Source organism: Amblyomma americanum, chromosome 5, assembly GCF_052857255.1.
Source record: "Amblyomma americanum isolate KBUSLIRL-KWMA chromosome 5, ASM5285725v1, whole genome shotgun sequence".
NCBI classification, from domain to species: domain Eukaryota; kingdom Metazoa; phylum Arthropoda; class Arachnida; order Ixodida; family Ixodidae; genus Amblyomma; species Amblyomma americanum.
In genome coordinates this window covers 133158253-133286610 of record NC_135501.1, presented here as the reverse complement: position 1 = coordinate 133286610, position 128358 = coordinate 133158253, and the positions used below count along the sequence as shown (strand labels likewise).

Sequence of the window (128358 nt, the reverse complement as noted above, 5' to 3'; positions counted from 1 at the left end):
ATGTTCTGCGCATTTCTCTATCATCTGATTGATAGTGTGTATATGATTCATTGTGGAATATACTTTACAAAACCCTGACTGATAATTTGATTGGTTAGAGGCTAAGGTTTTCCTGACAGTATTAGCGATTACCTTAGTGAATTCCTTGTAGGCAACGGACAGTAAGCTGATCGGTCTGTAGTTTTTCAAGTCGTTGGCTTCTCCTTTTTTATGAATTAAGATTACATTTGCGTTCTTCTAACCTTCCAGCACGGTCGCAGTCATATGGCATTGCGTATATAGGGTGGCTAGTTTTTCTAGCACAATCTCTCCTCCGTCCTTCAATAGATCTACTGTTACCTCATCCTCACCAGCTTCTTTTCCCCTTTGCAACGCTCCTAAGGCTTTCTTTATTTCCTTTTTTGTTACTGGCGGTATGACGCATTGCTGTGCGCTACTATTTCCAAAAGATAAGCTATCAGTATGCAATTTGCGCCTTTGTTCTGGTCGCTCTACTGATAACATTGTGCCGCTCGTAAAAAAATGGTCTTTGGTGATTCAATTAGCGGTTAGCGGGAGCCCGAATTTTACAGAGTTAAAATGTTGCTTAAGCGGCTTATAATCCCAAACCTTTTACTGGCCTAAACTTTTCGCAGCCCCCTCTTCACTCGGGTTTGAAGCTGGCAAGCGATAACGAGAAAAACACGTTCACTGCAATTAGGCATTCTTGTGTGGCTGCATAGGATAACGAAATTTCTTGCTCCACGCATATGCTCGTTTAAAGTGCTACTGGGAGCACAATGGGCGTATGTTAATTAGAGAACCACAGTCGTTTGGAAAGGCCAGCTGTAATGGAAGACCGCTGCGTCCTCCCTCCCCTCGTCGTTTGTCACAAGTCAGCGTCAAAACTTTAAGGGAGCCTTCCTGCAAGCTGTCTTGATGGCATGCGTTATCAGACTTGCAGAGAAGTTCGCAAAGCCCTGCTTATTTACTTTCGTCTTCTCACGACAACTTTCCCACTAGCCTCCATTTTTCGTGTTTCAGATGGAGCCAGTCAATGAAAGGCACGTGAAAATTGCACATCTCCTAACCTACAGCAACTACGGCACTATTGCAGATTTGCAAATTTAGAAAATGTTGTGAAGTGTTGGTAATTATCGCTTTGAAGAAATCTTTAATATTTTTTGCTGATGCGCCTGGTCAGAAAAGAAGGCCCAATTTCTGCGTAAAGAACGTGTGATTTCATCCCTAGCAATACTTTCATGATATAGGTTTTCAACTTAGCCTTAGTACTTTGTATTAAGTGATTTGTACAGGAATACTAGACGAAACCCATTTTATGAGCTGCACTCCACGCACAGAACGAATTTCCAGTGATGCTTTCAACAAAGTAATGGGCAAAAATGTAATCTAAAATGTAATGTAACCGATAATCTACAACTTTCCAATTGAGCGTGATGACTAAACAAATCTCAGCCCACATATCTGAACATTTACAGATAGCGTCGCTTATTTTACCCTTAGTAAAAGAGGTTCAGGCCAAGGAATTTGAGAATAGAATAGCTATACGGGAAAGATAGTCACCAGGAATTGGCACTTCCGCAAAAATGCTAATGCTCTAACAATCATTACGATAAGAGAAGCAAAACTATTCTCATTTTTAATGGAGTATTCTAACCAGGCTAAAAATATTCCAATTAGAAAATATTGCACGCATATGTATACAAATAACCTATTACCTTCTTACTTCTGCGTATTGCCTATTGGGTCATTTTGTTTCGTTTTTTTATTTATTTCAAACCTACTTTACTCATTGAAGATCGAACATGACGATTATACACGATAAAATACATAAATGCAATGCAGGCTACCATGAGCGAGCAGCAAAACTAAATCAAAACAGAACTGCATTCGCCAAAGAACAAATCCAAAGGTGAAAGAGATGATCAAACGGGCTATTCTAGAGATTCTTTTCCGTGCTTTTTCCTTGAATGTGTTTGCATCAGCAGCAGCAAAAACTTGGATTGGGAGCGCGTTCCGTAGGGTGATAGTGCGCGGGAAAAACGAGTTTTATTTACAGGAGCCAGGATGAACACAATATAAAATGCACCTTAAAGCTATCGCGTTAGTATTGCCACCAAAAGTTTCGGGGTGGGCCAAACCCATTCCCTGGCTGCCTCATGTCGGTTCCGAACAGGGGTCAACATAGTTTTTAAATTTTCGGGGGAGGGGCACTGAAATCTCAGTGGGTGGGCCAAGCTCATTTTGAGGGTGTCCCAGGTCAGTTGCGAATGTGGGTCAACTCAATTTTCATATTTTAAAGCGCAAGCCAACAAGGTTTCGGAGGTGGGCTAACCCCAGTTTTGGAGGCGGGCCAGTTCTTTTTTGAGACTAGGTTAAGCCTGTCTTCCACAGGAACACGCCCAGATTCACCGGCAGTCAAATTCGGCCGTCATTCCAAGGATAAATTTCGAGTCGTACATGCCACATTTGGGCATGGACCATGTCAGCATATGCCATAATCACATCCCCAAACCTCCCGTGTCATTGAAAAAGTCTCTTCACAGCTGTATTAAAAGCCGCTGCAAATTCAGTTACGTGACCCTCGGGGTTCGTCATTCCACGGCTTTCGCCGAGAAGGCAGCTAGAAATGCTTTCGCAGTGAGATACCCGTGTCCAGTGCGATATCAGCAGTGCAGGTTAAAGATCACAAGATGTTCGAAATTATTCCTGAGCGCTCCATTACGACATTTTTTTAGTTCGCTACATGTCAGGGTCTCTCCGCGACCTGGATTAGCTGTGTGCCAACCGCCTGGGTAGCAAGTAGCCCATTTAGGTCACGGGACCTTGTGACGTCGTCAAAACCTGCTCTCCGGATTGTGAGCAAACTACTGACTATGGCACGTCGCAGATGAATTATTAATTAGACGCGAGATGTTCCACGGGAAGACCAACCTATGTCTCACAAGCCCCCACCAATGGCAGCACCTGCCATTTCAGGGCAATGGCACGTCGCTTACCCTGCACCACTGCGCGAAAGGTGGAATGGGGGCTCCCAGGGATTTCTGAATGTAGAGAACGACCATTTCTACTGCAGTTCCAGTCTAAAATGATGCAATATCACGCATACGTACGTCATATGTTATATCAACCAAGGTAAGCCAGTTCGAATCAAGCAATATCATATAAAGTACAGATAAACCATGCAAAACCGGTGCTAACCATGCTAGCGCACGTTAATTCGTGATTAACTCCAAACTTGGCAACAGGCGGCTTAATCCAGGAAGGTGGTTGCGTACAGAACGCTTACTGCACGCTGCGGCCAGGCGAAGTGGCGACGACGAGCCGTTAGACATCTATTATTCATTCGAACGTACTCACAATTAGCGCATCTTGGAGCATCTGAAGTGCCGAGCACGTCACTTCGCGCCCTAGAGCTAAAAACTATCATTGTGGCAGCGCGCAAAACCACCGTTCGAACAGTCAGTGAGGCTGTTTTAGGGAGTTCAGCAATAAATAAAACTATATCCTGAGGTGCATGTGAAACGCAGGAGGCGCACACACCCAACAGTCCTTACAGGGACCTTCCAGCATGGCAGAAAGGGTGATGCTGGTTGCAGCATAGAGGGAGTCTTGTAGCAACGCGGTAGCAGAGCTGTGGAGAAAGACGGTTGCCCGCGAAAAGAACTACGCGGAACAAAAGCAGCTTGGGGAAAGATGAGTCCCACAAGGGCGGGCGTCATGGTCATGGCTGGCGCGAGCTGGGAAGGGGGCGAGGAGCCCAAGATGATAGGTGCCGGCCGCCGTGGAGTTCATCTCACGACGGCCGGGACGAGGCTCTTACTTGCAGGTCCGCACTTGCAAACATCCTTGCAAGCGGCGCAAAAGTCCCATCCAATCACACACAGGCTTTCTTACCTTTAAGGGAATCGCTCTTTTAATGAATTATCAGCAGGGACGTTACGCCCTGCTTCGCAGCCCATAGCGTAAAGTGGTTGTTATGGAACCCACCGAAACTCTTCTCTTCACGTCATATACCATGCTTCACACAAGTGCGTGGCTCCAATGGTTTCATTAGAATACCTGCACACTAAACAAAGAGCATTTTATATCAGCACAAAAGAAAGCGGAGTGGAAAACTGTCAAGCAAATGGCTGAAAGCGACAGGGGAACTACCATATTTACCGTCCCCGAGTCAGTGGCAATGCACTGACCTTGAAAGATGAGGAAAAAGCTGCAGCGTCGCACGCCGTACTGCGCGTGGTTTTTGCCAATTTTTCTCATTCTTGACCGATATTCCGACACTTGCCTTGCATATCATCTTGTGTAAGAGCATGGCGTAATTGTAATATATATTACAAGGATACTTTATCATTTCAGATGCTACCCGTGCAATTCAGGTCATAACAAGACCAAAGTCAGCACATAAATCGGGAGACGTAAACAAACGAAATTGCAGGTTTTCCAAACCATGATGACATCGGAACAACGCTGAGTTTGTGGTTCGCACTGAGAAAATAAAGCGGCCTTCTGAATAGGTGGGGTGCCAGCTATCTGCAAACTTACTCAGTGCCGAACGAGCGCGACGGTCAACTCTGAGCAGCTGGCTCTCGAAAACTTCGAGCGATTCTTCTAGAAGTGCCCACGCGATTGAGATAATTTCTAATTTTTTTCCAGTGTTTACCAGGTAAGTCATAAACCATGAAAATAACCTATCTTTCGACTATTCGCATAATTCTATTGTTCATTTCTTTCGATTGTCCATCGTGAAAGAAGAGGAAGGACTCGGTTGTTTCAAAGTGAAATCTAAATTAGGCATAAGTCGCAGCAGACCCTAAAATCCAAAAGGAAGCTTTTACCAACACCACGTACAAAATACCGGTTGAGGATGACAATAAAATTGAGTCATGGGGGGTGGCGCATTTGACTCCTAAACTGGCGACAGGCACAGGTGAGCCGGTTTTAATTCAATGTGAAGACATGTCCAGGCCTTGGGAATGAAAACGATATATGACCATCTGAAACCAAAATTTAACTATATTCTTGTTTTGTGTGCACACACTGTAAGACTCTTTTCGCGCCTGTCTATCATAATTACGTATAACCTCTAAGCAGAAGCAGGAGTTGGCAGAGATTGCTTGCGAATATCAAGCGTCTCGTTTATGGGCAGCATACCGGCAGCGTGGTACTTTTGTGGAACCTCAAGGAAGTTCCACTGAACATACCCGCAGCTTATTCGCAGTGGCCGAGACGCGTTTCGATGTTTTTGGCGGCGTCTTACAACCGCGGGACCAAACCGATTACTATACCAAGACTTAGATTACCCGATTGCTATGCCCGAGGACGCGGGTTCAACCCCGGCCGCCTGAAAATTGGTGAGATAAAACGCAAAAGGCTCTTGTGTGCAGATCGATGCCAGTGCGCGTTAAAGATCTCCAGTTAGTCTAAAATATTCTGGAGCCCCCCACTTCGGGCTCTCGTTTTTCCCTTCTTCTCTAAGTCCCTCCTTTATCCCTTCCCTTACGGTGCGATTCAGGTGTACACCGAGATGTGAGACAGTTACAGCGTCATTTACTTTCCTCAAATTACCCTTTGAAGCTTCCAATCAAACACTTGTAGTAATCAAACCATTCGAGTTCACTCGACGCAGCGGCTTGAGACAGCTCTGGGATGGCGACACAGTTGAGCTATGTAGGGAAAGGGTGGAACAAAGGGAGCTCTATGTATTATTACAAAATTAATTTAAGACGATAAAAACAACGAAAAATAAATTGTCCCCGCCCGTACCATATGTATTATCAAAGTGAGAGCGAAGCTAAATCTATGAACTACAGCTAAGCCGCCTAATTATCCTTGAATTGCGCAGTGAGCTCAAGCTCCACTTGGCATGTAAAGGCACTTCTAAATTTCTCGTCTCCCTCCACCTAATATATTTGAACGCTACCCGTACCCCTGAGTTGCCCAATCTTTTAGAAGTTGTTCCCAGCGCAAACTTAGAGCCAAAAGCTTACCCTAGGCCTTCTCCTTAATCCTTCTTCCAGATACTTCAATCGCTTACTGGCCATCACACCCACTAACAAACGACGCGGTAAGCTTGTGCTCATATACCACCGCGCGTTGATTTCACAGGAAATAATTACTTTGCTCACCTATTCAGAAAGGCACACGACACACTTTTTTTAAGCTGGGTGGAGTTCAAAGAAAGCGTGAATAACATCACTTACAATAATTAAGTGATAAGTTTCTGTACATATTCATATAGCGCTCCGGCTTCAGAGTTTTCACGTTATTGATTTTCATTAATAAAAAGTCTTTCGCGACATTTCAGCATTTCACCAGATCCAAAGAGATCACCACTGGACAAAAGGCGACGGTTGCGCCACTGCATTTTTTCTTGTAATCTATCGTTTTTTTAATGCTTCAATCTGTGTTGACCTTTTCTTAAATTCCCAAATTCTTCCCAACCAGCTGTATTTCGCAAGCAGGGCCGTCGCAGTGGAAAATTAATTCATTCAGAGAAAGTGCAATGAACAAAGGGAACGTAACACCAATTACCCGTTCTCGACGAATGAATGATTGCCTGTTAGTTCGCTAAACTCTCCCTTGATCTTTTTCTTCTTCGAAGCGCCCATCATTTCTGTTTCAGATGTTCTTTTAAGTCTTTTCCAGTACATTTTCAAGGAATAAACGCAATTCGAGAAGGTTGGCACAAGAACACAGTCCTAGTACCAATCGATGTTGATACCCTATTAGGTCTCTCTCCTTTTGCTGTCAATACTAATCTCGCCGTTCTTAGTCAGGGCGCCAGTAATGCTTTCGCATTCCCACACTTGAGCAGTTCCAAGTGTCTCTGCGAATTTTTTTTCCTCACGAGACAGTTGAGGTGCCCAGTGAGAAAGTCAGCCAGTTATGCGCCTTTCATTTCCTCAAAAAAAGTGGAGGGCCCGCCGCGGTGGCTCATTGGTTCGGTGGCCCAGAAAAAATTAACGCTAAGCTGTTTAATGCTAAAACATTCGCACCTTTAGGATGAAATGTGTTACGAATTGATCAATAAATCGTGTTTCTTTATTCGTGAATGCTACTTAAAGGGTACTCATGAAGTTCTCACCGATCACTTTTATGTAAAAGGCTTCAAAGATTTCCCTCCCTGCTTTTCTGGTCAACACTGCAATGCTACCGTATTTTTCCATTCAGGTATGCCTTCTGGCCCTCAGGCTCGACCTTGTGTAACTTGTGAAATTGTTTCATTGTACCTCCTTTGAGTCCCACTTTTAATTTCTTTTTTTTTCATATGCTGATTCCTTAAACAGCCTATTTGCCTGCCGCTACCTGTCTTTTCTAACTTGCCATTTTTCGCCCGCCATGTCTTTTAGATGTGTGAGTTGGTGTGTTTCACCAAGCCCGCCATTAATTGCTGGAAAAATTTCGCTTTCACAAATGTGTTTCAAATATTTCAAATGTATCTTTGTACCCCACTGTCGCATCATAAGTTTGCAGCATTGCGGCTCTATCATGTTTTTAAATACTTTATCTTAACCTGTGACAGAATTTTACATGTGCCTGCCTTGCTTCATGTCACAGACCTCTTCATTTCGTATATACGTTTTTTTTTTCAGTTCTGCTATTACCAGGTTTACTCATGTTCACGCGTAAGACTGATCTCGTGATTCGGCCCGGGCTGTGCTATTGGTGTTGTCGGCTTTCACTGTCACAACTTTACGCGTATCTTTAGTATTCCCATCGTGTAATAAAATATCAGTTTGAAGTCTACAGCGTGTCTCCTCTTGCATATTTCTGTGTCTTAGGGCGAGAGGTCGCTTCTGAAGACCAACCTGGGTATCATAAGCCCCAACAAAGACAACACTTTCGTTGTAGAAAGTGACGTTTTCGTTAAACACTGCACCATTGCGCCAGGAGTGGGATGAGGACTCCCTGGGATCTATGAATATAAAGTCGAGTGACCAATTCCGCATTCACAGGCCTTAACCACTTATCGCAATCCGAAAAACTTCCATCCGTGAACAATGGATCCGAATACTGTAATCGAAGTGCTAGCGCAGCTAATTCTCATTTGGCCTAACTACGAAAAGCGACCGTCAATGTTTTGCTTGTATATTAGAGTGTACTGCTTTCGTCCTCACATTTGTCCTTCTCGTCCATTATGTATATCACCTTATCTGTCCATACCACTGCTCCGTGGGCATCGCCAGGCTGCAAAAGCAGCTTTGTGCACCGAAATATTTTGAGGTTTCTAATAAAATAAATGCAGTTCAGTTCATTTCAATGGATCAGAGAGAAGGCAAAAGCCATCGAAACGAAGGAAAGCGTAGGGATATTGTTCACTTTGTTTTAAAATTTTCACATTGATCAATAACAAATTTTTACAGAAATCGTTTTGTTGCAGAAAATTAATTTATTAAAAACTGGATGAAAACACAACAGCATGCCACTATTGGGATCTGATCCCACAACCTATGAATTTCGCGCTTGGTGCTCTGCTAATTCAGCTACGGTGGCGGCTGTGCAGTCTCCGCCTTTCGGAGGTAGGGAAGAAACGCGGGTTAATGACATCCTAGTCGAAATCAAGAGGACGAAATGGGCTCGGGCAGCTCATGTATTGCGAAGGCAAGGTAACCGCTGGTTCTTTAGGGTAAGGGAGTGCATTCCAAGAGAAAGTAAGCGTAGAAAGGGGCTGCAGAAGGTTAGGTGGGCGGATGAGATTAAGAAGTTTGCAGGCAAAAGGTGGATGCAGCTGGCAAAGGACAGAGTTAATTGGAGAGACATGGGAGAGGCCTTTTCGCTGCAGTGGGCGTAGTAAGGCTGATGATGATGATAAAATGACCTTGAAGGTGCTCTCCAACGCCACCGCCCTACTTAGCGGATTACGTAGTACATCCTGTCTTACCGCGTGGCACACACGGGTATGACATGCAATTAAGTATCTTGCGAACATGTTTCTGTCTCCGGCGCTCTCTGGTCGCAATGTCTGGCGCCACTGTGACTAACGTGTGTGAAGAAAAACGAGGTGCGAATCTTGGACTTGCACTCAAAATGCGGTAGTCCTTCATTTTAGTGTGAAAGCACTAATCCGGAAGTTGAAGCTTGGCAAAATCAACCCGCCAACAGATCAACTAGAAAGGCCGCAGCTGGATACACCTAGTGGTGTTGTTGTTGCCTCCATGACATGGCACACGTGTTGAACTGCAGCACACTCACGCACTGTGCATTTCAGAACGTTGTCTTCATCAACTGTCATCGTTGGGCCAACTGGCTGCTCATCGTCGTCTTTTTTGTAGCACAAATCATGCTTTCGCAGTGATTCGAGTGTAGTAAACATTTCGTGTAATTTTTTTCATTTTCTTCAAAGTTGGAAATACGAAAAAATATATTTGTTGGATAATAGATTGTCTAATATTTTTTCGTCGCCATGTTCAATCCAGACATACGATCCGATTTTTCAAGATAATTGTGCTTAGTGCGGAGTATGGGCAAAACTTTTTGGCTCATTGACTACATACCAAGATTTCATATTTGAGCTGGGTTATTAAAATTGTGGAGTTGGCCTCTGAGTGTGGATAGAATAACCGGCATAATTCAAACGTTTACGCTGTCTTCAAGACATTATTACTAATTTCGACATGAAAGTAATAAATAGTTAGCATTTAATTCAAACTGCTCGGCCCCATGCCAAGAGCGGTGCTCGCGTAGTGCAGCTCTAAGCTCTCCTAAAATTGACACTTCTTACTTGTATAGGTTTGATCATAGAAGGTTGTGGCCAAGTACTACACCAGGGTGGCCAAATCCTGCTCTGGTGAGGGAGTGCGTTGTCGGTTTTGGTCACCGAGATCAGGCCGCACTCCAGGCCTGGTTATGCAATTCCATCGACACGCGGATTTTTTTTTTTTTAACCCGGTGGAGAATTGCGCGGCACCAGGATTTGAACCCCGGTCCTCTTGCACGCGAGGCGGATGTTCTACCTCTACGCCATCGCTGCTATTATTAGGGTGAATATAATAGTGCTGTGTCACTATCGAGACTCCCAGTCACGCAGCCGAAAGTGTGAATTGTGTTTCTCAGTGTGAAGTGTTTTAACTTCAGTTTTTCTCGCCGCTTTAGAAGCTGAATTACACTATACGAATATGTCATTCATAATTTACAAAGCTTCAGAAAATAAAGTAAAATTCTATTCTAAGCGTGCAAATCGTCTTGTCTACATTGTAATCGCCGATGCCTCCTCTGGCTTTCGTATCTTTTTATATCAGGAAACAACATGTCTGCAATCAAAATTATTGGGACTTTGCGAGGTCGCTTCCGCACTTTTTTAATGAAAAAAACACGCCAATCAAAGCCCGAGCCTGACGCTCGATGACGCGTTCTTGGAGGTCATGCGGTTGATCTGCCACCTGCGAGAGCATAGCGGAAGCAATGTCACACACACATAAATCTCTGCGCATAAGTGTGCACTATAATTGGGCATGCCAAGCACCCATCTCCCTCTATTTTCATCCTCTGGATCCCTTTGTATGTAAAAAGTGAGTAAAATTCAGTAAGAAACTGTTGGAAGTCAATGAGATGTAGTGCACATCCTTACCGGTTACTATGAAGAGCGCAATGATTCCTCAACATTGAACGCTTTACCATAGGGCAGCTCGTCTAGTCATTACATCTGAACGCCAGATTCAAGTAATTGTCTGGTTGGCACTTATTGGCACTATCTGAGACGTCTGGACTAACAGCTAGACAAGGTTAGCAGCTGGCTAAAGTTTAAAGGCTGTTCTATGCAATGCTAAGATAAAAAAAATTTCGAGATCATCAGACGTCTCTTGCGACAGTTCTGCGATAGCAGTTAGATTAAATCTGAATAATTAATTTATCATTTTAATCCAACGAATGCTTTTAGTCTAAGCCGAGCATTCACAAACCCAACAGAATTGTACTGAAGGTTGTTGGTGGGCACCGGTAGGTGAGGTAAGGTGTCTGGTAAACGGTTCTTTTAGAGGATAGCTGGCTTTCTGTGTTAGTGAATTCGATTTTGCCGTCGCTTCTTCTTTGCACTACTAGGTGCGCAATTAGAGGGTGCGGGGCATGTGGAGGGTAGAGGTAGGTGGAGCGGCAGTTGGTGGGGTTCTGGAGGGTAGAGATTCGTGGCTGGATGGAGAATGACGCTTCTGGGAGCTGAAGGTGGGCACTTTGAAGTGTGCTGGTGGGGTGGATCGAAGGTGCAGATTGGTGGGTGGGCATCTATTCAGCTAAGCTTGTGTCTGAGGACGCGGCGGGTGGGAGGTGTTGAAAGGCAGGCACAAGCAATTAGTTGGCTCATTGCTGACTACCTATATTGGTGAAGCTGAAGAAACAGGAGCTCAACCAAAACAAATAGTGCATGTAAAATGAGTAAGCACACGAAAAGAAACCGATTCTCAAAACAATTTTTAATGTTAAGATATCCAATCTAAGACGCTATAATAAAAACTAAAGTTCGGCAAGGCGTTCTGTAATATTTTCATTTGTCTCATCTTCTCCGTCTTTTGTTTGCATAATAATGATCCAAAAACTCATGCTAAGTCAACGTGCCTTATGATCCCACTCACATGTGATTTGCTGCTGACAGCATCCACAAATTTCAGTTCTGTCCTCACTCATCCTTTCTTTACCTGCCCTCGCGAATTCTTCCTGCCATGCAATGGGGGTTATTCAAAGCTGCTTCTAAATGAAACACAGTGGAGTTAGATTCACCACACAACAAATATCAATATTACTCTGGTCAGAGAGCGTGACTTGCCTATTTTCTTCTGGAAGTTTGCTTATGTCCAGGCGGAAGTCGATCATCACCAGCAGACATAATGTCCTGAGGGATGGCGCTGAAAAAAAAAACTATGTCGAGACGATGCATATCTTACTAGTAACCAAAGTAGTGTTACCCCATGTTAATTGGAATGGACGGACAGAGGAGCTCAGTGGGAAGAAAAAAGCGGTGGGATGGCCAGAATATTAAGGCAGATCAAAAGAAATATCCGACATCAAGGCTGCAAGCCGAAGACGCCATCATCTACTAACCACAACTAGAAATGAGATGGTAGATTTAAGGTTAAAAATGATGTCAGGTTTTACTGTAATACGTGATCAGAAAAAAATAAAGGCACAAATGTGCCAATTAAAATGTACGAAGTGAAAAGAGACAAAGGCTGCTCCTCGCTTATATTCAGGAAGCAATTGCTTTGTAATGTAAAAATTCTGTTCTCCTTTCCGTATTACTTCGATCTGTAGCCCAGTACTGTGTATACGGGCTGTATGACGTATCATTGATTCAAATTTGTTTTATATATTAAATTATCAATTAATATTTCAGGAACTTGGCAGATGGGTCGGACACAATTTTGGTTCGTTTCCATAGACAATGCACTGTTACGTCCGATCACAAGTCGCAGAGGTCGGACGCACGCTATAGTATATGTTACGGACAGTGTGGCCATCCTGAGGTCAGTAATATATATCTTATACTTGTTGACTTTTTATTGCTTGATTTTATGTTTTACTGATTAATTCATTCACCCATTACACACACAGAACTGCTGGTGAACGGAGGATAATAATGAGTGCAAAATAGCGACTTGTGGTGGCATTGAAAATTTTGAGGCGCGTTAAAAATGTACAAAATATGCAAGAAATAACGCGAATACTTACATAAAGAAATTTACGCGCTTAAGCAGGTTCAAACTGCAATTTGCGCCAAGAGCAGAGTGACCTAAACACTCACGATTCTGATGGCGTACTGCGAATAGCGAAGCTCACCTAGTGCTTTAACCAAAGGAAAGCGGATTAAGAGTTACTTCCTCTTGCAAAAATGTGCATGTTAACGAGTGCTGTGGGACACGTTGGCTCTTGTACTTTGGTGCACCCTCCTGGCGTGTCTCCCGATGCATTCGTGAGACCTTGCACGCTTGCACCCCGTAAGCCTTCGTTCCATCTCCTCATTGGGAAATGTATGCTCTGCAATGCTCACCAAATTCAAGGACATGCAGGTCTGGGTGGTCCTCAAGGGACCCGTTGTCGCTGGCTTCTCGACTTCTATCCAGGATGTTTTGCTGGCTGCACAGGCAAGATACCAGCAGTGAAATAAAAAAATCAAGAATGCGTTCGATGGGCAGGAAAGTGGAGACTTGCATGTCCGTCAGGTATCCTACATGTTTTTAAACCTATAGGGAAAGAAGAGGCCAGGGCCGACTGATGTCTGCACTTTTTATGGAACCAGAATAAAACGTGGTGAGCGCATCTCTCTAAACAGCCAAATTTAGCGGGAATCGGCGGGTATGTATGACGGTTTTTAGGTCCTGAAGCTGCTCCCGAGTTCTGCACGAGGATCACCGTGATGAGGTCCTCCGCAAATTCTGACTACAGAACGGTGGTAACGCGCACAACCATAGCTTAGAGGAGCTTTTTGGAACTTCGCTCCTGTGGGAAATAATAACCAAAGGCTAATTTCCCACCCTATGACGTTCGCACAATCACCCGAGAACCAATGATACTGCATCGCCGCGGCGGGTGTTTCACATGGGGTGTAATGCCGTCCTACCAGCGCCAAAAATTCGAATCCATATTGTTAAAAGCGATGTTGCTAAAGGGCAGCGCACGCGTATCGCTAAAGCTATGCTGCATGTGGGAAGGTGGCATAATACGCGGATATATATGGCGTTTCACCTAAGTCTTCACACAAACTCTAAAAATAGGCTTTTTAAGCTACAACAGCATTTTTTCCGCATAGCATTATCAGCGGTGTAGTACATCAAAATACAGCTAAGAAATGCTAACTAGCAGGCGCTTTTTTCGGCATAGCATTGTCGGCGATGTACTACTGCAGAATACAGCTCAGAAATGCTTACTACCGGGCCGGCTAACTAATGTAGAATAGTTAACTAATTAACTAATAATGTTAGGCTCCTTCAGTTAGTGGCGTGTAGCCCACGTTAATTAATATCGATATCAGTTTTCAGAATTTCGATAATGCGGTTACCTTCTGCGCTGTAGCCCAATAAATATTGGCTACATCGCGCCAAAATACATGCGCTTTCGAGAAGCTTCCAGGCAAAGCAACTTCTACAGTGCACGTAACTCGTCGAGATAGCCGATATTTAGTCGTCCACAGCGCCGAGGGTCACCGCATTGTTCGAAATACCAAAAACTGATATGAATGTTACTTATGGTGGGCTACACGCCACTTAACAACTAAGGAACCTGACGGTAATAGTTAAAAAGTTAAGTATTCAATATTAGCTAACCAGCCTGCTAATCAGCAACTTTTGACTACATTCTGATGTACTACACTGCTGAAAATGCTATGGAGAAAAAACCGCCTTTCTAAATCAAAAAGCCAATTTTAAAATTCTGTAAATTCTTGGATGAACACCCTGTACACGTATGCACAAAAACAGCTAGACTACGTACCTGGTGCCACCGAAAAGGAACATTCGGTCACCGACCATGCTGCAGCAGTGGCCGCGGCGGGGACAGGGTCCCTTGCGGAGCAGCTTCACCTGGCTCCATTGCGAGCGCTCTGAACAAATGTAAGCGTGAGCGCTTCATGTTTCACATAGTGCGGGTTACTAGGAAGTGAAATTGTTATCAACTCGCTTCAAGAGGCGATTAATGAAACGCGCCATAAGCCTCAATAAATGAAAATATCTACAGATTAACCTAATATAGAACACTACGATATATTTTTGTTCTTTTTTACCTAATTGTAAATGTAAATACAAAAAGAAATCACCTGGAATAACCATACTACCCAAGAACCGCTGGTTTACGGTCACCTTTGTTGTAATTAACTGAATAAGAATGGTGTTCAGCTGTTATAGTGCCAATAAATTTGGTCGAAGATGGAGCACAACAGACAGAAAGAGCAAATAATTATAGAGAGGAGCATTTAGAGATAAAATAACACTGCCGCGTATAAGAACATGGGACCCACGGCGCCAACTGTTCCTCAAAAACGAATCTTGCCGTGAACATTGCTAAAAAGTTGGCGTTGCTCCAATTATTCAAACACTAGACGAAGAACGATCGGTGACGTGGGTCTTTTTCTTGCTGAGGAAAGAATTTCCATGATGTTCCTTGAGTGAAAGCTCACCCACTTTAACGCAAAATGAGCGCGACATCTTAACACACATAGCTGTCGAGTCGACTGTGTTCACGCAGGAGGCGAAGTTTACACTTAGACATGAGAAGTATTATGATCAGAAACTCATTTCGCGAATGTTAATTTTGCGCCACAGTGAAATGATTACTTGCTGCTTCTACGAAGTAACATTTCGGGTCACTCGTCTGCGTCGGTGAAAGTGGTAGCCTTATATATAAAGTGTTTCAGCGAAGCCCTCACCAGTTTTTAAAAACAGGCTTTTAGGCACAAAACGATGGCTTTTCAGGCCACGTAATACCAGTGTTGGTGCATGTGAGCAAACGAGTTGATGATATTAAATTGTAAGCCGGTTAATTAAATTCCAACAGTTATCTTTACTATTGCAGATAGGCCTCTGCTTGGAAAATAGAGATATGTTGCTGACCATTAGTAAAAGCCATAACTCTTTTCCAAAATTTAGAAAACACGAGTTCTCTGCCCCCTGTGGTTGATCAAATTTCATCTATTTCTCTCGAAATTCGAAAGTCATGAGGCTGCATTGCCGGCTAAGCGTCGCCGATCAGTGAACTTTACTCTTGGGCACACGAGCAACGTTACCATTTTGTCCCCGCCTAGAGAGCCATGATCAGCCGAAATTGAAACCAAGAGCCTCTCTGTGCTACTCAAAAAATTTACTATAAAATTTAGTCCGCTTAAGGGAAAAACTGGGTGTCTGAGATGCGCGCAAGTACCTGGATTGTACTTGTGCATATCTCCGAAGAACGTCGCCAGGAGGCCATTGTAGCCTCCGAACACGTACATCTCGCCATTGTGGACAACTGCAGGCGAAAAAGTGCGGGAAATCATCTTTAGGTGACAGCGGAACCTTGAATATTTTATGTGTGGTACAAAAGACGCATTTAGTACACGCTGTAAATTCATGTAAGCCAACACAACTTTACCAGAGCTACTAGTGCAATGTAGACTAGAGCGAAAACACTGCGAAGTGACTGCTGATCATCGTCAATACGTATATTGGGCAAGAAAGATCATTTCTGAGGCTTCTATATTATACAGCCTTCTCTGGTTTGTGAAAGAGCAGGTTCCGCAGCATCTCAGGCGAGATCTATGACCGAGATAGAGATTTAGCGACTGATTGTTACATCTCTAAATTAGCACACAGCTCTTCGGATGTTTTTCACAACTCTTCAAAAGCGTTAGATATATCACTTAAAACCAACCTGACACGGAGAGAGCAAGTCGGGCCTTCAGGGTATCACAGCCTTTCGGTTTATCAAAGCTGTTCAACTGGACAGCATAATTTCGCCGTGAAAACACCAACAAGGTAAGTGCCGGAATCCTTTGTGAATTCGCGTGGCTCATTTACTTGTCACCTAAATTACCTTGTATACTTTTTCGTGGGTTTCGTTGCACTCGAATTAATTGCCAGCTGCCACATACAATAGCTACAAGTCACAGCGCACCATAACATTCCGCGAGGTTAGTATGTGCATTGTTGGCGACACCTACTCAGACTGTTCTCCAAAGTTCATCATTAATTTTGCTTTACCTTAACTGCCGTTTCTCGTTCACCTATCTCAGCTTTCTGAAGAAAATAGAGACATTTCGCTGTCCCATAAGGCGAGGATGCATGCTAACTTTTCCTGAGCAATAGCTACTTGCTCCATCTGTTATCCTTCATTAGCGAAGATCACCTAACTCTGGGCGGACATCTATACTTGTAATCGTCAAAAAACCAAAACTTCCCAAAGATACTGCGCGAACATGAAAAATATCATTGCCGTCTCTTCCTCCTCGCTAGAAAATCAATACTTATGAATTGTTTCCTGCGCTCGCACAAACTCTTTTCGACAGATATAAAAGATCAATAAAATGTACCGAACTTGTGCAGTGCCCCCGGCGATGTGAGTGTACGGCGCTACGCGGCACATGATAAGAGCCGTGTAAACTACAAGTGTTCATTGTGATTTCCTGTGCTTGTTGCAGAGATGCCTACACTAACCTCTGCTCAATTTGCCCAGTACATCCTACGGAGAAAGCTATCTAAGCTTTCACCAAAACATCATTGATGTTGAATGTGATACGATGTTTCATTATTTTCTGCCCTCAAGATTAATAATTGGTTTTGGGGGGAAAGGAAATGGCGCAGTATCTGTCTCATATATTGTTGGACACCTGAACCGCGCCGTAAGGGAAGGGTAAAGGAGGGAGTGAAGGAAGAAAGGAATAGAGAGGTGCCGTAGTGGAGGGCTCCGGAATAATTTCGACCACCTGGGGATCTTTAATGTGCACTGACATCGCACAGCACACGGGCGCCTTAGCGTTTTTCCCTAAGGATTGCTTATCTAAGTTCTTTGAAATAAAACGTTAGACAGCCTTACACGGCGAAAAGCCCGGGGCCACTGAACTCGAACTGCCCAACCAGCAGTGTCTTGGCTAAGCTGCATAACTCGTCCTCATATTCAAAAAAAAAAATAAACTTGCCGCCTTCCTAATCTCATTCTGAAGAAAATCTGGCAGGATTGAGAAGTTGACGTGTCCCTAAATATTCGAAAGGACCCCCCTATTTTTAAAGCAGCACCACCCCTGAATACAGATTATGGTGGATCACTGGGCATTAGCAGGTGGAATAAATCGGTTTCATGGGTGCATTATAGTATTAGTGATGGATCACGTTGGACTAAATTGCATTATTAGAGGATTAACATGGAAGATTGTGCCGGGTACGTATAATGCAACCTGTTAATCAAAGGGAAGGTACTAGAACTTAACGGACATCAGATATTCAAATTGGTGGGCTGATGACGTCACGACCCTCTCGGCAGTCAGAGAACATCGTTAAGGAGAAACGGGAAGGTTTTTCCCAGTCTTAATAACGCAACATCATCTCCTTCGCGGAACATCAACAGGTCTTAGGAAACAAAGATATTTCGGAAGCATCATGGTGTATTTGTCAAGGATATCAATCATAGTGACGTTGCAGTTCTCTGAACCTAAAGATAAAAGATTTTCCATCTGTTGTCAGAAATCTGACTGAGCGAAGTGCAAAATAGTCTTGCGATTTTCGTATTCTTTACATTCAGCAGCTTTTGTTCTTAAGTGGTGCTTAGGGCCCAGTCAGGCGGATTGATTTTCGCCTTTTGCCCTCTGCACCAAGACACTGTGTTGTCTAAATTTCTTGAATAAAAAAAAGCGTGTTTTACGTTTTCTTTTTCTCAAAATCTTTTCTTTCGCACAGAGTGTGCCAGCAATTCAATTTCAAATAGATTTTTGTCTATTTTTCAAAGCTAAATACTATTTGTAATCTCAGCTTGCGTAATGAAATTCCTGCTGTATTTTGCTCCGTTCATCACTTTCTCGGTGTAAGCGGGAGCCATGCTTTGGATGAAAAATTATTTGATAAATCCGAACGAATTTTATGCGATAGGTGTGCTTCCAGCGTGTCTAATCCGAAAAGCAGTACTGTCTAGCTGCGATCGTCAGTAAAATTCAGGGGGTCACATTGTGGACCTAAAGTGCGGGGAGGCGGAAGCATTTAGCGCAGTGTTGCTGCTTGTGTCACTGTTGTGTGGTTAAGATGTTGATTAAGAACACAATTGTTTGTGAATCCTAAATGCTGGAGACACTGGAGGGCGTTTGGGAGGCATCCGTCTGTTTCGAAGCCTTTCCGAAAACACTCTCTAGCGTCCTTACGATAGACATGCATCAGTGTGGGCAGTGAAAAAGAAACAAAAATAATGCTGCTCAGCCCGCACCGCCTAAAGCACAATGGGCTAGACATATATTAGTGTGGGCAGAAAGAAAGAAATGAAAAATAATGTTGCCCAGCTCGCACCGCCTAAACAACGGGCTAGCATATATTAGGTTGGGGCAACCTAAAAAGATTGTAAAACAATAAACCCCTGCGGCAAGCAGCACTACATACGTGTTGGCGGCAAGTAGCGTACTTGTTAGCACGCTCGGCTGCGAAACGGAAGAATGGTGCTTCGAATCCCGCCGTGCACAAGGATTTTTTTACATATCGAGCTGACGTCATGTGATCGAGAGTTATAGTGCACCAGATTTCGCGGATGGACGAATGCGCAATAATGAGCCACTATAGGCACCCGCTTTAAAATTATGTTCCTGGTAATTTCAGTGCGTTTCTTAAACGGCAAAGAGCTGCTACTTTACGCACGGGTGACTCAGCCGCTTACAGGAGGAGTGGCTGCACCTGGCGAGCGGCGTGGATCCCCGGGTGACAGGGTGCACCCACACACCTTTCGCCGTGTCCAGGTAGGCGAGGCGGTCGCTGTATGCAAAGTCGTCGGGCAGGTGCGCGGGTGCCGCATCTGAGCCGCGCCGGCCACCCCAGACGTAGATGCAGTGGCCGATGGCCACAGCCGAGTGAAAGCTTCGCCACTCTGGAGAGGCACCCTGTCCGGAGGGAAGGTACGCACAAACAGGCCGTCATCGTCATCATCAAACTGCGGATATTTGCACTTGAAGTGGTCATCATTATCATCATCAGCCTGACTACGCCCACTGCAGGGCAAAGGCCTCTCCCATGTCACTCCAAATAACCTTGTCGTTTGCCAGCTGCGGCTACCCTATCCTCTCAAACTTCCTGGTCTTATCCGACCGCCTAACTTTCTGCCGCCTCTGCTAGGCTTGCCTTCTCATGGAATCAATTCTGTTACCCTTAAAGGTGCACTTAAGAGGAACCTGAACTCGTCTGGTTACCGCGGAAACTCAATCTACACGTTTCGAGCATTCTTAGAAATTTTGAATTATTGTCCTCTGCTCCCTAATTTAAATCGGAAGAAACATCCCATCCGCTGCTTTTTTGTTTGCATTCAACCCTGAAGATATGAGGAGTCAACCAACGCGCGCAGTAACTTTCAGGCAGTCCCGTGGCGGCTTCACTTTCGCTTTTATTTTGTTTTTTAGGTTTCCGTCAATAAAATATCTCAGTTGCAGACAACGTAACCGCAAATTAGCCACAAGTAAATAAAAATGCGCGGTTCTTTCATTTACGTATCACTCCGTCGATGGCAGAGCTGCAAGCCGCCTCGGGACTAGCTGAAAGGCATTTCACGCGCTGGCCGACTCCTCCTACCTCCAGCGTTGAGTTAAATAAAAAAAAGCGGGAGCCAGCACAGTTAATTTTATTTAAATTAGAAAAATCTACCGCACAGGACAATAATTTGGAGCTTGTAGGAATGCTCGGAATATGTAGATCGTGTTCCCGCGGTAAAAAGACCAGTCCAGATTCTTCTGTAGTGCACCTTTGAGGACAAGCGGTTATCTTGCCTTGAAGGGGTACACACAGAAAAGTTCAAAGGCGAAAAGAAACGACTGCCCGCCGCGCGGGCTCAGCGGTTGGAGCACTCCGCTACTGATCCGGAGTTCCCGGGTTCGAACCAGACCGCGGCAGCCGCGTTTCGATGGAGGCGAAACGCAAAAGGCGCCCGTGTGCTGTGCGCTGTAAGCACGCGTTAAAGATTCGCAGATGGTCGAAATTATTCCGGAGAGCTCCACTATGGCCCCACTTTTTTCCTTCACTCCCTCCTTTCTCTCTTCCTTTATGGTGCGGCTCGGGTGTCCGCCGACATATTGTAGGCAGTTGCTGCGCCATTTCCTTTCCACGAACACCAATTTTAAGTTCTATTTCAAAAAACGACGTGATTTGTTTGATGGCCGTAAGGATATAATATTTAGTCAGTTATAGTCGCAGGCATTAGCTGAGCATAATTTAATACGATTTCGAACGTTGTTCGAGCAGCCGATCCGCATTTTCAGCCCAATCAAGTGACGTCATTTGCCGCAATTGTTGTGACGTCACCCAAAGCAGAGGATGTCAACAGGAGCAAACACTTTTTCCCGGTGACGCCGACGTCACCAGAACGGGGTTAACCCAGGTTGGAAGGTCGAACGTGACGTTAAGGTGCATCACAGAGCTGGCGCTGAAGCAGCTTGAAAGTGCCGGTACAAAATATTTTAGCGCTAACTCTTCACGCTGTGCACTGGTGTTTGGAGCTCATTTTCATGTTTTTAGGCATATAGGCAGCTTTAAACGAAAAACTGTGTCGGCACCCATTTTTGTGGCTACTCGGAATTCACTCTGTTACAATAATAGTGTATTCCAATTGGCCATCAGGAGCAAGCTCTCATTTTCCGCGAAACCCATGCATGTGTTTCAATAGCCGATTTGGATTCAGATGCTGAGAGCTCGGATACTACGTTAAGAGGTATTGCGCTCCTTCTGAAATTCATGGCACAGGTTCGACTCACTTATTACAATGTTACTTAACAAAAGTAGAGACTATTTATTTACATATACCCCTAGGGCCGAAGCATTATTGAGATTATTCATTTGCACATACTTTCAGGTCCGAAGCAATATAGAGGGGATTATTTATATGTATATAGTCTGAGGGCCGAAGCATTGCTCTAAGCTATTCGTAATATGTGCTTTGACCGACCTCGTTTCATTGTGTTTGTTTCCAATAAAATATATTTTAACTCGAGTTTCTTCCTTAATTCCCAGTGCTAGATCAAAGAACGGAGCTAGAACCAAAGGTCCCTGTTACTCACCCTAGTGACCAGGAGGTGCCACTTCATGGTGTCCAGGTCGAGTACGTGCACATCCTGGGAGAGCCGCACATCATCTTCTTCGACGCCGCCAAACACGTACATGCGGCTGCCCACCACGCACGCCGAGTGGCCCTCGCGCGCTGCCGGAGTCTCGCCCAAGGTTCGGGGACGGAGCCATGTCACCGACGCTGTGCAAAGGGAATGTGAACAAATCAGTGCCATCATGAAGGGCGAAGAACTGGAGACGAGCAATTAATTGAATGCATTCGAAACTCAGACAACACATTGCCTTTACTAAGAACTGCAATTGGTGCACATCTTTAGGACCCACAACGCTATTCTTCCTTGCAATCCGGACCCTCATCTCATCGTATCGTTCTTTATCTGCAATTTGCAATGCCTGTGGTCGGAATGGTAGAAGATGCTGTGTGGCTTCAACATGGCAAATCTGCACGCGTGCTTTGAGGAACACAATAGCACAGGGCGTATAGGAAACTCACACCACCTCATAATGACATTCCACAGCACACGCCCTTGTTTGAATGTCTCTACACTGGAAATTCGAGATCCGTGGTACAATTACGATGCAACGACAATGTACTCCAAATCCGAACGCTACAACGATCGAACCGCCTTTCAGGAATAGGTGGGTCTGTCCGAGTAAGAGGCGAAATATTAGTACCTCAATTTCAGGAGAGACCTGAGTCCCCCTTCCAAACCTTCGGCGGGCTCTAGCCATCCCGACAATAAACTGAAGTGGCTGTTTCGGCTTGTTGGTCTGTTATCATGGTTAGAGAATGCAGCTTGACAAGAAAAAGGACAAACGAAGCAGTCAGTGCCTGTCATGTCAAATTTTTTGGTGGTCCTCGTTTTTGTCGCGCTACATAACCTAACCATGCCCACAATAAAGGTTCTTAAATTGTATTGGTTTACTAGTTCTACGCCTTGAACTCATGTAGTTTGAAAAAGAGAGGCCGGAGAAATAAATGCAGGTGAAAACCATCTAATGATTATCGGTCCCCTATAAGAGCGCAGTCTCGTCATCCTTTGCAGCGCTAGCTCTTATCAGCTCGGCCCTCAGTTTCACGCTGTCGTCGTCGTCATCATTCCATCTGTCACAGGTGGCAAATTAGAGAGACGGGAGAATTCCCATCTCCACTTTTACAGAAGATGGATGAAAGGTAGTGTGTGAGGTGGGAGTAAGCGGGTAGCAAAGCGGAGAGAGGGAAATGGTCTTCTCCACATTTATGGGACAGGGCGCTGAGAAAGCATGAGTGACACGAGAATAAAAAAGTGTGAGTGAAACGAGATTGAACGCGACGGGTGGCCAAGTTGCTAGGCTTTCGCCTCGCTGTGACAGGCGGCTGGTTCGAAATCTACCGCGGACAAGGATGGGTGACCCACGGGCCGCCGCCAGGCGTCATTCTTTGCTCCCACACCACAGCTGACGCACAAGTGCTATTGCAGGTGACCGTCACTTGGGCCGTTTGCTCAGCACTTCCCGGCACGTGCAGACTGCGCACAATGATGCGACACCACCTCGGCTTGCCTTGGTAATCACGGCGCAGAATCGAGACCAGACTTTAGCGCACATCTGGCAACGGCGATTGGGGACTACAACGGACACCACCGAAAGAGGACTTAAAAGCCAGCCAGCAAGCGTCCACTTCGGGCACGACACGGCATCGAGTATGCAGCGTACTCAGCTACTGCTATTGCAGGTTAGTTACGTACGGTGTGCTTCATGCTTTAGGAGTAACAACTGCTGTTTGATCGCGGTGTCGTGCCCACTTGAGTGGATTGATGTCTTAAAGCGTTCTAATTTACTTCTGCGTTCACTCTATTCTGCAATGTTTGATTTGCTCCCCTTGCTTTCTGGCGACGTTGAGACGAACCCAGGTCCAATGTCAAAAGCTGAGGCAGATGTGTTTGCCGCGGCTCTTGAGTCGATACAGAAACTAGAGGCCGCACAAGAGGCGCTCTTGACAGAATTAAAAAGCGCAAAGGACAAACAAGCTGCCACTTATAATGAACTCATCATTCTAACAGCCAAGGTTGCGGCGCTTGAGTTAGCCACTCCCTCAGGAAACGCTGCAGATTCTAGCGTGAAGGAAAAAGGAGTCAAAACTTTAAGTGATGTCTCAGATCAGCTGCATACAATAACTTCAAGATGTGAGGACGCAGAAAACAGGCTCAGACGAAGTAATTTGCTGTTTTTCGGGATAGAAGATGACCCTGATGAGGACTGGGCTACCCCTGAAAAGGAAGTAATAAAATTTTGCTCTGAAATACTGCAAACTGAAATAATCAGTTCGCAATTCGAACGCGTACATAGGCTTGGGAAATACCAAGAAGGAAAGAACAGACCTATAATAGCTAAACTAACTTTTTTTAAAGAAAAGCAACGCATCTTGTCATCTGCACACAAATTAAAAGGCTTAAAATATTCAATCGGTGAAGATTTCTCCCCAGCTACGCGACAAGCTAGAAAGAAGCTGCTTGACTTCGCCACACCTCAAAAAGTTCCTTTTAAACTGTCAGTAATCAGACTTACACGTACGACAAAAACACTGATACCGTTGTCATGTCGCAAAGATAGCTAGACATAAGCACTTGCTCACGGGCTCTTCCACAGTCAAAGCTACATATCAATGGGTATTTGTTGACACTATCTTACGCAAACATACGAAGCATCATGCCCAAGCGCGAATTAGTTTGCTCTTTGCTTGACGATAACGAATCTAAAATTCTTGTCCTTACCGAAACATGGCTAAAATCCTGACATTACTGACGACGAAATTCTTCCTGATAACCATTCTTATAATATTTACCGCAAAGATCGAACTAGAAAAAGAGGCGGGGGCGTTCTTTTTGGTGTTAGAAAGTCATTATCTTCACTTATTATCGACTCGAACTCATCTCTTGAGATTGTGTGGGTTGAAGTAATAATAAATACGACCAAACTACTGGTAGGTGCTTGCTACCGTCCACCTGACTACAGCACTTCTTTCGTTACAGAACTACGCAATAGCATAACCACGACCCTCCAGCTCTGTCCTGCGCATTCTGTTTACTTATTCGGTGATTTTAAATTTTCGCTAATAAATTGGCGTAATCTATCATCAACTTGTCGAACATCTGTGGATTTTCTTAACTTAACTTTAGATCTTAACCTGTTCCAGGTCGTTAACAAACCAACCCGCGGTACTAACATTCTAGACCTTATACTCACCAACACCCCCGAAAAAATTGAATCTAAACGGCTTTAGCGATCACGACCTTCTTCAGGTAACACTCAGTGTTCCACTACCCTTTTCAGGGGATCTCAAAGAAAATAATACATGATTTTAATAAAGCAAACTACTCTAAAATAAACGATGAACTTGAAGTATTTCTCAACCGCACGCTACTTCCTTCTTTTTATAATCACTCGGTGGAAGATAACTGGGTGTGTTTCAAGAATAAAATGTCTACTCTAATTAACAAATATATCCCGTTGATGTCGATAACAAATGACAAAACAAATTCTTGGTTTACTAATGCCCTACGTAAGCTCAGGAATAAAAAGAAACGTCGGTACAATACCACTAAACGCGTCAATAATGCTCCTTCGTGGGAAAGGTACATCCTTTGCTTAAAAACGTACTGTTCTGCCTTAGCTGCAGCTAAAAATAAATATTTCTCCACAGATTTACCTTCTCTCTTAAATTCGAATTCAAAAAAGTTTTGGCGAGTTATATCACCTGGCCGTTACTCTAACCAGATAGCCTTGCATAGCGATACAAGTACTCCCCTCCCTGACAATGTGTGCCCCTCTGCGTTTAATACGTTTTTTCATCGATTTTCAGCCGCGAGGATCATACCAATGTACCTGATGTTGCTGATTTTGACTGGCAATTCATGGAAAGTATTGAAATCTCGGTGGAGGGAATTGCATGTCTTATTAATAATTTGAAGTTTTATACTTCATCTGGTATTGACAATATTAGTTCCAAGATATTAAAAAATACCATTTCTATATCCAGTAACATTCTGTACCATATATTCAAGCAGTCTTTGTCGTCGGGACAGCTGCCCAATGACTGGAAAATGGCCAAGATCATACCCATATTTAAAACTGGGAATAAACACTCCCCGGAAAATTACCGTCCAATTTCATTGACCTGCATTTGCTGCAAGATGCTCGAACATATAATTGCTACTCATATTTATAATCACTTAGAGTCCAATAATTTTTTTTCGCCATCAACATGGTTTCAGGAAAGGATTATCATGTGAGACACAGTTACTCGAATTCACGACTGATCTGCACCTTAACATGAACAATAGCCAGCAGACCGATTGCATTTTCCTTGACTTTTCCAAAGCATTTGATCGTGTAGCTCATTGTCCCCTTATTGCTAAATTAACTGCACTTCGAATTTACTCCTTCACTCTAACATGGCTTCGTAATTTTCTTTCGAATCGTCAAAAGTTCACAGTAGTTAATAATATTGCTTCGTCTCCTACTTACGTTACTTCAGGTGTGCCTCAGGGCAATGTTTTGGGCCCTTTACTTTTCCTAATTTACATAAATGATTTGCCACTTAATGTTTCTTCTCGCTTACGTATTTTCCTGACGACTGCATTATTTACAGATCAATTAACAGTACTGACGACCTCCTGGCCCTTCAAAATGACCTTAGCCTAATTCATAGTTGGTGTAACACCTGGTTAATGGCTTTAAATGTGTCAAAAAGTCAGGTAATTTCTTTTAGTCGTCAGCTTGACAACTCACATTTTTTATACAACGTCAATAATAACGAATTGTTACAGTATCGTATAAATATTTGGGTGTTCACCTAACCGATAACCTCTCCTGGACAGACCATATTACAGCCGTTTGCGCAAAAGCTTCATGGACATTAGGTTACCTACGTCGTAATCTGAGTAATTCACATTCCCACATCCGCAAATTGGCCTATCAGACATTTGTTCGTCCTCAGCTCGAATATGCATCATCCATTTGGTCCCCACATCCTGCATACTTAATCGACATGCTTGAATCAGTCCAGAACCGAGCTGCCCGTTTCATTTCACGTAATTATAGCCATCACTCCAGCGTAACGCAAATGAAACTCGATCATTCCATACAGCCTTTAGTTCTTCGCCGTAATATCGCTCTGTTATCCTTGTTTCACAAATATGTTTATAATGCCACACAATCCAGACTACATATCCAGACCGCCTCGAACACGTCTCGTCGTTTAAATAACCACTTAAGTTTTGCGCGCATGTACGGTACGACACATGCTTTTAACTTTTCCGCACTCCCTACCGCCATTCGCATGTGGAATAATCTGCCTGATCACATTGCTTCCGAGTCAGATCGAGAAAAATTTCTTCATCTCCTACACGAGCATTGTTCATAATAGCACTTACAAATAACTTTATCTTGTTTCTTACACTTGGCAATCTGCTTCGAACTTCTTGTGATATTTGTGATGCATTGCTATCTCACTCCTGTGAATTGCTATTTTATGCTGCGTCGTGTGTTCACTTGTATGACCTGTATATATTATTGCTTTTTTGCGTCTTTTTCCCTGAATATCACTTCAAGAATTGTACTCCCTGATATGTTCATTCTTTGTGTATTTTACTTTGTAGTATTAATGCCTTACGTTAAGTTTTACTCATGTTATTTCCTTAAGTGTACCTTTGTGGCCTTTCATTACTACAGTTGTTCCTGTTTCATGTTTTTATCTTGGTAGTAATGTTGATGAGGCCTGTATTGAGGTGTTATTTTTTGTATACCACTTTAGAAGGCTCCTTACTCTGAAACCCCTATTACACAATGCCCCCATGGGGCCTGTAAGGTATTTTAAATAAATAAATAAATAAATGAAATATTCGCGCTACACACTCGTAAGCATCTAGTGATTTTTCGTCACCCATAGGACGAAACGAAATAGTTTTTCTCACACGGACCGAAGTGGGCCCTTTTCGATACTCCTGTCGAAAATTGTACTCTTGTTGTTTCGCTATTGCAGTTAGATCGCATAAGCGGGCGGCTATTGGACCGGAGGCTAACAATCAAGTGGTTTCTGAATCAGAGCAGACGCCGGCTCTATACCATGAATTAATATGAGCATGATCATTATTAGACTGACTACAACAATTTCAGGACAGTGACCTCTCTCACATCTCTCAAAATGACAGCGTCTTGTGCCAGCCTTGGCCACCTTATCGCCACAAACTTCCTCATCTCATCGGCTCGCCTAACTTTCTGACACCCCTGATTTTCTTGCCTGCTTTTGGAATCCAACCCGTTGATCTCAACGATTATCGCTAACCCTTATGCACATTACATGCCCTCCCAAAGCCCGATTCTTCGTTTTGATCTTTAGTAAGAGGTCACTAACCCTCGATTGTACGCTTCCAATACATCTACAAAATTCGTTTCTGCATAAAATAGTATGATCTCTTTAGTTAGATAACACTGGCAAACATTCACAGTAATGAAGGCATAACTCTTGTCCAGTCAGAACCGAGCGAAACTCTCACGGATGGCATGCATTTTGGGCGTACATTTGTCTTCGTTAGAAGAAAGAAAGCTGCAGGAATTCAGTCCTACTGTGTTCAGTGTAATTGCTACCGGTATTATTTGAAAAAAGCAATGACAAACTTACTTGTCTTCGGCATTTTAGGCAGTGACATGGCGCTTATTTAATACAACGAACTGCCAAATTCCGTCTGCGCACCACATAATTAGCGGAACACTTGATGACCCTTTTCAAAAGAAAGACATCCATGCATATATAGGCAACAAAAAACTTGTCTATACCCATTGAGCCCCAGGAGTGCCTTCATTCTCAAGGCCACGAGAAGCCAGTAGCCAGAATGCCGATCTGCCGTCACGCGGTCCCGAGCGTGGCTTGTCTTTCTTCAGCATGCATGCTATAAACTCGGGAGCCTAGCCTTCCACTGAACTGACCGGTGTCGAAGCGATAGAGGATGTTGCAGGCTCCGTCCTCGTTGCGTCCTCCCCACAGGTAGGCGTACTCGCCGTACGCCACCACGGTGTGGCCGGACCGCTGGAAGGGAACGCTCTCCAGGTTCCTCTGCACGGGGATCTGCGTCCACCGAAGGGAGGCTGCGACGCCGCACCAAAATGGTTTTCTTGATTGAGTGATTCGCACTATTTCCCTTTTCCCAGAGGGTGATAGGAAATTGACATTAGCGATAGCAGAATACTGTGAACAAGTGCTTAGATGGAGGCAAGTCTTTTTAATGCCTCTTATTCAGCATGACAAAATGATATCGGTTAGCCTTCTTACTTTTCGCCTCAAACAGCCTGAACGAGACCACAACGACGGCTAGCGAACAGACACGACGTTTGATCTCATTGTTAGGGCCAGTACCACCTGATTTACGGCGCCATATCAGCAGATAAGCTTCACCGTTCTCAACACAGTTCCAGCGACAAGCTGCTGCTGGATAAACTAAACGCAGAAAAGGGCACATGCAGGACACTGAACACTTTTGATTGGTCAAGAACGCTGATCTAGTACTAAACGTAGAGCGAAAGTACCCAAAAACAATTTCAACACGACATACGGGCTACTCCTCATGCAGTAGTTGATTTCTCAAGGGTGCTCCCCGTGAATTAAAAAGAAAAAGCATCTCGTTCAGTCGCTCCTTGAAGGCCACCTGACACAATTTCCTAACGTCTGCGCGTTTCTTAAAGACGCTCACGTTTATTATTCAGGCTATTATTCTCATCACCTGCCCGACTTCAAACACAATATAAATTTGCAAGCTAGGCAGCTAACACATAATAAAGCCTAAAATGACACATAAAACATATTCTCTAATAACAAGTCTCATATCAGCCACTCATATAAAATTATGGGAATGTTGAGTCCACAGGATATCAAAAATGTATAGAAATCTATATCTTGTCTGTACGGAATCCAAATAGAGTCAGCTTATTTCCATATGTGCTTCCATATAGTCCATAGCAACGCCATATGCTCCATACTGACTCCATAAAATTTCTTACGGAAACGTATATAACTATGCAACTGGTCATAATGTATCTTTCAATAGGAAAGGCAATTTGAGTATATTTTCGGTGACATATTACGCCATTAGATATCGAGACTCCCTAAAACACAGTCGCTAGACAGTGCCCTTGCCTGAGAGGAGAAGATATGCTCACATATGGCACACTTTGGTTACTCAGGGTAAGCCTGCTGGCAATTCTGACCTTAACATTCTCGCCTATCGGTGAACTGTTTCTGATGGGCATCTACATATTCACATCCCACCTCTATCTTTCATACCTTTAGAAGTAAACTGAGAGAAGTCTGCACTGACACACATAGGTGGCGAGTAAGAACTGCGAGCCTTATTTTGTCAGCCAACAGAGAAAGAAATAATCAACAGCGGAACTGTTGAGAACTCCTTTCAAAAGAGAGCCATTGTAAGCGCCCGTGCACGCTGTGACGATTCAGTGATGCAAAACTGCGCGATACCTTTGGCGCAGCGTGGGGGTGGTGCGAGAGCGTGAAAGCCATGCCCCAACTGCTGACGTTCTGATGTTGTTCTTTGGCAACGCAATTCAACCTATAGGCACGAGACCTTGGCTCCTATTGCTGTATTCATGGCTCGTGAACGCGTTGCATGAAAAGCGCGTGGGATGAGTGTACTTCTTAACACTAAATGCCTTATTTCGCTTGTTGCATGGTAGCCTTAGTTGCTTATGGGTCATTAAACACAGGACAGCAACGTTAAGTGCCTCAATGCGGAAACTCTGCATCGGCGCCCACTAGTGGACACTGCCGCCTTGATCACCTAAAGCCCCAACTCGATGCACACATCCTAGGCGTACGGCGGAGCGCCTACGCGCCCAGCGCCGCGCCGTGCCAAGCGTCGAAAAAAGTCATACACCTCCATGCTCCCTGTGCTGGGGCGTTCTCCCTCTCGAGCCGACCGAAGGAATTTCAAGCGTGAAGTAAGGGGATTTGGGGGTCGCTGAAAGGACAACTTAAACCGCGAAGAAACGTTCCAGGAACCTGGGATAGGTTCAAGCCATAAAGAAAAGAGTCCCCGAAAGCCCCCGCCGTCCTCCTATTGTTGTAAACCGGACCCCGCTTCCGACGCGCGCGCAAGCGCGCGCGCTCAGGCGCGGATATCTGACATGGACAGATATCTGCCCCTGCTCGCGCCTCCGCGCGCGTCGCGCTTTGCGCATGCGCAGACAGGATCCAGCGTACGCCCGTGCGCGTAGGCGCTCCGATGGTACGCGTAGGATGTGTCCATCGAGTTGGGGCTTAAGGTGATTGGTGAACAGTTAGGGCACTCGGCTACTGAGCCGAAGTTCCCTGGTTTGAACCCAGCCGCGGCAGGCGCTTTTCAACGGAGGCGAGACTTTCTCCCTTTCCTCAAAGTATGGTTGAGGCATCCATTGATAATTCATACAGTTACTGTGCCTTATTTCCTAAAAAAAACAGCATTTAAAAAACCGCCTTTTGCTCTGAACTGGACCTGCAGGACCAAAGAAAGTACGTTTAGACTGCACTGCATGCAGTAATTGCTGTGCCGGGGCAAAGCTAAGCTTAGAAGTGAGGGGGCCTCATATGAAACGTGTAGAGTTCGCTGAAGGTTGTTGACTACAGCGTTCTTTGGGCGCTGTAAAAAGAGCTACAAAATTTTTACTTGCGCATACCATGTTGCATCCTTTGTTTAGAAGGAACAGGCGAGATGTATAATTAGTAATATATAAGAAGCAGCTAACCAAAAAACTGGTGTTATCTGCATTTTAGAGCGAACTTCGCTATGAAGAAGACATGCTGAAAAATCAACAGTTGCATCTTATGCTTGTAGGCTTCCTAAAGAACATGGCTGCAATGGGATTTGCTGAGATAGAACTTTGTTCAAAAAGATAAAAATATACAACATACATGAAAACATGCGCTGCAGTAGCAAATGATCTTGAATTGGCCAAGTTTTTCTGCAAAGCTCCGCCCAGTGTCTCAGCAGCTAATGTCAGGGATTTAAGACACATGGCACTCCAATGTTGCAGCCCTTCCGAGACGACAAGTACCCGTGTTGAGAACATGCACGTCCATGGGCCGGCGCATCGTGTTGACCTCGTCGACGCAGTAGCCGCCAAACAAGTAGATTTCGTCGTTGACTGCGACCGCCGCGTGGTTGGTGCAGCAGGGTCCACCCTCGACACGCGCCGTCCACATCCTTGGTTCACCGCAACTTGAATATCCTGCTTCGGAAGGGACGCGAACAAATAACGCCAGGGTTAGTTGGCTATAAAAAGAAACACTATCGTACTCAGTCGTACGTACGGTTTGCTAATTTGCGCCTCTTTTCAAGACATTTTGTGGAGGTAAAATTCAAACCGCTTATGCTCTATTGTAAGCAAACATCAAGCCCGCGGTTGTAGGCGCGAAAAAAACTTTCAGCTTCGGTATGCGCGTCTCCATAAATGTAAGACTGGACGTTCCCAGTAAAGGAGGCACAAACGTTAAATTGGTCCTGTCGTGACCGGATCAACACAGAGCACGAAAGTGCACAGGCCGGCCGCGACTAGAAATGGGTCAATATAACGGTCGCCTGGTGAAGGAACAAAAATTTAGCGAAGAGAACTCGAACGACAAGCCACAGCAACCACGTAGGCCGCAGCCGTGCATTTTCAGGATTCCACAAAGTGGGCTTACAAGAACACTCAAGGCAGCGCGGGCCATCGGCAACTGATGCTAACTTTTCCAAGCTCTGCACCACAGGAACACTGCTTCACGGGGCTTGTCAACTGAGTCAAATCCACCGAGGTAACAACACGCAAGAAAGCCTATCTCCGCAAATTTACCACTATCATTTTCACGCCTGTTTGCCGCCCCGTATTCGTGTCCTCTACGCAGAAAGAAACCATTTATATCCTGGTGCTTTACATGCCCTATTCGAAGCCATTTTTTTTTCTCTCAACATTAGCCAGAGCATCATAGGTAGAAAGCATCTATCCGCATACACAGCGCCTGTGGAGCGCCAGCAGTGTAAAGATTCTGTCAGACAGCGTCTGGTGCATTGTCGTTTGGTAAGATGCATGGAAACTTTTCGTATAGGGAAAAAGTTACGTTTGAGTGTGGACTCGTCGCCAACTTACGTGATGACTGGACGCTCTCCGCGCCTACTTTGCCCGGTCTTGGGTCGTCGTGGAATTGGCTGACCACCCTGAGCAGCTCGGGTTGCGCCTTGAATCTTCTCTCGGCGTTCCGAAGCGTGCAATGTTTTTTTCTTCTTCTTCTTCACCCCAGGTATATGGCACATACCCACGCGGGGGGATTGGCCAAGGTGTAGTTGAATAAACAAAGAAGTTTCCATGGAAGATGATGACAAAAATGTAGCACCAATCGTGAATTTTGCAATGTTTTTCTTCTTCTTCTTCTCCTTCTTTGACTCAGTAAACATGGCACATACCCTCGCGGGGGAATTGGCCAAGGTGTAGTGGCATAAAAAAAGAAATTTCCATACGAGATTACGACAAAATGTTAGCACCAAGAGTGAATTTTGAAAAATGTATCAATAAAAACGACAGAAGAATAATTAAAGTTAAATAACAGACAGAAACGTGCGATGGCAGTGGAACCTTCTTCTTCATTACCTCAGTGAGGGGAGCAACAATAAACATGGCACATACCCACGCGGGGGGAATGGCCAAGGTGTAGTGGCATACGGATTCCGTTTCTTCTTCTTTGACGGCTGCCTTTAATCTACGGGCTTTTCTTCTTTACTGCCGGCCGACAGCAGACCGTAGAAAATACATTGCACTGGGTGTGTATTGGGTGAACCCATAATGCATCATCACTTATTAAAAAAAAGTATAACAATAGAGGAGCACTTATTAGAAACAAAATCATGTCTTCATACGGACGGTCAATTCAGTAAGACCTGTGGGCATCGACGAGAAAAAAAAGAAGAAATTAAAGAATCTGCTCCGTGGTGCTCCAAGATTACCCCACTGCACGAATGCAGGCTTGCAGGTCAATGTTTTGATCTCATAAGCACAGAAGGTGCAAAGCAAAGAGTGTTGTCACTGAAGACACATTTAAGCACTTAATTTCTTGGTAAACTGTTTTGAAGAATCCCCCAACATGCAGTAGATTTCAATAAGGGAGTGATTAATCGCCATAAGGGTACAAAGGAAAGCTATACAGCTTGCACAGAAACTTCTTAGCTAAATAAAAAATTTGTCCTGGTCCGGGGTATGAACCCGAAACTACCGCAGCACCGGAGCCGTCACTTTGCCTCTGAGCTGACCAGGACGGCTAGCATAGGGTTGGGCGAGAGCGAACTGATCAATAACTTGAAGCTGGAACAGTGTTGGTGACATGTTTAGGGGAATCCTTTACATAAATTTCAGGAACACAATGTTTATCACGCTCGAAAAAATTGACTGAAAGAAAACATCTTTATTTGACAGAATCTTTTTAGAGACTATGAATGAGCCATCTAGTCGCGGCCCCGTTGGCCCTCCCCGCAAGCTAGGGCTGTCGATTAGGGGCACTGCCTGCTGCTGCTCCTTTGAACTGTTTTAAATGAAAAAAAAGCACAAAGCCGAGAACAATATCCCGCTCCACTTATTAAAGGTGCACTAAGAAGGATATTGTTGTTCGTCTTATTATCGGAGGATCTTTGTCCACACGGTGTGATAATACTTAAAAACTTCGAATAATTATCCTATGTGAGAGATGTTGCTATTGAATAGGGTTTAATGGCACGGCGCCTGCCTTCATTTTTGTTTGATATCAGCGCAGCGAGTTGGAGGAGCTAACAAACATAGTTGCCATGGCAAAACGCACGTGCGGGTTACTTCCGCCCAGTCGCACGGTGGATTGCTGCTCTGCCTTTGGCGGAGTAACACGCGAAGTATTCTTTTAAAATGTGGGGGTTGCAGGTCGACGTTGTGCAGCCGGAGCGCATCACCGCTTGCCCTTGATGTGGAGAACTTTCCACATTCACGCTCTCGACATGCTCAGCTAAGCCGAACCACATAAAGCCGCACAACGCGGCGCTGGACCAGAGGGAGCTCACACTGGCCAGCGGCACCCTGGAAAACCACGAGGCGTTAGTCGCCATGGCCAAAGCGTCGGTGGAAGCCAATGAAGACTTAGACTGCAGATCCCACCCACAATCCGCTCGTGTCTGTTTTTTTACAAATAAATGTTTACTCTCTCTCTCGGCATTAGACATACATGGCTTCTTGCTAGCTTGCTATTTGGGCGATACGTTTTCTGAACCAAAATATTGTAGTGGTTTTATTAAACTATTTATTGTGTCACGTAAAAAAAAGGTATTGAAGGTTGCTCTGGGTGACTTCATGGATTATATTGTTTTCATTCGCCATTTCAGAGTCTTCAGGCTGATTCTCGCTGAAGCAAATAGTCCCTGAGTTTATTTTTTTGGTGGGCTAAATTGCCGCCTTTTTTTACTTGCGACTGCAAGTGTTCATTCACGGAAACACGAAAAAAAAACGAAAGCGAAAACCAATTTTTCCAGGATGCTCTTTAGTAACCTTTAGAGTACGGGCGGTCTGATAAACGCGGCAAAATGTGTGTGTGCGTGCGCGCGCGCGCGCGCGTGTGTGTGTGTGTGTGTGTGTGTGCGTGCGTGCGTGCGTGCGTGCGTGTGTGCGTGTGCGTGTGCGTGCGTGTGTGCGTGTGTGTGTGTGCGTGCGTGTGTGTGTGTGCGTGTGTGCGTGCGTGCGTGCGTGCGTTCGCGCGCGCGCCTTCTCAAATGCCCGAGGATGCTGCTTTTTAGGAAACTAGAAAACAAGCGTTCTTCAAGGATAGACATCTTCCGAACATAAAATTACTTAAAAAGTTGAGGGTTCTTATTTAATGCCAGTGTGCTTATGTTTCCAGACACTCATAGAAGCGAATGCATCAACGAATGACGCAGATCAGACACGTCCTTAGTATAGCCATCCTTTCATATTTTGCCGGGAACATGTTAGAAAGGCGGGAAAAATGGCTGCAAGTACCTTGCAAGCTCGCGTACGTCTACTGGCCACTGAAAGGAATGATGGAACGTTGATTTCAAACACGGCCTTACCTTTTTCTTCTGTTCCTTTCAATTTAGAGATGACGATGAAACTGCACCGTTATTCGGGACGTGGTCTTGGACGCACGTCGCCTATGGCGGGAGACAACACTGGGGTTGCGTTAGCGGAATCTAATTCACGGCACGTCTCCCCGTCTACTGCGCTTCGATTCTTAGTTCTCGCTGCGGGAACACTAGTCTATGGCCATTAGCGCATGCTGCTTATATAGAAACAAGGTTTGCTAAAGGCAAGTGTGTGGACAAGTAGGTGTTGTGCATCAGGTAAAGCTAAATTTACAGATCTAAGCGCTGCGCTTGGATTTTCCCTAAAGATGCGTTCTGCGTAGAATGGGCGTATGATATGGAATTCCAGACCAGTGGCAGGCAACGGAATCCGATAGCTCCACTATTAGGCGCTGGCTCGAGAGCACGTTTGCAGAGGTGGGAGTCCGACATTTTTTTGCGAAGTGTATTAGCCCGATGAGGCGATCGCGAGAAACCGTGAGACCTATGACCGCATACTGCTGTTGTCAAGTCCCTGAGACATATCTCCTAGAAAGTACACTCTAACAGCAAGCCTTTCATATCATTGAAATACGTGATATCGCCCGTGTGGTTTGGTATAAATTCCATGTGACTTATGTTACGTGATGCGAAACTCTTATGCGTTTAGCGTACATAAATGAGTTGTTCCTACTGCCCGCACAGGCGCCGTATATTCAATATGGTTTCACTCTTGTCCTACAGAGAAGATACGGCTGATGTATGGTATATCATATTTTAATTCCGAAACCAACACGCCCTATGACGGACCCAGTACTTGAGGACTTCCGATAATTTCGGCCACCTTGGGTTCTTTAACGTGCAATAAGATTGCGCTCTACTTGAGCACCTTGCGTTTCGCCTATATACACGCAGGCGCCATGGCCTGGAGCGAACCCTCGTAATTCAGATCAGTCACCAGCCACCATAACCATTGAGCTACCGCGGCGGCTGTCGACATTTTCTGCTTCAGACTTTTGCACCTGAAATGTACTATGACTTCAAAAATTTCTGGGGGACATTCGTCGCAAATTTGCACTTAAATGTACGCTTTTACTTGCTTTACAATCTTCACATAACTGCGCTTTGCAAAAGACCTCATAATAAAAGCGATCAAGCGTCTGAAGTGTTCTGAAAAGAAAAAAGGTGTTTTTACAAGTCATTACTAACAACGACGTTAAACCGGTATCGTGTTAACACCTGTTTTATGGGGGACTGCAAGCTAACTAACGGTGGACGTTTAGGTACGTGCTAGGTACCCATATATCTTGGTTGTCAACTCGTTACAGTTCAATGGTAATAGCCGTGTACGAGTTGAGAAAAAGACTCTGCTTAATATAATTTTCAGGTGTAGGCTACAAAGATAACATTGATCCTGTTTACACAGTGTGTCGTGTCCGGCTTAGAAATAGCTGCCGTGTTGGGTGACAATATTGCTTCACAGTAAATTATGAATGACGTACTCTAAGCACCAAGCTGATTATTGCGATGTACACAAATCTAGATGCAGAACAAAACATGCTGTTTTCGCATGGTACTATATATTTCGTGCTCATAGTTCGTGAGCTCGCCGTTGAGTACAGTGGCCAAAGCGTGTCTGGCGTCGTCGTAGCTGTCAAAAAGCGTCGGTGGAGCCGAGTGGGACCTGCAGCAGCGGTTCAGGGCTGCATCCTGCATGGGGTGCCGCCCCTAGAGGTGCGATCACGCCACTGCTTTAATAATATGAGAGAGAGAAGGAAAATTTTATTATCGGCAATGGTAAGCAGGAGGCCCGCATATAGCCTGTTCCTTGCACTTTGCGGGAACTTTCTCAACTCAAACCGACCGAAGGCTTCCGCAGAATGGGTAGTCCAGTTCATAATAATTTCGCATTTGTGCATCGGAAAGTGAACGCTGGGATATTGTGGGTGTAGAAACCCCACGAATGTTGCGTCTTTTTGAGCATAATCATTGTATCATATGTCGGCTGGTGCTCATTGCCGGCGTCATAATTTGTTTTCTGGCCCGTCCGTGTTTTCATTATTTTAATTACTCTTTTCTTTTTAGACTCTGTCAAATACGCAAAATAATATGAATATCTACAATTGATTGTAAAAAGCAAACTACCTCGGCAATGATCATGGGCATGTAGACCTAATCCAAGCTAATTTCACATCAACCAAACAGCAAAACAAAACACGCATAAAAAAATGAATAGTATAGATCGTAGATATCAACCACATCGTGAAACGCGCCACTGCCTCTGGGGGGCAACTCGTTCGCACCGTGGCCTGCAATTAATTTCCAGCACGTCTTAACTCTTGACACGTCTCACCTGTAAGGAACTGGCCAGTCTTTAATGGTTGGTTGTCCTCTCCGACGAAGCTTTTTAGGCTGCCTGGATTGATATCCCACAGTTTAGAAAAAGGCTCACCTGGCATGTAGCATCTGTCATATCGCAACTTTTGCCAATGCCCTCTGTCATAGAAATAAGATTTGAGGAGTGTTCGACATAGCTAGTTCTCTCTTCTATTGCTCTCACAGCAAAAATCCACCTGAAACCCTAGCCATGAATAATGCATCAACACATTCTAAACAAGCCACACTTCAAATGGGTTTGTATTGCCGCGCAGCTCTATTTCCTCATTGATATTTGCTTGTTTATTGTTTATAGCCAAAGGCACACAGATTTATCTCTTCTTTCTACTCCAGAGGCGACAGAATATTTCAGCAATGATATATTCGCTGGACACTATTTCTTAGGTCCTCCAGATTGTCGCAGGTGCTTTGAGCGCCTTATTACAAAAGTTTGTCCCCATCTTTCAATCGTGCGTAGCCAAGACTGATCATTATTCGTGCCTTCGTTGACTGCAAAGAACAGTTCCTGCTATCGCTGTAGCCGAGTGGAGTTTTTTTTTAGCCTTCACAAAATCTCCTCAAAAACTGATTACGTTTGAAGCAGACCTGCTTCTACTTCATGCGCAATGAATGCTCTCGCTTTTTCAACAGCTCCCGTCCAAAAAGGGGTCGTTCTTTGGGATCTGGTTTTAGAACACAGATGTTGCAGGGCTTTATTGCAGAATTTTAACTGAGGATAACAAAATTTTACTCTGAGAGTACGAAGGTATCTCACAAATGTACATATTACAGTGACTTCAACAGTTTCTTCACGCAACTTGCTCCTCCGCTCCTTGAGCGTGGTTACGAAAGGTGCTCTCGCTCGCCTACAATGGGGGAAACCAGGGCCACTCAGAATTTCAGTCTTAAAGAGGTTGCAACAGGAAAGCATGAGGTGGACCTCTGAGACATTGTAATAATGAGGTAAACAGTTCAGGAGCAAGCTCAACTAGTTGGTGGATGTTCATCTTGAAAGTGGGGATACTGCGGATAACTTATTCTTCTGTTGTCCGCCTTCTTAAGCGCAGCATCCTCATTTTCAAGGTGAGCACAAGTGATAACGCAAATTTGGCGACTGGCATTGTTCTACGGTTTATTGCACTACCGTGAAGAAGACGAGTAATTTAGGAACACGCTTGTGAGACGAAGGAGAGGAAACGGTAGCATCCGCGTAGCACGCGCCTTGTGCTACGTCATCGCAGTCGGGACCAGGGGCCAGCGGAGCTTCACTCGTCTGAGCAGCCGTCATGTTCTGGCACTGCGGGCTGCTTCCTGGCGGCGTCTTGACCGCAGACTGCCGCCTCCGCACGACGGACGGCGCCGAATTCCGGGCGCAGCGTGGCTTCCTCCGCGTGTCGAGCCCCTACTTCCGGGCCCTTTTCGGAGAGGATAACGGCTCGCCCAGGGACGTCCTCGTCTCCGGGGTCACGGGCGGTGCGCTCGACGTGCTGCTTACCTTTTTGTACACGGACCAGGTCAGTGCTCGCGACATAGAGAACTTTGCTATGCTATATGGGAAGGATGATGACATATTCATCACCATCATCAGCCTGACTACACCCACTGCAGGGCAAAGGCCTCTCCCATGTCTATCCGATTAACCCTATCCTTTGCCAGATGCGCCCACCCTAACCCTACAAGCTTCTTAATCTGATCCACCCACCTAACCTTCTGCCGTGCCCTGCTACGTTTGCCTCCTTTTGGAATCCACTCCGTTACCCTTAAGAACCAGCGGTTGTCTTGCCTTCGCATTACATGCCCTGCCCAAGCCCATTTCTACCTCTTTATTCCGACTAGGATGTAATTAACCCGCGTTTGTTTCCTCACCCACTCTGCCCGCTTCCGGTTTTGTAACGTTACACCTATCATTTTTCTTTCCATGGCTGGCTGCGTTGTCCTTAACTTAAGCTAAATCCTTTTCGTTAGCCTCTACGTTTCTGCCCCGTAGGTACAGATACAGCTGTTTTACACTTCTCCCTTGAGGGATAGTGGTTCATGATCTGAGAGAGCCTGCCATATGCACTCCACCCCACTCTTATCATTCTAGTCACTTAACTCTCATGATTCTGATCAGCTGTCACTACCTGTACTAAGTAGTCGTATTCCTTTACCACTTCCAGCACCTCGCTGCCATTTGTGATCTGCTGTTTTCTTGCTAGAGTGTTGAACATTACTTTCGTTTTCATGTTAATTTTTAGACACGCCGTTCGATTCTGTAGGTCTAAAGCCCGGGATACATGGAGCGTTTTTGAGGCGATTTTCGCCTGACGGCGCCGATTTGACGCCCGGCGTCGAGAAAAACGCCCGCCGCCGCCGATCAGGACCGGCTAGATTTTGACGCGGCGCGCACGCGTCTGACGCTACCGGAAGTGCCTGTCGGAGTCACTTCCGTTTGTTTTCGGCGGGAGCGCCAGCCGCTTCACCGTTCCTTGCCGTCCCTTGAACACTTCGCGCGCGTGCGCTGGTCACCACCATGGCTACGTCGGCGAAAGCACCACGCGTGGAGTTTAACGACAAACTTATAGGCGCGATACAGAAGCGTCCCATATTGTGGGACAGCACAAGGAAGGATTTCAAGGAGCAGAGGAAGAGGATGGCGGCGTGGGCCGAAGTGGCCACCGAAGTTGGATGTGACCCGGAAGGTATGGTTGCATTGCTACTAGTATTTCTAGCAAGACACAGTGCAATAACTTTGTTTTACAACCAGGTCAGATAAAAAGGGACGCGCGGTATATCCGCGCCGACTTGCTTAAATAACCAACCACGTCAATGGAAGCCAAGATAAAATACTGGCATGCTTGTGCAATAAACAGCTGTCATTGATATTACAAAACTATTATATTTAACTGTTTTATTTGATGGTAATGTGTGGTAGTAAACCGAGGTTAATCTGTGCAATTCTACTTGCAGACAATAATCTACAGGGGCGGTGTAAGAGCCTTCGTGATACATTCACGAAGAAGCACCGCGCGTGGAAGACTGGTGCGCCAAGTGGCTCGGGAGCTGCTGATGCACAGCACGTGAAGTGGCCCTATTTCCACATGATGATGTTTCTAAAAGATCAGGTGGATATTGGCAGGTATGTCCCCAATGCTTCGTGGGTTACTTTTCGAAATAACTTACTTGCAAAAGGAGCTGAAGAAAGCCTTATGTAGCAACATAAGGATGCTGGGCAGGTAAAAGCATATTCTCAGTAAGACCAAACGGCATAGAAACTGTTGTACAGTAGATGTTGAAATTTCTGTCTTGTTATGCACACACATTTGTTGGGCCCACCACTAGGCTAATCAATTGCATTTCAATACGAGGCCTGTGCTTCCAAACAAGGAAATCAATAAAACATTCGAGAAACCAAATTGTGAAATGTAAACCGTGTGGTGTTCCGTGTCATCTGACGCTTAATTTTTCTTTCAGCATCTTCTCAAACAGCCATGTGCAGGACGGTGAAACTGCAGAGTCGGTCCTGGAATCGATCTACAGTGAAACAGAAGGTGCAAATTTACATTCCAGTTATGCTGCTATGCACCTGCAAACACTGTCGTTCACAAGTACCCACACTTGCAATATAATGAGCCAGCAGTGAAGTCTCTCAGATGTGAAAATAATTTATTTACTTCTGATGCTGAAACACTGCAAAGTGGTTTAGTTAAAAGCAGGAAGCGATCATTGTATGCACTGCATTCAAGTTATGCTGAACACCATCTTGTCCTGTGTGAGCTCGGTCCTACGTGTGGGCTCTGTTCTGAAATACATGCTTTCATTTGAAGAAGCAGCATGGGAAGTTTACAAATCATTTCTTTACTTTTCCACTCTTTCAAATGATCCAAAAACCTTTCTGAGTGCTTAAAATTTGCAATTCTTTTCTTTATTCAAGATGGAGCAGAACCTCCTGAAGATGGTGCTTTCTCTCCACTTGTGCCCTCAAGAAGTACCAGCCCAGAGCCACACACACCAAACGGGAGCTCACAAGCCAGCACCGCTGCAAGAACCCTGGCAGCTCCTCGGTCTGGTACAGGAAAGAAAACGAAAGAGAGGTCTCGGTGGCAGGACGACATTGAAAAAGTTGACGCCTTGATAACTGAGGACAAGGACCAAGCGTCAGTCTATGGGCAGCTAGTTGCCCACAAGCTGCGTGCGTGCCCGAAACATGCGAAACGGGACATGGAAATGGATCTGCTGCAATTCATAGCGAAGTATACATTTCATGATAACCCTGAATAAATGCCCATCAGATAGTTTTCTAAAAGACCTCGTATAGTGAAAATGGGTGCTTTAAATCCACTATGGATTCTGTGGCACTGCAAGTCCAGTGTGAGCCCACTGCCACGAAACGACACCTTCATTAAAAAAGTACTGGGCGAAAAGATTTCTTCTGTCCGCAGCACTTGCTCTGTAGTTTCTAGACTGCGTTGTTTCAAGGTCAAGCAGGCTGCTTGACACAGCATCACTTCTCCACTGGCCTGGGACGATATTCCCGTAATCATCCTCGGAATCCACATAGCCTGGTGGACAGTAGGTTGTTTCCCGGGCAGAAGAGATGAAGTTATGGAGAGCGCAGCAAGCCAGGACAGCAAAGGTTGCATTTTGGGGCAGAAGGTTCATGGGCCCAAGCAAGATTCTCCAACGAGCTGTCAAAATGCCAAAGGCATTTTCCACGATGCGCCTGCACATTTTGTAAAAACATGATTATTTGCAGCTGTGCTTTAGCATTACACAAGTTATTTTACTTCAAAGAAGTTTCTCTGAGTGTACTTCATCTATTAGTAATTGAAAGAATATCGCATGAGAGAACATTTGCTAAATCTTGTTTTAAAGGTGCATACACACCAAACTTTAGTGCTTTATTCACTGCTTCATTGCCTTAATTCACCATAATACTAAATAATGCTGCCTCAAAAGAAAGTGTGACAATGAATGAAAAAAACGGGAACCATATTGCAGTTTTCTTGTGCCTCATGCGACCTGTGTATAACTGTAGTATCGAAGCCACCATTTGGCTATTTATGCCGGAACAGCGTGACTAAAGGAATTCATTTTTAAACTATGCATTGGTCGTGGACAAATACAATGTGGTGATTTATGGTTATAATGCCTCATGAATCATTACAAAGAAGAAAACACACTATCAAGAAAAGGTGTTTAAAACTTAGTTTTTTTACAGGCCGGAACGAGAAGTATGTACTGCAGAAAACAATTTTCTCTTGCTTCCTTGTCACTCAATCACAGCATAAGATACTGTACTGAGCCATCGCTGGGCATGAAAAGCAGTGCAAGAACACTTGAGTTCGTCCTTTTTTTTCCAACAACACAAATAAAAAAATGCCATATTTTTACAATGGCATTCAATACCTTGCTCTGCTCAGCCGGTAGTTGAACACCCTCTGGATTGGCAGCAAGCCTTTGCCCGGGAATGGACGCAAAAAATCTGTCCTCAGTCGGAGACGAAGCATTCCAACATGCTTCGTCCCCGACAAAAACATGCGGCGCAACCTTCTGGCTTTTTGGAAGGCGTGCTGCTGCTGGTAGGGCCACGACGCCATCATTGAGCTTTTTTCCAAATGTGCACGATTTGAAGACTCCGCCGTCACTGTGTCGGCCTGTTGCACCGACATCTACCATCATGAACTTGTACTTTGCATCCACGATGGCCATCAAAACAATAGAGAATGTCCCCTAATAAAAGGAGAACATTAGACATGCATGAGCACGCCTTGTATATTTATGACATCTGGTTCAGCTTATGGAGTGAACAGTACCTTATAGTTGAAAAAGCTGCTTCCAGAATTTGGTGGTGCAGTAATCTGGACGTGCTTTCCGTCTACTGCTCCTACACAATGAGGAAAGTTCCAACGCCTGCTGAATTCTTGTGCAGATTCCTCCCATTGTGCAGGCCCTGGCTCCTAAATGAAAAAAAAGAGCAAACCTGAATATTTGGGCGGATGGTTTGGAAGTGAGAGATGCTAAAAATGGTCTTGCTTTCTGAATTAGTTCATTTAAGCCACTACAATGCTCTTCACTTTTGCCCTTTTGGCTCTTTCATGCAAACTTAAGATTGCTACATCGCCTATTAAAGTTTGACAACCTGAGTCAGGAACAGAATTAGGCAAGAAATACATACAGGCAGGTAGAGCGGCTCCAAGTGCTTCCAGATCACTCTGCAGGCATTGTGAATCACAAGCCGACATGTTGCTAGTGCAACTCGAAATGTCAGTGCTATCTGCTTGATTGCCATTCCCGAGGATAGGTACCTGTGTACGATAAGAAAGTAGTTGAAAAGTTGTGTGAGAGCGTCACTGCAGTCACAAGTGCTACAGTACCTGAGGGTTATAGCAAGTCTCTCTTCAGAGCAAAGAGGCTCCCGGCAAACAAAATTCCTCCTCAGGTCACTGCGGACAATGCTGTGCAGTTCGTCAAATTGCTTCGGACTCATCCGATAGTATCGGAAGAACATGTCTTCATCTGTCTTCATGACTTGAAACTGCAATGACAACAATGAAACAAAAATTACCAACTGACACCAAATATTTATCCCACCCTTCATCATTACACAAATGGTAGGTGACGTACAGAGATGTGGAGCTTATTTTGTGATTATTAATAATGGAGTGGGCATTTTTCTAGCGACGCGGACCACAGTTTACATTGTCCCGTTTTATAAAGTCACACCGCCAGCCTCTCTACCAAGTACTGTTTCTTAACAGCGTGTGTTGACATTAACGCAAAATCGGGAGTGGTACACACCAAGCGTAACAAAGTGACTTCCGAGTGCATTCTGAGCTCTCGGATGCGAATCTTAATCAATGCGAAAACGCCGCAGGTGCTGAAGCAAAACTGGTCAAGGTTACGTTGGCCTCCGCTGCCGACGCGGCAGCCCGTTTCTCAGGCATATGCGGAAAAGCAACGCTAGAGAATGCAGCCGCTTACAATGACACACCACGGAGTTCCTGGATTCATCGCAATTAATGCAGCTCGTATGAAGCCATTCGTGCACTTTTAAGAGTGATAAATACATAACGTGGGTGGCATTCAGCTGGCATCTTAAGCATGGAAAAAAAAGGAAAATATGCTTGTTATGAATTACGACTTCCGACTGGCACAAAATTTGATTATGGCAAGCACAAGCCGCAAAACATTCAGCTGGGCGAGTTGGTATAGATACATCATGTAAAACATAGCAAAAAAATGACGAACACAAGAAAAAGGAAGGAAGCAGGTAAGACAAAACGAAGAGTTGGGGGTAGTTAAAGTTCCCGAACGCACAACAGGAGATCGATCGCTACAGACCGACAAGTTACTTACCGCGGTGTGGTATTCACCCTCCTCCTTTCTGACTTGCCAGATGGGGTGCACCCAGAATTTCCTCTTTCTTTTCTTCTTTTCTTCTAGGTCCCTCATCTTCATCAGCAATAATCTTTTCTTTAACAACAAAAGACGCCGATGTACCCCCATGGACACTGGGTTTGGTCACAAGAATAGAAGCGGCGCGTTCTCCCTCGCAGTAACGCTTCCTGCTTGGCGTCCGCGCGAAGTAAATGAAAACTCTTTTTAAAATTAGTTTTCAGCAACGAGAGCCACAAGCAATGTACAGAACGAAGGTCAGATAGAAACTCTGCGCAATCCGCAACGGTCCACCGTTTCAGTCGCACAAGGTCGCCAGACGAAACATTTCCGGCCAACTCTCTCCGCTGAACTTCCACAAAAATATCGATACAATACTAAACATACCTGGTAATGTGTATAGACATATTAGTAGCGCATTTATTGCATAATTTATTAATTATAACACAAGAAAACAACATATAAGCATTGTTCGTTCATTTAGTGGTAGCCAAAACATTTTTGCCTTGTCTGGCCACACTGCGGCTGCGTTCGCCGCTCGTACGCCTCATGTAGCCTGGCCGGCGTCCCGCCAGCGCGTTTTTTTTTTTCGCGTGCGATAACCGCAGGAGAAAAACGCCCCATGTAGCCCCCGCTTAACTCATTGATCATGATTTGAAGTTCATCTCCTCAGTGACCCAACAAGGCAATGTCATCAGCGAATCGCAGATTATGTAGGTATTCTCTATTAACTATTATCCCCAACTGTTCCCAATTCAGGCCCCGGAATACCTCCTGTAAACTGGCGGCGAGTAGCATTGGCGAGATCGTGTCTCCTTGCCTGACGCCTTTCCTTATTCGAAGTTTATTGCTGACTTTATGGAGGACTATGGTAGCTGTGCAGTTGCTATATATATCTGCAAGTATTTTGACATAAGGCTATTCTACACCCTGATTCCGCAATGCCTCCATGACTGCTGATGTTTCCACTCAGTCAAATTCTTTCTCGTAATCACTGAGGGCTATATATAGGAGTTGGCTACATTCTGCGCGTTTCTCTATCACCTGATTGTTAGTGTGAATATGATCTATTGTGGAATATCCTTTACGAATCGTGCCTAAAAATTTGGTTGAATAAAGTCTTATGTTGCCTTGACTCTATATGGTGATCGGTGACAGGTGATCGGTCTAATTTTTCAAGTCCTTGGCGTCTCCCCTTTTATGAATTAATACAATGTTTGCATTCTTCCAAGCTTCTGGTACGGTCGAAGTAATAAGCCATTGAGTATGCAGGTTGGCTAGTTTTTTCTAGCACAATTTTCCGTCCGTCCCTCAACAGATCTGCTATTACCTGATCCTCACCAGCTGCTCTTCCCCTCTGCATTGCTCCTGAGGCTTTATTTACTTCCTCTTTCGTTTCTGGTTGGATGACGCATTGCTGTGCGCTATTGTATCTATCATTAACGTTCTGATTGCATTGACTATTGCATAGATTTTGGTAGAACTCTTCGGCTACTTTAACTAGCTTATCCATATTGCTAATGACATTGCCCTCTTTGTCTCTTAACGCATACATCTGCTTTTTAACTATGACTACTTTCCTCTTCACCGCTTTTTGGCTACCTCCGTTGTTTAGTGCATGCTAGATTCTCTCCATAATAAATTTTCTTATGTCGACTAATTGGCGCTTATTTATTGACTACGATAGCTCTGCTAGTTCTATTGTTTCTGTAGCGTTAGACGCCCTCATGCTTTGACGTTTCTTAATCAGATCTTTCATCTCCTGAGATAGCTTGCCGGTATCCTGTCGAACCATCCTACCGCCTACCTCTACTGCGCACTCCGTAATGATAGCTGTCAGATTATTGTTAATTGTATTAAGATCGTCTTCCTCAGTTAAAGCAAAATATCTGATCTGCAGCGATATCCTGAATTCCTCTATTTTCCCTCTTACCGCTAGCTCGTTAATGGACTTCCTTTTCACTAGCTTCTTCCTTTCCTTTTTCAAGTCTACGCTAATTCGAGACCTTACCGTTCTGTGGTCGCAACAACGCACTTTTCCGATGATGCCAGGTAGAGCGCAAAGTATGAAGCTATATCCTGATTAATGAGGAATCCCACACCTAGTTCTCGTCTACCCGCTAATCCGCAATAGCACAGTATGTGCCCATACTTCAGTACTGTATACACCTAACCGGTCCTCATAACTTGACTAACCCCTTTATCATCCCATTTATTGCCCGCTAGTTCCTCGAACAGTACTGCTATGCTAGCCTCATTAATTAAGGTTCTTGCGTTAAACGTTGCCAGGTTTAGATTCCAACGGCGGCCTGTCCGGAGCCAGAGATTCTTAGCTCCGTCTGCTGCGTCACAGGTCTAACAGCCCCCTTGGTAAGTTGCTCCGCAGCCACTGGGGAATGAGGGCCGAGGGTTAATTGGATTGATCATAAAAGGTTGTGGCCAAGTACTACACCAGGGTGGCCAAATCCTATTCTGGTGAGGGAGTGGGTTGTCGGTCCTGGTCACCGAGATCAGGCCGCACCCAAGGCCTGCTTATGCAATTCCATAGACATGCGCAGTTTTGTAGCGAAAGCTACATTGGCCACCTGCTCGCAATTTCCTGGTGCTCGCAGTACCGCCGTGGTCGCACCGCACCATGTGACCAACCGCGTGACGAACCACGTGACCAGCCACGGCGCCACCTCCTCGCCATCTGGCGTGACGTCAGAGGAGAACCCACGCTATGCCTTAGCTTTCGCTACGTATAATCCTGGCATAGCCGAGCGAGTCCACAGCCAATTTTTTTCAAACTCGGTGGAGAATTGCGCGGCACAGGGATTCGAGCCCCGGTCCTCTTGCACGCGAGGCGGGCGCTCTAACTCTACGCCATCGCTGCATCTGATAGCATAATAGTCATTACAATTCGCGAATCTGCCCGATATACATCTTGGGCACAATCTTGCTGCGGAATATGTGGCCCAGTCTCATTTTGAAGGTCCTTCTGGCAGTGCAGGTCGGCGAAACTGCAGTAACCAGTAGCGTCCTTTCCGTCAGCAGTCTTAAAAAACATGGATGTGTAATTACAGCAGCAACCCAGTGCAGTGGACTGGAAGCTGTTAACGCAGCCTTCACTGGATCCCACGGCATTATGCTACCATGGAATGTGCACCGAAAGGGGTGTCCCCAAATAAACATTGCACTAAAAAAATGAAGCAGACAGAGAAGGCCAAGTTTCGATGTCGGCAGGGCCTATAATCCATTCTGTTTAAGTATTTATAGTCTTGCTGATGATAAATTGGTAGCAAACTCGTGGCATGTTGGCACATATCTAGGAGAGCGCGGGAAGCCAACCCGTGGAACACAAAAGAACCAAACATGGAATCGTTTTAGTAAACCGGTACCGAATTCGTATGAGCTCCGTGTAAAATATCAGTCCCTGGAGTCGCGGCCAAGGGTGCCGCATACTTGCGGATTGGAATGCTCAAATCTCCATGTGAGAACAATCTGATTGAGCGTTTCCGGAGGTGGAGCCAGAATAGCCTTCAGTCATGCGCTGCAGCTGTTCGTGAGCGGCCACAATGTCCTGGACGTCCTTCAGGCCGCGGACATGCTGCTTCTGGACGTGGTCCGGGAGAAGTGCTTGCACGTGTTGCTGCGGTCCTTGGCGCCCGAGAACTGCTTGAGCATCGCGCAGCTGTCGCATCGCTACAAAGACCCGAAATTCGTCGAGACAGTAATGGCCTACACACGCGAAAACTTCGACGAGGTGAGGAGCCCAACATAGTCTACAGCCGGCTGTTTTTTTTTATCCATATCAGTTGTCCAACTGCGTCTTCTGCACTTCAATGGCGCTTTCAATTTTAAAGTGTATCTGAATAGGGCTTTTGAGATTGTTTATAAAATGCTCGCACTATGTGGAGTACAGGCAAGCGAGCGTTCATGCCGCGTACAAGACCTCAAACGCGAGCCCATAATTTACATCGCAAATTTCAAAACTGCTGTTTCCGCGCCTAGCGGCGACCTGCGGTGCTGGGCTTTCGCTCGAATAGGCGCTTGTTCCATCAGTAGCACTCGTTACGTGAGCGCGGACTGCTAGCATTGTGTCGCGTGCGTTGGCTGCCGGCGGAGAAGCGCCGACGTTTAAGCGTGCAAAAAGTGACGAGAGGAGAGCGAAAGGCGCGAAGACGAGGAAATTCAAATTTTGACTACAGATAACTCAGCTTCCACAAAACGCATCTAAAAAATTCTTGCTGGAGGATATTTGTGAAGCGGCGTCCTTTAGCATCCTAGGCACATCACATCTTTGTTGCGACCTCTTTTCACAGCCCCTTTATGTTCTCCTGTGCAAGAAGAGGTCCCCGTATCCGTTCTAGCCGCATGCGCCTTACCTGCTCAAAATACTTAGTCCACCTGGCTACTTTCCTCAGAACCTCGTCTGTTTGTCCTAAGCGGCCATCGGTCATATTGTCCTCGCCTTGGATTCGCTTCCCATGCCCCTCTCACATTCTTGATCTGAGTTAGGCTGTTATTGACCCCAACTTATTCCCCTAACCCAGTCTGCACTCCTTTTTTTAATTTTTACTTTTCCCGAGTGCCTTTTCATAGGGTTCTGAGCTGTTCTAAAATTATTTTGGTTTCGTACTTATCGAAATTTGACGGAAGCGATGTGAAACCACAATTGCTTTCATGACCAACTTTTCCCGTAACAGTGTGTCGTGGTTGCCGCGGTCCTATTACTGGGTTATATTATGACACATGGGCATTATGACAATGTCACCAGAAATTTGGCACTCCAATGTTATTACAGAATTGGACTGCGCAACCAATCTGCTCCTGAAACGTATGGTGAGAGTTGTGTGGGTTGCCTTTCTCTTTCAGTCTGTTGGTCATATTCAACGTGCTCTGACCGAAATAATAAAAAAAGCAATAACCAAACTATAAAACGATGAGCATGAATGAAGAGCGAGCAAGTAAAATATCATCGAATTACACAGGCGGCAATCAAAAACAGCTGAAAGCCCCGCCTTTCTAACTGAGCCAGGCTTAACTCCGCACTGGCTTCAATGAGCACGATCTCATGGGCTAAAGATGATTCGTTAGCCGCGGCTTCAGTGGGCGAGAGGCCTGTGCGGAAAGGTCATCCGCTGCACGGGACGAGCAACCATCTTTGTGCGCTGCCCATAGAAGCTGCCCATGTATCAAATTCACGATTGTACACGTTTTCAATCCTAACGCATGTTGAGTGGAGCTTCATAAAACAGGACTAAATTTTGTATAGGCCAAAAACTTTCGTGGGGTGTTAAAGTCCGCATCCGCATTTTCCTATCCCTATCAAATGGAGTTGTGTCAGTTGAAGGGAGGCGGCATACAAAAACTCAAGGTATTTTTTTGCAGCGTGGACTTTCTGAAATTGAAATTAGTTTTTGGGAAAGGAAATGGTCCAATATATGTCTCAAATCTCGGCGGACACCTCTACCGCGCCGTAAGGGAAGGGATAGAGGAGGGACCCAGAGAAAAAAGCAAGAAAGAGGTGCCAAAGTGGAGGTCCCAGGAAAAATATAGACCACCTGAGGATCTTTAACGTTCACTGACATCGCACAGCGCATGGGCAATGAAAAGGGGAAAAGCAGCTGGGGAGGATCAGGTAACAGCAGATCTGTTGAAGGATGGAGGGGACATCGTGCTAGAAAAACTAGCCACCCTGTATACGCAACGCCTTATGACCTCGACTGTACCAGAAGCTTGGAAGAATGCATACATTATCTTAATTCACAAGAAGGGAGACGCCAAGGACTTGAAAAATTACAGGCCGATCAGCTTACTATCCGTTGCCTACAAAGTATTTACTAAGGTAATCGCTAATAGAGTCAGGGCAACGTTAGACCTTAATCAACCAAATGATCAGGCAGGCTTTCGTAAATGGTATTCCACAATAGATCATATTCACACTATCAATCAGGTGATAGAAAAATGCGCAGAATATAAACAACCTCTATATATAGCTTTCATTGATTACGAGAAAGCATTCGACTCAGTGGAAACCTCAGCAGTCATACAGGCATTGCGTAATCAGGGGGTAGAAGAGCCTTATGTCAAAATACTGGAAGATATATATACCAACTGCACAGCTACTATAGTACTCCATAAAGTCAGCAATAAAATTCCAATAAGGAAGGGCGTCAGGCAAGGAGACACGATCTCGCCAATGCTGTTCACCGCATGTTTACAGGAGGTATTTCGAGGCCTGAATTGGGAACAGTTGGGAATAAGAATAAATGGAGAATACCTAAATAATCTGCGATTTGCTGATGACATTGTCTTGCTGAGTCACTCAGGAGGTGAACTGGAAATCATGATCAATGAGTTAGAAAGGCAGAGCAGATCGATGGGTCTAAAAATTAACATGCAGAAAACCAAGGTAATGTTCAACAGCCTAGCAAGGGAACAACAGTTCACAATTGGCAGCGAGAGCCTAGAAATTGTGACGGAATACGTCTACTTAGGGCAGGTAGTGACAGCTGATCCGGATCATGAGTGGGAGATAACTAGAAGGATAAGAATGGGGTGGAGCGCATATGGCAAACTCTCGCAGATCATGAGTGGCAGTTTACCAATTTCCCTCAAGAGGAAAGTGTACAACAGCATAATCTTACCTGTACTCACCTACGGGTCAGAAACGTGGAGGCTAACGAAAAGAGTTCAGCTTAAGTTAAGGACAACGCAGCGAGCCATGGAAAGAAAAATGATAGGTGTAACGTTAAGAGATCGGAAGCGGGCAGAGTGGGTGAGGGAACAAACACGGGTTTATGACATCCTAGTCGAAATCAAGAGAAAGAAATGGGCTTGGGCAGGGCATGTAATGCGAAGGCAAGATAACCGCTGGTCCTTAAGGGTAACGGAGTGGATTCCAAGAGAAAGTAAGCGTAGCAGGGGGCGGCAGAAGGTTAGGTGGGCGGATGAGATTAAGAAGTTTGCAGGCAAAGGGTGGATGCAGCTGGCAAAGGATAGGGTTAATTGGAGAGACTTGGGAGAGGCCTTTGCCCTGCAGTGGGTGTAGTAAGGTTGATGATGATGATGATGATGATGATGACATCGCACAGCGCATGGTCGCCTCTACGTTTTGCCTCCATAGAAACGCGGCCGATGCGTTTGGGCTCGTACACGGGTGCTCCGGACCAGTAGCTGAGCACTGTAACCACTGAGCCACCGCATCGGGTGGCTTTTTTCCTTGTTTCGGTTTGTTGTGTAAACAGCGCTTGGGTCTCGCATTCAATCTAACCATTTTCTTTTATGACAACATTTGGTAATCTTGAGAAATTGCTAGCGGATGCGATGGCTGGTACCCATGCTGGATTAAATAGCAGCATCGATTCAGGAAAAAACCCGCGGCAAGTAGAGCATGATTCGGATATCTAAGTATCATCGAGACGATCTTCAACAACTCTTTGCGCCGCTTAGAAAAGTACTGTGTTATCCATTGGCTTCCTGGAAGCTTGTCTAGCGCTGCACTGCGAAGGTGGAAGAGCACAAGTTCCTTAAAAAGCGTTTTTTTTTTGCAGTGCGAAACCTTCGAGATAGGAGACAGAGCTACACCTTTATTTGATGTTTTACTTGAGACTACAATACCAAATGCAATGAGCAATTGGCTAAAAAAAAAAGTCATACTGTATTAAGTAAGGGAAAGAGCTTGTACACAGCTCCAAAAAAATGTAGAGAAGGCCGCGCTTCTGGTCTACCACAAGCAAACAAAGAAACGTAAAAAAAAACCTATGCCCCCTTTTTAGAACGGCTTTTACCATTCTTGACAAATATTACGGGCGACGCAGGTGTGGCGCCGCAGCGAGGACTTCGGAAAGACACCGTATTGGCTGCTGTATGACCTGCTGGCGTCGCCGGAGCTGAATATCTTGCACGAGGAGGACGCGTTAGAAGCGATCGCAATGTGGCACTCCACCGCCGAAGCAAAAGACAGCTTCATGCTGCTGGAGCTCCTGCGGTGTGTCCGGATAGGGTGCTGCAAGCTAGAGTGAGTTTTGGTTAACGAAGAAATAGTTGAACAACCATCCGACTGTCGATGGGGTCTAGGGTCGTAATGAGGGCAAAACGCTCGTCTAGAACACGCTATGGGCGTGTTTCGGGCTGAACACGTGGTATCAATCGAGAAAATTTGGTTAAAAATGGTCCGTCTGTAAGCATGTGCAGTTAAGGTAATATTATTTAATAATTTTTCAGCTTCCTGGTCGCAGCGGGTTTGCGAGCTGCGGAGCATGCAGTTCGGTCGTTCTAGGCACGTGTTTTACCCTCTTTACAGTAAAATTTATCACTGAATAAAACGCCCTGTGGGTACACCTGCAAACGTTGTTGGCGAAGTGACTCTTTCACAAATATTAAAACTTCAGAGTTTGCCCAAGGTTAATGAACGATAGCTTGTTATGCGTCCCCATCATTGCCCCTCGAAAGTGAAACATATTCACGGTAACCTTTTCAGGAGCGCTGCCCAGGGAAGTCATGCAGGAAATATTCCCTTAGATTACGGGCTAAATCATGCAGGCGCTACAGGAGTACCAATGCTACCATTCGAAAGAACACCATTCGCTGTTTTTAACAACAAATGCCTAAAGTGCTAGGTTTCCGCTAGCGGCGATATCCGACGGTTCAAAAGGAGTGCTTTTGAAGTGTACGCGTCCGTGGAGATCCTACCTCTAACAGCCTGCGAAAAGTTCCTGCAGAATGTTTGGTTGTGCACGACAAGTGTCCGACAGGCGCTGGCGGACAAAGATAATTCCGCACGGTATCTCAATGTTAGTGCCCTAAAACAATGATGTACACGCAGAGGTTCATGAATCGATTACGGCGGTCACAATGCCGGCTTCTCGTATCATGACAGACTCTGAAATAGACAGCCCGAAGCGAAAATAGCTTTCACTTGCAGAAAGATGCGAGGCACATGCCTAATGCACAAAAGAACTGAACATGTTTTTCATGGAAAAATGAATTTTGCGATGAAAAGCGCAACGCCAGTATTTATAGCGCACCGGCCAGGATAATTGGATGAAATGATATGGCATTTGGCTGAACTATTGAGAGAACTGTCCATCCTGGCTTTGGCGGCTGTAATTCGAGAGACGAGATCTAAAAACATCATGTAATTTGGCAGTATGCACAATGAAGGTCCCCAGGCCGTCGACATCAAGCGGGAGCTGCGTATGGTAGTGAGCCTATTGTCGTGTTCCATTCACGAGCTGATGGTCGGTACGCTGGTTGCGGTAAAACCGTGAGAATTAGACGCGTTTGCATGATAGTGTTTGAGCTTATTGTGTTGTACATGAGTGGGTTGGTGCGCCAGCTACCAGGCGGCGATATTACGTGTAACACCTTAGTCCGCAGTGTTGCCAGGAGTATGAAAAACATACAGCGCTCAGCAAGAGCTCAATCTACTTTAAGAAATGTGGACAAACGCCTCTTGTCCACTCGAATGCCACCTCATTCCAGGTGACGCTGAATACCCAAACCACCGGGGCAATTTTGAATGATTGCTACATGGCACTGGTTTATGGTGATATTAAAAAGTTGTGTGAGCGCAGGAAGATTTTCATTGGACAGACTTCGCAGCCAGGCGGAAGCTTCGTCCATAATAATCTGAATGCACGCGCAGAATCTTACTAGACTCTCTAGTTTAAACGTCTAGTTTAAAATTACCTCTTTTTTGACGTGGTGTTCGCTACTGACATTTATCAAATTAATTTCTTGTTTGAAATATACCCGTTTCCTTAAGTGGTGTTCGCTACTGGCAGTTATCAGATGACCGTAGTCGGTGATCTGCAGGTAAAATGTCACGGAATAGTAGCAGGAGAGCAGGAGTATGGTTTTTCGACGCTAAGTACTCCACGGAAATGTGTGCTTATGAGGCGTGTTGCGATGCTCAAAACCCTCTCTTGTGGTTACTCATATACAACTTTTACGCCAAAGACAGATTCGAAGTCGCAACAGAATTAGGCATCGTACTCTTTCGGGTCTCCTAGTGTTCTTATATCTTGAGCAATCTGTTCTTTTGTCCGCTGGCAGGACCTTCGACGGGTTCCGGGAGCGCTGGCCGACGATGGCTAAGAGTGCCGATTTCCAGGAGGCAATTACCGAGGCACTGAATCTTGGCCCTTGCATGTGCTCCAAGAACCCGGTCTTGCTCAAACTACGCGAGCCTGAGAAAGAACCACTGCAAACAGCTCATTCCAGCCTCGTCAAAAGCCCAGCTGCTGCTGCTGCTGCTTCTGCTGATGCTGCTGCTGCAGCTGTAAACAATCCAGGCGCGGCTGAAGAGGCGTTTCTCGCCCTTAACTCCGTCGCGGCTGCAGCCACAGCCCTACACGAAGCTGCAGTCGCAGCCGCGAATGCAGTCGCACCTGCAGCAGCTGCCAGAGCAGAAGCCGATGGCCTGGCCGCTGGAACCAACGTGCAGGGGGAGCCTGCACACACGGATGAACATCGTTCGAAAGGTTCAGCCACGATTGCTCGTGTTTTCTTGCCAAAGATCACGAAGTTAACTGAAATCAGTAGTGGCACTGCAGCAGCGGATTGGAACTCCATTGCTCTTGTTGGTTGGTCGCGAACTCTATTCTCAGCCTGTGAGTTATTTGGGCCCAATGAAAGGTACTTACTCTTCTTCCAAAAATTATATATATATACCTAACAGCAGTATTGCACTTGTTTCTTGGGGCGCTTTGAAATTTCATGTATTATCGGCGTTTCTTGTAATTCATTAGTTTAACTACACATATATTTCCGGCAGTGGGAACTCTTTTTTATTGCGTAAGTCGGTCTTTCTATCTCGGTTCCTACACAAACCGGTTCCTATGTGAGCATTTCGACAGTTTTCTTGCTCTACATGTTAAAAACTGTGCTAAACCAACTTACAGAGCTAATCAGTAAAAGCCTGCGTGGTCTGGTACATCGCCTGAAGGCGTGCTGCTGTTTACCGGTTTCTGAGGTCACCCACCATCGCTGTGCAGTTCGCGTCTTGCTTCTGCTTGAGCACCCCGCGTTTCCTACTGCAGTTCTCTGTCTGATATATTCTGAGTTTTTGTACCGCCTCCTTCATTAAAATAATTTGAACACTATCTTTGCAAGGCCGTCATGGCCGCCTAAGTTCCTTCATTTAAAATGATCACTTTTTCTCGAGGGTTTGTAATTTCTTAGCGTTCATTAAGTAATAGTCACCATGCTTAGCTCAATTCTAAATCTTACACTTTACTCTGAACAGTTGCTGCATTCTAACCAATATATAATTCAGGGCCTAGTTTTCATCAGCCGTCAATGATACACCCTTGTGGTCAACGCGAACGCATTCTCCGTTCCGTAAACTATTTCGTGGCATTTCCGCAAAACTGTAGTAGTTGCACCTGTCCTTTTAAGGGTCCATATACGCACCAGGTAAGCGCGGGGTAGCTGTAATATTTGATCATTAAGCCTTGTTGATACCTCTACTAAACCTGGTGTCCTTTACATTTGCAGAAGTAGTCTACGGTGGCGCCGGTCTCAACTTCTAATCAATGGGGGACACTATTACCACAGGCCTCCATTATTTTTGAACGTACAGAGTCAATCACACTTGTCTAGAGCGCTTGAGCGGTGCAGTCTAGTGGAAATATAGCGAAATTATAAAATAGGCAATGACATTCATTGATAATACCTGCACTGGAGAGCAGCCGAATACACATACGAACCGCACAGGCACCAGCTCTTTACCCTCAGAAAAGCAGCTGCGATAAGATTTGACTTCATTTGCTCCCCAGCACACCGAGCGAGCGCTCTAGACAAGTGTGATGGACGCTGTACGCTTTGAGTCACCCTTGCGTATGCGTTAGAGTGGTGCACTTTTCTGCAAACAAATACCACCTTACCATACTGACACCTTACCGGTTCGTTCTAGGCACAACTTTTGGGAAGTAGATCCACATAGACGTGCAAGCAGTGCGGGTTTTTGCATTTTGTCGGAGATGCGTGGTCTCCTCTATAAAGTGGGTTGTACACTGGGGTGACTCAGACAGTATATGTTGGCGCTCACATGGAGCTGCTACATATCGCACCACAACGTAATTCGTAAGACATAGGCGCTGACACAAACGAACACATTTTCTGGTCCAGACGCCCCATAACGTTTGCTTCATAGGAAGTTACGCAGTCATGCGCTGGCTCAAGCATTATTTTAATGGGCTCCCAGAAAACAAGGGCCAAGAGCGGGATGTATCCTTCCGTTTGACTTCACCAGCCTCAGGGAAACTACACTCCTCATTACCCAACGCTCACCCCACAGGCCCATTCCTGGCAGGCAACTGCCTATAGACAGTTGCCTGCCAGTGATTGATGTCTATAGGCTGTAAAATTCGCGCATTCTTGCTCTTTCTTTTCAGCGTTCAGTGGCGCCTCCCGTGACCGTTACAACCGTGTCTAATGCCAGAACACGCTGTGTTGCTATCACCGCTCTTAGTAATAATAATAATAATAATAATAATAATAATAATAATAATAATAATAATAATAATAATAATAATAATAATTGGTTTTGAGGGAAAGGAAATGACGCAGTATCTTTCTCATATACCGTTGGACACCTGAACCGCGCCGTACGGAAAGGAATCAAGGAGGGAGTGAAAGAAGAAAGGAAGAGAGAGGTGCCGTAGTGGAGGGCTCCGGAATAATTTCGACCACCTGGGGATCTTTAACGTGCACTGACATCGCACAGCACACGGGCACCTCAGCGTTTCGCCTCCATAAAAACGCAGCCGCCGCGGTCGGGTTCGAACCCGGGAACTCCGGATCAGTAGCCGAGCGCCCTAACCACTGAGCCACCGCGGCGGGTACCGCTCTCATCCCGAATTTCCGTCCTGTATGTCAGACGCCATGCCTCTGAAGCAAGCCCGCTGCGACACCTGCGGACTGGCTAATCCGGAGCGGTGGGTGCCGCGGTCTCCGTCTGAGCTGATCTTCGTGGTTGGCGGCTGGAGCAAAGGACGAGCGCAGTCCACCATCGAGACCTTCGACCATCGGGTGAACCGCTGGTTCCAGTTTCAGAGCAAAGAGGTTAAGCCCAGGCAAGTCGCAGGCATCATTCAATTACTATTTTCTTGCTCATCACTCATCAATAATGTTTCTGTCCCACAGTTTACTATGATTGCGCTCTCAATTTGCAATGGTTTATAAAGTCGTGTACAAATACTGCGTTTAGCCATCGAGCCTGCAATGCTCACACATCGTTCGCATCTCCTTGCAGGCATACGAACATGAACTCGGCTTTATCAGACTCTGGTCTCCGATAACCTTCTCGCTTTTGATGAAACTTCGCAATGAGGTACGGTTCGGAGGCTAGGCAGACAGGTAGCGTAATCTGTTTAACGGCGAATGCATTATTCCAGACGTACTAATGCCGGGCAAGAATATTTTATTGTCTTGTGCGGCAAACTACCCTGAGTTACACGGGCAAGCTGGGGTATGTTCGGAGGATAATCGCGCAAGCTGTAGCCAATGCGAGGCGGGCGTCGCGCCATCTAGGTCACGTAACCTTATGACATCATCACAACCTGCCCAGAGGATTGTGAGCGAACTGAGCACTGTGGTAGGTGACAGTGAAATTAATGATTGGTCGCTAGAGCTTGCTCGGCTATAGAAAACATGGGTCGCACTGCCCCTACCGGTGCCGGTGGTAGAAACACCCACCTGGCAGTGCAGTGGCGCATCGCTTAACCGCTGCGCCACTGCGCTAGTAGTGGTACGAGGACTCTCCGCGATCTGTGAATGTTATGTTATGAATGCATAATATGAATATGTTATGAATATTAATATGAATATGAACATATGAATATGAATATGTTATGAATGCGTGTTATGTTGTGCATATATGAGCATTAAACCACTAAAGCCCATTAGTCGGACCTTGTCTCCTGCTTTCGCACAGTTGAACCCATACCACTTTTTTTCAGCCCACCCAACAAGGTGTGGTTGCGGGTCTCTTAATGAAGGCGTCAACGCATTTCAATGGAGCAGCAACTCAGGTTCTATGGGGTTTTACGTCCCAAAGCGACCAAGACAATGACGGACACGTAACTGAGGGCTCCGGATAATTTGGTCCACGTTCGGTTCTTTAACGTGCACTGACATGGCACAGTACACGGGCCTCTAGCATTTCGCCTCCACCGAAATGCTACCGCCGCGTCCAGGAACGAACACGCGTATTTTGGGTCAGCAGCCGAAGACCGTAACCAATGAGCAACCGTGTCGGCTCTGCAGAGGTATGGTTGCACCAGACAGGCGTCACCTGATGTAAGCGTTCGGTGTGTTCCTCGTAAATGTCAACCTTCCTGGCAGAGTCGAAGTGCCTGGCGGCCAGTTAGGTCTCGCTTGCCCCTCTCCACAAAGTGCCTTCCAGGCTCTGTTGTTCGCGATTTGAAGCGTGTTGTGCAATCAATTTATTTTCGAATGTTCAATGCGTGTGGGTTAAATACGCTGGCGTCCGCCTCATCCACCCCTCACATAGTGTATAATCGACGTTCTCATGGGAACAGGCACATTTCGACGAGCTAGGGCCAGAAAACAGACTGCCTGGGAGGCATGCAAGACCTATATTTTGCAGCGCAACGTGTCCGATAGCATATGGAGTGTAACATGAAGCTCCTGAAGAGTGGGCTTTCGTCACATAACAACCTATTCTCAATAAGCAGCTGCACCTGAATCCGCACCTGTGCGTAAGCGTTCACAGGTTCGGTGCCGCCAGAGGAAATGAGACTACGAATATCGATCCACCGCTAACGTCTACTGTACAGATGGCATTGAAAAAAAATATGAAGCCATCTTACATTGTCGACCGCACACATTTCGCGGTTTCAAAGTGTTCAATCTTTTGCGTGATGAAGCAAAAGTTGGCTTTCAGAGCGAGTGTGGTAGACTCTAGGAGGAGTGCGACGCAGACATACTCTACCTCCTCAGCAAGTGTACCGCACTTGTGCAGAGCGTACCACGGAGTTGTGCAGTGGAGGCGGCAGGTGTTCGTGATTGGAGGCTTGAACTTGGCCTACTACCTTCGCTCTGTGGACAGCTTCGATCTGGACCGCTGCAAGTGGCACCATCACTCGCCCATGCATGTCACGCGTGCCTACGTGGCTACTGCAGCTCTGGGCGACCACATCTATGCCATCGGAGGGCACACTGGTAAGGATCGCTCTTCCATTGTCTAGGATTGACCTAGCGCGCATCAGGGGGGTGCAGAAAGCACTGCTGTTGTTTCGAAAACAAAATTATTTTACAATATCTATTGCCGTTGTTTGATCTCCGTTAACGAGCACAGTTTATAAGGATTTGCCTTTCAAGCACAGCTGACGACAGTTAGCACTGAAATCAACGCGGAACCGCAACATTTTCGACGCAACTTTTCTTTGAGGCAAGAAAATAAATTTGAGGTGCTTAAAATTCTCTTATCTTGAAACCCTCTCGCATGCCGCGTTCTTCAACCAGCTTCGGTGATCATTACTTGATTCCGAATATTTTCATTACCCATCAATTGAAAGTTTATTATAAGATTGGGCGTATAAGGAGAAAAAAGTGGTCTTTCAGCTCTTGAGTCTGGATATATTTTGGGACGAGAGTGCTCTGATTAGGTAGAATTCTTTCCGACATGGTACTCATTTGAGCGATCGCAGAGTATCATGACGCTTAGTGTAGCTAACAGGCAGTGTGATTACAGGCTTGCTATTTTCTGCCCTATACTGTTTCCCTTGCTATGACGGCTGCGTCCAGGATATGTATGTATTTGGTCCAAGTTCCTGTTGAAGTTTGGCTGTTTTAGAGGGCTTATTGGACACATTCAGTAGCAGCGCATTTCCATATGGATCCTTGGTGTTTGAGACAGCATATTGTAAATGTCTTTGTTTGTTTGCTTGGTTACAAGGCGCAGCAACAGAAATAAATAAAAGCCACATGCTGGGGTCCATTCCCCAGCACCCTGGCAAGCGTGGAATATAAGAGTGACGCAGCAGAACAGTAACAGGGAGAGGAATAACATTTATTTCTGCTGCTGTTCTGTGTGCCGAGTCATTAAAATGCTTTACCTTAGCTAAGCCTTCCGATTGCCCTGTCTCTCTTAACTTTTTTACTACATGCGATCTCACAAATAAAAGTGATGTCCAAGAAAAGTGGACTTTCGTGAAAGGGGGTCCTAAGAATCTCTAAATTTTATATTCTAGAAAGAGCCAAAGGGATTTACTCTAACGCAGGATATGAACCAGTGCATTGGTCATACAAAGTCGAGTTAAGGGCAGGGTACAATGGTTGTGTCTGAAATGTGTAATATTGTAGGCATTTATGCCTCGTCTAAACAGTAAGGCATTCCCCCAGCAGACCAGGTATAAACACATGAGCTTCTGACCGTATCGGAGTTATCAGTGGTGTTGGACAAGAGACAATAATTTCCCTGAAACTTCAGTTGCCTCGAGAGCTGACAGGTGACTCACGGGGTGTTTGGCTTCAATTCTCTGTCGCAGGCGTAGAGAGGACGAGAACTGTGGAGCGTTACGAGCCACTCAAGAACCAGTGGACCATGGTGGCTCCCATGAATAGGCAGCGGAGCGACGGCTCTGCCTGCGTCTTTAATGGTGAGTAGTTGCGGAGCTTGAAGCCTGAGCCAATTATGAACCAATTCTTTTTTTTTTCAAAACGTACACAGACGACGTAGATGGAAGAAGTATCGAGCCAATAGCCACTGCCAAGTGAACACTTATAACAAAATCGAAAATATCTATTAAAAGCAGGAAAGAGACGGGCCTTTTAGTGCTGCAAAGGGAGAACGAACTCGAGATAGAAAAGCCGTGTGTGCGTACACGTGTAAGCTGGCAAGGAAATATTCGTCAGCGAATATTGTTAATCATATACGAAATTGAGCATCAAGCTGCGGTAGCACGGGCGCTCAAGCGTCTGCCTTCCGTCTTTTGGCGCGCTATTATATGACAGCAGCCACCGCAGGCACGTCTTGAATCTTCTTGTGCCCAAAATCATTGCACAAATCTTCAAGAGCATTCTTTACGGGCACGACATCACAATACCGCTTACACTCAAGCTTTGTGAACGATAACACAGTAGATTGGGCTTTGGTAAAATCAATTTGATCCTATGTACGTCAAGACACGCCATGAATTTGTTTTCTCCAAAGCTTGAAGCTCGCCTTTAGCGCATTACGGTATGTTCGACAGATGCCGAGAAAGCGACGCTGTCCAATTTATTTTCGCCCTTCACCTCTGTTGCCCTTCTTTCGCCTATATTCCTACTCGTTTTCTGCGTCTTGAATTTCTCCACACAGACAATGGGTCGACTCAGCACCTAATGTCATTGCTGCGAATCGAAACGCAGAGGCCAGAAGCGGCTGATGAGCCGTGAGGGTAAGAACCCATCTTCTGCTTTCATTTAAATAATACGGTCCCCCCAGAAGCCAGATATTGGAGTTTATTATGGACGTGACGGAAGCACTTTTATTGTTCCAAATATGATGTCGCGGCGCAAAATCATTCAGGCACTGCTGGAAAGGAGACACCACTGCGCTGCTTTGAGCTCGACTGCTTACATAATGATTTGTTCTCTTACGGGCCTCATGCTTTGTTTTTGCCAGTGTTAATGTTTTATTTAGTGCTTCAGATACTATGTTCTAATGTCTAAGTTTCGTTCCTTGAACTACGTGGTTGGTGACTTGTGGACCTTAGGAGAAATGATGCTCCACATCTGTAAGGCTAGCGCTATGGTGATTGCATACTAAGATAGTCTCAGGTGCCGCCGGCGTCCTACAATTTATCTCTCGCAGTGAGACGATGTTTTTTACACAATAAAACTTGTTGAATAAACTGAAATAAGAGTATCAAGACAGCAGCTAGTTTAAACGCTTCGACAAGCGTTGCTCATAAATACAAGAATTTGAGCTTCAGTTACTGACACATGTACACAAGTGTGATGTCACACATATATACATGTGTGACATACATACACATACACAAATGTGTGTTTATGTATGTGAGCATTGCACTTATTATTATTGTGACCAGTATACACTGAATGCGGAATTTCGCTACCTGAGGCAGAAGCCTCTGTCAGGCCATGTGCCTCTAATAATAATAATAATTGGCTTTTGGGGGAAAGGAAATGGCGCAGTATCTGTCTCATATATCGTTGGACACCTGAACCGCGCCGTAAGGGAAGGGATGAAGGAGGGAGGGAAAGAAGAAAGAGAAATAGGTGCCGTAGTGGAGGTGACATCGCACAGCACACTGGCGCCCTAGCGTTTTGCCTCCATAAAAACGCAGCCGCCGCGGTCGGGTTCGAACCCGGGAAATCCGGATCAGTAGTCGAGCGCCCTAACCACTGAGCCACCGCGCCGGGTGTGCCTCTAGCTCCTGCTTCATTTTCTCTGCAGGGAAGTAAAAGTAATAAATCCATGTCAAATAAAAAAGAAAAATATGGCGGGCGTAGGCGCAACCCTCTTCTACTAAGAAGCACACGAGTAACTGTAGCTACTTCCATGTCTAGTGCCATCTTATCTAGCAAAATTAAGTGGCTGCTGCGTTTATTTCGTACTTTTCTCTTTTATACTTGCAACCTTTGTTTTAGCGAATATAATTTTTTGTGTTTTAGGATATATACTTTTACATTTGGACACGTTCGTGGAGTTTTCCCACTTTGCTTTGACAGCGCCATTATTCTAGTTAACTCTTATAGGTCTCTTGTACTGTGCTTCCACTTTGCCTAAAACGATCGTGATGTGGCAAACTGACCATGTTTTTTCGCATACTTCGATGCAGAGCTTTAATGTTTAGAAGACCATTTTTATTTTATGTACTTCGCCCGCATATAGAATGTTGCGGGAAAGAATATATTTACAGCTATGTACACCAGCGAAGGAACAGCTACGAGCGGCACTCAGAGCACAGTCAGAACTTCGTTGTCTTCGTCTTCGCCCACCCGTTCACTCGCTCAGTCTCGTCGTCGTCTTCCCACTTCAGGACCCCCGGCTGATGAGACGCCGTCTCGGCGTTAGATTGGCGACATATGAACGTCGTGATAAAGTTTTAGGCGGCAGACATGAACGACGTCGGTGGAGGGGCCGGAGGACGATGGCGAGCAAGCAAGGGGTGCAATTTCATAGTTCACGTCGGTGACACGGCGCACCACATGGTAAGGGCCCCGGTAGTGAGAAAGCAGCTTCTCGGAGAGACCGACGCTGCGTGACGGCGTCCAGAGAAGGACGAGTGATCCGGGTTCATATTCAACCGCCCGGTGATCGCGGTCGTAGGCGGGCTTCTGGGAAGCTTGTGAGGCACGGAGCCGACTACGGGCTATTTGGCGCGCCAGCAAGGCCTGGGCGTTGGTGTCCTGAGCGTAAGCAGTGGTGGCGACTGAAGAAGACGGCATGGGTGTGTCCAAAGGCAAGATGGGGGGCCGACCAAACAAAAGGTAGAAAGGAGAATAGCCGGTTGTGTCATGCCGTGAAGAGTTATACGCAAAAGTCACATAAGGCAAGGCAGCATCCCAATCTCGGTGGTCTGGCGAGACGTACATTGCTAGCATGCCGATGAGCGTGCGGTTTAACCGTTCCGTAAGCCCGTTGGTTTGTGGATGGTAAGCTGTCGCGAGCTGGTGCTGCGTGGCACACGAACGAAGAATGTCATTAATCACTCGGGACAGAAAATAACGGCCACGGTCGGTGAGCAGTTGACGAGGGGCGCCATGGTGAAGAATGACGTTTTGAAGAAGAAAAAAGGCGACATAGGTAGCGCAGCTGGTAGGCAAAGCACGCGTGGTGCCGTACTGAGTCGTGTATAATCAGTTGCGACAGCGATCCACTCGTTGCCGGAGAGGGACGTGGGAAAAGGGCCAAGAAAGTCGGTGCGAAAATGGTGAAAAGGTTCCGGAGGTACGTCGATGGGTTGTAGGAGACCGGCAGGCAAAATGAAGGGTCTTTTCCGACGTTGACACAGGTCGCAAGCGGCAACGTAACGCTTGACGGAACGATACAGGCCAGGCCAAAAGAAGCGGTGCCGCACTCAAGCGTACGTGCGGGACACACCAAGGTGGCCGGCTGTCGGCAGATCGTGCAATTCTTCAAGGACAGAAGAGCGTAGATGTTGGGGTATGACGAGCAGCAATGGAGGACCATCGGAGCGTAGATTGCGGCGATATAAAATGCCATTCTGGAGCACATAAAGTTGCAGAGACGGAGATCGGTTTGCAGAGCGGAGGCCATCAAAGATAGGGCGTAAAGATGAGTCGAGGCGCTGTTCGTTGGCGATATCGATGAGAGCAGTGATAGCTAAGAGGCAGGGCAGGGTCTCAGCGTCTTCTAGCTCAGGTGTCTCCACAGGGTACCGGGATAAACAGCGTACTGGTGGCGACGACCGGATTTGTACACTACAGAGTATGAGTATTCTTGGAGGCGAAAAGCCCAGCGACCAAGGCGACCGGTGGGATCTTTGAGTGAAGACAGCTAACAGACAGCGTGGTGATCAGTGACAACAGCGAATGAGTGGCCGAACAGGTACGGGCGGAATTTAGCTACAGTCCAGACAAGGGCGAGACACTCGCGCTCAATAATGGAGTAATTTTGCTCTGCGACGGAAAGTAGGCGGCTGGCATAAGCGATGACGCGATCTTGCCCCTGTTGACGTTGGGCTAGCACGGCACCGATCCCATATCCGGAGGCGTCGGTGCGAACCTCCGTGGGAGACGACGTGTCAAAACGGGCTAAGATGAGCGGAGAGGTTACCAATTGAACGAGGGAGGAAAATGAGTGCTCTTGAGCAGGGCCCCAGTTAAAGGGGGTGTCGTTCTTAAGAAGGTCGGTGAAAGGCCGAGCGATGCCGGCGAAATCTTTGATAAAACGGCGAGAATACGAGCGCAAGCCGACAAAGCTGCGCACATCTTTCGACGACCTAGGAAGAGGAAAGTCCTTGACGGCTTGAATTTTGACTGGATCTGGGCGGACACCAGAAGCATCAACCAGGTGTCCGTGAATATTGAGTTGGCGACGACCGAATTTGCATTTCGATGAGTTAAGCTGGAGTCCGGCGTTACGAAACACTGTCAAAATACTGGAGAGGCGTTAGAGATGCGTGGCAAAAGTAGACGAAAAAACCACAACATCGTCAAGGTAGCAGAGGCAGGTCGACCACTTAAAGCCGGGAAGAAGGGAGTCCATCATTCGATCAAAGGTAGCCGGCGCGTTACAGAGTCCGAATGGCACGACTTTAAATTGGTATAAGCTATCAGCCGTCACCCCGCACCTCCACCAAATATTTTGCGTGAAAGAATATATTTACAGCTATGTACACCAGCGAAGGAACAGCTACGAGCGGCACTCAGAACACAGTCAGAACTTCGTTGTCGTCTTCGTCTTCGACCACCCGTTCACTCGCTCAGTCTCGTCGTCGTCTTCCCGCTTCAATAAAATTTCAATTTACCCTGCTTATGAATACTTTTTTCCTGGTTCCAAGGCAACCTGATCCAGCTTCAGAAAGGAGGTGACTCTCTTTACCATGCAGCATTTCCTTGGGTTATCTGCTTTTTCTGTTCCTAGTTCATTGAAGGTGGTCTTGCTCCCATTCTTTGCCTCGGTTAGCAGCTTCTTTCGGTTAGTTGTTGATAACTAAATCTCACTGTTGCTTCTGCAGCCTTTCAAAATTTCTAGAACCAGTCGCGACGATTTCTGCCCGATTTCGTACAAAGTTACTGCCAGATTAAGCACTAGTCTCAGTATCTCACCATCACATTCCTTTCTATTGCTTATTTTTCTCCGTGGTTGCGTTTTTTTTTTGCCGGAAACGGATGTCACACGACCATCTGAACAGTAGTCCTCCCCGCAGGTCAGCTGTTCGTCAGCGGTGGTTTCAGCGGGGGCCACGTCCTCGAAAGCGTCGAGGTGTACACGCCCTCATCGGACTCGTGGAGCCTCGTCCAACCGCTGCCGAGCCCACGCTGTAGCCACCGGATGGTGGCGCACTGCGGCAGGCTGTACGTCATTGGAGGCTTCGACGGACGACGCCGGCTCGATAAGGGTGCGCACACGCGAGCCAGCGCTGAACTTACACTCAAAATGGCCTCTTCTGTTTTCTAAGTCCGTATCTTTAATTGAAAATTTCCTCCTGGCCAGAAAAAGTCAACAGAAGCGATCCACAGATTATTCATTTCAGGCTGTGAGGGACGCCATGGTAGAGGGCTGCGGATAATTTCGAGAACCCCAGGTGGTCTTAATTACATGGAGTCCTCTATTACGGCGTCCCTGAAAGCCTGAGTAGTTTGAGGAAGTTAAGCCCTCCGAAAGCATGAACAAAGCAATTTAAACCATCAATTTAGTATTCCCTCAACGTCAGTGCGTGGCTCCTGCGTGATTAATTATTCAGCCCACATCAGTATTGATCGGCTCGGAGGTCTACCACTAGAGGAGAAGCTTGGTCGCACCTTCACCACGTGGCGGCTAACAGCGTCTCATGTCCCGCATCATCGGTTGTTCGAGATCAGCCATACGTAACGAGTATCGGTCTATTTGGATTAGTTGTCAATATTTGTACAGTCTTTGTCATAAGTATACCGCCCATGGTGTCTGCTTCTAAGCCCTGCAGCATGGCTCCTTTTGCACACCCAGGGACTCTAGTCTCAAGAAGGCGGGAGGAACTCAGGTCCTCAACCCTCCCAAGCCTGGGACTGTTCATACGGTTAAGAGCCCCGCTATCTCTTAAGAAAACTTCTAATTACTTTTGTTGGAAACTAATGTTTTTTGACATTAGGCTCATATGCCTTTCTCATGACTTTTTGGTGCCTTTTCCTGATGTACTCCTAATTGTAGAGTGCATCTTGAAAGCGCGCAAAAAAAAGACAAGGAACGAGGCTCCTGATTGTTTCTTCCTCGTCCCTTGTCTTTTTTTTTGCGCGGTTTCAAGATGTATTCCTAATGGCTTTCAAAAAAAAATTGGCCAACGTGTTTTCAGTGTGTTCCTAATGAATGCTTTTCTGATGACTGGTTCTTGGCTCTCTGATGTCTTGCCGGCCGCTGCAAATTCTGACACAAATATTGGAATAAATAGTGGAAATGAGCCAAAATAAAGTACCGCAAAAACAATAACGAATAAGATACTAAAAACTCTTACAGACATATAGATTCAAACCAGCCACCTCCCGATCCCTACCCCACTGTGCTAACTACTATCAACACACCACCACATGGTAACCAGCACACTTTTTTGGCATGATATGTGTGGCTGCAGCTATTTCTTGTCCTTTCCATTGCGTGCAAATGCAGCAGCAGCAGCAGCAGCTATATGCACGCACGGAAAAGAAACGTTGTTCATAAGGTCTTCTCAGGGCTGTTGGGCGCGCACATATTCCGAGCCTTGACGTGCAACGCATTGGCCGTATCAAACCTTTGGGAAAATTACAAGTCTAGAATCACCGGCTATCCGTTTTACTCTTTTAGCGCTCCTAATCCTTGGTACATAACACGGCTTATTCTTACACCGTAGAAGAAACTGTTGCGGGACAATAATTACTGGGATAATGCGCTATAGTAGGTTCACAGCTTGAGAGCATGGGAGTGATACAAATCCTTCACATCGAACTAAACATTTCAAAAATATAAACACACTTACAGCACTTAGAGGTGTCTGAAGATAGAGAGACTGTGAAAAAGGTGAAAAACAGAATATAAGAAGGACTTATTGAAAGGCGACACCTTCTGTTTTCTTTTTTATCTGGCACATTGGTACAACGCATATTTGTCACTTGAGATTTTTCTTGTTGCTTCCGTTTTTGCACTGTTGTTCGGAGTTAGAGTACTCGCAGAAAGCAAGCGCTTACGCTCGCCGTTTGAGCCTGCGATTGAGCGAGCCTTATTTAGCTATCCATTGCTTTACCTTAGTGTCTTTGAGCCTTCATTTTGCTCTTCTCAGTTAAAAACCTCACTTGTTGCTTTCAGTCTGGCTGGTAACGTCTGTTAGCCGCTCATATGAACGCCGCCGCGCGCTACGTTCCCCGAACCGGATAAAGATCAGCGGTAACGACCACTCATCTGGAAACTAAAGAACAAAAAAATACAACTTTTCGTGTAATGGACAAATACCAGTCCACAAAAAATCTTTTTTTTTTCAGAAAACCTTCACTGGCCAATGCCCCAGTTCAGACTGCACGCAGTGCCACAACCTCGGCCCTCACAATGCCTTCCGCCCTTGGTCCAGTTCAATTTATGCATTCCTTTGTGTATACCACAAGGGAATGCTTGAAAACAACAAAAGAGTTCTTGATGTGTAATTGCGTGAGAGATATTCATGTGAAATCACATTTGAATCTTTTGTGATATATTTCTGCATTGGGGTTACCGGCGTGAAAAGTCACTTGAGTGGCTTATTGAAAAAAGCCAAGAAAAGTTTAACTCTTCGCGTAATGTACAAAAATCAATCCACAATCAATGTTTTTTTTTCAGAAAATCATCACTGGGCAATGCCCCACCTCAGACTGCAAGCAGTGTAAAAACAGGATACAGACCACCCCCCCCCCTTCCTCCGTCCTCACAATGCCTTCCTCCCACGGCTTGGAAGCAAGCACCTTAGGCTGTATATTGTTGACAAAGACTGTACATGTAAAAGCAGATTGAACTGGCGAACGGCAGTACATTGACGCCTTACATAGTGTCATTGTAATGCTACTCTATGACGACGATTCAGGTTCCGTGTGTAGCATGCGTAAATTTTGATGAAAGACAATACGTGTTCCAAGCTAACTTTTTTCAAATTTTTATTTGTGTCCTCCTGGTATCGCAGCGGCTTTGCGTACCATCAATCGATGTCATCTGTGTCATATCCCTTTTGCGCTAATGTACCATTTGAAGAACACCTAGCGACCACTACCTTGCTTTCATTTCCCTTGTACAGCCTCCCTACAACCTTCAATAGCAACTAAACTTTTCAAAAAGTCAGCTGCACAAACAGTGGATTAATTTACTTTCTTAGAGGGATCACCAGATTCTCAGTAATACACATCCACATGGCTCTTGTTTCTTATATAGCAGCGACTTACCGCGTCCTGTGATTACCTTGAAGCTACAGCTTTAATAGCAACTAAATGTTTCTGAGAACACGAAATGCATTTCAGATATTCCAGGCGAATCCTACTCGGTTGTTTGTTTTTATTTAGGCAGTATGCACTACTAATCACTCATCATTTATGAACAGGCGATTTCCTAGCAGCCTAAATTCTGTGCACACAATGGAATTACTATTCGTCGCCTGCCTCTATATTGGTTTGAGGATTTAATGGGTCTACACTTCCAAAGCTAATCAGTCTCAGCGACGCCGTAGTCGAAGGCTCGGGGTAATTTCAACCACCCGGGGCTCTTCATCGAGCGCTGGCGTCGCACAGTCAACAGGGTCTAGAACATTTCCCCTCCAGCGAAATTCGACCAATGCGGCCGGATTCGAATCCGCGTTTTTCGGGAGAGCAACCGAGCGCTATAACCACTCATCAGACGCGGCTGCTCACATAAGACTTTACACAATTTTTAAAAATAGACTTTTCGAGGTAGAAGAGCGCATTTTTCGGCATAGCATTGTCAGCGGTGCAATACAGCAGAATTCACCTAAGCTATCTATTGAACGAATATTTAATATCACTTTTTACCTATTTCTGTTATGCTCCTTAATTACATTAGAAGCGTGTGGGCCACTGTAATTAATAATCATGTCAGTTTTTAAAATTTCGAGAAAGGGGTTACCCTCGGCGCAGTGGCCCATCAAATTTTCGCTACATCGCACCAAATTCACGCTCTTAAGAGAAGCTTGCAGGCAAAGCAACCACTGCAGTGCACGCAACCCGTCGAAATAGCTAAAATTTGCTGTGCCAGAGCGGTCGCGTATTCGATAATTTTAAGTTGATTTTGTTTACTGTTGTGATTGGACAGTGGAGTAACATACTACGCCGCGGGCCGTGGCCAAGAGTTAGCAACCGCTGTTTTTTTTAAGCTGTATCCAATATACTATAACACAAGCAGCCTATTTTTAAAAATGTGTCAAGTCTTAGGTGAAACACCCTGTATAATTTGCCAAGCAAGGAGGACAGGTCTAGAATAACACCGAGGTATAGACGGAAGAATAAACGTGCATACGTTAGCCTGAAACATAATATGGGTGGCCTGCATCGCTATGTATAACAAACACATTTATCCTCTCAAAATCACATAACGCTCAGGGCCACATGCTGCTTTAGTGCATGGCAGACTTACCCAATGGTTACCATTCATGTAGAGCAGCTCTCTCCGGTGATTTTTTTCAGCCTTACTTTTAGCTGCTCTGAATGAGGCCGTGTAGCCGAATTGTAGCTGAGGCGACCGAATTTAATTTAGACCAGAAATTGAAAAAGCCGGTGTGTTATGCAACTTCAATGCGCGTAGATGAGAGACTGGCAGTAATTTCATCTGGATTTGAATGTTGCTGATAATGCATTTCTTGTTTGTTCGGCTGCAATAAGACGCGTTTTATGCTGAAAACGACGTTTATGCAAGACGACGCTGAAAAAAAGAAGGCAACATGGCACGGATTAGCAACCATGTTCGGTCGCAGTGTTTCTAATGAAAACGATACTAGATTTCTTGGCCAAGAAGAGTGATGCAGGACACAATCACCTCTGTGTTCCTCGTGTTGTTTTCAATCTTTACGGCGTCGCTGATTTAGTTTTTTTTGTTAATGAATGAAAGAAACTAATGTCGACGGTATCGATAGAGCCTCGATGCTCGTGGCAGTGCGTTTTTATTTGGTTCTCACGGCGACTTCCGAGGGATCTTTCTTGTTCTCGGAGCTGGTCAATCAAATATCGGCCGAGGTAAGCAGCGTAACTTAAGGCGCTTGAAAGAGGTGCTTCATATATTATGTTTTAAATATTTTCACATTTATTTTAACATCCTGTTGTTTGCGTTTTCTTTGAAATGGCTGCAAGGCACACCTCCATGTATCTCGGCGTTCCCTTGACATAATGGAGAGAGGAGTAGCATAGAGTGAAAGCGGGTTTTTTTACTTCTTGAATGTTTGGCTTACAGTGCAAAAGTGTAAGCCAAGGAAGTGCAGGCAAAATGCTTTACAAAGGACCTAAGTCCTGCCTTCCTGAAAAAAAAAACTAAAATTTCTAGCGTCTGATAGAGCATCTCCATGTGGAACTGCAGGGAAAAGACTTTGAGGCAATCTGAGGTGTCTACTTATGTTATGCATATTACATCGCTATTTTTTTTTTAGGAGGGTACAGGGTACAGGCGTACAGACTTCCGCGGAACTAGAGAAATCAGTGTTTTATACGTGGGTCGGGTGAACTCATTCGCCTTTATCCTGCTGATGACGGACATATCAATACCTTGGCGCTGTTGCTCTCCTGTCTATTCGCAGTCATATGCAGCGAGAACAGCCTGCCTCTGCGCTGGCATGACATGCCCAATCTCAGCACTCCCCGCAGCACCTTTGCGGTGGCACAGCTGGGCGATTACCTCTACGTCATCGGCGGCTACAACGGTATGTGCCCGGCCCAGAGAATCACTGTACTCGATGATTACCGCAAACTTGTTTCCGGCACCATGAGGATGAACGTCAAAAGCAGGGGTGACTAAAAGAACGTGGCTTCTTAAAGCGCTCACAGTAAACCCTAAACTTAGTACTTCGGAAATTCTTCCATCTTGAGGTCATGTGAAGCTAGGAAGCAAATGTTCTGTTCTTAAGCTTGGTGAAATGATGCACACAAGTAGTGCTAATACGAACGCACGCGCAACGATCACGTATCATTTGTTGATAATCCTAATACTTAAGGCTTCCTTTGCAGCCAATTTGTGTGGCCATATTTGAGAGGCTTTTTTGTATAGATCTCGTAGTTCGCAGGGTGCATCTGAATTCTCATCAGTGACGGCGCTTTGGTCACATGGTCTAAGGACTATCGGGGTGATGCGTGGGTTAAATTATGGATTAGATCTGCGGCTTGCAACCGTGACGAATTTCAACTGCCTGACACCTTCCCATCTTTCTTTAAAACGCAGTTCGTATTACGATCCCATGGCTTTCTTATTCTTCGCCCTGGAACGCAGGAACTTCCCTGGTTGCCGACGTTGAGTGGTACGCGCCTGGTGACGACAGCTGGCGCGAAGCCAAAGCGCTCACCTGTGCCATCGGCGGCCACAGCGGATGCATCGTTCGCGGCTTTGAAGTGTGCAGGAAGTTTTCAGCCCGTGGTGCAACCCTTCCTCTGAATGCCGAACAGTAGATAGGGTTGCGTTCTCAGCGCAGCTTATCACAGGCATCGGATCCTGGCCCTCTCGCACCATGGTGTGTCTACTAGCATAGGAGCTCTCTTGGGTGAAGGACTGTTCCTAAGTGGCCCAGTGAATGTGTACGGATGGCGCTCAAGTGTCATTGTAATGTAGTGTCTAGAGCCCTTTACTTGCATCCGCTGGCCCCAAACATTCGGTCGACTACGGTGGTTGACTTATCTAAATCAACGAAAGTAAAAAAAAGAACAGGAGAAAAACTTTCTGATCGATTTCATTTTTCCTTAGGGTTTATGTTGGCAGGACACTAAATGTATTGAAAATGAAGTCCTGACCAGCGTACGTCGAATGGACAGATCGATTGGATGTCTGGAGAGGAAAGGGTATATTGACAGTACCCTTTTCCACTGACCCTGATGTACTCAAGGCCCGCTGCGCAGATGAAGACGAGAGAGACAAACTCTGTGCCAAAAGAAGAGAGTATCAGGCGTATCATGGCACTCAGCGAGTACTAAGCGAGTATCGCGGTTTTTCTGCTGCTCAGCAGACTGCTTAGGACTTTTACACAGGCCTGCTAACGCCTGCACACAAAAAGCGCTGATGACTGCGCAGTTGCGTTTTAAATGGAATCAGCATTAATAAAATCCTGAATAGTAAATTTTATTTCCCTCAGGGTGTAATTCAATGTCTTCTTTTTCCTTGCGATGTTGTTGGCAAATATAGGCTCAGCCACAGCGTAATAGACAGACTCCAAGCGTCTCAGGAAACAAAATAATAGGAAGCTTCAAAGTATGCGGGCGTCTAACGCTACAGACAGACGAACAAGCAGAGCTATCGAAGTTAAAGGTAGCCGACATAAGGAAGTTTGATATGGAGAGAATCGAGCATGCTCTAAAGAACGGATGTAGCCTAAAATCGGTGAAGAGGAAACTAAGCATTGGCAAAAGCAGATGTACGCATTAAGAGAAGGGCAATGTCATTAGCAATATGGATAAGATTGTTAAATTAGCCGATGAGTTCTACTTAAACCTATACAGTTGCCAGTCTAATCAGAACGTTAATAATACAGTAGCGCAAAACAATGCGTCATCCTGCCAGCAACGAAAGAGGAAATAATGAAAGCCTTAGGAGCAATGTAAAGGGGAAAAGCAGCTGGTGGGGATGTAGTAACAGCAGATCTATTGAAAGACGGAGTGAGATTTTGCTAGAAAACTAGCCACAGTGTATACGCAATGGATTATCACTTCGATCCTACCAGAAGCTTGAATTAATGCAAATATAATTGTAATTCATAAGAAAGGAGACTCCACAGACACAAAACATTACATACCGATCAGCTTGCTGTCCGTTGCCTGCAAGTTATTTACTAAGGTAATCGCTAATAGAGTCAGGGAAACCTTAGACTTTAATCAACCAAAAGATCAGGCAAGCTTTCATGAAGAATATTTAGCGACAGGTCATATTCACACTATCAATCAGATGATAGAGGAATGCACAGAACATAACCAACCCTTAGGAAGCATTTGACTCAAGGAAACCTCAGCCGTCACACAGGCATTGCGGAATCAGGGTGTAGATGAGTCTTATGTCAAAATACTGGAAGATAGTAATTGTACAGCTGCCATAGTCCTCCATAAAGTCAGAATTGCAATTCCAATAAGGGAGGAAGTCAGGCAGGAAGACACGATCTCGCCAATACTATTCACCGCCTTTTTACAGAAAGTATTCTGAGGTCTGAATTGGGAACAGTTGGGGATGACATTTAATGGAGAATACCTAAGTAATTTGCGATTCGCTGATGGCATTGGCTTGGAAAGTCACTCATTAGATGAGCTTCAAAGAACGATAAATGCGTTAGATAAATGAGGCAGAGCCGAACAGTGGGTCTAAGACTAACATGCAGAAAACAAAAGTAATGTTCAGAAGTCTAGCAAAGAAATAGCACTTCACAATTGCCAACGGGGTGCTGGAACTGATAAAGGAATACGTCTGCTTAAGGCAGGTAGTGACAGCTGATCCGGATCATGAGAAGGAAATAACTAGAAGGATAAGAATGGGGTGGAGCATATTTGGCCGGTTTCCTCAGATCATGAATAGCAGTTTACCAACTTCTCTCAAGAAAAAAGTGTACAACAGCTGTATCTTACCGGTACGCACCTACGGGGGCAGAAACGTGGAGCTTAACAAAAAGGGTTCAGATTAAGTTAAGGACAGCACAGCGAGCGGTCGAAAGTAAAATGTTAGGTGTAACGTTAAGAGTCCGGAAGCGGGCCGAGTGGGTGAGGGAACAAACGCGCGTTAGTTACATCCTAGTCGAAATCGAGAGGAAGAAATGGGCTTGTGTATGGCATATACTGCGAAGGCAAGATAACGGCTGGTCTTTAAGGGTAACAGAGTGTACTCCAAGACAAGCCAAGCGTAGCAGAGGCCGGCAGAAGGTTAGGTGGGTGGATGAGGTTAGGAAGTTTGCAGGCATAGTGTGGGCGCCGCTGGCAAAGGGCAGAGTTAATTGGAGAGACATGGGAGAGGCCTTTGCCCTGCCGTGGGTGTAGTCAGGCTGATGGTGGTGATGATGAAGCGTATTGTCGCGATTTATCTCAATAAAGAATTCTGCCCATCATCTACAGCATATCTACAGTGGGCTCGGCAGCAGCGCATCGGAAACGATGTTCAGGAGCCATTTTTGCTTCATTCTTCAGGTGCTGGTGGGCCTGTTTCAAGTGCAGCCACCTGTCTTCTGCTTGCCTGGACTGTCTGCCGTCATCGCCGATATCAACAACGACCTACTGGCACGTGCTGATGTGACAAGCGTCAACAGAATCATCGAACCGGCAGCCAGGATTTCTGCGCATGCCCCGACGTCTGGGACGGCAGAGCACGTGGTTCACCAAGCCTTTAAAAGGAGCCCTGCATCTGCGTTCATCTTCAGTGGGCTCGGCAGCAGCGCATCGGAAACGATGTTCAGGAGCCATTTTTGCTTCATTCTTCAGGTGCTGGTGGGCCTGTTTCAAGTGCAGCCACCTGTCTTCTGCTTGCCTGGACTGTCTGCCGTCATCGCCGATATCAACAACGACCTACTGGCACGTGCTGATGTGACAAGCGTCAACAGAATCATCGAACCGGCAGCCAGGATTTCTGCGCATGCCCCGACGTCTGGGACGGCAGAGCACGTGGTTCACCAAGCCTTTAAAAGGAGCCCTGCATCTGCGTTCATCTTCAGTGGGCTCGGCAGCAGCGCATCGGAAACGATGTTCAGGAGCCATTTTTGCTTCATTCTTCAGGTGCTGGTGGGCCTGTTTCAAGTGCAGCCACCTGTCTTCTGCTTGCCTGGACTGTCTGCCGTCATCGCCGATATCAACAACGACCTACTGGCACGTGCTGATGTGACAAGCGTCAACAGAATCATCGAACCGGCAGCCAGGATTTCTGCGCATGCCCCGACGTCTGGGACGGCAGAGCACGTGGTTCACCAAGCCTTTAAAAGGAGCCCTGCATCTGCGTTCATCTTCAGTGGGCTCGGCAGCAGCGCATCGGAAACGATGTTCAGGAGCCATTTTTGCTTCATTCTTCAGGTTTGTTCTTATATGCCTACTAAATACTTCCGCAGCGATAACCGCTGCCTATTGCTGCTGCCTTGCCTACTATGCATTGCGTACTTTTTATCTGATGTCCGGTCATTCACAGAAGATCTATTGTCATGCGGTGACATTGAATCTAACCCCGGTCCAACACAGGAGGATTTGTTGCTTCAGCTTGTTTCAGGCCAAACCAATATGACTGCCTCTATTAACCAGTTGCTGGAAAAACAGACTACGCTGGAGGATAAAATCGGAGCTTTATCTGTTCGCATTACCAACCTGGAAGACAAACTATCCTGTCTGGCATCTATAAGCAAAGTGGTCAGTGATCTAAAAGAAACGGTAGCTCAACTTGAGCAAGATAATTCATACATGCTAAAAAAAATTGATGATTTAGAAAACAGGAGTAGGAGAAATAACTTGATTGTTTATGGTTTGGAGGAGGGTGACGAAGAAACTCCTACCAGTCTTGAGAATGCGATCCGGAAAGAACTCTTTGAAGAAAAATTGAAAGTTGAAATCAATAGCATAGAGAGGTGTCACAGGCTGGGAAAAAAGAAGAAAGATCAAAGCCGCCCCGTAATTATGAAGTTTCAGGACTACAGAGAAAAACTTTCGGTGTTACAGGCTTGTTCGGGGCTGAAAGGAACCAAATTCTCTGTGGCTGAAGACTTTTCCAGCCGAGTTCGTGAAATTAGAAAAAAGCTGTGGCAAAGCTGTGCAGTGGAGAAGGCTAACGGCGCTAAAGCCAAACTGATATTTGATAAGCTGGTTATCGACGGTGCTATGTTCGGATGGGACGAAGTGAAGAATGAGCCCTATCGTATATCTAAAAAGAGGGAATGACAGACGCATATTATGAACAAAAGGTTCACACTGATAAACGTCAACTGTCGAAGTATTGTCTGCAAAGCTACGCAACTTGAGGGCCTGCTGTTGACGTATGATGTAGAAATCGCTGCACTCACTGAAACCTGGTTGGGAAAAAATATTTTTGACAGCGAATTCGTACCACAAAACTACAAAGTTTTTCGCAAAGACCGAGATGGAAGGGGCGGTGGAGTGGCCATACTGTTCAAATCTTCACTGCAAGTCTTTAGAATGCCAGATATTGACGATGTAGAAGGCATCTTTTGTAAATTTTACAAAAACAATGTTCGTTACGTTTTAGGAGCCGTGTACAGGCCACCCAATTCCTCTGTAGCACTCCTAGTGAATCTAAAAAAATATATTGAGCGCCATATAAAACAGAATGATGGGCTAATGTTGACTGGCGATTTTAATTTACCAAACATAGACTGGACTGCCTTTTCGCATTCTAATAACATCATTGAGCAAACTATGCTTGATATTTCTATTGCCTTTGACCTGCTTCAGGTAGTTAAAGATTCTACTAGAGTCCACAATGGTTCATATTCAATTCTTGATCTATTTTTTGTAAATGGTACTGTCAAAGAAAATGTCGCATGCTATGTAACGACCGGTATTTCTGATCACAAAGCTGTTGTACTGACATTGATAAATGCAAACTTTGATCGCCGAAATACTGTCGGTTTCTTTCCTAATTTTTCTCGTGCACATGATGAATCTATTCTTGATATGCTCGACTTTCATTATGACCGCTTTATGAATTTTAATGGAAATGTGAATGACTTATGGCTATTTTTCAAAAGTGTTGTCTTTCAGTCTATTGAACGCTTCGTTCCAAAAATTGCAAAAAAGTCCCCAAAATGTAACCCTTAGATAACACGAGAGACATTACGCTCACAACGAAAGCTAAAAAGAATGAAAAAAAAGGTTAAAACCAGGAAACTATTCCCAAACGATCATTGATGAACAAACAGAAAAACTCAAACAGCTGATTGCCCATGACAAGGAAAAGTACTTTTCTACTCAGCTACCTACCTTCATTAAAACATGCCCTGAGAAATTCTGGAGGCAGATAACTCCAGCTTCACGATCTCATGATACTTTCAAAGTAAATGGAATATGTGAGCGTGATGATGCTTTGGTGTCCACGGCTTTCAATGACTACTTCAAATCGGTGTTTACGCAGGATGACAGCTCTCTTCCCTGCTATTCCGTGAATTTGCCTTCAATTCCTGATGTTGTGATTTCCGAGGCAGGTTTTCTCAATTTATTATTGAAGCTTGATGTAAAAAAATCTCCCGGACCAGATGACATTCCCAACGCATTCCTGAAGCGTTATGCAGAATGGTGTGCCAAGTACTTATGCATCTTATTTAACAAATCACTAAATGAAGGATCATTACCGGATGACTGGAGAACGGCAAGAATCAAACCAATTCACAAAACTGGAGACAAAGCATCTATTCAGAATTACCGTCCGATATCGTTAACATCTACAGCATGCAAGGTCTTGGAACACATCATTCATAAACATATAGCAGATTTTCTTGAACAAAACAATTTTCTAACTAATGCACAGCATGGCTTCAGACGAGGATTTTCCACTGCCACTCAGCTAGTACAAACTATACATGATTTTGTGCAGGCAATAAATGAAGGAAAGCAGACTGACGCTATATTTATGGACTTTAAAAAAGCATTTGATAACGTTTCGCATAACAAACTTCTTCACAAATTAGGTAATGTACTAAAAAATGACAAATTACTTGCATGGATTACAGCCTACTTAAGAAACCGTCGTCAGTTTGTAGTAGTAAATAATTCCCCTTCCCCTCCAGTTCCTGTTGATTCCGGCGTTCCCCAAGGATCTGTTCTTGGGCCACTCCTCTTCTTGATTTTTATTAATGACATTGTCGATAACATCTCAGTTTCTGTTAGATTATATGCTGACGATTGTGTGTTATATGAAAAGATTACTACTACTGAGGACCAAGTACGGTTAAATAACGATTTCACTAAGATAATAACATGGTGTGACCAATGGCAAATGTGCGTTAATTATGATAAAACAGTGTTCATGCGTATAACCCAGAAAAAGAAGCCTCTTTTGTTTAACTATACTGCTAAAAACAAAGTTCTCTCTCAAGTGAATACTTACAAATACCTAGGTCTGCGGATCTGCAATAACCTCTCCTGGACAGAGCACATTGACAACGTTACAGCTAATGCCCTACGCAAACTATTTTTCCTCCGACGTGCTCTGAAGCTCGGCCCCCCCAGTGTATGTTCACTTTAGTATAACACTATTATTCGCCCTATGTTAGAATATGCCGTCATAATCTGGGATCCTTTCACTAAATCTAACATTGCTAAATTAGACAGAGTCCGAAAGAAAGCAGCACGGTTTATTTACAATTCATATAACCGCACATCTATCACTGCACTTCTTAATCAAAGTGGTTTGCTTCCAGTCTCTCATAGAAATCGCATCTGTCGTCTAAAATTTTTATTTCAGTTAATCAAAGGTCAGTACAATATTGACACATCCAATATTATATCGTTCTCCTCAGGGTACAACACAAGACAACGCCATGATTTTACAGTAACACCATTAAACGCACGAAATAACACCTTTAAGTACTCTTTTTTCCCCAGAACGATTACAGACTGGAATAATCTAACTAATGATGCAGTAACCCAAACTTCACTAAAAAGGTTTGAAAGCCACCTTTAACTTTTTTTATAATGTCGTACCGCTACATTTCTTTGTTTCATTGTTTCTTGATCTTAAATTGTTGATCAATTGTTCTTGATTGTTTGCTTGTTCCTGAGGTCGTTTTTGTTGTTTCCAGAATTTATGTATTGTGTGCCCACCCCTGCGAAGGTCTTGTAAAAGATCGCAGTATCAATAAATAAATAAATAAAAAAATAAATATGAAGGAAGCTGCCATTAGGTCAGAAACCCTGGCAACTGTGAAGCTATAACTTCTAATCCCCGCCCTCTTTCATGTACCACCCCCGCTTTCTTTCATAGCACTAACAATAGTAAGCTTGCCTTCGGCGACTTCGTACTCTCCACACCTTTCCGGTTCACTCTACTACGCGTACAGCAAGCTCTATCTTGCACAGTATGATAGCACCAATTAGCCAGCTAATAATATTTGGCAAACGGCGATCGTATTTCAAAACCTTTATAGCCAGACCTCTGTTAAAACGGCATTGGTGGTGTAATTGCGGCTGCTGCGAGAGCCTGTGTGCTCTTCATGTAGCCATAGCGGGAAATAATACGAAAATTATAGTGGGCAAGGCGTTGAAATATATTTCGCGCCGTCAACGCTTAAAAATTTGGCTAATGTGATATCGGAAAACAGAAAGCAGCGAGCCGTGGTTTGGAACCCTCCTTGTGCCTCTTGTTCGCCAAGGCCATAATTTATTGGTAATCAGTGGCATTCCTCGTAGTTATTGAATGGTGCGCGGAATACAGTGACTACAGCACGTGCAGGACAAGGGTTGTTATCCTTAAGAAACCCCTGTTTATTGAGATAGACGACACGTGGCTATTAGCGATGGGGGGGGGGGGGGTCGATGGGGGTGGAGAAGGTATGAGAAGGTGCAAGAAATTTTATTGACCGCGGTCTTTGATTCAAGAAACCCAAAATATGCCGCCGTCTCGTCTCATGACGTCATACTGGGAACGGTGAACGGATGGAAGGAGAAAGGCAGGGGCGACCACAAACAATTTTTATGACCTCCATCTTGAATTGAAGAAAGCGAATCTATGGCTCAATTTTGTCGCGTGACGTCAAACTGACATATTCCTACCTCTATTCAGCACATTGGACCCTGACGTCGGCATTGGCACGTGGCAGGTAGTTGTTTTTACAGTGCTATTGTAGATGGCGCTACAAGTCTAAATGCGAGATGTGCTGTTTTCTAGTTGCTGTTACAGATGGCGCTGTGATTACAGGTTGGTTGTAAACACCACGAAATATCGAAACGTGATGAGTAGTTGCTTCCATAGATGGCGCTGTGATCTAAGGGTTGTATGTAGCAGAGCTCACGAATTCTCGAATCGTGATGGGTAAGAGCTAACGGTCTTAAAAAAAGGCCGCCATTATCTGGAAGTCATTGAAGTAACGAACGTTAGCTTTATTGGGCATGCGTAAAACGAAAGTCTTCCGCATCCAGCCGGGACTGTGAAGAAAACCCTGAGCGGTTCGGAAAAGCAACATAACTTTTCCACCTTGTGAAGCGATGGACGCTTAGCACCATCTATAAGAAAAATTGGGATGCACGTCTGCCCGTTGTCGAGTTACACCCCATCAAGATACGTCCCAAACAAATTTTGTGTCGTTTTGGGGGTCAAGGTGGGGTTAGAATTCAGCTTCCGGTGCGATATGATAACGCTTCAATGAGTAATTCCGTGTACACAATGTTACCTATTATTTAATTGTGGTTTTATTCCTTTACCACAACCCATATGGTTTCATTTGCCTACCAAATTCGGTACACAACTGTCCCCGAATGAGTGCCCTTTGTTGTCGGAACATATATGGGGGAACGAATGTATACATTGTAGATGGCGCTACAAGTCTCAATGCTGATCTGCTATTTTCTTGTTGCTGTCTCAGATAGCGCTGTGATCTAAGGGTAGTAGCAGACCCCACGAAATCTCAAAACATGATTGGTTCGTTTACTTCCTCACAGGTCTCAATCGAGACATTACATGAGGGAGAGGGTGGTTATGGCAAACAAAGGAAATAAATTATGATGAGAGGTTTTCGATGAACCGCTTGAATGCTTGTGGGTTTATGATAGTGGCAACTTCGGTGGGCAGGTCATTCCAGTCTCGTGCTGTACGTAGGAAAAACTATTGCTGAAAGGTTACGGTATGGGCTTTTGGGGGATACACCGTATTTTGATGGCGAAAGCGGGCGATGCGATGGGCTCTTTTTATGTAGGGGTTATCGAAAGGCAAGGAATGGAAAAATTTAAGAAAAGGGTTAAGACGTGCTATTCTACGGCGCTCAGCTTGGGGGGGGGGGGGGGTTACTTTTATTTGCTCTTTTAGTGCTGAGATGCTGACATTGCAGAAATAATTGGACATAATGAAGCGTGTCGCGCGATTCTGAACCGACTCGAGGGCTTTAGTAAGGTTATTGTAGTGCGAATCAAAAATACCATTAGCATACTCCAGCTTCGGTCGCACAAAAGCTTAAAAAGCAAGCTGTTTAATAGAAGGCTGAGCGAGCGAAAGGTTACGACGTAAATAGCCTAACTCACGATTAGCAGAGTTTATTATCTGGTGAACATGACAAGTCCAAGTTAGGCCGCGGGAGATATGCACACCGAGATATTTGAAAGTTTCAGTTGTTGCAATCTGCATGTTATTGATAGTATAATTAGGCTCAACGTAATTACGACGACGGTGAATAGACAATAACATGGTTTTAGAAACATTTAACGACATCAGCCAAGATTTACACCAGTCCTTTACGTGAGTAAGGTCAGTTTGTAGTGCCAAGTGGTCGGCAGAGTTAGTAACTGTTCGTTAATTGACACAATCATTGTCGAAGAGACGTATATTCGAAGAAATATTACAAGGTAGGTCTTTAATATATATTAAGAATAGGAGCGGCCCAAGTACGATACCTTGCGGTACGCCTGACAACACCGTTATTACAGACGAGGGGTGTGGGTTGGCTGATACGAATTGGTGGCTTTTAGATAAAAACCTTCGAATCCAGTTTAGAACGCATGGATAAAGATTAAGACGTGATAACTTTACCAGGAGACGACCATGGGGGACATTATCGAACGCTTTTTCGAAGTCCAAAAATAATGCGTTAGTCGGGATGTTGCTATCTAGGTTTAAATGTAAGCCGTGCAGGGAAAGAGCAAGTTGAGTGTCACAGGAATGATTTTTAGAAAAATCATGCTAACTTCGGTGAAAAAAATTGACAAATGTTTGGAAGTTATTGGTATGCGAGTATAATTCATGATCAATTATTTTACTACAGACGCTTGTTATGGAAATAAGGCGGTAGTTACTCGGTGATGATCGGCTTCCATTCTTGAAGACTGGGATGACCTTGCCAACCCGCCAGTTATGTGGAAGTGAACCGGTGTTGATTGATTCCAGAAATATAGGTGATAAGAAAAAGCTACACGTATGTTTATTTAGTATTTTTCAGCACTATCGCGTTTATAGCCTCCACACCAATGTATGACGAGTTTTACAGTGATTCAATTATTTTGACAATACCCATGGGGACAAATGTGATGTTCTGCATGAGAGGATGCGTAAAGTATGATGGATCAGGAAAACTGTAAAGTGGTTCATTAGTAAAAACAGAACTAAATGCTGCGTTTAGAGAATCTGCAACCTCAGTGCTAGGAATCGCAGTTTCAGAACTATTATTAGGTGTGATCTCATTACGTTGGTAAGGGCTGATAGTTTTCCAAAATCGCTGTGGGTTAGTCTGCAGCATGGATGGTAGAGTAGTGGAAAAAAAATTCTGTTTAGTTTGCGCGGTAAGTCTGTCGTATTCTTTCGCGGCTGCGTAATATTTTTGCCATGTGCAAGGAGAATTAGTTGCTTTGGCCGACCGAAACAGGCGTTTTTCTTGTTATTTAGTCGCTTTAGGGTGACGTAGTTGCTGCCACAGAGTAGCTGCTGCCACAGATGGCGCTTGATCTCAGGGTGGTAGCCGACCCTATGAAATCTCGAAACGTGATGAGTAAGAGCTAACGCTTTTAAAATTAGCTGCGGTTTGAGTACTGCTGAACCTGTTTAGAGAGCGAAAGCTTTGGTGTGTCGGGCAAGTAGACGCGGCTTGGCGCCTGCAACGTTGGGTGCGTTCCGCTACCCTGGCAGGTGGCATTAAATTAATGACTGATCTTTAGAGGTTGGTCACCCAAAGAGCGCTGCGGCCTGTTTTCTGCTGTGCCGCGTGCCTGCCACAACGTTGTCAGTGCTAATGCATGCAGCCCACATCTCTCTCTCACACCACAGCCACGTACCTCAAAGCGCGATTGAGGCGTCCACTGACCAAGAGAGCCAGTTATGCTCCCTTCCTTTTCTCGAAATCACCAGAGTCAACGTCAAAAGAAATGAACACAATGAACGCTCACAGCTTTCGCTTTGTACATACGGGATTAGCTGAGTTAATTCTTATCGTAATTTTTTGCTGCGTCTTCTCTTTTGAATCGATCGCACTGTTGGGCAAACATTCTTTTGGGGTTTTAAGATAAAAAAGATCAAACACTTCCACAAGTTGCTCAACGTCGGGTTCTAATTGAGTGGCATCGCAAAAACGTGGTTCCTGAATCACGAGGACATCTATGACTGGCCCACTTCGGCACGCCTTCTGGTTAGTCTGAGCTGAATAAAAAGAAGCTCGCTACTCGTATACTACAACCTGGCGAGTCCTATAGGTTTCATATCGAGGACGCCCTTGCCCTTTGCCGACGGGTATATGCTTCTATGTCATAATTGGAGTGCGTTCGCCACATTCTGAGGGGCAGTGTCGCTTTTAACACCTTACTCGCCCAGAACCCCGCTACTGTGCCTGCCATTGCTTCCACCTGTGAACGCCTGGACGAGCTGCAGTCGTGCCGCCTCCAGCAATACCTCACTGATGGCGGCGCCCTCTTTGATGGAAACCTACGCTCCATAATACGTGCCCTGAAACGGGAGGAGCTGTCAGGGCAGGTCACTCAAGTACCGCCAAACTGAAATCGCCCGCCTGGTACAGGGGATCTGCGGAGTGTCTTCAAAGGTTAACTGGCTACTTTCACCTGTGCCACTTTCACCTGGCTGCCTTTATCTGCGAACGCGTGGCGCGAACTTTTTCTTCTTTCAGCTGTATATACTCATCATCGCCATCGCTCGCATTCGTTCAGAGGGTCGCGCGCTTAGGGACAGACTGTTCGGGAATAAATACGTTAATCGAAGCCGTGGCTCAAAATACATTATAGTTGTCCTGAGAATTTCACTTGGTTCGAGCAGCTCACAGAACCAGCTTCTGCGGGCTTCTCAAACGAAGAGAAACTTTGAACGATAAGCCTTTCATTATAACGTAAAAAATAATGATGAAGGCGCCGGCATAAAATTTATAAACTAAAATAAAAATACACGGAAGCTCTGAAACATAATGCCAATAAATCATAATGTTTTCATTACATCATTGCTGTCTGCATAAACTGCTTAAGACCGTATACATTATTTTATACATTGCTTTGCAGCCTTTGTTCACAGAAATCTATAGGAGAAGAGCATGCAACCAGTGCCCACAAGGAACCCCATTCACCACAAGCGCTCGATACTAAATGCATTCACCTTCTAAACTAAAAGGCAGCCGCGGTGGCTCAGTGGTTATGGCGCTCGGCTGCTGACCCAAAATACGTGGGTTCGATTCCAGACGCGGCGGTCGAATTTCGATGGAACGAAAATTCTAGAGGCCCGTCTACTGTGCGATGTTAATGCACGCTAAAGAACACCCGCTGGTCGATATTTCCTGATCTCTTCACTACTGCGTCCCTCATAGCCGGAGTCGCTTTGGGATGTTATACTCCACAAACCAACCAACCTTCTGCAGTAAAAACGAAAACAAAACAATACACTGCCCGGTCGTAGTTATCGGTACGCCAGAAGTGTGACATCAGTAGTAGGGACAAGGCTGTTTCTTTTGGCGTTGAACTGCTGATTTTCTGCTAAAAATGTATAAAATTAGGGCACTGTTTCTTCATTTGAATATTGCTGCAAATATTTGCGTGAAAAATAAACAAATAATGTTGAAAACAAAATTTTAAGCTGCACATCAGCATCACGTTGTACCCCGCGAAGAATTGCAGTGAAATTTCACAGGCAGTGTTTTGCCATGTCAGCGAATATAACGCCTTCTAAGCTGCAAGAACGAGAAACGCGTCGACAACAAATACAAAAAGAATTGCACGCAAAAAGGGTGTCTAGATTAAGAACAGGCCGATCAATATTGACAGTAGGACGAAAAAAGTATATGGAGACAGCATCGGTCGGTACTATATATGCCATTTTGCAAACCTCAGTGAATTCCACTTACTCTCAAAGCCACGTTACAACACCTATAGGGCGTCATCGAAAAGGCAAATGGTGCGTGTTCTTGACTGCTGACGAAGCTATATCGATCTCAGCCCGGAAGCAGGCATTCTCTCATTTGTCGTTGACACGCAAACTATCTCGTAAGTCGAAGGTGCCGCACAATTTCCCGTGAGCGGCCAGGTTTTCGAAAGCTACTGCTCTGCTTGCGCAGTGGAGCCGTCATGATTAACTATGACAAACAGCATTAGCAAAAAAGGCGTCGCAGATTAAACAAGAGTGTAAAAATTATAGAGTACAAAAATAGAGCTGCTGCCGTCACCTTCTGGCTAATAAAACACCTCGGCTATCATAAACGGTTAGAGGACACAAAGTGGCCCAACGTTCTACCCTATTAAAATATTTTTAAGAAATAAAGGCGAGAGACAGAGGGAAGGCTTTTATAATGAGGAAAGGTTGGAGGGAAGTCACCAGAGGGTGGAGCCCTTAGTCCGGTGCGCCTTTTACCGTAGCTATGCGGATCACCCGGACGATCCGGTCAAGCTGGTCGTCCACTAGTCTGCAAGACAGGGCGGCATGCCACTGGAACTGGAAGGGTTGGAAAATGAGGCTTAATTCCGAAGTGGTATAGTAGAGGGCAAGATGAGCGCCTCAAAAAGAGGCAGTTTGAGGGCGGGATAGCGTGTGAGGTGAAAGGTGTGGCTAGGTGTAAGATACGGGAAAGCGTTAGTTCCCATTGGTTGCCAGAATGCCGCTTTCTCTCGACAAAATTTTTGTAATGTGATGAGTGTGTTCTTTGGAAATAAAGAGACCATAGCGTTATAAAAATGATTTGCGAAACGCCGTCTATTTAATGTAAGTGTACCTATTCTGTCCTCCATTTCAACTACAACCAACACAATGTAGCTACGAACAGGGGAGGGAGGAGCGTCAGGGTGTTTAGCCAACGTTCCGACAAGAGAACTCGTCTTCGTCTGGGCAAAGCGTTTATCGTTTGCAGATGTTGTATAGGCCCTGCGCAACTATAGAAGGAGCTTCCGGTGGGGTAAGAGGGTGTGATTTTAGCAGGGGGCTGGAATGGGAAACATGAAGTTGGAATGTGTTGCCCAGGCGGGGTAGCTGCTATAGAGGATTAACAGGCTTGCCCGCAAAGCGGTGATAAATGAATACGCCAGCCCTGCAGAAAGGAATCCTAGGGGTTGGAAGGCTGGAAAATAGCTTAGTAAAGCATGTTGTAAAGGTAGTTCGTTTAGCATCTTGAAACTGGGAATAACACCTTGCCTCTTATAAATCCACATACACAAAAAAGACGATTTTTTTGCGCCAGAGTGTTTCTCCCAGTTTCAAGATGTTTAAAAAGTAAACGCGGGGTTGAAAGACTGTGCGTCTACACATATGGAGCTTAGCTGCGACTGACAGCCTGATAGGAGTGGGTGGGTTGACCACGAAAAACTAGGACAAACAGATTTTTCAATTACTTGTACTACATCATCCGCAACTGTTTTGGGCCACATATCTTTTTCTGTGTAGAGGTGTTCATACCATTAAATGTACCAACTGGTTGATCTCACAAAGGTAATGGGAGCCATATATTAGCGACAGCAATATTTTAAAATTTGGTTAGGTTTTTGTGACCTGAGAGTCGTGAAGAATACACTTGGCTTTCAGGCTTCTCTAAGGCGACGTTCATCGCAACTATATTCCCCACGAAACAACCGAAATTCCGCCTAGAAGGTAAGACATCTTCAGAAAATCATTATGTACAGACATCTAGATGCGCAGCGCACAGGGATAGGATTGTTGCTCCGAAAAAATTATGGATTAACGCAATAAAATTTATAAACTCGAAATGCGCGTACTTGAACAATTCTGAATGGCTGTACTTTATCGCGTCATATTTTCCAACTTTTTGAGCGACACGGTTTCCTTCCTGACATTGAAGCAGGAACCTCTCGCTTCGTCGGTGCTGCGCCTTCAAAAAGAAATGCGCTGTACTGCGGAAACACTTTTGTCGAACGCACGGTCTTATGTTTGACAGTGCATCCGCTTTGAACGCCTGAGTTGATTACAATTCTGCATTAGCCTAAAACTGAGCTTGATTTAAAACCGATGGGACGCGTCCTACTTATTGTTGATTACTAAACGAGTTTAAGACACAGGCGGATTGTTTTCTTGAGAAGCTCGTATAATAATTAAACGAGTTTTAAAAGTACAAATATTATTTGTCGACGCCAGCATGCCTGGCAACGACCAGGAAATGAGAAAGACTGTATGCGGCTATAAAGGCACCCGAAGAGATTTTCTTATGTCCAGAAAATTATTCTTTAAACATAAAATGAATTTTTCTACGGAGAGAAGACTATGAAAGAAAGATGGAGGTATTACATGGCTGAATATTTTCACTCACTACTGCGCTTTTGTTGCCGCAGGAATCACTGGCATTCGGGGGGGGGGGGGGGTCGCGACAGGTTTGGTACTTTTTGATTACCGACCGCATCACCATACTGTCGCACGTTCACTCCGGTAACTAACCCACATAGAACAACGCTCTCTTAAATAGCGCCTTGTATGGTGGTATCAACGAGAAAGCGACATTCCATGAGAGACTGTGAGACCAAGGACGTAGGACGGAAGCCCAGAAATTCTGCCCATCGTTTTCTTTATCCCTGGGAACATCGTCAATCAAGGCGAGAAAGCGTAATCATGGAACAGATTGATTATTGGAATGATAAAATCATTGCAACACAAATACAAGTTTGATAAGCCCTGTTGAAGCCAATGTGCGCGCTTGGCTGGGTTCTTGCTTGTTTAGATTTTAATGCGTTTTTGATCGATGCGAAAGCATTATATGGTATTGTCGCGTCCCCAAAAAGTGTCCTCAAAAGGCGTCCGCAAATTTTCTCCGCACGATACTGTCCTCCTATATAGATACATGTGGAAAAAATTGTCAGGCATTTTTCCGGAGCCCTCAACTAGCTACCTCTTCCTTTCTTTTGTTCGATCCCGGCCGCGGCGGTCAAATTTCGACGGAGGCGAAATTCTAGAGGCCCGTGTACTGTATGATGTCAGTTCACGTTAAGAACCCTAGGTGGTCGAAATTTCCGGAGCCCTTCACTACGGCGTCTCCCATAGCCTTAGTCGCTTTGGGACGTTAAACCCCCACAAACTAAACCATCTTTCTTTCCTTTGTAGTGGAAGCTAAACTGGGCAATATTAATAATAATAATTGGTTTTTGTTGAAATGAAATGGCGCAGTATGTCTCATATTTCGTTGGACACCTGAACCGCGCCGTAAGAGAAGGAATAAAGGAGGGAGTGAAAGAACAAAGGAGGAAAGAGGAGCCGTAGTGGAGGGCTCCGGAATAAGTTCGACTACCTGGGGATCGTTAACGTCCACTGACATCGCACAACACACGGGCGCCTTAGCGTTTCGCCTGCATCGAAACGCAGCCGCCGCGGTCGGGTTCGAACCCGGGAACTCCAGATCAGTAGCCGAGCGCGCTAACCACTGAGCCATCGCGGCGGGACCAGTCGAGCATTTAGCGGTACATGGGAGAGGAAAGTTGTGCGCAAGCGCCGTTACCATGGCAACCGAAGAGGAGCAAAGTGCGGCGTGCGTTTCGCCGCTGCCGCGAACCCGCTCCACCGTCAAAGCCTAGCGTGACGTCACGCCGATGAGCAGTTGTGCGCATGCGCTAATAGCACGGTGACCAGACGGAACCCACAGCTGCGCCGCGTTCTTCGTCGCTGCCTCGCCGCTCTATCACACGAACCCCGCGTCGCATGCGCAGGATTGCGTATAAAAGGCGGAGATGTAGTGGGCGTCTGTATCACAACGTTTGACATGCATGCAGAGAAGCAGGTATACACAAGAGAAGATTAACTCTTCCGATCCTGAGGTCGTCGCCTGAAATTTGTCTTGAACCAAATAATAACGCTGGAGTCTGTTTGTACGTGAAACAAGGTATCACGGTTGCCAAACATCTCCTTCCCTGCGATCGCGGTTAATTATGGTTAAGCCTGCTGTGTTCAGCTTCTGCAAAGCGGCATTATCATCCAGGAAGTCTACGTCTCACCAGGAACATCTGTTAAGCAGGCCATTGATGTGGTTGCCACATTTGTGTGTAACTTTGGGTGATTTGAAAAGGAAACAGGACTCTCTTAGTCAGTTTATGAAAGAAAAGTTTGACTTTGATTTAGCTTCGGATTTAGCTACACAATGGGCAACTACTATCGAGCTTGTGCACTAAAGAGGCTCTACCAAATCGAAATACTCAATCGACAAAATTGAGACCGCTGCGTGCTACTTCACAGATCATCGGGCAGTCCTCGTCTCTGTCAAGAAAAATGAATTAATGATGTGTATACCCAATGTCTCTCATTCCTAAACATACAGTGACCACAACAAGGTCAAGCAGGGAAACGTACCTCTCTCTACGTATATCCTTTCATAGCCGAGCTAACTCTGCCAATTTTTTTCACTCCCTCCTTTATCCGCTCCCTTACGACGCCGAGATGTGAGACAGATACTGCGCTATTTCCGACCCCAACAATATTTTTCTGAGCCAGTTCCTTTCGCCAAAAACCAATTTTCATTTCATATATGATCGAAAGTTTTCGGTTTTCTGGGTTTTAGTCCAACAAGATATGGCCTGAGAGCGAAACGTAATGCCGAACTCTTCCAAAAGTGCAATGTAATTTCGCTACCTTTTGGGTTTGCTCGACATCTTTTAATACTGAAGCACAGTGCGAGTACTTAAAGGCAGAGAGTTATTAGCCGCACAGTCATTAGCCGAAAATGTCTTCGAGACAAGTTAGAGACTTTCATCTCTGTATGCAGTGTAAGATTAGGATATTACAGAATAAGATTAGGATATTATAGAATCCCAAGCAAGAGATAAGCATACGCATTCTTAACGACAACGCACTTCAGAAACCGGGGTATCGTAGGCGATGCATGCGATACTTGAAAATACGCACCATTATGACCTTCCAGAAAATAAGCAATAGTGTGCTGCGTAAGAAAAAATTGGTGAGAAATAAAGAATTTATCTTTTCAATCTACAAACCATTTTATAATCAATTGTTACCCGTTTCTTCATACGTGCGGGATTTCAATCTTTATATTCTTGTTGTTATCTGCATTACCAAGGAAAATTCGGCACCAACTTACACACATTCAAGATGATTGCGTCATGAGCCCTCGGAAATAAAAATGAAAATTGGTTTTGGGGGAAAGGAAGCGGCGCAGGGAAGGGAAAAAGGAGGGAGTGAAATAAGAAAGAAAGAGGTACTGTAGTGGAGGGCTCCGGAATAATTTCGACTACCTGGGAATCTTTAACGTGCACTGACATCACACAGCATACGGGCGCCTTAGCTTTTCGCCTCCATCAAAACGCAGCCGCCGCGGTCGGGTTCGAACCCGGGAACTCCGTATAAGTAGCCGAGCGCCGTAACCACTGATCCACCGCGGCGGGTATTTGTGGTGGTGGTATTGGTTTTATTAAAAATAATAGTAAAAAGGAAGGAAAAGATTTTTGCTAGCCCCGGCATCTGCCATCGATACTGAAGCACCTGAGCTGGGGCAGCGGAAATAAAGGATAGCAGGCAGAATGGAGAAATGAAATGAAACAGGTGAGGGGACAGGAAGAGAGGATTGGGGGAGAAGTAATATGTACAAACTATTTTCACAAGAAGAAATGTGTCCAGGTTGTGCGCGTGATTAGTTCATTTTGAGGAATTAAGTCACACACGCGCACAGCACTGTGTTCGTTACAACTGGAGTGGGGCGTCCAGTTATTAATTGTTCAAGGTAGAACTCGCGGAGCGTTCTGTCACTGCGTGTAACTACCTGACGGAGAACAGACGGGACATCAAGCCCGTGTGTTCGAGGAATGCACAGAGGCTCACCAAAGTTCGCTCACGAGTGCGCGCACTGCCCTGCGGCCACAATAGCGTCTTGATGGAGTCTGGTAGTATGCCCTGCGCCCTATAGGCCGCGAGCATATCGCGACGAGCATCGGCGAACGCGGCACAGCGAAGGAGCAGGTGTTCTAGTGTTTCCACTGCACCGCATCCGTCACACACATCACTCGTTGCGATTCCGTGACGCACCCGTCGTCCCCGGGCCACACGCAGCCAATGCGCGCGCGGAGGACCATTGCACATTGCGACCGTGTAAGTGCGCGACAGCCGGTGACACTGTCGATGCGCTCACCTCCCGCGATGCGTAAGTCGGGGTGCTGCTTTCGGAGATGGGTGTGGATGGCCGCACGCACGTCCTCCAGCGAAAGGGGCAGATCGCTGGCAGGTAGTTGGTGTGCAGCGGTCGCGAGGTCGTCAGCTTCTTTGTTGCCTGCGATGCCGCAGTGACCGGGCACCCACTGTACACGCACGGCAGAACCTCTCTGCGCGAGGCGCTCGATGCGCGAGCGATTTTCCCGCACTAGTGGGGTACCGCGGCCCTTAGATTGCAGGCGGCTGAGAGCGGCGCGGGAGTCGCACAGCAGAGCACTCCTGGGCGGCGGAGGGCCGAGGGTGATTTGTCCTTTTTTGAAACGGCACACTTTCTACGCAGCAAGTAGGTGGAAGTCTGCCTATTAATTAAGCAATAGCGTATAAGTATCGAAGCAGCCAGATACAGCATGCGCGCATGAGTGGTTGTATAGACCTCGGTGGCCTTCATTACAAAGTAGTAGCCAGATTCATTTTGTGGTTTTTATCATGCATTGCATGTAGCAAGCTTATTTTGGAACATTTGGCGTGTTGGCGTTCTGTGCAGTTCTATTGCTGCGCAAAGAAATAAACAGTTGTGAGCACTAACGTCCCCACATTGCCTCTTTCGCCACCGCTGAGATGACGGGCTGCATGTCCTGGCTGAAAGCGGTACACATATCGAGTTTAACGGCCGAAGTGGCCGTTTCCCTATAAACAATTTCCCCGTAAAAATAAGCACGGCAGCTGTTAGGCATTTCAAAGGCGCAACATCAGGGAGTGCCACCGACTCAGGCTTATTGCGCCACCACTGTCTAGCCTTGCGGAGCTGGGCTGCCGTGGGCGCTACTTTGCACCATATTGGCCACTTTCCAAGGTCGTCTGGCGATGAAACGTTCAGCTTGGCTCCCTGGCTACTTTCTGGCCAATTTGAACTTTTATTCTGGCGCGTTTGCGATACATTTTTTTAAATTGTGTATAAAATAACAAGAAAGCACAAATAATACTCTTTATTTCTATTTTACAAGATTTTCTTTTGCGGTGGCCGATGCGGGCGCGGGTCCTTCGCGTCGGCGGCACCGGAAGCCTTCTAAAACAGAAGTTCGTGATACAAATATATGAATCGCTCACCGCCTACTGGCAGTGGTGGACTTCACACAGTCGACAATGCCGTCATTCGACAGGAAAGAATGAAAAATTTTCGGATCGTTGTTGACCTTTGGAACATATCATGGCCCGTGGTCATTGTGTCACCACAATTTTCTCTTAGCGACTTTGGGCATACCGTTCAATTGCAAATAGTGGTGTAGAAGTTTCACATGCAGCCGCCTTTATGTAAAAATGAAAGAACAGCCAGGCAGCAAGTCGCAGTCCACCGCTTCCCCTCCCCCTAGCCTCCCTTATACAACCACTAGTATACGCGCTGCGGCAGCGCAGCTACGATCATTTGCCTTAGACCCAGGTATGTTCGTGCCACAATTTTGTAACGGACATTACTTTTAAGGCTCTAAGCAAATTTTTGTTCTCACAAAAACATGTTTTAGATCCATTACAGCAGAATGCAAGGCCCTTGTAAAATGCGCCGGCAAATTTCCAAAAGTAAGGACAGTACGGCGAGTTTCACAAGAACACTGACGTCATCCTTCCTTAGAACAAGAAGAAACAAGGTCGTCTAAACCTGGACGCGCGGGACTTTTGAAATGAAGTTTTTGAGGCTAAAGTTTAAATGCCAGCTCTCGCAGAAAGCTCTGAGCAAACGGTGCGCCAAAAAATACCGCTTAGCGCCGTAACCTTTAGGCCTCATAAAGAAATAGTAGCACCGTTTCGCCTCAGTGTAAACGGCAATAAAACCTGCAATTCTCCTCACCCCAACAACCACAGGACATAATGAGGTTTAAATGCCGATATTCACAAACGCATGTATTTTAGATAACCGGTCATATTTGGTTTAAATTTTGATCTCTCAGCAGCTCTTGCGACATAGCTTACTTATGTGTCTTGCGCCCCGCTAACCGACGTCGCCACACTTCAAAAAAAAAGAGTGCTGTGAAAGACTGTGTATCTTTTATATTCGGTTAACATCAACTATACCGGCAAGCACTGTGGAAGCTCCGCATTGCGCTCAATCGTAGCGCGCGAAATTTCATATGCTGTCAATGCATAGAGATGATAAGTAGCTGCCGACTTGAGCGGTTCGGTTTAAGCGGAGTCACATACGGGGTAGCGTGCTCTTTCATGCCGTCACTATCATATGCTTGTGAACGCGGTGTTCCTGCGCTTTATGACGAGAGTGCGTTATTAGTATATCGATAGCTGTGCAGGAAACAGTGATAGTAATGTGCAAACAAAAATAAAGAAAAACGAAATAACAAGAGTAAAGAATAAGTCTCGGTAGTCTATGTATGATCAAGAAACAAAAAACTGGTTAGCACATCAACTGTGACTGTAGTAGCAGGTATTCACATATGCGGACGCCGGTAAAAGCCCTATCCTGCGCTGATCACCTGTAGCTTACACACCGTTTCTATGTTAGTAAGTAAACTCGGTTGTGCATAATAACATAAGTACATCGAAACGTTTCCAACAGCGGACTGTTTGGTAACTGTGGTGCTTGACTTGAGTTAGTGCGAGTTCAGACATGGCACCCTTTGAACGTTAAGGAGTAGAACTAGACTGAACTCCCGGGTAAGCAATTCTGGAGGAACCTGAAATTACCCGGGCGAAAAGAGGAAACCCTGAAGTGTACATTCCCAATAGACTCAGGTATTAAGCACCGGCCGATGAGGCTGTTATGGCTAAGGCCGGTGCTCTTTAGAAACATCCATACAGATAATGTGTCGTCAGTAGACTGTGTATCGGGTCATTGTGAACTGATACAGACTGAAAAAAAGCTTTCTGCCTGAACGACTTCACCCGCCGCGGTGGCTCAGTGGTTAGGGCGCTCAGGTGCTGGTGCGGAGTACCCGGGCTCGAACCCGACCGCGGCGGCTGCGTTTTTATGGAGGAAAAACGCTAAGGCGCCCGTGTGCTTTGCGATGTCAGTGCACGTTAAAGATCCCCAGGTGGTCGAAATTATTCCAGAGCCCTCCACTACGGCACCTCTCTCTTCCTTTCTTCTTTCATTACCTGAACCGCGCCGTAAGGGAAGGGTAAAGGAGGGATAATAATAATAATTGGCATTTTTTCTTTCCCCAAAAAACCAATTATTATTATTATCCCTCCTTTACCCTTCCCTTACGGCGCGGTTCAGGTGTCCAACGATATATGAGACAGATACTGCGCCATTTCCTTTCCCCCCAAAACCAATTATTATTATTATACTGCGCCATTTCCTTTCCCCAAAAAACCAATTATATATTATATACTGCGCCGTTTCCTTTAAATGTTTTAAATTTCTTTAATTGGTTTTTGTGGAAAGGAAATGGCGCAGTACCTGTCTCATATATCGTTGGACACCTGAACCGCACCGTAAGGGAAGCGATAAAGGAGGGAGTGAAAGAAGAAAGGAAGAAAGGGGTGCCGTAGTGGAGGGCTACGGAAAATTTTCGACCACCCGGGGATCTTTAACGTGGAATGACATCGCCCAGCACACGGGCGCCCTTGCGCTTTGCCTCCATAAAAACGCATCCGCCGCGGCCGTTTCCTTTCCCAGAAACCAGGGGGGCGCTGCAAGCAGCCGAGGTGAGCGGACGCGTGTCACATGCGCTCCGCAGTTTTTGGGCTTTTTGACCCGTTCAACCCGACTCGACCACCAAAAGTTTGGCTGGGATTGATGCCGAAAGTTAAGAGGACAACGAGAACCACACATTCAAGTCGGTGGGTCCAATATTTTTGATTTTATCGGCATTTGAATTTTCCACGTGGCCGAACAGGCGTTAAGCCTAACGAAGCTTAGCAAGAGAGCGGGGCTGCGCGGCCTCCCCGGCCTCGGCCCGAGTTAGAGAAGTCCCGGAGCGATGTCCCGAGCAAGCAACCGCAGCCACGACCGACGCTCAGCGACAGGCCCGACAAGCTTTTCGGCCGAATCGCAAGAAATCATGGAGGAAGACCTCCAGGACACCACCGAAGCTACTCCCGAGCAATAGGTCCGAGGCGGACCCGCGGCGACGGGCAGCCAAGCCCTAGGAAGCAGCACCCCATCGACGCAAAGCTCACAAGTAAGCAACAATGGCAGAACCGACGCAGAATGGGAAATTGCCATGTCGAGAAGGCAGAAGAGACGCCAACGCAGCGATAACAAGCAGCAAGTTTTGGCGGGAACGAACCTAGGGAACGGGCCTTCCCTAGGCGCGGCGAAGGTCACAGATGGAGCGTCAGCTGCGCCGGAGAGGAAAGAGAGAGGAGGAGCGCCGAGGAGGAGACTGCCGCCGCCCCCCAGAGACAACCTCAAAATAGTCCTTTGGCCGAGGGGACTCGCTGTTAAACGCCTGCAGACGCACCAAGTCGCTCGGGCGGTGGTCGCGGCTACCGAACAAGGATGTAAGGCGGAAGACCTCATCATCCGACTGTGCATCGGATCGAGCATCATCATCATCAGCACCGACAACGAAGAAGCAGCCCAGAAAACGCTGTTCGCGCCGTGACGCTATTTCAGAGGTCAAAGAACGTGCCCACGGTTATGCCGGTGTGACCGCTCGGCAAGGTGTCATGTTAGACTCAACGCTGTCCCAGGCAATTGCGGCTGCTGTGGAGGCTTCGATGTCTAAAATGGTAGAAAAGATTGTCGCAAGTGTGTCGGAGTGCTTTACAAATGTTCTAGCGACTCATATTACACATGCCATGCAGGCTAGTTTGGCACCACTTTCCACAACAATTCCCTCTCCTCTTATCCGGTCTCAAATTCCAGTAGCATCACAACCCCAGGAACAAACTTCTGTCACTTCCGCTGTACCTACCTCGGGTACTTCGAGGGATGTTGATATAATGTATGATTCCGAGATGGTGGAGCCTGATGCGCGGCTTCTTAAGCGCAGTGGGTCCCCCATGTCTCATTCGTTGTCTTCTCAGGGCACCCAGCCGAAATCAAAGAAGCAGCAGATTGGCACTAAACCTAAGGATAGCATCTTGGAGCAGGCAGTTGCTGCTGCTAGACTTTCGCAACCATAGCGTCGTTGCGAGTTCTGCAGTAGAACTGTCGCTCTATTCTTTCCGCTTCCACAGATTTACACTGCCTTTCTACTCAGCTTAATCCGGATGTCATAATTCTGCAAGAACCGTGGCTTTCAACCGATAAACATTTTCATATCAAAAATTACCGGTCATTTCGCCTTGGCCGCCAGTCAAGAGGCGGGGGTTTACTAACTTTAGTCTCTTCAAAATTTTGCCACAGGGCTGTGGTATCTTTTCAACAAATGTCTCCTGACTGTGAGATTTTGGCAATAGGCTTTGTACTTCCTGGGTGCTCTCCATTTTCAATAGCAAATTGTTATTTCCCCAATGAAGTCCAGGATGTTATACCTCTGCATTTTTTACTCGTAAACTGTAAAAACCCAGTTCTCGTGGCTGGGGACTTCAATTCTCACCATGTGTCATGGGGTTTTAGGACTAATTCATGCGGCAAGCGCCTTTGGGACTGGGTTTCTGATCACAACCTGATGTGCTTAAATTCAGGATCGACCACATATCTTCGCTCACATACTCAATCTGTTTTAGATCTCACGTTCATTAGTCCTGGAATTGGCGTAACGAATTGGTCGACAGTTGATAGCGGCACTTCAAGTGATCATATACCTATTCATTTTGATATCATATGTCGTGTTACTCCGGCGTCTTCTCAGTTGCGGTCACATGTAAATTATGACAGATTTCAGACGGCGTTGCGCTCTGCCCTTGCTCCAGTGTCTAACATCGCCGAGGTCCATCGCCGAGCAAGCATATGTCTGGCTATTGAGGAAAGCCGTAAAAAGTCGGAGTTCCTGGTGAGGCCAACAAAAGGGAATTCTTCTAACTGGTGGAATGCGGACTGTACAAGAGATTACAGGCGGAGGAAGGCAGCATGGAAAAAGCTTCTTCATAACCAATGTCCGAATAACTGGAGTGATTATAAATTTATTGCAGCCACCTTTAAACGCACAGTTTCTCGCGCAAAGAAAAAATATGACTCCGAACACTTCGATTATCTTTCAAAGGCGGGCAACCGACGTGCACTATTCGGTTTTCTACGGTCTAGGAAACAGCTCATGTCCTCTCATAATTTTCAGTCATTAGTTATGTCGCCTGTAGAAGCTATCCAAACGGTTGAATTAATAGCCACAGGCCTGCAAAAGCGGTTCTCGTCTTTACTACCTATGCGACCATTGTTGTTTGCACCAGTCGTACCAAATGATAACGCCTCACAAGTAAATCTATCAGAGCTTTCACAAGTTGTCCAGAGATTGCCAGCTGCTGCTCCTGGCCCTGATGGTGTTAACACAAAGATGCTCAAGATTCTATTTGAAGAGTCTCCCAACTCCTTATTGCACCTAATAAACTACTCTCTCAAACACGCTTGGATACCTTCAGAGTGGAAGCTGTCCAAGGTGATCCCTTTACTTAAAAATCAGGGTGGAGGCTATGAATTGGATAATATTAGGCCAATTTCTTTAACATCAAACGTAATAAAGTTGATAGAAAGGTTGTTACTAATTCGGGTGTCAGCCATTGTGGACCGCAAAAGTATACTCAGCCCGTGCCAACTCGGTTTCCGGCCACGGTGTTCGATATGGAATGTACATGCTGATCTTGAGAGCAGAATTCTCCTTGCTCGTCGTCAACGCCTGGTCGCGGCTTTGGTTACGTTAGATGTCGCCAAAGCTTACGACAGTGTAGAACACTGCATCCTGATACATAGGCTACAGTCTCTTCAGTTTCCAGATTATATAGTTGCATGGGTATCTGCATTTCTTCATAACAGGGAATTCTTTTGCGTCCATAATGGTGTTCATTCAGAGAGGTATAGACAAACGCGAGGTGTACCGCAAGGAGCTGTTCTTTCCCCTGTGCTCTTTAATATTCTGTTAAGCTCAGTTCCTCTCCACCGCCATGTACGCACTTACGTCTATGCGGACGACATTACGTTTTTTGCTGCTGCGCCGGATATACTTTCTCTGTATGGTCTGTTGCAGTCATATTTGAATACACTGGAGCACTGGTTGAGCGCATTACACCTGAAGTTAAATGTTGGCAAGTGCGCTACTCTTGTTTTCCCTCTATTCACTCCTGTAGTGGTCTCTCTCACTTGCCAGTTAAAAATAATACCGCTGGTTCAATCCCTAAAATACCTAGGGGTCATTTATGACAACAAACTCACCTGGCGACCTCACATGGACCATGTCGCGGCGAAAGGGGCTCGTGCCGTGGGCATGTTATGGAGATTATGTCATCACCGGTGCGGCATGCGCAGAGATGCGCTATTAATGATCTACATAATGTATGTCAGGCCAATTTTAGAATTTGGATCAGTGTTGTTTTCAGGCTCGGCTACATATAAACTTCGCACTCTCGTCCTTTTAGAGAGGGAAGCACTTCGCATGTGCCTCGGCCTTCCAAAAATTGTGGCTATCAATGTGCTGTACCTTGAAGCCCGCATTCCGTCTCTCTTATCACGACTTCAATTTTTAACTGTGCAAACTTACCTCAGGATCTATGAATTCCATTTCCACCGTTCCCAAAGCAGTTTCTGTTCTCAGCCGACCTCCTTTTTTGGTGTCCCCTGGTCTCGTTTCAATTTTCCTCAGGTAATGTTTGTGCAAAGATTACTTCAGCCTTTAGATGTAAACATTTATGATATCCTTCCTGCGCTTCGGAATGGGCCCACTATCCACATTGTTTTCGACGACATATTCCCAAAAAATGCAAAACTTTTGCTACCGAATATTCTAAATGGTCTTCTAGAAGATCATCTGAGGACCCTACCAACAGATATAGCAATAGCCACTGATGCATCGCAATGCAATGAAAAAGCAGGTGTGGGAATATTTTGCTCGCTTTTAGACTGGTCCTTTTCTCTGCGCCTTCCAGATTTCACCCCTATTTTTCAAGCAGAGTTTCTAGCAGTTGTACTTGCTCTACGCAAGCTAGACCCCTCTATTACAGCAGTTGCAGTAATTACTGATTCTTTATCTTTGTGTTCGTCCCTCGCTGCACAGGTTGACGGTCCCATTTTATCAACTTTCTTATCCCTACTTCCTCCGCATTTGAGCCTTGTTCATTTAGTATGGGTTCCCGGCCGCAGCAGTGTGACAGTAAATGAGATTGCTGATAATCTCACAAAGGCTTCCCTCAGCGGCCTCGTGTTGCCAATCATCCCGACTACAGCCTACATTACAGCATCTAGATTTCGGCGACGTGCGTTTTTATTCACGCAAGACACATCACTTTTAACATCAGCGGATTATGAGCACCTTAAATATTATTGGAACAGGAAAATTTGTTGCTCTCGGCAGCTTGAAGTATCACTGACGAGGCTACGCTGCCGCATCCCCCCTCTAAATTTCTATTTACACAAGTCGGGTTTGGCGCTCTCTCCCCTTTGTGCATTTTGCCGTGAGCCAGAATCTATTGAACATTTTTGGCTGTATTGTCGCCGATTCAACTCACTGAGAAAAAGTTTGCTGGAGGAGCCCTTGCAGCATCTTGGCCTTCGTTTGAGCAGCCCGCTCTTGCTATCATTTGGCGCCACCACATTTGGGTTCAGCCACAGATCTGTTTGCACCGCTGTTCAAAATTTCCTGATAGAATCTCACCGACTGCCTTGCTAAGTGTTCCAACCTTTTCTTTTCTATCAATTATTACATTTTGACTAAATCATTAATATTTAATCCCTCTCTTTATTATTATTCTTAAAATTTTAAAATCAAAACACTCATCCCTTTTCTGTTCATGACGAAAAATTCACCGGTGTAGCGCTCCCACGCGCTTTTCCTTTCTGTTAACTGGGTTCAGGTGAACAGCCACCCGATTCCTGGCCGATCCTCCAGTGTGGGTATGTGCCATCTTTTGATAGGCTAACAACAACAACAACAAGGCGCATCACGCAGATGAGCTTCGGAGGCCAGAGTTACGCCTAAACGCCCACGGGCCAGCACCGGAAGGCACGCTGCGCGGGGTCGTCCATGGCGTGGACCCGGGAACCGCACCGGAAGAACTCAAGACCAACATCAGAGTCCACACGCAAGGCGTGAAGATCCTGGCAGCCAGAATGCTCGGGAGATCCAGCACGGCCGTCATCACCTTCGACGGCCCCATTCTCCCGAAGCAGGTGCTCTACAACGGCGGGGAGATGTGGTGCTACCCGTACCGGCCCACGAGGCAGTTGTGCTACGCCTGCGGCCAACAGGGGCACCGAATGGACGTCTGCCCGAACCCGGAAACCAGGATCTGCAGGCAGTGCGGATGCCAGAATCCGGCGGAAGTGCACCAATGCACACCCAAGTGCCTGCTGTGTGGCGGCGACCACGTGGTTGGCACGAGAGACTGCAAACAACGCCTCAAGTCAGCGAGCGAGCTGCGGTGGGGACCCTAGCAGCAGCAGTGGCGCAGCTGAAGCCGCAGCCGGGGAAGAAGAGCAAGATGGTTCCGGGACGAGATCCAGGACAAGGGCCGGTGCAGAACACGGAGCCGCAGCCGCGGCCGGAGCCGGAGCCGAGGGTCCAACCGGGACGGGTCCTACCCACCGCTGGGCGACGCCGGCAAGCAACAGCCGCAGCAAAAGCAACAGCCGTGGCAACAGAAGAAGAAGAGCGGCGGAGGTGTTAAGGTGAGCTGGGGAGACTGCCCTCCCAAATCACTTTATGCTCCGCACTCTAACACAAACAACATACAAACCACACAAGGCATGCAACTATTTGAAGAGATTACGAGCCTCAGGCGCGAACGCGAGGATAAGGATCTGCACGGTGGCGGACAACGCCAGGAGGAAGATTGGCACGGCTCGGCTAACGGACTGGGACGCCTTCAGAGCGCACTGCAAGCAGCTCGAGGGCGACATCGGTTCTGCGGAAGAGTGGAGCCAACAACTCAGACGAATCCAAGACCTATACACGAAAGAAGTATACAGAGCGGAACAAACGCCGGAGGTGGACAAGCGCCTCCTCAAGCCATGGGAGGCGAGACGCGGGCTCACCAAGCGGTGGAAGAGACAAAAACTCAACAGGAAGGTAAAGAAGAAAATTGCCGATATAACCAAACAAACGGAGCAGTACGCGACGCAGCTGGCCAGGCAGGGGTGGCAGCAATTCAGCAACTTGCTGAACGGCACCCTCAGCACGTCAGAACGTGGCACAACCTCAAGGCCCTCATGGACCTGAGCAAACAGAAATCCGAAGGCAGCAAGTCGATACAGATGCTGGTGAACCAACACGAAGGCACGGGCAAAAAACTACTCGAAGAGGTCCGGATCAAGTGCTACGGCAAAGATCAGGTCGACAGCTACCGAGAAGAATACCGTTGTGAGGAGAACCCGGCCATTGACCGACCCATCACGAGAGAGGAGGTCGTCGAGGCAATAAGATCCGCCACGAAGAACACGGCGGCGGGGGCGGACAAGATCCGGAACTCGCTAATAAGGAACCTCAGTGACGAGGCGATAGATCAGCTTACGACCTACCTCAACAAGCTCTGGCAAGAGGGAAGAGTGCCGACGGAGTAGAAACACGCCGTCGTTGTGATGATTCCAAGGCGGGCAAGAAGCTCCAGATCGAGAACCTCCAGGCCTGGGCAAGCTGTACGTGAAACTGATCACGAAGAGAATCCAGTCGCACCTGGAGAACGAACAATGGTACCCGGACAGCATGTACGGGTTCAGAGCCAACCTATCTACGCAAAACGTGCTGCTCCAACTCAAGGAGGAAGTGCTCGAGACGATGCCGAAGGCGGGCGAAAACGTCAGCATGGCCCTCGACATAAAGGGGGCTTTCGACAACGTAAGCCACGCGATTATCATGGAAGGCATCAACAACATCAACTGCGGGAGGAGAACGCACGATTACGTCAGAGCCTTCCTGAGCGACAGAACGGCGACCGTGGGGCTGGGCAAACTGAGAAGCGACGTATTCCCCACGCCGTGCAAAGGCACACCCCAAGGATCCATCATATCGCCCGTCCTCTTCAACGTGGCAATGATTGGACTCGCAAGAGGCTCATAGAGATCCAGGGCATCCAACACGCGATGTACGCCGACGACGTCACGATATGGGTCACCCAAGGATCACTCGGGGAGAAGCAAGAGAAACTGCAGGAAGCGGCAACTTGCGTAGAAAATTACACCAGAGAAAGGGGCCTAAGATGCTAGATGGAGAAGTCGGAACTCCTAAGTATCGGCAAGTATCCCACCCAAGCGACACTGGAGGTCGTTCTCGAGGGACAGAACATACCGGAAAAGAACATGATAAGGATCCTGGGCATTTGGTTGCAAGGAAGCCGAAAATGCAGCCACACCATCAGCCTGCTGAGCAAGGCGGCAGAGCAGATGGGCCGTATGATCAACAGAGTCTCCCAAAAGAGATACGGAAAGAAGGAAGAAGACACTCTCAAGCTAGTCAACAGCCTAATTGTCAGCCGAGTCACGTACTCCCTGCCGTACCACGCGACGACCAAGGTGGAAAAAGAGCAAGTCTACACCATTCTCAGGAAGGCGTACAAGACTGCTCTGCACCTACCCAAGAACACGTCGAACGAAAAGTTGCTCCAGCTAGGCATCAGCAACACCTCTAGCGAGCTCGCCGAAGCTCTGCTGGGAACGCAAACCACGAGACACAGAGGCACCCCTACGGGACGAGCGCTCCTAAGAAGGTTGGGTCGGGACACGAGCGGACTAGTAGACAGATACGCGGACGTACCGGACCACCTTAGGAAAACCAGTAACGTGGGACCATTGACGAAAAACATGGACCCCAATCTTCACGAAAACAGACGAAAAGAGAGGGCCGAGTACGTAGAAAGAACGCTAGCCCAGTTAGACAACACCGTATACACGGACGCTGCCGTATATTCGCGCGAGAGAGAACGCGTAGCCGCGACGGTAGTGGTAAACAAGGAAGGAAACATGATCACGTGTGCCACGTCAAAGGTCACCGGCACAGCGGAGGCCGAAGAGATTGCCGTTGCGCTGGCGGCAGCAGAAGGCTACAGAACGGGCCGATCTGGCAACATACTGACGGACTCGAAGGAGACGTGCAGGAACTACACGAGGGGCAGTATCAGCAGAACAGCCCTTAGAATACTCAGCGGGGTAGCCTCCGCCGAGGAGAAAGCCAGGCATAAGCTAATCTGGATCCCGGGCCACGCGGGCATAGGGGGGAACGAAAGGGCAGGCAGCTTAGCTCGAGGTAACGCATTCCGAGCAGGGCAGTCCAATGCTCCAGAGCTCCGCCTACAGGCTTGCGAGGGGGTATACGCAGAGACCTTGAACTTGCATAGGGGAGCTAGAATTAGATATCCACCACCACACAAAGCCCTAACAAAGGAGGTAGCGACCGGCTGGCGCAGATTACAGACCAACTCCTTTCCTAACCTACACATACTTAATAAGACGTTCCCGACAGAATACAGAGCCACCTGCCCTTGGTGCGATGCCACACCTACACTTCACCATATGACGTGGGAGTGCGGAGGCAACAAAACATTCCACCAACATGAACACCCGAGTGCGGAGCAATGGGAGTGTCGGCTCACCAGCGGCGATCTCACGTCCCAAAGGGCCTTAGTGCAGCACGCGAATGATGCAGCACGACTCAGTGGAGCCTAGGAATATTGGCCCAGCCTTGCTGACGAGAAGCCTCAAGTCGCCAGCGCCAGAGAAGACGACGGAGACTTCATAACCGCGAAACCCTTGAAAGATCCAATAAAGTTTTCACTCACTCACTCACTACCCGAAACCAATTTTCTGGTAGACTGGGATTCACACTGCCAGGGAGCTTTTAGGCTGCTTTGGTGACACATTGGAATACTGTGCACTGCCGCTATTCTTTATTTATTAACAAGGTATAGACTGCGCTCATTTATGTACAGGAGCGGGCTATAGACGAAGATTTACAAAACCGCCAACTACCAGCTGCGTTGCAGCAACTTAAAAGGAAACACAGTTAAACACAATATAGCAATAGCTATAGTGGTGGTATGGAGAGAAAGAACGTCAGCAATAGAAACCAATCCGGTGTGAACTTTCTTTTTTCATAGATATCTTTTATTTGCAGCAACATTTTACTCAAAATGTATCTTACACAACCACCGGCTTAGCATTTAAGCCCAAAATCACCTAAACTTAGATTCTTCTTTTCAAACTGACGTCATTTATCTAGACTTCTCGAAAGTCTTCGATCGCGTTCCACATCGGAGTATAATGGCAAAACTCTCCCGCCTCCAGATTAACCCTTTAATCTTATCATGGATTGACTGCTTTCTCCGCAGCCGCTCACAGTATACAGTAATAGGGAACCACAGATCGAAAAATACTATAGTCATCTCTCGTGTCCCTCAGGGGTCGGTGCTGGGATCACTTCTTTTTTTGATATTTATCAACGATCTTCTTACTGCCATATCATCTTTTATCCGCCTCTTCGCATACGATTGCGTTTTTTACCGCCGAATATCTACTCCCGATGCTCAGACTCTACTTCAACGCAACTTAAACCTCATAGAAATCTGGTGGACGTGATGGCTTATGCAACTGAACATTTCCATATGTAAGTTCATGCATATATCCAGAAAGCGAAACAACCTCAGCTATCCGTATTCATTAAATGCTACACCACTCGCCGAAACAGAATCATAGAGGTACCTTGGAATCACCGTGAACAAAAAATGAACCTGGTCTGAGCACATTGCAAAACTTTGTACAGATGCTTCCAAGTTGCTTGGGTTTATCAGACGATCCCTCGCTTTTTAACCCCTTTCTATCCGTCATCTCGCCTACGTAACATTCATGCGTTCCAAACTCGAATATGCGTCCGTGATCTGGAATCCCCATCACAAATATCTTATCGATCAGCTTGAAGCCATCCAAAATCGCGCGGCCCGTTTTATCACATCGCAGTACGGCAGACGACACAGTGTAACTCTTATCAAGGCATCTCTTGACCTTCAACCCTTGGCACTTCGGTGCAAAATTTCCCAGCTTTGTTCATTTCACAAATTATACTACACCTTCCCACAACTAAGAAACTCTCTATTGCACCCGCCGCTTGGCACCTCCCGTCGACTTTTTAACTATAAGTTTGCAGCGCATATACGGCTCCACAAACTCATTCAATAAATCTTTTTTACGTAGCTCCATTACATTGTAGAATGACCTACCCGATTTAATAGTTACTGAAATAAAATCAAATAAGTTCAGACAGTTATTAACAGCACATTTCAAGGACTGAGTTATTTTGCTGTGTTTTTGAGTGTGTGCATGTATGTTTCCTTATCTTTCTCCAAGTTTTTCTTAAGCCGCTGTGCCTTTCTTAGTGTTTATAGTGTTAATGTTGAACTGGAACCCTGCACTTTGTATTCCTTATTGATGTTACCGACCATTGCATAATGAAACGACTGCTCCCCCCCCCCCCCCCCTTATGTAATGCCCAAAGCCTAGGGCCTTTATGGGTAAATAAATGATGATGATGATGATGATATTTTAATGCGTTAAGTGTTCCGCTGTGCAGAAAATAGAGCGTCGTCGACGGCCGTCAATCGTTGCCAATTTTTAAACTGCGGTTTCAGAAATTCTCAGATCGGGTTGACGATCCTGTGGGCAGTTAAGATATAGAATGCTCGAAAAAACGATGCAAGCTCTAACGAAACTTGATCATTTGTATCGGTCCAAATTCTAAGATATGCAGATATCGATCATATTTTTCAATGCCTTCACCTGCAAAAACAAACAAGGAAGCCTTCTTAACGACATTCTAATATAAGAAAATGCAAATTTTTATGGTCTCTAATGTTCTTCTCATTTTACCGCCAAAACTCACACTGGAACCTATCCCATTGCCCTTTTATGGTGTGCATGAGCCACCGCCTTCTAGAAAGCAAAGACCTTCCATTAGATTTTTATATGAGATTAAAATAATCAGGCCCACTAACCTACTTTTGTCTATTTTTGGAGCGGGTGTACTTCCAAATATTTGGGGGTCCTTCGGAATTTGGGGGATGGACAGTTCAAAATTTTGGAGATCCTAACAACTTCAACTTCAGCAATGCCCTGTCAGTTATCCGCTGGTTTTCACGCGGTATTTAAGATTCAATGACCCTCTCAATCGCATTGACAATTCGCGGAGATTCCTCACACCCCTATTGGTGCAGTGGGGCCGTGGTTAAGCGAGGAACCAGTGCCCCGGCACGTGGTTGTTTCAAACAAAGCCGCCGGTGGGGCTTGTGAGAAAGAAATTGCTCATCCCGAGCTGCCGTAAGGCTCATGCTGAGCGCCACGGTGGGCAGAGGGCACAACGGTAGACAGGTTGTGATGACATCAAACAGTGGCGTAGCCTCTCTGAACCAATCAGGAAATTCTGCGGGATATTCGAATTGGCGCTGTGCTTTCTAATTTGGCCCCGCCGCGGTGGCTCAGTGGTTAGGGCGCTCGACTACTGATCCGGAGTTCCCGGGTTCGAAGCCGACCGCGGCGGCTGCGTTTTTATGGAGGAAAAACGCTAAGGCGCCCGTGTGCTGTGCGATGTCAGTGCACGTTAAAGATCCCCAGGTGGTCGAAATTATTCCGGAGCCCTCCACTACGGCACCTATTCTTCCTTTCTTCTTTCACTCCCTCCTTTATCCCTTCCCTTACGGCGCGCTTCAGGTGTCCAAAGATATATGAGACAGATACTGCGCCATTTCCTTTTCCCCAAAACCAATTATTATATTATTATTTATTTCTAATTGGTTAGTTGAGGACAGGTGACAGGAATGGCATCTTCTAGGACTTCACCAATGAGCATATTTCGTTAAGAACAGGCACGAAACTGCATGACCATCGCCTAAATGCAGTCGCTTTAAAACTATATGCAAGATAGGAAGTGAATATTACGGGCTTCGTGCGGCATTCGCGGCCACTCCTCGCCATAAAAAATAAAAAAGGAGAGGCATAAAAAGAGCTATGCTCCGGTTGTCAGCGCAGAACATGCACCAGGCAGTACTGCAATTTCTGAAGTGCATAACTCTGTTGCCTAGAAATCGTATGTCGTTATTTAGACTAAAAAACAGAACAGAGAGTAAACGAAGGACAGAGCAAGTTGTTTCCTCCAAAGCATAGGAAAGATATTTACTGGAAGCTTTCGGCATTTCACATATAAACATAATTGCATAAGAAATATGTGCTGCAAAGAGCTGAAATCGCTGACCTCTTGTGATTGGTGCATTTAGTTGTTGTTCGACTTGTTAAAAAAATAAAGCAAATACAGACATACAAGGACTGTTAAGAAGGAAGCGCAGGATCTAGAACTGATCATACACGAGAACTTAAGTATCTGCGAAGCCCACAAGATTGAGAACATTGCACTTTCCTGCCAATATCGCCATCTCGGAACAAACTGTTTGCGGGCTGTCTACTCATGTTACTAAAGATAAAAAAAATTGTCAGCATATTCCCAGTAGCGACTGCTTTTAGAAAAAAAAAATATGTAGTGCCAGTGTCAGCAAGGTTTTAGAGAAAACTGAAGGCGCTATGGTGAGAATTTCAGCCGGCGTCCAACAATTACTGGTCCCGAATTTTCTCACTAATTTTTCACAGGATATATACATTTTGTGGACATAAATGCTGCACTGTCTCAAGCCCTTATAGACGGTTGGAGGCCTTCAATTTGTTCTTTTAAACGAGTCGGACTAGCTTAATATTTTGAATACAAAATTAGCGCAAAAAACAAGGCCTACAATAAAGAAAGAGACAGCACTACTAGTAACAAATGGAGCTTTTATTGCGAGTGGAGCATTGAAAAGAAAAATTTGGTACAAAAATAACATTCAAGAGATGATGGCAAAGAGCGGAATGGTTAAGCAAGCTCTCTAGGTAGACAAATCAATCTTGATAACGAGCTCTTCGCTTCTCTTCTGCTGGTCCCATTTTTTGCGATAATCTTGTAGTAATGAAAAACCAACTAGCCAACTTCATACGCTGACAAACTTAAATACAAAAGACCAGGTGAGATTTTTTTATAGTTACTAGCTCGCCAATTTCTGAAAATTTAACGGCGCTAAGAAGAATTTCTGACCGAGTTTTGGATGTGACTACATTACGTAGCATAATGTGCAGGTAATGAATTTTTTTCCCTTCCTTTCTTATTTGGGGCACTAAAGTGTTACTAGGGTATCCCCGCTGCCGAAGCTTCTGTTCATGGGTTGTTTCGTTCCAAGTTTTATTACAATGCTGAACCCTTTTTCGGATAGCATATTTTTATCCAGGACTGATGAAATTTTTTTTTATTGCACGAGCAGATGACGTGTAGAGAAACGGTTCTCAACATTTCTACAAACGGTACCGCACACACACAGACAAGGACGAGTCGGTTATCACAACAAGCGCTACAATCTGCTCCGTGCCTGTGTGCGCAGTACCCTTTGTTGAAATGTCTGAATGAGTCCGCCAACAACGCTCTGCCTTAAACTAAGGTTCTGAAGAAAATTCACTCTTGTTATGAACACTTCAGTAACAAAAAGTGGGACATATTTGTTCCATTGTCACTAAATGGGAATAGAGAAATTGGGGCCTATTTGTCCCATTGACTTATATGGGCTTCCTCACTGAGTTAGTTTGTACTGACTACTTCATGAACTTGCTCACACTATTTTTTCCCCTCGTGCAACATCTCCGGCAACTATGCCTTTGCTCAACTTTCACAGGGCTGTGTTCTTTGACAATGAGCCTAACTTCATTCAAGACACCAACTCTTTTCGTACATTTTTTACCCTCCTTGTTCATTCACAAGGCCGTCTTGCTGCTTGTGGTTCTTAATTTTTGGCCATTGAGTGTTTGGGGCCCAAGAACAAACACTAAATATGATATTTGAAAATTACCACCTTTATTTCTTAATCGGGCTTTAAATGGCTCTGTAAAATACTGACGAATGAAGCATAGTTAGTAGTAGTATTATTAGAATTTTCTCACTAGGCTTATCTAAATGTCCAACTGCTTTGAGCATGGTAAACAAAAAGTGCTTTCCTCTTGTTACTTCTGATCTTGAATCTTCAGAACAAGTTTAAGTTCTAATATAGAGTTGGTCCTCTCTATGCAGAAAAATAGAAACCATTTACGGGACCCACAGATTTTGTTTTTTTACCACATCGCATTTAGACAAAAACTGGCAACGCGCCCGAAAAAGAGAACGAAGTTTCAAGGTGTCGTCTTGCTACCCCATTTAGTGAACGCGGCTGAAAACATTTTTAAACAAAGCACTGAAACCTAAAGTTAGGTGGCAGAACACAATAGGTGGGACTCCTGCGTCCACTGCCTCTTAGGAGGCCTATAGTGCGGGCAGCAAAGTAAGTCGTATGTGTCCCAATGTCCCAAAAAGGGTTAAGTTAGGGGGAGAGTGTAGAGGTGAAAAACTTGCGCTTGTTAAATAGAACAGTGTCTCACATGCCAAAGGCTTCTTTTCATTTTTTTTCAAAAAATCAAATGCGTCGATGATGACATAATTGCCGCGATTACAGCACAGCAGAACACAGCAAAGCGGAGGGCTAGGCAACCAGCAAATATAATTCCCAACACGAACGAACTCCATCAGCATGCTTCAGTTACGAAGCATATTTGGAATGTTATTTCATACCTGGTTATTACTTCTAGTGCGAAATTTCGTTAATCTCATTTTGAGACAAAAACCACGCCATGAAGGGAAGCACACAAGGCGCTTTTCTTTCCCGCTGACATTAGAAAGCTGAAATAATTTCGCAACGGCGACTTCCCGCCCCCCGACAGCGTAGCTCCCCGCATTTATCTCCCTTTTTCACGCTCTGCGAACAGACGGCGTGTAACAAATAACGCTGTCACACAGGAAGACAGCCAAGATGAAAAGCCTGCATAAAGCGAAGGGGATGCTTGCTTTTCCCGTCACCTGCATAGCAGAGACATACAAAGGAAGATGGCCGTAGACGGTTAAGCGTTATCGATTCGGCCCCTTTGCACTCAGCCGGGTATCATGCCGTTTGCTGCTACAGAGAGAGTGCCTGACGCACGCGTTTCCGCATCTACATTGCAGCGAGAGTATTAATTACAGCCGGTTGCTGTACTTTTCGTAACAGTGGAACGGTAAAAAAAGCTAGGGAATATGGGACTATTCTTCTGGAGAACTGACATGGGTTAAGGCATGGTCTGTGCTTTGCTGCAGAAAAGCACAGATTGCAGCATTCCGTTGGATGCATGTCAAGGCAATCAAGAACTTTTTGTCAGTTTTGCGCCTTACACACTCCCTTGCTTCCGCACTGTTATGAAACAGCTTCCCATGTACGCATGGGCATCATTGGTTCACGGCGGTTGAATGACTTTGCTGAAAGATGAATAAATGAAAGCTCCCGTGTGCTAAAGGGTAGAGAGGTCGGCTGGAGGAATAAATCTCTGACCGCGAGCTGTGGCAGAGGAAGGAGACGCTAGGTTAAGTTATGATGACAATAAAGGTGAGGTATATGACTCCATCGCGGTACACACCCGAGCCACGTGTGTGAAAAAGAATAGAAGCTAGTAGGGAGAAGAATAGGGAAATGGAGTAAAGGCGCATACTATGCTTAGCCGGGAGAGCCTGAAGACAGACAGCTGAAGTGATAGGAAACGAGGCTAAATGATCATGGCCGATGCTTCAATGTTAATGCAATGAGTTTTACGAGGGCGTCAGATATAAGAAGCAGAACACGCACTTACAGGCAAGAAATCTCTCTCACGGTGCTTATAACCGCATTATCAATCTCATGCGCACATACGAAGAACTATCATCTTTCACAGCCATCTTTTCGACAGGAATATTGTTCATCAAAACATAATCGCGTTTTAAGTCGACTTCTAGCACCACTCTGCGCTTATTTATGGAAAGCTATGCGAAAAATATATATCCACGGTTCTTTTTCACTACGCATCAAAGCGAGCGACAGCCCGCATCAGATAATATATAGGTTGAATTAGGCACTAAGAGGAACATGAAATCTACCTCTGCACATACATAATGCGTTCAACGTTTCACAGCTTGACAGAAATCCTACTCACATCTGAATGCAATACACTTCAGTGCTGCGTGAAAGCGAGTGTGAGATGGCACGCAATAATAACGGCCCGGAGAGATACAATAGTTCCGAACGCATTCTAACGTGAACACGAACGCTACTAGCAACGATCTTTATTTTCCGGAACAGTTGACGATATATAAGCGTACACATCGCCTACGCATACGACACTATGGCGGCGCCGTGCTTCTTGATAAAAAAAAAATAAAAAATAAAAAATGAAAGTATGCTCATTTCATATCTACAGTCGCAGAAATAACAGATAACAAGTGCATCAGCTGCGATAAAAACGCCAACTACCAACAGACATCGAAGAAAAACTAAGGTAAAGAAAAAACAGGCTCGCGCATACGAGGCTATGTTCTTACACATAACTCTGCAAATAAAGCGCGCTCGGAGGAGTACAAAGTTATTGACGCGTCGCTAACACATTGACTCGCTTTTCTGTGGATGTGGCAAAACTCTGGCTTTAGCGTTAGAACTTCCCCATTCGTGTGCACATGCGATGCGTACGCCTATATATCTTTAACTGTTCCGGGATATAAAGCCAATAGTTAGTAGCGTTGGTGTTTGTGGTGTCTTCCTTCTATGGTTATTTTTTTCGCTGCCTTTTTACTAAGCTGCATGGCACCAACAAGTCCAGCAACAAGTTTTATTGAACCATAAAATCCGCCAAGCCAAAAGCTGAAGTTTTTAAACACGTGTAGTCACGCGGGCCCTATACCGTTTCTTGCGGTGTTGGCCAGCAGGTGGAAGCGGTAACCTTCTATTGCTCACGGTGCACTACGGCTGCGCCTAAGCCGGCGCGGTTTGCTTAAAAGAAATGGCATAGAAACTTAAAAATGGGTTTAGCCGCTGATAATGTTGACCATCTTTTGTGACGACCCAAGATTTAGATCTTGCATTTTAAAATACTACAGCGCTAACTTGAGGACAGGACATAGAACGGTACATAATATGTGGCCTTTGCCGAACATGAAACATTAAGAATTCATTTTGAATCCCATGCTGTCTTTTACCTGGAAACAATCCACTTTTTTCCGAACGCGCAGCTAAAGCAGCATCATACAGTTTTCTTTGCACCGGGGCCTATTAAAGTGCACCCGACAATGGGGAGCAGAGCACAGTAAATTCGCTGGCTTGTGACGTTGCGGAAATGAATATGTATATGATCACAGTGCCTGACATGTATTTGCTGTGTTTTTTTAAATTCAGCTAGTGTCAGAGTAGAACTACAACGCGGTGACGCGTGTCAGGTTTTTTCGGTCTAGCTTCACTTGTCAAGTCTTCTTCGACATTCTAAATCTCAAAGCCGAAGGAACGTGGCGGGTGCATTAACAAAATGTAACTCAGCCTGTTGTTTTTTAGGACTGTAGTGATCCCCGTTGGATTTTTGTGAGACCGTTCACGGTCGGCCACTACCAATTGTTCTCTTCATTGCACACATTGCAAATTGCAGGTTTCGTTCATGGTGGGGTCAACATCATCTTTGCCACTAAAATTAGGTTTTGTTTGCCTGGAATTACACATGAATGCTGGAGTGCAATGAGGTTAATGTAAACAAGAAAAAAACTTCATTCGAGGCACTTTTCTGGCCGCAGTGCCTCTTGAGAACTACGCCTTCGGCTGAATAGAAAAGATAAATCGTCACAAGATATCATAATGCTTTCAGCAATAATTGATTGCTATTTCCAAGGTGCTGCTCTGCCATGTGATTCTTCATTCCTCAATGTTGTCTTTGGCGTGTGTCCCAAGTTCCTTGTCGCGTTTGTTGCGGGACGTATGTATATGCGTTAGGCAATAGTTGGCACACTGTATAGACGAGAGAAATTTTGAGAACGCGTATAATGTAGAAAAACCGTTTTGCTGTCTACGTTTCGGGACGTTAGAGGCGCCAGACCGAGTTTCAGGCGCGCGAAATCGATGGAACAAAATAACCGGCGAAATAAGAAACGACATACCGCCCTGGCCCGATATAAGAGGCTGGTCGAAGAGTATTTATAGTACAGTAGTTATCCGAGCCCTAACCAAAAATTTAGTGAAGTAAATCTTAAAACTCTTACTTGAGGCGACTGTTTGCTCCTGCACGCTGAGACCTCCGTCTGATTTGAAAAAGCGACAGAATTTTGGTTCATGAAATTTTCTCGAAATTGGTGAACATTCTCTTTTCGCCACATTTTCCTCTAAAGTCCCATGAAAAGAAGAAAATTATACGAATGGATCTATCACTAGCAAATACCTAACATCTTGCTTACGAATCAGACATCCACCTGCACTGCCGTGACACACACTAAGAGGTGTATGTATATCGTTGTGAGTATAAGAACGTACACCCACGAGTGAAGGTTGTTATACTTATCTTTGAAGCCCTACGCTGTATATACCGGATAATAATAAGGGGTTGGCATGTGTGTGCTTTGTTTTTGACGTCACGCTACTTACCTCGCGCATGACCGTCGGGAACATGTGGATTGCCCGAAAAGGTTCCCTTTCATCTAATCCGATTGTGTGCCGTATGCACACAATTACTCACTTAATGTCCAAAAACTTAAGTATCAAAGCAAAACGTTATTGCGACCACATAATGTTACGAACAATTCCAACGCTCGAAAGGCAATTTTAAGATTTTGTATACTCTGTAAAAGTTTTGGAAACCAACATGCCAGCAATAGCATCAATTTTCATGTGGCCCACCTACACTAGGTTGTGTGAAAGACGAACAGGAAGTCATCGAACTAAACAGACGTGTCACAGGTACCGAAATATTTTATCTTACAAGCGTCTTCGTCGCCTCCCCCCCCCCCTCCCCCAGTTTTCCGAAAATAACAAAGGAGGAAATGCTGGACGTTGTTTTGAAGAAGCACGGTTGTGCCCCCGTTTTCTTCACAGAGCTTGCCCACACTGGGACAAAACAATCTTTCCTAAAATTGCTGATTTCGGAGGAAATTTTTTACACCTGACCTTTGCATGCAATATAATTGGCGTTTAAACCTAATATCGTGACTGCGCTAACTGAGCAATAAACAGCTGAAAATGCTGTATGCCACTTATCTAGACAAATCTTAGTTACTTATAAATCGAGGGTGGCCCACATACTGGCTATTCTGATTACGATGATTGATACTGGCATCGCTGAGCTTGTTTGCAAACAGGATGTAATTTTCCCCCAATAATGTTCGAGGCCTTTCCTATGTTCTTTATTTCCTGGCGTACTCAAAAGGTGGGAATCAGGTTCTTTTGTGTCTTTTTCTTGTTGGCAACCTGCAGGCCTCAAAATATGTGCCACTGAACCGGAGTTCGTCTCAGGGCACTGCTCTCTAGCACCATGCAGCGCTGCTCAACGTGAACGTGTGAGGGTGGATGCGGAAGCAAATGAAGAAGATTACTGGGTGCGACAGCTTACACCGGACACCCGGAGTGTTTTACTTCCTCCGCATTTGAGCCTTGTCCATTTAATATGGGTTCCCGGTCACAGCAATGTGACAGTAAATGAGATTGCTGACAATCTCGCAAATGCTTCCCTCAGCGGCCCCGTGTTGCCAATCATCCCGGCTACAGCCTATATTACAGCATCTAGATTTCGGCGACGTGAGTTTTTAAGCACGCAAGACATAACACTTTTAACATCGGCGGATTATGAGCACCTTAAATATTATTGTAACAGGAAAATTTGTTAATCTCGGCAGCTTGAAGAATCACCGACGAGGCTGCGCTGCCGCATCCCCCCTCTAAATTTCTATTTACACAAGTCGGGTTTGGCGCTCTCTCCCCTTTGTGCATTTTGCCGTGAGCCTGAATCTATAGAACATTTTTGGCTGTATTGTCGCCGATTCAACTCTCTAAGAAAAAGGTTGCTGGAGGAGCCCTTGCAGCATCTTGGCCTTACTTTGAGCAGCCCGCTCTTGCTATCATTTGGCGCCACCACATTTGGGTTCAGTCACAGATCTGTTTCTACCGCTGTTCTAAATTTCCTGATAGAATCTCACCGACTGCCTTGCTAAGTGTTCCAAACTTTTCTTTTCTATAAATTATCACATTTTGACTTAATCATTATTATTTAATCCCTCCCTTATTATTATTCTTATAACTTTGAAATCAAAACTCTCATCCCTTTTCAGTTCATGAGGAACAATTCACCGCTGTTGCGCTCCCACGTGCTTTTCCTTGTTATTACCTGCGTTCAGGTGAACAGCCACCCGATTCTTGGCCGATCCCCCAGTGTGGGTATGTGCCATCTTTTGATAGGCTAACAACAACAACAACAAGTGCTTTCCTTGGAGGACTGATATAAGTTGGCAGTGTAAATAAGAAAAATCTTTTAATTGTGACATGTTTAATCTGACGTCGTGGCATATTTTCTTGCAATCCTTCTCTTTTGACTTGCCTGCCCTCGTACCCTCCTCCTTAAGCTAGGAAGAGATGTCTGATATCCCATTCGGACAACAACTAAGCGGAAAGACAAATTACGACGAAGGGAATCACGTACCCTCAACCAGCCACAATGCCCATGAAAGCACGGTGAAAACAAGCAGTCATCAAGTGCATACTTAGTGCGGCTGCTAGCCGTACCCTTTTCCAGAGAGACGAACTTTCAGTATAAACTGGCATGCTCTGCCGCGAACAGTCCTTATCTCTGCAGACTGTGAATTAACCGGTCATGATTCATTCTGGAATGGCAGCGCTTTGCGATCATACAGAAAGCGATTCGCTACTGTTTCAGTAAGCGAGAAATTAAAACTTTACTAGATAGCTGTAAATACGAAAATAAGGTAAAGAAAACACAACATCATCTCAAATTTTCAGGAGGAGGATCGAGGTCAGTACATGTTATAGTTAGAGGAAACTCGAGAAATGGTTAATCCGGCTCTTAAGGAAAGCACGCTTTACCGCGAAGCGAAAATAGGGCAGAAAGAGCTCGAGAGGAGGAATCTGAAGGCGCACTGCTGCTTCGCGGTAAAACGTTTTTTTCGGCACAATGGAAGCTGCTTTAACCCTTTTACGTGTTCTCTCTAAGAATACGGCATGCTGTACACGCGCTGAGAGAGCGTGTGTGCAAAAAAAAAGAATGCAGTTTAATGAAAGCGCTGCCGTCCTACGACGACCATTCCCCAAATCGCTTTCTTGACCGATTTAAACCGCCGGGATGTGATGGAACTAGACAACCGCAAGGCAACTGCTTCTCGTTTCAAGCCGTCCTTCTCCTCGATATAGCATACTTCACATGCTGAAAGCGATTTTGCTTTCCGGGCTGTTTGTTTTCCTCACAAAAGAACATGACCACACGCTGCATTGTCTAAACATTATTACTGCCCACATTTTCGCAGCAGCGCACAAAGCCGAATGTCATAACTCAAGTCCTCCAAAATAGTTTCCGGAACTAATACGCGCTTTAAGGCTTTCGTGCAGTTAACTGGGTTACGTCGGCGCGTTTGCAGCCCTAGATCGTTTCTGCACTCTTTACCGCCTATGCCGGGCGCTGCAATTCTTGCACCGAACGATGAACGTTCTAGCAGATGCAGCGAAAAAAAAATTACATTCGATCTTCCTAGCTCCACTGTTGCTTGTTTCTTCAAGGTGGGCGTCGATCACTCGCAAATTATCTATTCCTGTCACATTTTCACGCATAAAATGAAGAGGAAGTATTTTTTAGTCTAACCTGCATAAATACGCCATTCTCTAAAAATGTTAGTTATGCAGCTTGTATTCGTAATGCCTCGTGGCTGGCGCTAGGGGTACAGGAAAGGCTCTCAGCATACCGCGTAATTTAGTCGACATAGTTGCCGTCGCTTTCACGGACGATCGATTGTGAGCACGTGAGCAGAGCATGAACCGGAAAAAATTATCGGCATGCAGTTAAACGTTGTTATAATAGCCTGAGTGAGTAGAAAATTAACCCGCCGCGGTGGATCAGTGGTTGGGGCGCTCGGCTATTGATCCGGAGTTCCCGGGTTTGAACCCGACCACGGCGGCTGCGCTTTTATGGAGGTCAAACGCTAAGACGCCCGTGTGCTGTGCGATGTCAGTGCACGTTAAAGATCCCCAGGTGGTCAAAATTATTCCGGAGCCCTCCACTACGGCACCTCTTTCTTCCTTTCTTCTTTCACTCCCTCATTTATCCCTTCCCTTACGGCGCGGTTCAGGTGTCCGCCGACATATGAGACAGATACTTAGCCATTTCCTTTCCCCCAAAACCGATTATTATTATTATTAGTAGTAGTAGCAAATTATTCTTCTCTGACTTGTATGATTCAGAAAGCATGACTAATATAATCATCCTTAACTGCAACACAGAATTAAAACTTTGTTTTATTTGTTGAATGCAAGAACTGTGTGACCCCCTTCTTGTCCGTGTACACATATATTAACAGGAAAAAATTGTCAGTCCGATTATATACAGCAGAATCGACTAATAACAGGAAAAGTTATAACGAACGCTCGCTTATTACGAAATAGGGCGGTGCTATCGTCAAAATTTGCATTGGGACAATTGAGCTGCGTATCAGACCCCCTGAACACCTGTGGCTTCACAGCTAGATTACAATGAACAAGGAGGGACTGTAAACCACGGCTTCTTGGAGGAGCAGAGAGCGACGAGCGACTTCTCCCCTGCGTGTAAACTCCACCTCGCCTCATACGGAATTGGCACGTCTACCGAAAAAAGCTAAAGGAATAAAAATAGAAAACAAATAAAAATGCGGGATCTATGGCATGCCGACAAAACATTTTACCACATCCGGCAGTGAGAAATGCATGCGTTGAAAGGGGGCGCCTAGTGCTGCTTGTAAATGCAGTACGGTTCACGTTAACAACTTTTTCTGCACGACCACGAAGGAAGCGATTGGTGGTCGCTGTTTGTCATTGTGCGCACTCACAAGGAGCAGTACTTTCGAGGCTACCTTCTCGAGCGGACATGAACGACACAAAGGCTGGAATGATGCGCGACGTTTTCTTCTTATTCTACCAGTGTGCCACTAGGAATAAGTTGAAAGCGAGAATGTCGATGATAGCTGACCTATTAGACGGGTGGCTTATTGATTTCGAGCATAACACGGCGGTAAGAGAAAAGTAGGGAGTTCCTTCTCATGCTCGACAACCGTGGGGCGCACTACGTGCTGCCTTCCCTCACTACGGTCACCCCGCTCTTGTGCCACCAAGCGCGACGAGCAAGACCAGCCACTTTGGCATGGGCATCATTGACGCGCTTAAGGTGTCCTGTCGGAGGCACCTCACCAGCGCATACTGATAGCAAGTGACCAACCACGTGCGTCGTCGTCCTAGTTCAAACTTTTCTTCTCCCTGTTATGAAATTATAAGGTCACGTGGATAGAACTGAGTGCAGAGTGCATCCAGAACTGCTTTTCTAAGGCTGCGTTCAGGGGCCGAGGTGCGACTGAGGACGCTGTTGAACATAGCGTTATCGGACGCATATGGATTTGCGACAACGCGTCGCCAGTGCATGGCTGGTCAAACCTGATGTTGCCTAGAGTGACTTCATTGGTGCCCATGATGGCGACGACATCAGAAAGCCACAAAGTGACGAAAATAATGGTACGTGCGCAAACTACGAGAACTCTTTCTCGAACTCCTATAGGGATCTGACGGGAACGATGACGAGGAGGCCGACCTACCACCTGCTACTGTGATCGCTTCCACCGCGATTACTTATATCGCGTCCCTAAACTCGCTTGTTGAAGAGGTAACAGCAAGATGAATATGACGGTTCTAGGGAGCTAGCAAAACGCCGTAATATGGTAAGGCTTGAATGAGCAGATAAGTATAAAGGATTAACACCTTCCCTTCTACCTTGTTTCATAGAGCAACTGAATGGTATCAACACAGATGCGGTTCCAGGATATTTCCTGCACTCTTATATGTTGTTCCATCTCATAAAGCATTTTACTCTATGTGCGCATCAGCGCTGTTAGTCCTAAAATGAGGCGAGGGGTTGTGTCCTGAATGGAACATCTTCCTCAGCCTCGTTATGCAAATACGGAGATAACTAAAATAAATGACTGAACAAAACTGGCTGGCGGTCGAGCATTGCTAAGAAAGGAATGTTGTGCGAAATCACTCTTCTCGCAGGTGGAAAACACAGTCGCGTACTTAAAAGCGCGAGTGGGGTGTCCACTGATACAGGGAGCCACTTATATGCATCATCCTTGTCAATACTAAATTATGGAATGAATGCCGGCGGCCTATGCTCCAGTGCCGCATTTCTGCAACAATGTTGTGACCAGGAATGCTTTTTGCTGTAGTGCCATGTTTCTGCCACAACGTTGTCCACGCCAACGCATGCAGCGCACATCTGTCAGTATACGGTTACATAGATCAAAGCATGTATATCAGGTTGATAGTCGTATTAGTTAATGGCGAAGGCAGTGCGAAAGGCACAGCGCGAGAGTGTGTTGCAGTTCAACGCGTGGCGTGTTAAGCAGCGGCGATGGCCTAGTGACCTCACGCAGCGGCTAGCAAGGCCGATCTGTTCGCGCCGCCGCGGGTTCGAACTCGAGTCGTGGATATTGATTTGATATCTTTTAATTATTTCACTTGGCACAAACCAACCAACACCGCAAGCATACAAACATCACAAGATTTTGTTCGGAGTTTACCCATCGCAAGAGTGCTTTCACACTAAGATACAGTTTCTCACTGCAAGAAGAAAAACAGATTTCGGACATAATTCACTAAAACATGTTCAATTGTGCCACAAAACTGTTATAGGAAAAAGCTTCATGACGTTGCAAATGTTACACCGGCCTGGCGGGGCAGTCTGTGATTCACTGGATGCTTAAACGTACTGCCGCTGGTGCAAACGGCCACCTGGTGCCTCCGTGCAGCGGATGCGGGTGTATAATGCAGTCCCCTTTTGCAAATTAGAAATTTTGTTCGTAAAGGTCCAAGGAATAAAAATGGGTATTCATAAATGAACACGTAACGCCATGTTTAAAGAAAACATAAATACGAACCTTCTCTTCTCAGTGCCGTGAGCTCATCGCTGGTTCTGTTCTCTTGCTTGATAAAAAAGCACGCTTGCGATGCGTACATAGTTCCATCCAACTTGTTTTGGTAAAGGCGTTGTAACCTTTATTGCAGCTCTTAGCCTGATTAGAGATGAGTTGTTGTTCTAGCTGCTGCCTTGCGCCTAGCTCCATCTCGCATTTTGCTTTTGATGTTGTTTTTTCATGCTAAGAAAATGGCTAGTTCTAATGCCCCTGAATAGTGCTCACCAGAATGCACAGCGCTAAAGAAATGCTCCCACATTTGGCGCCTTCCTTCAGGATGAAAAACTGATGAGGACTGCATTGCCATTCTCCTATCCTCCTGTCCTATTAGGGGCTAAAAAGATGTGACACCACACGACTCGTCGGAATTCTTGTGGGAGGATTTTGCATCAAAGAGCTACAATAAGCTCTTCCAAACCGCTTGGATGCTCAGTCGTTATGTCGCTTGGTTGCTGACCCGAAAGACGCGGGTTCAATTTCAGCCGCGGCGGTCGAATTTCGATGGAGGCGAAAATCTAGAGGCCCCTGTTCTGTGAGATGTCAGTGCACGTTAAAAAACCCCAGCAAGTCAGAATTTCCGGAGCCCTTCACTACGGCGTCCCCCATAGCCTGAACTGCTTTGGGATGTTAAATCCTATATACCATAAACCATAATTTAAGTTCATTCATCTGCAGTGTGCAAGAGCACACATTTTGAACTCTAAATATATATCTATATTATCTGCACGCATGGCTGGAAATACATTTTTTGCAGTTCTAAATTTTTTTTAAGGTGGACGAGTAGGACGTATATGACGTTTTATAACTGGTGAATTAAGGACACAAATAGTCCTAGTTTTTGAACTGCCTATTCCCTTTGATTCCCAGGGGCCTTTATCAGCGTCAAACACGTGGCTGCAACGCCGGAATGACGCTGTTTTCACCCTAGACCAGGCCACGGGGACACAAACAGATGATACAAAGCTGCCCGACTTTCGCATTGTGCAAAAAACAAGGCTCCAAGCGACGTCTCCCCAGGCATTGCACTTTCGCCCACGCATGGGATATATGGTGACCAAGCACGCAGCGTGGCAAATGCGGGCAAAGGGAACGATGTCAGGGAGTGGGCAAAAACAAACAACCTATAATAAATGGTCTGCGTAGAGATCTGCTGTATATAGGAAAAAAGGTCACCGCAGACTTGGACACTTGTGTCTCTGCATCCATGAGTCCATCACCATGTTCCTTATTGGGCTCAAGAGGAAATGCATTCATGGCGTGTGTAGAATGAAAGGGGTCTAAGCAGCGGACGTAATCGGCCGAATATTTGACATTGTTTTACTCTGGTACTTTGTAGGACCGACGTTTGCAAGTACATTTCCAGCATTGGGCCGATTACCTGTGCCGCTTGGCGAGGAGGTCTGTGGCGGGAGTTTGGTTGGAACAGCACTCATTCCTACTACTGCGGGAGCTCATGATTTATCCGACTCTGCAAAACACGAGCGAGCAGCGCGCGTTTTTCATGGTGGCAAGAAAATGCTGGTGATCACAGCCAAGGTGCCCTGCAGTATGGCGAAGCTTGGCGATGGAAACACAAGTTTTGTTGCGGAGTGGTAAACCAACTTTCAAAGCCTTCTCACTAGATGTCAGGCAAGCCGGCAAAATGTTCCTAGATTGTGTCTAGGAAGGAAGAGACGTTCTTTCCATATCTCCATTATTGTACCTCCGGCAGCAATCATAAGGCAGGACTGGAGAGGTGTGCGGCATGGCCAGTTACATGGCCCGTAACCTGGTTTTTATAATACACTGCATATAGCTAGGTGTATCTAGGCTTAGGTGAAGCATGTAGCGCTTCAGTTGCAAAATGCACAATGTCATGCTGTCCTTGGAGGTGCTTTTTTCTGGCGCTCTGTCACGGGTCCCGCTTCGCAGCGCCGAACTCTTCGTCGCCCCGACAGCCCCGCTTCGTTAGGCCGTGCATGTCACTAAGCCTAAGGCTTAGCTGGTCCACGTGTTGCATGGAACATAGGATTTGGCTAGAATTCGAAAACTCTACACTCTCTGTCAAATATTGGGCATCCTCAACGTCCGGGTTACTTTAGGCGAAAAATGGGAAGCTTAAGGGAGCGCTGGTTTGAACCTGGGTTTTTCGGCCCTGTAGCAGAGCGCGATAACCTCTGAGCGACACAATTATAGCAGTCTTTACATTCCTCAATACCCGTTTACAATTTCAATTTTCTTTCAGGTGCTTAGACTTCGCCAAAGAAAAAAAAAACAGGGCCGTCACAGGTGTCAAATCATGCGGGTATTTTATGGTGAGCATGCGAACACCGCCGAAGACAAGTTGCCGCATTGAATTCCCTGCTCATGCCCAGACCACCTGAAAGCCGTAGAAGGCACTTCTATTGCATTCGCGATATTGGAAAGCTCATACAAGATGCTCACACGAAAGAAATCATTATCCATCGCGTAGTATTGGATTAGAGAATTCGGAAGACCTACGCAGCGTCGGCTGCCTAAATTTAACAGCGCGGCTTAATTTGCATGCGCATATTTGCAGCCGGAGACAAATTTAGCATACTCTTTTAGTGTTTATTCATGAAGTGTACCTCTGCACATTTTGTATAGAGGTGAGTGTGCACGGTCTCGGGTATCGCCGCGATTTCTTTTCAAATTAGAACTATGAACCAGAAGTTTTAAAGTCAAGATGAACTTAGTGGCTCTATTTTCACTTCTGTCTGCAAAACAGAAACAGTGAGGTCTCCACAGTAAGAAGAGACCCTTCTCCTCAGGCCATATTTTTAATCAGAAGCGAACTCGTGTGCAACTTGGAGAAAATTTTTTCACACCAATTTGTGCTAGCATTCTCCTCAATCGTTTAAAAATGTATCCTTCAAGGTTTCCACTTACAAATATAGGTACATTGATCCGGACACGATACAGTGAAACAAATTTTTGAGCAAACCATTCCATATCACATAATAAACGCAATCAAAGCTGAAGGGAGCATTTAGGATTTATGACGCAAAGGTCACTTTCTTAAAGAAAATAGACGAGTTCTGCATCAGAACCCATGCACTATGCTAAAGTGTAATTTGGCAAAGCTGAAGAGAACCTCATTTGAATAAACTTTCTCAGGAAAGAATCTCGCTGATTCCGCAGAAAAATAAATCTTGACAACACTTCCCCTAGGTACTGCTATAATGTTTAGGAGAATCCCCCGAGGTGGAATAAGCTATAATGAGGGAGTAGCTACTCAATGCAGCCATACGAACGGCGCCATACCGCTACAAAGGAAAGCTATGCAACTTTCTCACAAACTTCGCAGTTAAAGAAAAATTCTTCCTCGTCCAGGGCTCGAACCGAGACTACCGCTTAACGGGAGCAGTCACTCTACCAACAAGGCTAACCGGGACGGCAAGCGTATGGTAGGGCGAGAGCGAAGTGATCAATAACTCGAAGTGAGAAAGTGTTGCTCAAAAGTTTAGGGACAGAAAGTACAAGCACGGCAATGCGTGGACAAACGAAAAGAAAAATTATGACGCTTTCTCTTTGCCTTTCAAGACTGCATAACAAAACATGCGAAGAGACGATGAAATCTTCAGTGTTCTGTCGATGGCAAAAAAGCTGCTGCCATAAATGCACTAGAAAGTCTCCACAATGCACACCTCTAAAGCTCTAAAACTAAACGACCTGTAGAGCGATGGACTTAGTATTTCGGGCCGAATTGCTTTCTTTCAGATTCGCTGAGAACGCTTCGAGAGCTAACACCTTGACAACTAATTTGCCCGCAGATTGCCGGAATTTCGGCTTTTCAGACGGCTGATTTGTTTGTTTTTTTACAACGAACGCACGTAGCTGCACCGCCTCTGCTCCCTAGAGCTGATTCACATCAGTAGCGTTGGTCGTGACGTCAGCAAAGACTGCACGGGCGAATCCGAACTCCGTTGTTACCATGGTAACCGCCGCATCAAAGCAAAGAAAAATATGCGCAGCGCCGAGTGGTTAAACTTTTTGACAAGCGCCGCCAGCTTCGTCTGCGGCATAAAAGCAATACTAGGCACAACGATCTCCGCTGTCTGGAACCCAACGCTAGTAACTCATTGGGTAAAAAACTACAAAACACGTCGACGAAGCCAACGGCTGCAGTGGTCCGTTTTGCCCCGATCCTTGTAGCGAGCTGACGAAACGATGTAAACGTCAGCTAACTTTTTTCCAGCATTTTCTTCTCTCTGCACTATGTTGGGCTAGGTGTTGTAAGTGTGCATGCTTTTTGGGTCGGATAACCGAACTGAGAACAGGCGGTTTTAACAATTTTATCTTTGTTTCTCGGCGCATTTGGAGCAGCGCTTGTGGCAGCGTTTCAGGACCGCCGCAGTAAATGTAAGCAGTGCAGGAACATTTACTAAAAGTAGAAAAATATGAGTGCTGGAGCCAGTGGCCGTAAAAAGATGCCTCAGACCAGTATTGGACCAGTGAATCGACGCTGTCAAAATTCAAAAGTAAAGGACGCTATATAAGCGCAAGTGACGCAACGTGGAATGGAGCTGTAACAGAAGCGGATTAGAGTAGTGACTTTCCATGATGATAACGCCGCCACCTCCACGTGGTTCGCATACGTGCGCGCGAAGAGAGTTGCTAGGAGCTTTTCTTTGCTCTTCGAGAAAGCCAGGGAATTTTGTTTTTCGTTGAGTGCGGAAGATGTGTTCAAGGCAAGCAGCGGATGGATAAGGAGTTTTTCTTTAACGTCGTGGTATCGTTTACGAAATCATTCGTGGAGAAGAAGGCAACGCACCCCCCGATCGTGCAAATAACTAGCGCAATAAGGAGCTGATCAAGAAGCTCTAAGCTGCTCCAGGACCACATGCCAGAAGATATTTTTAACCCTGAGGAAACTGCCCTTTTCTTATGAACTGCTTCATTAGAAAAGACGTTGCGGGAAGACCGATTGTTGCAAAGGCGGCAAGAGATAGAAGCAAACCAAAATTGTGTTTTTGTTGTAGCGCCTTCAGGTACGGCGAAGCTGAAGACGCTTGGGCAGGGACGGTCTGCGAAACCACGCTGCTTCAAAGACGTGCGTAGGTTTCCTGGCTGAATGTCTGGCCTACATAATGTCTTTAAGACGGCGGAGTTTTTTTAAGCCTGGAGTTGGCATGTCGAAAATATGATGCGCCTGCGGAACTGAAATATTCCCTGTACTGTTGATAACTATCCCTCACACAACGAGAGTCTGGTGCTAAAGCATCTGAATTTAATTTTATTGCCACCGGATTTCAACCCCTTGTTGCAGTCATTAAGTAAAGGCGTAATATGCTGCCAAGGCACACTGCCGCACAAGAATGCTGCTGCGAATTCTGCTCAGCATCGAGCCCAAGGTTGAACTGTAAACTGAAATTAGCGTTCGTCAATCCATTGAAATAATTACGAGTGCTTCGTGGAGGGTGCCGCTAGACGTCCTGCTTGATTACTGGCATGAGGCTACATATGCTGAGGAAAGCGCTAGCGACGCACCTGACGAGCCTGCTGATGACAATGACTCGAGGAATCGTTCAACTCATACGTGGCTTCTTGCAACCGCGCGGCGGTTGCGACAGCTGACGAATATGTTTAGGGTGACGGCGACGTGGTGATGTCCTCGATAATGACAACTGACGACACCGTCGAAG

At 45.7% G+C, this 128358-nt stretch overlaps 2 protein-coding genes across 4 annotated transcripts; one reads left to right on the top strand and one right to left on the bottom strand.

The window, feature by feature from the left end:
• Positions 1-11682: 11682 nt before the first annotated feature.
• On the bottom strand, positions 11683-32907 carry LOC144135035 (kelch domain-containing protein 3-like). The gene is made up of 9 exons (XM_077667805.1): positions 32844-32907; positions 31773-31946; positions 28659-28817; positions 21686-21873; positions 19306-19525; positions 15841-15927; positions 14419-14527; positions 12980-13065; positions 11683-11837 (listed from the first exon to the last, which is right to left on the bottom strand). Exons 2-9 carry the CDS (start codon positions 31918-31920, stop codon positions 11683-11685), a joined length of 1152 nt encoding a protein of 383 aa, XP_077523931.1. The 5' UTR covers positions 31921-31946; positions 32844-32907.
• Positions 32908-39351: 6444 nt separating this feature from the next.
• On the top strand, positions 39352-74470 carry LOC144135033 (uncharacterized). Of its 3 annotated transcripts, none has more exons than XM_077667803.1 (10): positions 39352-39672; positions 49113-49280; positions 53341-53540; positions 55580-56007; positions 58407-58602; positions 60513-60712; positions 62041-62151; positions 67396-67587; positions 72949-73071; positions 73635-74470. In XM_077667803.1, the coding sequence occupies exons 1-10, from the start codon at positions 39445-39447 to the stop codon at positions 73808-73810; spliced, it is 2022 nt and encodes a 673-aa protein (XP_077523929.1). In that variant the 5' UTR covers positions 39352-39444; the 3' UTR covers positions 73811-74470. The 3 variants fall into 3 exon arrangements, with proteins under 3 accessions (XP_077523929.1, XP_077523928.1, XP_077523930.1); XM_077667802.1 differs by having other exon boundaries at positions 49074-49280; XM_077667804.1 differs by lacking the exon at positions 49113-49280.
• The last annotated feature ends 53888 nt before the right edge of the window (positions 74471-128358 follow it).

Excerpts from the sequence above, each read along its gene's own strand:
- LOC144135035 (XM_077667805.1), bottom strand. The coding sequence starts at position 31,920 with ATGTGGACGGCGCGTGTCGAGGGTGGACCCTGCTGCACCAACCACGCG. Across the intron at positions 19,526-21,685 it reads GGCACCTCCTGGTCACTAGG|GGTGCCTCTCCAGAGTGGCG; the intron begins GTGAGTAACAGG and ends CCCTCCGGACAG. Across the intron at positions 15,928-19,305 it reads CAGGTGCAGCCACTCCTCCT|TTGTCCACAATGGCGAGATG; the intron begins GTAAGCGGCTGA and ends TTTCGCCTGCAG.
- LOC144135033 (XM_077667802.1), top strand. The coding sequence starts at position 39,445 with ATGTTCTGGCACTGCGGGCTGCTTCCTGGCGGCGTCTTGACCGCAGAC. Across the intron at positions 62,152-67,395 it reads CTCTGCCTGCGTCTTTAATG|GTCAGCTGTTCGTCAGCGGT; the intron begins GTGAGTAGTTGC and ends TCCTCCCCGCAG. Across the intron at positions 67,588-72,948 it reads ACGACGCCGGCTCGATAAGG|TCATATGCAGCGAGAACAGC; the intron begins GTGCGCACACGC and ends GTCTATTCGCAG.